Source organism: Nomia melanderi, chromosome 3 (genome assembly GCF_051020985.1).
Source record: "Nomia melanderi isolate GNS246 chromosome 3, iyNomMela1, whole genome shotgun sequence".
Classification (NCBI taxonomy): Eukaryota; Metazoa; Arthropoda; class Insecta; order Hymenoptera; family Halictidae; genus Nomia; species Nomia melanderi.
The window spans coordinates 10,226,849-10,369,416 of NC_135001.1; the positions used below are offsets into that span (position 1 = coordinate 10,226,849).

General features: G+C 37.4%; 15 protein-coding genes and 2 long non-coding RNA genes across 32 annotated transcripts; 13 read left to right on the plus strand and 4 right to left on the minus strand.

Moving 5' to 3' along the window:
• Positions 1-3,420: 3,420 nt before the first annotated feature.
• LOC116431785 (uncharacterized) lies at positions 3,421-4,918 on the plus strand. Its single transcript, XM_031987663.2, has 5 exons — positions 3,421-3,450; positions 3,564-3,803; positions 3,880-4,076; positions 4,363-4,600; positions 4,823-4,918. The coding sequence occupies exons 1-5, from the start codon at positions 3,433-3,435 to the stop codon at positions 4,916-4,918; spliced, it is 789 nt and encodes a 262-aa protein (XP_031843523.1). The 5' UTR covers positions 3,421-3,432.
• Positions 4,919-7,979: 3,061 nt separating this feature from the next.
• LOC116431786 (uncharacterized) lies at positions 7,980-14,301 on the plus strand. Its single transcript, XM_076365686.1, has 7 exons — positions 7,980-8,135; positions 8,607-8,680; positions 8,751-8,971; positions 9,414-9,732; positions 11,791-11,872; positions 12,678-13,197; positions 14,003-14,301. Exons 1-7 carry the CDS (start codon positions 7,980-7,982, stop codon positions 14,299-14,301), a joined length of 1,671 nt encoding a protein of 556 aa, XP_076221801.1.
• A 1,866-nt stretch (positions 14,302-16,167) lies between these two features.
• On the plus strand, positions 16,168-17,955 carry LOC116431787 (uncharacterized). The gene is made up of 5 exons (XM_031987665.1): positions 16,168-16,290; positions 17,062-17,185; positions 17,275-17,355; positions 17,585-17,694; positions 17,767-17,955. The coding sequence occupies exons 1-5, from the start codon at positions 16,168-16,170 to the stop codon at positions 17,953-17,955; spliced, it is 627 nt and encodes a 208-aa protein (XP_031843525.1).
• Positions 17,956-25,789: 7,834 nt separating this feature from the next.
• LOC116431774 (uncharacterized) lies at positions 25,790-27,687 on the plus strand. The gene is made up of 4 exons (XM_031987651.2): positions 25,790-25,851; positions 26,097-26,223; positions 26,546-26,715; positions 27,293-27,687. The coding sequence occupies exons 1-4, from the start codon at positions 25,840-25,842 to the stop codon at positions 27,431-27,433; spliced, it is 450 nt and encodes a 149-aa protein (XP_031843511.1). The 5' UTR covers positions 25,790-25,839; the 3' UTR covers positions 27,434-27,687.
• Positions 27,688-30,644: 2,957 nt separating this feature from the next.
• On the plus strand, positions 30,645-32,119 carry LOC116431773 (uncharacterized). The gene is made up of 3 exons (XM_031987649.1): positions 30,645-30,767; positions 31,042-31,323; positions 31,832-32,119. Exons 1-3 carry the CDS (start codon positions 30,756-30,758, stop codon positions 31,973-31,975), a joined length of 438 nt encoding a protein of 145 aa, XP_031843509.1. The 5' UTR covers positions 30,645-30,755; the 3' UTR covers positions 31,976-32,119.
• Positions 32,120-33,480: 1,361 nt separating this feature from the next.
• On the plus strand, positions 33,481-34,946 carry LOC116431776 (uncharacterized). Its single transcript, XM_031987654.2, has 2 exons — positions 33,481-33,558; positions 34,313-34,946. The coding sequence occupies exons 1-2, from the start codon at positions 33,544-33,546 to the stop codon at positions 34,937-34,939; spliced, it is 642 nt and encodes a 213-aa protein (XP_031843514.1). The 5' UTR covers positions 33,481-33,543; the 3' UTR covers positions 34,940-34,946.
• A 2,482-nt stretch (positions 34,947-37,428) lies between these two features.
• Positions 37,429-38,792, plus strand: LOC143174163 (replication protein A 32 kDa subunit-like). Of its 2 annotated transcripts, none has more exons than XM_076365314.1 (3): positions 37,429-37,704; positions 37,878-38,142; positions 38,309-38,792. In XM_076365314.1, exons 2-3 carry the CDS (start codon positions 37,884-37,886, stop codon positions 38,788-38,790), a joined length of 741 nt encoding a protein of 246 aa, XP_076221429.1. In that variant the 5' UTR covers positions 37,429-37,704; positions 37,878-37,883; the 3' UTR covers positions 38,791-38,792. The 2 variants fall into 2 exon arrangements, with proteins under 2 accessions (XP_076221429.1, XP_076221428.1); XM_076365313.1 differs by having other exon boundaries at positions 37,434-37,786.
• A 312-nt stretch (positions 38,793-39,104) lies between these two features.
• Positions 39,105-42,139, plus strand: Cypl (peptidyl-prolyl cis-trans isomerase-like 1 Cypl). Of its 6 annotated transcripts, none has more exons than XM_031987610.2 (6): positions 39,105-39,205; positions 40,144-40,294; positions 40,871-41,004; positions 41,244-41,333; positions 41,668-41,775; positions 41,946-42,139. In XM_031987610.2, exons 2-6 carry the CDS (start codon positions 40,224-40,226, stop codon positions 42,059-42,061), a joined length of 519 nt encoding a protein of 172 aa, XP_031843470.1. In that variant the 5' UTR covers positions 39,105-39,205; positions 40,144-40,223; the 3' UTR covers positions 42,062-42,139. The 6 variants fall into 6 exon arrangements, with proteins under 6 accessions (XP_031843470.1, XP_031843466.1, XP_031843467.1 ...); XM_031987606.2 differs by lacking the exon at positions 39,105-39,205 and adding an exon at positions 39,507-40,080; XM_031987607.2 differs by lacking the exon at positions 39,105-39,205 and adding an exon at positions 39,507-39,968.
• LOC143174297 (uncharacterized) lies at positions 41,945-45,136 on the minus strand. Its single transcript, XR_012998123.1, has 2 exons — positions 43,725-45,136; positions 41,945-43,478 (listed from the first exon to the last, which is right to left on the minus strand). It is a non-coding gene; the product is annotated as an uncharacterized LOC143174297 (long non-coding RNA).
• Positions 42,602-47,857, plus strand: LOC116431748 (triokinase/FMN cyclase). Its single transcript, XM_031987594.2, has 10 exons — positions 42,602-42,920; positions 43,118-43,187; positions 43,249-43,359; positions 44,854-44,942; positions 45,134-45,350; positions 45,589-45,834; positions 46,268-46,657; positions 46,785-47,038; positions 47,111-47,238; positions 47,597-47,857. The coding sequence occupies exons 1-10, from the start codon at positions 42,804-42,806 to the stop codon at positions 47,709-47,711; spliced, it is 1,737 nt and encodes a 578-aa protein (XP_031843454.2). The 5' UTR covers positions 42,602-42,803; the 3' UTR covers positions 47,712-47,857.
• Positions 47,858-48,441: 584 nt separating this feature from the next.
• Positions 48,442-50,689, plus strand: LOC116431750 (GPN-loop GTPase 1). Of its 2 annotated transcripts, none has more exons than XM_031987601.2 (5): positions 48,442-48,605; positions 49,061-49,312; positions 49,392-49,756; positions 49,829-50,058; positions 50,131-50,689. In XM_031987601.2, the coding sequence occupies exons 2-5, from the start codon at positions 49,069-49,071 to the stop codon at positions 50,468-50,470; spliced, it is 1,179 nt and encodes a 392-aa protein (XP_031843461.1). In that variant the 5' UTR covers positions 48,442-48,605; positions 49,061-49,068; the 3' UTR covers positions 50,471-50,689. The 2 variants fall into 2 exon arrangements, with proteins under 2 accessions (XP_031843461.1, XP_031843460.1); XM_031987600.2 differs by having other exon boundaries at positions 48,524-48,762.
• LOC116431754 (heat shock transcription factor, Y-linked) lies at positions 50,660-52,418 on the minus strand. The gene is made up of 3 exons (XM_031987612.1): positions 51,789-52,418; positions 51,163-51,271; positions 50,660-50,838 (listed from the first exon to the last, which is right to left on the minus strand). Exons 1-3 carry the CDS (start codon positions 52,236-52,238, stop codon positions 50,678-50,680), a joined length of 720 nt encoding a protein of 239 aa, XP_031843472.1. The 5' UTR covers positions 52,239-52,418; the 3' UTR covers positions 50,660-50,677.
• Positions 52,419-52,539: 121 nt separating this feature from the next.
• Positions 52,540-70,219, minus strand: LOC116431749 (muscle, skeletal receptor tyrosine-protein kinase). Of its 8 annotated transcripts, none has more exons than XM_031987595.2 (11): positions 70,017-70,219; positions 66,275-67,075; positions 66,000-66,188; positions 57,189-57,401; positions 56,774-56,862; positions 56,329-56,469; positions 55,662-55,824; positions 55,289-55,569; positions 54,997-55,170; positions 54,434-54,592; positions 52,540-54,029 (listed from the first exon to the last, which is right to left on the minus strand). In XM_031987595.2, exons 3-11 carry the CDS (start codon positions 66,055-66,057, stop codon positions 53,727-53,729), a joined length of 1,581 nt encoding a protein of 526 aa, XP_031843455.1. In that variant the 5' UTR covers positions 66,058-66,188; positions 66,275-67,075; positions 70,017-70,219; the 3' UTR covers positions 52,540-53,726. The 8 variants fall into 8 exon arrangements, with proteins under 8 accessions (XP_031843455.1, XP_076221426.1, XP_076221427.1 ...); XM_076365311.1 differs by adding an exon at positions 67,403-67,512 and having other exon boundaries at positions 66,000-66,859; XM_076365312.1 differs by adding an exon at positions 67,403-67,573 and having other exon boundaries at positions 66,000-66,484.
• Positions 70,220-72,344: 2,125 nt separating this feature from the next.
• Positions 72,345-75,594, plus strand: LOC116431768 (pickpocket protein 28). Its single transcript, XM_031987643.2, has 5 exons — positions 72,345-72,489; positions 72,775-72,967; positions 73,675-73,835; positions 73,977-74,126; positions 74,890-75,594. Exons 1-5 carry the CDS (start codon positions 72,356-72,358, stop codon positions 75,560-75,562), a joined length of 1,311 nt encoding a protein of 436 aa, XP_031843503.1. The 5' UTR covers positions 72,345-72,355; the 3' UTR covers positions 75,563-75,594.
• A 2,303-nt stretch (positions 75,595-77,897) lies between these two features.
• Positions 77,898-84,417, plus strand: Kap-alpha3 (karyopherin alpha3). 2 transcript variants are annotated; one of them, XM_031987641.2, is made up of 9 exons: positions 77,898-78,277; positions 80,664-80,766; positions 80,837-81,029; positions 81,104-81,264; positions 82,418-82,644; positions 82,745-83,110; positions 83,192-83,426; positions 83,509-83,600; positions 83,684-84,417. In XM_031987641.2, the coding sequence occupies exons 1-9, from the start codon at positions 78,212-78,214 to the stop codon at positions 83,774-83,776; spliced, it is 1,536 nt and encodes a 511-aa protein (XP_031843501.1). In that variant the 5' UTR covers positions 77,898-78,211; the 3' UTR covers positions 83,777-84,417. The 2 variants fall into 2 exon arrangements, with proteins under 2 accessions (XP_031843501.1, XP_031843502.1); XM_031987642.2 differs by lacking the exon at positions 77,898-78,277 and adding an exon at positions 78,308-78,466.
• Positions 84,418-84,585: 168 nt separating this feature from the next.
• On the minus strand, positions 84,586-87,903 carry mRpL3 (mitochondrial ribosomal protein L3). Its single transcript, XM_031987644.2, has 8 exons — positions 87,646-87,903; positions 87,428-87,553; positions 87,194-87,281; positions 86,893-87,108; positions 86,467-86,598; positions 86,229-86,389; positions 85,962-86,151; positions 84,586-84,867 (listed from the first exon to the last, which is right to left on the minus strand). Exons 2-8 carry the CDS (start codon positions 87,487-87,489, stop codon positions 84,628-84,630), a joined length of 1,089 nt encoding a protein of 362 aa, XP_031843504.1. The 5' UTR covers positions 87,490-87,553; positions 87,646-87,903; the 3' UTR covers positions 84,586-84,627.
• A 5,740-nt stretch (positions 87,904-93,643) lies between these two features.
• LOC143174402 (uncharacterized) lies at positions 93,644-94,337 on the plus strand. The gene is made up of 3 exons (XR_012998288.1): positions 93,644-93,752; positions 93,951-94,072; positions 94,134-94,337. It is a non-coding gene; the product is annotated as an uncharacterized LOC143174402 (long non-coding RNA).
• The last annotated feature ends 48,231 nt before the right edge of the window (positions 94,338-142,568 follow it).

A 142,568-nucleotide genomic window follows, 5' to 3' on the forward strand; every position in this document is an offset into this window, starting at 1 on the left:
TGTGCTCGTTCAATCGGTGCCATGTTGGTACGTTTGTCGTGATCGTTATCGACAATTCGTCAGCCGACATCAAAGTTTATTCTGAAATCTTAATTACGTTGCAGATCATTTACGTCGCGTTATTTATACCGGCATTGATTTCGGCGATAACAACGGAATACCAGCCTTCCTCCACGGATTTCGTGAAATCTAAACGAGGAATCGTTGAGTCAAGCCACGATGCTCCGCGGGAATACAGATTTCGTCAATCGAAGCCAATGAATCCACGCAGCATTCAAGGCAACAATGCTAAATTGTCTTACTACAAGGATAAACATCTTCCTCGTGACGCTGCATCAATTAGTTCATCAGTTTATGAAGGTGGATTCAAATCACCCGCCCCCTACGGTGGCTTGGCGTCAGCAGTTCGTCAATCAGAAGGTCAAATGAAGGAGTCACCGTATTTCGGCAATCTGTTCACTATATCTAGCGGGTACAGAGTGGCAAACGAGGCTGTGCCCGTGAAGCAGGTGTCGCGTAATCCAAATGCAGGTACGAATTTAGTATTTCCAGGTATACACATATGATGTTAATTATTTTATAGAACACTAGGATCCAAAGTTTCTTATCGTTTAGCAAATCGTATGTGAGCGATCTTTGAAAACTGCTTAATAATCCAAAGATCTTATAATGCATTGAAAAGTACACAAAAATGAACGAGGACCTAGTGACAAATTACTAGATTTTTGATCACAGAATTTGTTTTCAGGAATGTACGGCGTCGTTCCGTCCTCTAATGTCCATGTTCCACTGTACAAGGCTAATTACGCGCCGCCAAAGGCCGCAGGACCACAGTTTTACTCGACCAATGTGCAAAATCCGTACAATAAGAAGGTTTCGTCTATCACGCAGGCGCATAATCCTATGTACTACAACAATTTCCAAAGCCAACCGCTGGTCCTGAGACCTGTGGATCAGTTTAGCTACCCGGCAAGAACGCCCAAAGTGAATAACGTGCAGATGAGCGCGCCCTTCTTGTCTCCTCTTTCCAGTTTTCAGGGTCAAGTGGTTCCTATCCCGATCACCAATGCCAATCCACAATTTCCGCAATACAAGGGTGCCGCTATAGAAGTTCATCCAACTGTTGGCGGGTTCTCTACGTTCGGCTACGAGCCCCTTCAGACGCAACCGCAGTTACACTTCGGTCATGGAAATGGTCAAGCTCCCGGCGGACACCATAATCTCGGCCCTGCGCAAGAGATCCGAACCGATGTGGAGATTATTGATAAGAAAAAGCCTATTCCGCCGCCTAAGAACGACGACGACGACGATGAGGATAATGATGACGGTTCGTAATGAGATAAAAGTTAGGAGAATTATAGTGTGAGGGAATCCAGTTCGGGTGGCTAGTTATTTTTAGTACTCTTAGTTTTATTACCATTGCAGATTACTGTATATAGAAGATGGCAACATTGATTGTTGTACAGTTGAAATATTTCAATTAAAGATTTTGATAGTATCACTTATACTTATCGTTACATCTATTACACAACTGTAATACTTGAAAATAAGATTTTCAGAAATATACAAATATTGTTCTTCAGGCTATCTGATATTTAAGTTAAAATTTCGAAATACAAATAATTTGATTTCACAGAGCCCGAGAAGGAATACGGACCAGGCCATCATGGCAACGACGATTACGATTCAAAACCAGACAGACAATTCAAACCATCTACGACAGAAGGCGATTTCAAGCCTTCCGCAGATTTCCCTTTCAAACAATACGACGAAACGTTTGGCAAGTACTCGAGCCAAAATGAGGAGGCTGAAGAGAAGCCGTTTACCAAGTATAGTGATTATTCATCTTCGTATAACGACGACAACGAGGAAGACGCGCCATCAGGGAAGTATCATTCGGAAGGCAGCTCTTCGAAGCCATTTTATGGTAAACAAGAAGATGAGGATGAAGAAGATGGCCGCGGTTACGAAAGACAGAAGGCTGAAGATGATAGTTACAAGCATAAACACTATGAGAAAAATTTTGACGATGATTTTGAGGAACCTTATCGAAGGGATATATCCAAACAGAGTGAGCACAGTTTAGTTAACATACTAATTTCATTGTTTTCCTTGCGGAAAGGCAGAGATAAGCGTTTTTTATGTGGTTCCAGGGTACGGACAGATAAAAGAAAAATCAGAAAGTGATTTCAATTCGAGATCTCCATACGTGAACGAGGATAACAACGATTCTGAGGACTCTTCCGGTCAAGGAAGTCGAAACAGCTATAACTATCACAAAAATCCTCGGGAATCTAAGGATAACGAGGGAGAAGGCTCTGATATTATGTTACAAGTAGCGGACGAAGGAGGTTTCGGGTATAAAATACCTGTGAAAGTGAGGAGCTTTAAGCAAAGAAAGGTTATTGTTAATTGACATAGTTCTCCACGCTTTTGTCGCAAACGTAACAGTATATTGTTATGCAATATTCTGCGAGCAGCGTGTTTTCTTTATTGAAACTGTTAGAATACAGAACAGGTTGGTACATAATAGGAAACCATGTAATTTATATTCTTTGTTACATTTGTTTGTATATATGTCCTAGTTGTGTAATAAATATAAGTATGCCAAATATCCAACTCGTTTCTCTTCATTCGTTCAATGATTATCATGAAACGCCCTTTGGCAAACTAATTGAATATTATTGAAACGTCAGTATCAATTTCTGGAAATATTCTATACCTCATTGGTTCTAAAATCATTTAAGCATATTCAAATCCTATTTCACAGATAATGGAGAAATGCAAAAAGAATATTACATGTTGAACCAGTACCACTTAAACAATTATCGCATTGTGCATGCATTCTGTGCGACATGAAATAACATTTGATATTATATCAATATTATAAAATGTGAGTACTGGAATTCCGTAGCAGCCATTGAAACAGGGAAACTGCAAATGGAAGTAATACATTGAACATCATAATAATATCAATTAGTCAAAGTGAAAGGGAATAATAGATATAACGTATTATTTGCCTATTATAATCTCGTTCCTCAAATGAATTATTTCACGTTTATACATTTGACTTAACAAATTCGCCATTTCCTTATAACAAATGAGTCCAACCGGAAGCCCGTGGGTTGCAGTTACTTTTCAATGATTTCCTGGCCACGAAGATAAAATACCCGTTGGTGTCTATCAATTTCCAGTCGGATGACTTGCCAGATAGTGATTGTATCGAAACGCCAACGCGCCATTAAACAATACAGACCTATAATTCTACAGCGGTCTGTCGATTTTTTCCCGTTCTCTTAATTGTCTTAATTAATTTTGTCATTAGAACCGGCGGCGATAAGACATTCCCCGCAAATCAGAATCTGTATATATACTCGTCCTTCGACTCGGAGAATTCAGTATCATCGATATCGTCTTTACAGACCTACCAAGATGAACACCGTTTTTGCAGTAATATTCCATTATTCTTTTACAATATTGCAAATTTTCTTACTCTCTGTTTTTATATTTTCTCTGTGTATATTTTTATATATATATAAAACTTTAATTGTCAACGCTTATAGATTTTTGTTGCGTTCGCCGTGACCAATATGGCGGAGTTAAAATCGATATCGAAGAAGGAGAAAAGAGGAGTGCCTGTGTTTGGACATTCCGGTTACGATTTCTTTGGCGCGTCGCCAATTTTCCCCTCTACACCGTGGGCTCCAAGTGCTTTTGGACCTTCTGCCTGGAGCCCTTCAGGTGTACCTGATATTCCCTTGACGCAAGTGCAGGTGCAAGCGACGCACGATGTTGCTATTCAGGTATAAACAATAAATAAAAATTATTTAATGAGTAGCATCACTTTGACTCGCTCTTTATTGCTTATATTGTTGATAGACCTTGAAGGATCCAGCCCCTGGGACTCCCAGTATAGCTTATCCCCCAGATATCATCAGAGCGATTCAACAAGCTAAAGAAGCGAACGAAAACGTGCACATGGCTCAGCAAAGAGTGGCAGAGGCAAAACAAGCTACTGTTATTCAGCAGAAGGTTGCACTGGCGAAAGAAGCTGCCGCTAGAGAGGCTACGGCAAGGTAAATTCTTTGAAGTAACGACAGAAAGAAGAACTAAGTAATATCGTGAATGACGTTAATCTTTTGTATACTAGAAAGCTGAAAATGAAGAAAAAAGGAAGAAAAGAAGGAAAGATTACTTACTTATAATTGTTGCTTCATTATTTCTTTTCAAACGCACGGATTAACTTGAAACGTACAAAGGCTCAAGTGTTCATTCGCGTTTCGTTCAGAATAAATTGTTGAACGACAGGAAATATAGGAGATCTCTTTTCGTATTCACGAAGCATATGATTCCATTCCAAAGGTCGCAAGAAATATCATCGACAGCAGAAGCTGAAGCCAGATCCAGTGCCAAGCAGCTAGTAGCTCTTCAGCAGAGATTAGCGTCACTGAAGGATGCAGTCGCAGCTGCACAACGGGTGGCCGCAGCGAGGGAGGCAGCCGCAGCTGCCGCGATTCAGAGGAACGCAGCAGAAACTGCAGCTGAGTTGCAGAAACAGGACGTCGATAAGCAGATCAGTCAAAGCGAGCAAGAGGCGAAGGTATAAAACACTGAATCGATTTCGAATCAGTATCCGTATCATTAAAGCGAACAGATTTCTCTTTAACATAATTTTCTCAAAATTAAAATCTCCATTCCTTCGGAATCATATACAGCTGATCCATTCGCATAAATTCACCTCGAAGCGAACTTTCACAACGCTAAATCATCCGAATTTTGCAAGCGTCACTTAAATGTTCAATTCCTTGTTCATTGTTCCCAGGAAAAAGACATCATAGCAGCAAAAGAGAACGCCGTAGCGAATGCAGTACAGCTCGCAGCGCTGCAGAAACCGGTGCATCCCACCTGGCGCAGATAAAAACCTCTCTCCGCCATGAAGCCACAACCTTGTATTTTTTCTTGTTACGGTGACGGTACCTAATCCTTATGCTTGTTACGAATAAACATTGTTTCACAAACCTGCCATCGATTAATTAATCCGCGCATAGAAAGTCCCTATAGCTTTCACTTCGACCGAACACTGTATCATAACGTCCTACTCAACATCGAACTCTCGCAGTCACGCGTTAAACCCAATCTCTCCGTTACGCCGAAAAGGAAGTCCGGATCCGTGTCATGTAGCGAACGGTTCGTCGAGCAGCGTTCATCCGCGTTTAAGGATTACCTAACGCGGTGACACAGTTGCCAGTCGATCATCGTAACAAATGGATCGTTAAACGTGCAGCCGGTAAAACGACGTTGCCTGGCTAAGAATAATTTCTAGGGGGTCAGCTGCGGTGTCACCTGTTTCCTGGATCGATCCGAGACAATGGCACCGCGATCAGGGGAAGTCGCGCAGTGAAAGTGACGGCGCGCGATCCGTGTTCCGCGGGGAAGACGGTGGTGTATCAACGGGAGAGAAGAATGCAAGATCAGTGTCCAGTTACGTGCAACGGAACGGCAGAACGATCGAGTTGGATAAACTCTCTTTGTCGGATCTACGAGCGTGTCCCGCACGGAATCCTTTCACTCGCCTCGTTCCTGACCATCCGTAACACCCCCCTTTCTCTGCGCTGGCCGCAGTCAGTGTCCAACCAGGCTGGATCCTTTCTGCTCGCTGGCCGCGGCTCCGCGAATCAGGAGCAATTACGAGGGAAGAAAGTCGTTCGATCAAAGTCGCTCTTTCTTGGCCCGGTGACTTCCATCCGAACCCGGCGACCATTTACCTGCACAATGGCCCTTTCTGTCACCGTTCCGGCCACCGAGTCTAAGAAAGAAACCGACCCTGGGGCTTGACCGATGCACCCGCGTCCAGTCGAATTGCGCCGGTAGTCGGACGCTCGATTTAATGGGACCGCCTGATTCGCAGCTGGATTGCCTCGATGGAAAATAATCTGTCTTCGGGAACGGTTTTGCTGGGCTTCAGCTTGGAGTTTTGGATCCAATTCTGTTGGGAAGTTCCGAAGCGCTTTCGATTTATTTCCTTGGCGACTGAGTTTCTGGATTATTGACCTTCAGGGAAACCGTTTCGGTTAACTTTGGGACTGGATAAACCGGAAGTCTGCCTTCATTCTTTCTACTCGAAAGTTTTTCAGTGAGAGTACTCTACGTTTTCTGTTGAGATACGGACGACGTCTTTTGAAATTTAGCTAATGAGAAAGCATCCATAAATTGAGGAACAAAGCTGTTTCATTCCAGTGTTTCGTCAAAATTAGAAAGACTTGATAATTTTGCTACATAGAATCAAGTCATGAGCGAGAGTCACTTCTGGAGTGTAAATGTTAATAATCGCTTTCCTATTCGTCATGGAATATATTCTTCTGAGCAGACCTAGAAATAGGTAGAGAGACCTCCGATTTTTGAGTTCATAAAGTTCGAAGAAAGCTACCGCGAATTCAAAAACCACTGAAGACAATGAAAAGAACAATGATCTTCTATAAAATCAGATTTAAAGTGAGACTGTTATGCGAAGAATTCCATTCTCCGAATGCCTACGAATGTCATGAAATAATTTCATAATCGCTCGTTTATAGCATCCTTAGCATCTATTATCCATCCTCTGTAACATCTCCTATCAATCCACACTATAAAATTTTATTAATACTTAACTTTTATGAATGCTATATAATAAAATTCTCCGAGGCAGAAAGCCTACGTACTACTACTCATCTGCATTCGGATTTCTTTCCTGCATCAACGCGTTCCTCTCGCGTGTAAATGAATTCTAATTAACCGTTACGGGAGCCAGGATATCCGATCGGGGATGTTATATGGAATAATCAGATCGTTCCGCGCGATTCTGAGTTATATCGGTCAGCGAACTGACACGACCCGCAATCGATATCCGCTCCAGTAACGTAGCCTTGTATTCGGCTCGACCTTAGCCAGCCATTGGCAACGAAACCGTGCAACAGTGATTTCAGAAGAAGGGAAACGGCCTAACCAGTTTGAACGGAGGATCGAAGTACCTGCCGGCCGTGGCAGCTACGACTATTATAACGGTCGGGCAGCGCTCCTCCTTTCACACGGAACCGGCCAATACTTTCATCGATGCTGCTTTTTTGGATCTACTCGCGTTTTGCCTTTTACCTTACCCAGTTTTATTTGCTTTCCTTTCTTATTGCGTGAAAGACCTCGCTACTCTCACTGAGGCCGACACCGACGCTACTAAATGGCTACGAGACGCATTAATTTACCCGATCTCCATACGCTTCATCGAAATAGGAAAAAAACGAAAAACAGCTTAAAATAATTAACGACTATTAACTATTTAATAATTAACGATATTTCGTAATTTATCGTTTCGGCTACACACATCCGACGATTTTACTCCGTTCACGGCACACGGTCACGCTCGGCTTCCAGCCGAGAATTTTCTGACGGTGACATCGCAAAATAGGGCAAAACGGAAGAAAGAGGTCCCGCGTGGAAAAGGAAATCGCTTTCATCGCTTGGGCAATCGCGAAGGATCACGGTCGGTCCGCATGGGCGTTCACCACGTTCACCTAGACCGCGGTAGTTAGCGAATCTGACGGTGCATTCCGTCAGCGTTTCTCGAGGAAGGCCAACCGACGATCCGCCAGTTCCTCGCGTGAATTTCAATCGCCGGCCCGTGTCCACGTTTCAAATTATGTTGGTCGAAGCAACTCGACCCGAAAGTACATACGAATCCTGCTGCTGTGGATCATACCACTTTACTGATCCACCAGCAAGAATTTCGATGGTGTACGACCGCTTTAGACGGCCCGTAGAGAGAAAAGGTCTCGACGGTAAGCTTCGACAGAGTGAACGAACACGAAACCTTTCGTGGTCCTCGGTCCCATCAGCGTGACACCGAAAGCCGCGTCTAGGGTGTCCAGATGCACGAGTGTCGTGTTTCGTCGGCGTGCTCTAGCGTTCGCATTTCCTATACGCGCGACGCGTATGATACGAGCGCGAGCATGCAAGTCCGGTTTTCAGGAGAGAGATCATCAGCCAGGGAGAGGGAGAAAGCGTATAAAAAGGAGCGGTCCATCGGCAACTACCCGCAGTATCCGTATCCGTTTCTCGATCCACTGTCCTCGTCTAGCGGTGGAAATATGTTCGCTTGGCCCTCCGTAAGTACACTGCCAGGAGAAAGACATCCGGCGGGGTTAGCAAAAAGCGGGAAAGCCGATCGCCGGGATAAGCGGATGGATACGCTACCCTCAGGGGAGGAACCGGTGAACCGTGACGAAAAATTGCCCCCGGTTCCGCGCTTGTACCGCGAACAATGCCGGTGAAAAGTGTCTATCGTCCGCGTGGCTTTCCTGTGTGCATACGCGGGGAGATGCGTATCTCGCGGGACCGCTCGTAAAACGATCCCCATTCACCGCGAGTTTTATATTCATGCCGGTGAAGGGAGTTACGGTCGACGTTGTGGACACTTCATCGGGGAACATGTGATCTCGTAGTTCGTTCAGCCACCGTGTATCTTTGTGATCGAATTGTTCCGCGAGCGATATGATCTAGCTTCTCGTAAATTCGATGTTGCTTTATCATTTTCAAATGTTCTTCTTCCGGGCTGAATTAACGGTTATGTATTCCAGGTACTCGTGGTTTGTCTGATCGCTGAACACGCGATCGGGAGTATAGATATTGGGGATGCTGGAGGATGGCAAGGGTGAGAGGTTCATCGAAGTACGATGCGAGGAAGATTCTGGATAGGTGCTAATTGGTGTTGCGTCTGTTAGGGTATCCGGGGACGGCGGCTACGGGACAGGACACGGTGTAGAATTAGGACATCTGTCGGGCGGTCTTCACGATGGCCTGTCCGGTTACGGTTCCTATGGAGGTGGAGGTTTTGACCACGGACTGCATGGACATGTTCAGCATCATTACGCGCCCGCTGTGCCTGTCAGCGAGCACGTTGAAGTTACGAAGCCTGTTCCTGTACCTGTCGTTAAGAATGTTGGTAAGTTTCATGTTTTAAAACGTTGATCTGCTAACTTAAAGGAAAAAGCAAGAGTTACATTGGGATAAGTAAAAACTGTTGTATAAAAATCGGTTCCTTGAAATCTTACATAATAACTTTAATTATTTCGATAACTATTATAGTTCCGAAAGTTCCGTGAATTCTAATAACTTCAATCAGTTCGATGACGTTTATAATTCTTATAATTTCCAAAATTCTGATCATTTTGGAGCCACGATAAAGTCGATAGTAATACCTAACTTTTCCACGAATTAAACTCATAGGCTTAGTCGAATTCCTAGTAGCAACTGTCAAGTTCAAACTGTACGAAGAACACCAGTAAAATTCCGAGTCCATTCAGCCCCCACTCCGAGTACCCCCCAATTATAACACTTTCTCGGACAACTACAACTCAATTGGTTTTTGTGTAACCGCAAAACAGGAGTGCCAGTCGCCCAACCAGTGGCGATACCAGTGCCACATCCGGTGGCTGTGGGCGTAGCACAGCCGTATCCGGTCCATGTACCAGTCGCCAAGCCCGTCGCGATCCCGGTGGTGAAGACCGTGGCGATCCCGGTCGAGAAGAAGGTTCCGTATCCGGTGGAGAAGCTAATACCGGTCCCAATCGAGAAACCCGTGCCTATACAAATAGAGAAGCACATACCCGTGCCCGTTGAAAAACCATATCCTATCCATATCCCGGTGTACAAACACGTGTTCCATCGGGTCAAGTCCCACGGAGGCCATGGTTGGAGTCATTAGTTACATCACCACGCCGGTGAAGATTATAGTTACAGACACCTCTAGATGATGGGACATTGACGAGATTCCCGGTAGCGGAATCTCAGCCATTCAGCAAGAGGACTCGAATATTTGCATAGAAAGTGGACGAAGACATTTCCTTGGCGTAACGGTCGAAGAAACACGCGCCGCCAATTTTGTTGGAGGACATCGATGCGTCCTCAGCATAGTATTATTCAACGTATTTATGGTTGTTAATTCTGTTATTCCTGTTGCCAAATAAAGAATTAATTTTTTAGTTACACCGTCTACCTTTATTTAACGCTGCCCAAATAGGTTTCAGATAATTCATTGATATTAGGTAAGATCGATTTACCGATGTAACACGATTTCGTTGCATTAGGTAGAATTTTCCTATTACGCTCGTTAACGAAACTATTGCGGTATCGTAGATTTTTCGGGGAGATCTAGGGACTTGAACATTTCCTAATTCCCTCGATCTTAAAGCGTCCACTTACCAAAATCCCACTATTGTCGATTCTATACACGAAAGGTCTTACTGTTACCGTTAACGAATCTTTTATGCAATTTAGCGACCTTTGCAACAATGTGCCTATTAAGTAACACCTATAGTTAGTAAGCGAAAAACCTCGGAATTTACGATTACACAGTGAACAAGCACATTAGCAAACAATAGATTCAACAAGCGGACGATAAGCGTACAGTGACAAGAGGCAGTTATGGTACAGAGGTAATAGACCATTTCGTTTCGCGTAAATTTCCGTGAAATTCGTTGCCGACATTCGAGACACGGATCCACAATCGCAACGTCGCGTCGCCTTTCAATTATCATTATTTTCTGGCCAGTTTCAAGCCGAGCGTATCTTGCGACAGGATGCTTTCGTTATGCTCTCTTCACACGGACTGTCGAACGCGGGAGCATCCTCTTTATCCAATGTATCTGAGCGCGCAAACCGTTTGTCGCTTCTCGCGAGAAATGTTTTCCACAGTTCGCGCCGGGAGCTTAATTACAGGCGCGAGTGGGAGAGTTCAGGGAAACTTTCTTGGAAGTAACGAACAGATTCTTAGACAGAGCAGAGTTCTCCGACAAATGTGGAAAGGGCGGAATCACTGCGACATTTAGATCTGTTAATTACAGAATGATAGATGCTCGAGGCCCGGAAGTAGCTCGATGCTTTCATTACGCTGCAAAAACTTCGACGTTGGCCTGGCAACTCTGTCCCCGGGCTACAGATCGTTATTCTCCTGTACAAGTTTTCACGAGCGCCCCGTGAGCTGCATTTAAAAATGAACGACACTCGCAATATTTTTTAATTAATTTCAAACTTTAATTGGACTTCGGAACGAGTGTTTACATGTTTGTGGCTACACTTTCACGACTAGCGCGCGACCCTTCCACGGAATTTCCATTAATCGTAAATGAAGCAGTCCAAAATGAGGAATAAGATTGTAATTATATTTAACCACAGCTTATTGGACGCTGATGATGCACCTGTCAATCTCGCAGGTGTTTTATCGTGTAGAAATACGTACCAAGAGAAGCATAATATAATGTCATAACATACTCACAGAATCTAACAACCTTCGGTCATCCATGAGAAGCGGGAAAATTAATTAATCTTCGTTGTAGGCGAGGAATTCTTACGCTTGGTATTTGCGTGTCATTAATTTCTTCTGCTCTATTTTCCGCGTAATTGCAAACGAAAGTGACCGCGCCCGTTCATTGGATTTCCTCACTGTCTCGACAAGTTGAAACAACCATCGAGAGTCCGATAAACCAACGGATCATCGAGACCCAGACAGTTCCGTTAACCCTGAACAGAAATCGGTAGTAAGAGCCGGTAATAGAAAATCCTGGATGAAAAGTGCTCGCGCGCGTGGGCACTGACCTGCGAATAGATCAGAAACTGTCTAATTTGCTCGGCCGCCGTTCGATTCACAAAAGCGGCCAATAGATACGGCGGTGTTTCGCGTGGACGGGTCGACGGAGAAACTATTGCGCGGATCGGGCGGGGCTCGTTAGACGAAGCATCAGGACCATACTACATCGTCGACAGTGAAAGGCTGGACGGTATATTAAGACGAGCAATGAGCAAAGATGTATCAGTCGCCGAAGGAACCTCTACGACTATCAGACCGGTGCATACAGCTATATGCTTGTAACCATGAACGGAATCGTGAGTAACGAAATCGAGGCGGAGCAATCCGAAAATTCATTCTACCATTTTCGAAATTCTATCGAAACCTCCCTGCTCATAGAGTTTCGCTGCGACTCGAGACTGCGCGTGTGAACGCGTTTGTAGATTGTCCAGGAACGTTCGGGAACGAGTGTGAGAATTTTAGAACACAAACTTCAATGAAGATCAATTACTCGTTATACCTTTGAGTAGAAATTTTTGAAGAGTAATATGAGTTTTCAGTTAATTATTGAAAATAGAATCGGACCGTTTTTTCTTTGTACAAATATTCGTAGTCTATTCGCGGAGATTTCAACTATTTAAACGAAATTCAATAGAAACTAATTCGTCTAGTCACATTACTTCCGAAGCTCTCATCGCTGTGTGCAAAGTGAAGTGAGAATTCTAATTCATTTACTCGATATTTATTATCCAATCAACTTCTCAGCGCGAGGAATAAATTTCAGTGTACCCTTTGTAATTAAAAAGAAACCTAGGAAAACGGCTCGCACGAACGCTCGCAGTCTATTCATTAAGTACCCGAGAAAACATCGATCCTCCGCAATCTCCGCTTTCCATCACGATTGTCGGAAGGCAGTTAACAGCCTAGGGTAGCGTTACCATTCGTTGCGTCATAGGCGTCTCCCAGCGATTGACGATCATTTAATATTTCTCGATGAACGACCGTTTCATTGAATAATATTCGCGGGAAGGAGTCCCCGATGCTTTTACAATGAACTTACACTTGGACTTTACCTTCGGCGCAGATGCTGCTTTCTCTGGTGTCCTTGGCCGCGGCCGTGCCGGTGATCGTGAACCAGGGCCAAAACGAGCAGTATCCTCAGCTGTACGGTGGTTTCCAACCTTTAGAAAGGTCCGACCAGGAGAGCCATGGCACGTCGGGAGGCGGAAGCTACGGCGGCGAGTACAGCGGTGGTGATTATGGTGGCGGCGATTACGGTGGCGGCAGCTATGGTGGTGGCAGCAGCTACGGTGGCGGCAGCTACGGTGGCGGCAGCTACGGTGGCGGCAGCTACGGTGGTAGCAGCTACGGGGGTGACTTCAGTGGTGGCCACGGCGGTGGTTTCGAGGGATCTGTCGGAGGACACTTAGAGGTATCCGGTGACCACTTGGGTTCGGATTACTCGTCCCTCGGGGGTGGATACGAAGGAGAACACGAGGGCGGAGTTTCCCTGGACGGTGGCCACAGCGTGGTCCAGAGCGTTCCTGTCTCCGAACACGTGGAAGTTACCAAGCCCGTGCCCGTTAAAGTGATTAAACACATCGGTAAGTCCCTAATTGCTCGGCTAACGTTATCTCGCTAATAGCGCGGCGTAATCTTTCTCGAGAGGAATGAGATCTTCGTAGCAAATGTGCAATTTAGTTTCATCGTGGATTAGGAGGTAATTTGTCTTACGCTGTTGGTCACCCTCTTTGGATTCGAGGGTGAAGTATTTAAGGTTTTTCCGAAGGAAGTTTATTCTAGCAAATTTGAGTATCGACAGTTTGAATTGTTGTACTAGACCGAAACTCCAAGACGATTCGAAGTAACGATACGTTATGGCTGCGAAACGACTAATTACTCCGAGTAATTGTTCAACTTTCAGAAAGTTTGAAAGCGAAAACTCCACGGAAAGTTACCGTTGCGCGGCTTTCAGTGAATCTGAGTCGTTAAGTTTGTATTGTCAAGCACAACGGTATTCGAGCTGAGCGTGAGTTGCAGTTTTAACGACGTCGCAAGTTCGAAATGCAAATTCGTTTCGAATTTCAAATATCGCGCGTTGAGTTGCTCTCTCTTCAGCAGCTTTTATAAAATACCACTTCCATAACGTTTAGCGGCTTCGGTGGAAGTTATACTACAAATCGATGCAAATTGAAAAAATTAGAAGCAAATCAACGTATCGAGATCTGACAGTAATACCAACAGATTTTATTCACAAAAAATTCGATAAATTCCTTAATTTATAATTTCATTCCATTATCCATCAAACCGTACAGAACACTTTGTAATTCATAATTCAATCGTACAATTCATCCATAAAAAGTTCTATAAATCTTCCTATTTTTCTAAACATATGCATTTTTATTTTAGGGGTACCAGTTCCTCAGATTCTGAAGATAGCAGTGCCACATCCGGTGCCAGTTGGTATCCCCCAAAGCTACCCGGTTGCCCAGCCAATCCCCAAGCCAGTACCAGTGCAAGTGATCAAGACAGTGGCAGTGCCTGTGGAAAAGAAGGTCCCATTCCCTGTGGAGAAACATATTCCGGTGCCAGTGGAGAAGCCAATCCCGATCACTATCGAGAAACACGTGCCAGTTCCAGTCATCAAACCGTATCCTATCAAGATCCCCGTTTACAAGACGATCTACCACCACGCGAAGAAGCACTAAAACAACATCGGCTGGTTAGGGGAACGATCCGTCCGGTCGATGCCGTAACGACCGTAGACACCGTTCACCGCTTTTACTGGAGGTTTTACAATCCGAGCAGCCCCGACGGGACCGCGGAGAAAGTCCACGAAAAAGGGTCCGTTCGCTAGGACCGTAAACGACTGCGCCTACCAATCAATTCTGTTGTACATACTTCTAAACGATGTTTCTGTTGTTCTATTTTCCTATAGTCTACCTTTTTTATTTTTATTAATTTTTTACTGTTTACTGTTTTTTCTTTGTTTGTTTTACAATAAAATATTCAGAAAATTGTACACCATGTCGATCATTCTTTCGCGGTGAAAGTCACTCGAAGATTTCCTCCTCGGCATCGAGAATCCTATCGATACCGTCGTTAAATCTACACTAACATCGGAGGGAGCGCTGTAATTAAGGTTTCGTAGGAGTTTCTTTCTCGAGCCTTTATTATTTTACAGATATTTTACAAATAAATCCACGCCCGATACGTGGATTCGATGACTTTGCGGAGGTGTTGAGTTTTACTGAATGGGGAAGCCGATATAGTACGAAAAGATCGAATGCATCTCCCAGGAGAAATTCGATAGTCGCAAGGAACTTTCCATGTTGGATCCGGGGGATCGTAGAATTTTTCCTGTTGCCCCGTGTGGATCGGATACCGCGCGAGCCTGCCGATCTATCCTGAGTTAATGCGCCCGAGATGATAATCGAGACTTTCACTGGTATTTTCGATACATAGGGTACGGATTCCGTGGAAAGTGAACGTTGCCAGCAGTCTAGTTCACGACCGAAGGTAGCGTGATTGTCACGATCGGCCGTTACTAATGAGTCGTGAAAACGGGGGACGGTAGCTTTTATGGTACCGATATCGGTGAGATTCGTATACCGGAACGACGCGCGTAAATTAGACTGATTCGATAAATAAACCAAATAACAATAAGAAATGGCAAGAGAATGACTCAAACGTCATCACTTTCCTCCATATCGAAGATCACAAAGAAAAAGTCACTGGCAGAACTGGAAGCGCGTTTATCAGCTGTTACATATTCATAAGCATGCAAAGTAGTTTTCATGCGGTTCGGTGTAACAATATTATTTGTTGAACGGTGAGTCGTACGATGATAGCGTGCGCTTTCTTGGCGATAGAAAAATGCATCGGAGATTCATGGTGTTCGGGAATTACGCAGTGTAATTTTGAGGAAGTGAACGGAGGAAATATACTATGAAGCAGTGACTAGGCTCCGTATCAATAACCAGATATTTTATAAAGTTTACTGGGACGGTATTATTATACACAACTCTCATACGACATGATAGTTGAATACTAATAAAGTTGCTTCTATCGTAAAACCGTATTAGATGGGATCTGTGATAAAAGCCTTTATAAATAGAGGATTAAACGCGCACACTATGTATGATGAAATTTCCATAGCTATTAGTGACTTCATTTTCATGGAAAACAGTGATATTAATCACTTTGTTCTCTGTCATTTTTATGGCCGTGTAAGGGGAATTGCGGAGCGCGTAAAGTGTCGACGCGTGACCGCAAATTCAAGTGAAATATACATTGACAATTATTATGTATTTTATAATATTTCAGAGATACTTCACAAAATGTGATAATACTATAATAAAACCATTGAATGACAATCAGTAGCAATTACTATTTATATCAGATGAAATTTCAATTTTTTAAAATATATGACACAGGAAATATGTTGAAAGGGATGGTTAATAATTAGTAATTGATCGCAGCTGCTATAATGATACACAACTACGAAATACAGTTATAAAGTAAGGCTACAAGATTCTGATCTTGGCGAATTAAGAACATGCACATTAACCGGCATGAGGAAGTGGGAAGTACAACCCGGTACTCCCACTGCCTCGCGAAATTTATTTAATAAGAGGCAAGAACATTCATTTGAGAGGCGTCCAGTGGAAAGGAGTCTGGGATCTAAATGGTCCGATGTAAGCAAAATGAACGCGTTAAAGTGAACAAGGTTGCAAATCGTGCGCCAGATGAAAGACGGAAGTGCTCTAGTTACGCAATCATCATGGCGAACAGGAGCGCCGTTTGAAGGAACAGGGAAATTGTAGCTCCATAGTGAAGGTGTTGAATAGGTTTCCACGGGATAGTGGGGTTGCTTGTCCCACGTTGCTCCTATATAAAGTCACTAAGCGGGGAATTCGACTCGAGTTGATCTTTTATTCACGAAGCACTCATATGCGCCTATCAAGGGAACAATGAAGAACATCGTACGTGAGTCGTGTCGTTGCCACGCTGATTAAAACGGAAGGGTTGATCGATTATGGGCATGTAATACCCGTTAAAATAAAAAAAAGAATATTCCATCGACATTCATTTCTAGATTAATTTCAATGGAAATGTCACGAACGGATGAGAACATTGAACTAAGTGTCAAATACTAATGGAAAAGTGCTTAACCTACCATATTTGTTCATTTCAAATATTTCTTGTGTATTAATGTCATCAATGTCTTATTCAGTAATTTCAATTTCAATTAATCGGATATCGATCGTTCGAGTTGATAGAATGTTAAGTAGCTTTGCCTGAAAAACTATTAAATGTAACTGTTCACGCTTCATTTTACTTCTTTAATATATTTTAATCAAACATATCCAGCCTTTCTCTTTTAATCGCGGTGTATGATACAATTAAGAGTACCAGTTCAATGATTACATCAACTAGTGAACGCTGCCAACCATTCTATTTTCAAGATCTTAATTCTGACGATTGCTGGTTGCTGCCTAGCCAGTGAATTAGAGTTGGGTGGCCATGGTCTTACATTAGGGGAAATTGCTTTGGGCCACGATGGCCACGACATCGATTTGAGCGAAATTGGTCTGACCGGTTTAAATTTGTCATGTTATTACGATTATTGTCGGCCGAATTCACGAGTCGGTTGTAACATACGTATTTTACATTATCAGGAGATGTGGGGTCCGAGGTTGAGCTAGGTCACGGCTATGGAGGTGGACACGGACACTTTATACCCGTTGTCAAAAATATTGGTGTGTAACTCAACCATAACTATCTTAATAATTACACTATATAATTACTTAAAATTGTACTCAGAATATCGTAAATGTGTCAATAGTGTTCATAATTCAATGAACCTCGTTCTTCAAGGATTTTCCTTTATTCTTCGTATTTTAGATGAATTCCAATAATCTGAAATACCTATTAACACATATAGATTATAATTCGTCTGTAATACAACTTTGAACTTCATTGCAACAGGAATACCAGTACTGAAGAAGTACCCATTGGCCATTCCAAGCCTACAGATCCAACAAGTTCCGCAGAGCTACTCTGTCCCGGTGGTTGTACCGAAACCCGTTCCTTATCCGGTATACAATGAGAACACGATTATTCTGTCAAAACATTTGCAATGTTTATTTCAAATTTTCTTTGTACCGCAGGTGGAGAAACAGGTCTTCACGAAGGTAGAGAAGAAAGTGCCCACGCCGATTGAAAAGATCATCCCGGTAAAGGTGGAGAAGCCAGTTCCGTTCCAAGTGGTGAAGCACATTCCTGTTCCGGTGGTGAAGCCTATTCCCATCAAGATCCCGATTTACAAAACGATAGTGCACAGACACAAGGGGCACTGATCACAGTTTGATTCGTCGATTGTTGATTGTTTATTTATTCCTAAACGTTACATATTCGACATTATGATTGTTTACGTAGTTTTGTTAATACGATTTGTTAATAAATACGGTTATTGATCTGAAACATGGTACTTTCTTATCTGTATTTCCTTACAGGAAAGTCCAGATTACTAATTACTCCGGAATTATCGTAATTACGAATTCATGCTAAACAACAGACAACTTGATTATACGCGAGCCCGTTAATTAAAACTCAATTTATGACGAACCTGATATTCTCTACTGAGTTATCTATTAATTTACTGTTTCAAAGAGAGATACCATGCTTGTTTGAAATAGAAAAGCAGATTTCCAGGTATCTAAAGTGAAGCATATTTTTTGTATGAATTAGCGAAATATTTCCTGGTGGAATATCTCAATTACCAATTTCATTGGACTCTTAATACAATGGGAGGTATGCTATGAATAAATTATCTTAATTTTCATGAAAGTCGTTTACTAGAATGCCTGGGACGTAACAAGAACGATGAAACCATTAAATCGTGTCAAACATTCTCCTTCTGATCACAATTGAGACATGAGAGACCGGAGAAATTCCGATACTATTACTATTCCCGTATTACATTAACAGCCAGGCAATTTTTGGTGATCGTATCCCCTCACAATGGCGTCTGGGAACGGAGAGGAGAAAAGAGAACGTTCCTGTAGCGAAAGCAATCAATCGGGATTGCTTTCCTCTGCCATTGACCTTCGTGAATTCGACTTCAAGAGTATGTGCTGGCGGTGGCGACTGTAAAAAGTCCATTAACCGGGAAAAAGGAGAATGTCTGTGTCGTTCGTGAAACGTTTTACCAGTAAATGTTAAAGCATCGCGTTTGGCCTAAGGACTTATCGAAAGGAACGTTGGTTTTTTGGTAAGACAGGATAAAATTTGATTTGGGTAACACTGGTCTTGTTTCAGAAAATATTCTAATAATAACTCCTAGACTAGACTACATTAGATTATACTAGAATAGACTAGACCAGACTAAACTATATTACACTTAGACTAGATTGACAATGAATAGCCAATGAGTATTACTATATTATTATATCATTATTACCATTCCTATTATTTATAATACTTTGATAAGTTTATATTCCAATTCCTTCTATAATTTAATATTTCATGCCTATTTCCACGTTTCAATCACTCATACATAATAAAACAAAAAACGTTGGTGATAGTAGAACATTTCTCATCCGGTTTCTTCATGCAAGTGGATAAAAAATGAATTATCTGATTATCTAACAAATCTTCAAACAGAAATTAACGTGGTTAACGATCTCGAATAAATATTTCTTCAAAACAGCCTATATGATACGTAACTCAGTCGTAAAAGGAGTCAGGCATAGTTGAGCTGCCGATAAAAACGAAGTTCAAAGTCGACTTTCACTCGCACTCTTTCTCGATCTCCATTCCAAAACCGGAAGGCAAACGCACCGGACGTCGGAGCGAGGGTTGCCGGGCGCATCGTTAACGCAAGAAACGATGAGGTAATTGTCGGACACCGGAGTTCATCCGCGACGGACGAGCTCCGTTATCCTCTGGCCGCGTTGTCGGTAACCAGCGATCGGATTCCATCCGCGATCGAACCGCGAAAGAATGAGAAAAGGAAGAAGCACAACGAAGCGGAAAAGATCGTGGCGAAAGTGAGGCGTAAAGATGATCAGCATGTTCCGCTGATTCCTGCGATCGCGGGATCGCAAAATAAGGAAGAAGGATCAGTACAATGCAAGCCGCTGCTACATATTTCTGTGAAGAATGATCCAGTCTTCTACCTGGTTCCGTGTTACTCGCATCTCATTAGCCAGCGAACACGTTGCTCGTGAATATTCGCCGAGCATCAGATTAACTCCATCGCGTCAGGTGTCTCTAAGAACATCACAAGAATGATATCGCTAGATACGGTAGGAAATCTAATTCTGAAGGTAATTGAGTTTTTATGAAGCTGTAATTACAGCTTAAGACTCGTATTCTTCGTTGTTTTTTGTTTTTAGAAAGATAGGAAGCGAGTAGAGAAAATCAGGTTCAGCTTGTAATAGTAATTACGGCAGTTGCCATCGCATGGAGGATAATAAAATCATTTTACGTAATTTCATAGAGTTTCTTGCTTACGGAACGATTGTTTGGTATATTATCAGTTTTTATGGGATTTTTATAAAGTTATATAAAATAAGGTTATACAATGGAAATTCCTTTTCCTTATTTTCCGAATTTCAATTACTGAATTTTCGATTTCTGTGAAGGATTACCCATTATCCGAAGTTTAACAATGGTCTAGTCTCGCGTTGTTCCCTCGTCCCAGTGGGTAGTCCGATTTCTCTCGTTCTAAAGGAGCTTTCTTGCCGGGCACGTAAGATCTTACGCTCGAAGACAATCTATCAAATTATCCCGAAAGAAATCCTCGTGACCAGGCAGGCTTAATTGCCTCGATGCAAAGAAGCGCGAGGACTTCTCTAACGACTTGCTTTCGCGTGCGCTCGTCTTTGTCAGCGGTTCTTTACGATAACGAGCGTAATTCAGCGTTGGCTGGGCACCGGGCATGTGTGCCTGCTTTAATAAAAACGTGGCCAAAAGAAATGCGCTCGCCGCGGCGAAAAAAGGCTCCCCGGCGAAAGTAAAATACAAAGTAGAGCTCAGCTGTCTCTTCGCTCGAAACGGTGTAAGCCAAAGGCGACTCGTGTCAGTTCTCTATTAAACATTCAAATGTCTCCTTTGGCGAAGACACGTTCACGCTCCCGTTGATCGATCCGTTTTCATGGCTCCCGGAGAGAAACCCTTTGTGCCCGGACTGGGATCGATGTCGGGCGTTCACCGGAGGTTCACCGGGAGGAACGATACCATTGTAAAAACTCCTTGACAGGAAAACGTCGGCGAAGCCTCGCCTCTGGGAAATAACCGAATATTCCTCCGGTGAGCCTCCCGCGGGGAACGGAAGGGAAAACATTGGGGACGATAGCTCCTACCGCGATCAGGGGTGGTTATCGTGTTTTTAAAATATGTTCGATACGTTTCGTTTCGTATCTTACCTTTTGCGTCGAGAGGTGATTCTTCGGTATAACCAATGATTTGATTCGATATAGCAAGGTTATAAAGTATTTTATATGTAGTATATATAATGCATCGATAGATGAAAAATTCAAATAAAATAGATTTTATTCTGAATTTACGTGTGCTTTCTCGCTAGTCAGTTTTAGGAAATTTATGGAACTCGTCGTTTTGGCAGACATTGAATTTCATAAACGTTGTTTGATAGTAGTTCATGTCGATTTAGATTGATAATTAATTTTCTGCTTTTAAAGCTCTAATTTTCAAAAACTGCGACTGAACATCTAGTTTTCTAGAAACAATAGATCCTAGTAAGCCTAATGTAAGCTTTCAAGTTTACGTTTATTTGTTGATTCATAATATTTACGTTTTATAATATTTCTCTGATAGCTTTCTATGGCTGAAAAGAGTATTCCCGGGCAAAAGTTAAATTCCCGTAGATCTAATTAGGTATCGTATATAAGGCTCAAGGAATGATGGCTTAAATGTTCAGATACTTTCCTAATGAGGGCACGTTTATGAGTATTAAATTCAAGAGAACGAAATGGTGAAAGTAATCATGTAATAAATCTTTACTTCGACTGAGTAATTACTGGTGCGGAATCTGTTCTGCATTACTCATTATAGATACTTATTTCCATCATTCTTTCGGGTCATAAAGTGTAAATATACGTGTGAAACGTTTAACTGACGCAGATCGGATTTATATGCAACACCGTTTTGCTATAATTTGATGATACTTGATTAATCCTTGGAATTGAAATAAATGTTTTCATGCTTGAAGTGTTGCTTTTTTCAAGAAGCTAGTTTACGACCTTCAATTGAATCTAATGGAGGTTTCTATTTACATTTTACGGTATATAAAACAATAATTCACAAAATGAAGATACTATAAAAGAATATTCCTCAAAGCCAATGTTGTTAAACGTTAAAGACACGCTTTCGCTGGTCAAAGGTGAGAGAAATCAGGAATAATGGAAGCCATGGGTGTCCAATTGAACTCCAATCACTGTTGGACCTTCGCCACCATAAAAGTCTTGTTCACTCAATTTGCTCCGTTGTCCCAGAGTCTTGACGAACATCTGCAGCTATATCTTCATTAAAACAGGAACGAATAACTCTCAACAAATCTGGCATGTCTTTTCAGAAACTTACCATTTGTGGCCACATGTTTCTCCAGATATTTTCGTGTTGCTTGCAACATATGTAACCATAAGATTGAAATAAAACTGAAATGTTACTCAGATAATGTTGCTTCGGTGTAAACGGACTGTCTCTGTAAGTAGATACTTCATGGAAATGCCTTGGAATATGTAACAACAAGAGGTAGCAGGAAGTCCTTCAATATTGCTTCAACGAGGACATACCTTTAAGGATCCTACACACATTGAAACAGGTTGCGATGCATTCATCTACCTAGGTTTCTATGAAACTTCTATCCGCATTAATTCTACGGTACACTAACAATTCTTTTCAATTTATGGTGTGACCCTAGTAGCTTTTGACAGGTTCCTGATCAACGTTTGTTTCCGTAGGTATCTCGATAGTCACACCATTTCATTAAACGCAACAAATTGTTTTCATAAAATGCAAATAAAATTCAAGAGAAAGATCGTGTCAACTGCCCACATTTTACACAATACATAACAATTTTAGGTATAAACACACGTAAAAGTAATTCAGTTCTCTTTACGCAGGGTGCAAAACGTCGAGCGTCACAGATATGTGAATAATACGCTAACGTTAATGCCGAAGTACACACATTGCAACATGTATCGCGAAATCCATAAGTCAACGCATGCTTCAACGTGTACAGAGGACTTTAGGGGTCCTCTAACAGGGTAGCTTGTCAAGCATTGCCTGCCAGGGAAGCATCCAGTCGCAGTAAACAGCCGAATAAACCGCGACGTTAAGTTAACGAGTTCCGATCGAATGTTCTTCGCCGTTGTCGCAGGGATTTATTCGTCATTCGGCTCGGTTGAACGAGTTTAATAAGGTAAGTCGCGGGAACAGTCGGTATTTACGTTTGATGGAAATGCTGTTCGTACGTTTCGCTTGGCCGGAAGTCCAAGCGGAGAGCCGGCGCGGCGTACCCTCGCAAACCGTACCGAAATCCGAGACAAACTTTCCAGCGTGAAATGATAGCCCACGGTTGCACGGTCTCCCATCCGGAGATATTACCATATTACATACTATCCGCGTTCGCAGTTGCCATTAACTTCTGATCTCTCTCATCTCCGGGCATCTGGGATTAATATATACGCCAGCGGACAACCAAATTGCGTCGCGGCGCTTCCCGTGCCAGGAGTACGCGGCCGCATAATTAAAGTCGAGGACGGGGGAGGAGGTCCGAATTAGAATTAGTATTATTTGTTTATTCATCAAATTCACTACTGTTCGTGTTCCCTCTATTTGAAATTGTCCGCTGTGGCGGTGACGGTTGTCAAAAATGCAATATGCCGGTTCACCGTTTTCGTAAACATATGTCACGTTTTCATACAAATATTTATGGAGACGTTTTCGGGTTGAATACTGATGTTTGAGCGATAATTTTGTATAGGATTTTTGGAAAATATTGTTCAACTTTTCTTTTAGAGTTTTGTACTGACAGAGTATAAAATTATATGATTATAAACAAATTAGTGAAAATGACCAAAACTCGGAAAGCGGGGGAAAACTTGTTAGCGTCTATTAAACTTTCTTCGCACAATGAAAAATAAGAAGAGTATTAAATCCAGATAAAATTGGAAAGCGATTTAAGGAAATGAGTATTCATGTAGCTAATTACACAGAATACAAATTTTAATTTGTACTTGAGCCATTTAGTGGTCATTCCGAATACTTCGCATTCTCCATGCACATCAAAATCAATTACCCGAGACATGCATATTTCGTGTAGGCAACACTACAATCATGTTTCTCTATCTCCGGGCGTTCTATCAGGCCGCAAACAAACCGCAGCCACTTATGTACCTAGTTAATTAAAAATCTGGGAGATCAACACCCGACAGAACGCTATTTTATTGCACACATCGCGGCTACGCAGAAAAAGTTGACGAAAGAGTGGAACGTACGCTTTCTGATCTTGTCTACGAATTCCCCGTGCCACGGTCAAGATAAGCCAGCCCCAAATCCGCTTTTACAGGAACAAAGATCGTCGTAACCGATCGCTTTTTCACAAGAAGTCCTTTCACGTGGCGAATGCGTTCAGACTTTCATTTCATCGCACCGAAAAATTTGATCCGCTTTGAGTGTCTTTACACTGGTGAGCGTTCTTCACCTTCACTTCCGGTAAGCACGAGATTTGCACGAGCACACAGCTGTCCGGTTCGGTACTCCCGAAAAAAAGAAACCGTCTTGGTGGCCGGGATTTCTTATTCCACTCGACCAGATCGTTTACATGAATTTAGAGTGGACAGATATAATTTATGCAAGAGGTCGTCGATTTTCTTTTACCGTCTTCTTTCTTTTTCCAAGATTCAACAATGAACGACTTTGGACTGTTTACACTGTATTGCTACGCGCTCCTTGAAAATACTCATAACCGCACCAGACGTTCACTTCCGGTAAACGTAGCAGCAATGTAAATTTGCGGTTGCGCCTGGAGGCGCTACTGATCTTCCGCTTTGTCGGTTACTTCGCGCCTTCGGATTCCATCGTGACACGTGCTTCATCTTCGCATAACACCGCGCGAGCTCTATCTAAATTTGGCTGATTAGCCCCTTGCACTCGAAAATTCTTCACTAGAAATATTCAACTTTCTCTGATAAGATGAATCCTCCTTAAGTGGATTCCAAAAAATGTCTATAACTTAAGGATAAATCACACACAAACTAAGGAGTGAAACTAGATTATAACTAAGTAAATACCTAGTAAATAACTAGATAATATCGTAACCCAAAAATTGTGATACCGAATCGTTAGCAATTATTTCCAATGGCACTTATTTTTGCTATGAGAGACTAACAGTAAGTAATATTCCATGGAACGCTAAAAATTCCTATGGCTCTCGGCGCGTTAATAAACACAGCATACTTTCCCAGATTCTTCTAAAAGAGAAAGATTTATTGCTTTCGCAAAACCAGAAACAGTAGCTATCATCTAGAGATTTCTTTCGTAGCTGTTCCAATTACTGGAATTATAATTCATGAAAAAGGAAAGGTTCCAAAAAGCATCGGATTAATGAAATCAGAGACTGCGTGAGTCGCGTTTCGCCGAGATTCCAGCCATAAGGAAGAGTAATTATTCAGAAGCGAATAACATGATTTCACCGATATTTCAATTTAAAAGGCATTTAACTTGTATCGCTTCCGTCCTCATCGGCATTAATATGCCGCGAACGAGTCCGTCGTAGCTCGGAACTGGCAAATTGATGTGACCGAATATACCGGCACGGTATTTTTCCAGAAAGCGTTCCGCTGAACGGAACGCGTTACTCTAACGACGACGACACTTCCAATACCGTGTGTACTTCCCGTGTTCGCGGGCACGCGTAATCCTGGCTTCCGGCGCGGCGCGTCGAGCTCTCGCGGTTCATTGAACCGCGTGAAAAATGAAACGCGAACCTTTCATATTCATCCGCCGTCGCGTAGAGTTCGAGCGTAGGTTGACGGATGGAGAGACCTAACTCACTATATCCTGGAAAGGGTCGATAGTATAGCGGAAGGAATCAGTGAAAGGTGGTGGAATCGATGTTACTATATAAGCACTGTGTTCCACTGGCATAGACACTCAACGCTCGATCTTTGTGCGAACACAATTAACACGCCCACGCCTACAAAAACGTTCCAGCCATGAATCAAATCGTAAGATCGCGTCCGATGGTCGCATGTCACAGGGAAATTTCGTTGGGATCGATCATTTTCGGGGAATCCATTGTCAATTTATCAGAAAATTCAATCGAACGCGCACGATTTTGTTCCCCGTTTGTTTATTTCGTTCTGTTTTCGTTTGTAAACGACCGAAAGCCTCGATAGAGGGACGAACGATAGTGATTTACGGGTCCTCCATTCATCAATCGGGCGGATGATTAACGATCGAATGTTTACAGATTGCTTTCGTTGGTCTCGCGGTGCTCGCTGGCATCGCTTCTGCGAGCCATCTGGACGAGGACCACGGCCACTCGACCTACGAGGAAAAATCGAAGCCTGTGGAGATACCAATCTATAAGAAATACGGTGAATATTAATATACGTCTTCGAATTCTCAACTATTTCGAAATCGATGTATCCCAACTTTCAATTTAATCCGATTAAAAACACTCTCCCGGAATTTCGCGTTTAAAATTTTAACTGAAATTATGCGAACGTATTAAGTGAAGCTGTTAGTGCCAACTATCGGTAAAATAGATATCTCATTCCGTATTTTAAGCTGAAAATGTCGGACATATATGACAGAATTTCTTTGAAACGGTTGAAGTAAGATACGTTACAGTATATGCTAGGTTTAGATTTGTTAATGATGTACGTACACTGACCAAGTTTAATTAAATATTTTCAGCGATCCCGATCCCGCATCCGGTGCCAGTCGAAGTACCCCAGAAGATCGAGATTCCGATCCCTCAACCGCAAAACGTCCCCGTCGAGATTCCTCATCCTTATCCAGTGGAAGTAGTCAAACACGTTGAAATCCCCATAGAAAAACCGGAACCCGTCGTTGTAGAAAAACACGTAAGTATGAACTACTACGTAGTAAGGGTACCGGAAAGTCTTCTAGTATTATATTTTTTAAACTTTTTAATTTCCTACATTATAATATTTAATTCTTAAGTTTAACCTTCAATGAATTTACGTTAAAACTCAAGCTCATTGTACTTACTTCATTTATTATTTTAAACTTTTCAATTTCCATGGTCATGGTACAGCTTCTCTATCTCAATCTTAAATTAATTTATATTTATATTAAATTTTAAGGTCATTGAAGCTTATTGCGATTATGTTATTGATTAACCCATTCATTGTCGAACTTCAGTATACTCATACTTGATTTGATGCATACAGACAGTTCTGTATGAAGAAATACATATACTCACAAAGAAATAACGGAACTTAAATAAATGCTCATCATTTAGGTCTGGCAACGAATGGGTTAAGAATACTTACTTGTTTCATAGATATTTTCATCCCAAGCTTCGTGATAATAGTGAAATACTTTCCAATGGCCATCATGCTTCTTGATTCAATGGATTCCATGATTACACGTGGCCGCAGAAAATCGTTCTAACGTAAGACCATTGTGTTTACCCAGGTACCATTCGTGGTGGAGAAGCCGTATCCCGTCTACGTCGAGAAGAAGTTCCCCATTCCGGTGGCGAAACCATACCCAGTCCATGTGCCGATCTACAAGCATGTATTCCACTACACGTCGAAGGGCAAGGGATGGCACTAAGCTCCTCCATACACGCGGAAGACGCTCAAGGACCGTTCTTCGCCGCAGTGACTAACTAATTCACCTGGAAACGAAGATATTAATTTAATCATCGATCGATCGATTCGATCTGGACGCCGCTGTTTCGAGGTGATCGTCGTTGAAGACCTCCGCTGCCAATGCTATTGTTACTATTATGACGATTTTATACACTCGTTAAGTTTTTATCGTTCCCTTAGTCAATAGAGTTCACTGTTTTGTTAATAAATGGTTTGAAAAGGAAAGAGAGGCAAGCAAAACCCGTAGCGGCGTCAGTTTAATCGACGATTCGCGCGGAAACCGATGATCGTCACGAGCGGGCTAACTCGATCGCGTGCACGCACGTTGCGCGGATAATTAAATTACGGACCGCGGAAGATAATTCGAAGCGATCCGTGCGAGACGTTCGACGAGGAAAGACTCTGGGTTAAGCTGCGGTTACATTGGATGTTTGTTCAAAAGAATTGGCGCTGTGACGAGCTTAATACGTCAAAGAAATGTGTATACAAAATTAAAGGTGTATACATAGTGATCTTCAGATGTTTACCCGTCAGAATGCTAATGTATCCGACAGTGCATCCAATGTAAACGTAGTCGTCAGGTCAATACACACGTTGAAACACATTGCAATGCATGGATTCACAGATTTCGTGACACGTGTCGCAATATATGCGTCAGATCGTCCCATAAGTTTCTCTTCATTCTATGACGTTTAGTCTGGAAAAAGTTTCGGAAAAATGACATTGAAGAACTTTTTGGCACAACATTATAGTTCACCGTCTGAGAATCGATTTCAGTGGCGACTAGTGAAAGAACCTGAGAAAAATCGTACGATTCGTTCGAAGCTTTCAAGGTCATTATGATGAATCTTCTTCAAAGATTGAATATCTAGATTATGTCAGCTGCAATGCTGGCGAAACGTCAGGAAATCATTTTTAACGTTCATGGCTCATACCCAGAAGCTTTGAGTAAGCCTCGCCGTGAGAAGAATCGAGAAGATTTTATTAAACCTAAGAGTCGATGCATTCATTGCAACATGTTTCAACGTGTACTGGGAGGTTAAAACCGTCGGAATCGTTTCTTCCGGTTCGTTATCGGGACAATAGGGAAGCGCGTAACCTTTCCTCCCCGTTTCCTCGTCATTCAGCGTGTTACCGATCGGGTTGGAAAGAAACCAGCCACCGGACTAGCCACGATACACAACGATCTTGAATCGCCATAACGAGCCTGAGACACCAGACGGCAGCGTTCCTGCATCGAAACCACTTTTACTCGAGATACACTTTCACTGTTCCGCTCGCTGATACGTACCGTATCGTGCGCGATTCGAATCTTCCGAGAGACTTCTCTCTCCCATGGCCACACCCCTCTACGCTTAAATCGGCTTCCTCCCCATGGCGTGAGCTCTAACTGCGAACACAAATGTGTATATAAATATCACCGGTTATTGCAATTCACGGCCCCGGGCAATGTACTCGCGGAACTATCGTTCAGCTTCGGTTAGAATGCATTTCCGTAAGGTGGCCCATTCGAAAGTTCGATTCCCAACGCGATGACTAATGGACATTTGGCGAGTTTTATAATAACCGAACTGCGAATGCATTAGCGAGACCGGAAGTTTCTAGAGAAATTTCAATGTATGGCGCTGGGAAATTATTGATTCCTTTTTTTAGTTGTATTCCACGTATTCGCTGTGTATATGAAATATCTGTTGTCTAGTAACTGTGATGAACAAGATTACAATTAATTGAAATGGAATTTTATTAAAATCGAACATTACAACTGTTCTTTAAGCAACAAGAAGGACTGTTAATGTATCGAGCTCCAATCTTGTTTCTGTTCTCAGTGATTACTATTATTTACAAAATAGAGCTTATATAGAGACTGCGGTTTATTGAGTTTTTGTTTTATTAAAGGTAACATAACCGATTCGTTAGTATCTTCGAGTACCTATGATTTGCTACGATCGTGTAATGCGTGTAATCAATAAATTTAAATTTATAATCTGGCTAACTTTATCAGCAGCGACAATTTGTAACATTTTAAGAAAATAAATCCAGTGATATCTGTGCAACATTCTAGAATATTTAACGGCTACCAATGAAACGAAAGTAAGAGCGAGAAATCTCGTAAGAGATCTCTCGAGTGATAGTGTTCCTGTTTTCCTTTGAAAGTCACTTCTTCAAAATTCGATATGAATTTTAATTTCCTGCATAAGTATTCATAGTCCCTCGATCTATATTATGCGCTACAGGTGGGCAGATAATTTTTGCAGTTCCTCCCTTTGGACATTAATTAAATAACGACAAGAAATAATCGAGTACTGTCTAGAACTCGCACCTGCGGCGCGAAAGCTGTTCTCTTGGATCGCGTGCCGGCTCGAGATGGGAGCGCGTCGAATAATACATACCCAAGCTAACTGATACAAATATAAATTGTTAAACATGCGAACTAGATCACAACCAAATAACGTTCACCTCGGTTGACTGGGCACATTTTCATTCTCGCCTACAATGAAGATATTATCACTGGACTTTGCCATTGTTTATCGAAAATAATTGTAAACCAATAAGGAATTGAAGAGAAAAGATTAACTAATAACGCGTGTAATCGGTCAATGAAGGAATAATTGAAGATAACTACGATGGGTTCCTTTCGCTCAAACTGCCAGGCCGTGAACAATGTGTCATTCTTTCGATATGGTGAAAATCGAAAGCGACTACTGTATTTGGCGTCCGTGGGAGCGGTGCTCGCGAATTTCTCAAATATCTTTCGTTCGCTCGCGTAATTACGCTGACGAATAAGGACGCAGTTCAACAGCTTCGCGGAACGATATTACGTCGATCGCCGGTTAATTATTCCTAGCTACTTTGTCTCCAATTAAAGCTGAAAAATCACGATAGAGCAACAATCTAGCGTTCGCCACAGGGAAATTATTCGATCGACGGTTTTAAAAGAGAAACATTCCTTTGGTCGACCCAGCAGATATTATGGTGATCAGTTTCGAGAAACGCGGCGATCCAGCTGTGCGAAATGTGGGGAAGAATGGGGGCTCGCCCAGTTGTTGTTATTATATCGACGCAGACAATCGCTACGCTGGAGCAATCGTGTACGTGTGCAGATTAACACGACGAGCAGAAAGAGTCAACGTAATGAAGAGAAGGGGAGAAAGTGACGTTGGTATATAAACACTTGTCCGTGACTTTGAAAGCATCAAACAGATCGTGGCGAGTTAACACTACGGGTTCCGCGCGCTGGGTTCATTCGACCGTGATCATCGGGTTCTTCGAAACGCACTGAAATCATGAGGATCATTGTGAGTTGTCGACGAGCCTCTCTCGTTTTCATCGACGAGCGTCTCGAATCGATTTTCTTTAGAAAACAATTAAAAGAACTGCGTTGATCGGAGATTCTACGTGGGAATCTTTAGTTAATTGGATTAAATAAAAAATACAATAATTTGAAAGTTTTATATTTTAGAAGTTTGGCAATTTGAAAATTTGAAAATTTGTAAATTTCTTTGTAAAATCTCGAAATGTTGAAATTGAAATTGATTTGAGAAGTAATTCGGACTGCTTTCTTGATCGCAGATTTTGGCAGCTCTGGTAGCAGTTACGTCTGCTTCGTATGAAGAGGAACATGGCGGTTCCACGTATCACGAAACGTCAAAACCAGTCGAAATACCAATATACAAAAAATACGCCATACCGATTCCACATCCGGTCCCAGTTCCGGTCCCTCAACAGATCAAGGTACCCATTCCTCAACCGTACCAGGTAGAAGTACCTGTGCCGCATCCAGTCCCGGTGGAAGTTATCAAACATGTGGAGATTCCGGTGGAGAAGCCCGAGCCCTACGTAGTCGAGAAAAAGGTACTCGTAATTGTAACACGTGAAATTCGTAATTCTGTATAGCATTCTAATTACAATAGTACCAAACGTATTACGTTTCTTAGTATTGCAATTAGAATTATCGTTAACTGTGTTATAGTCCAATGTTTAAAGCTGGGATTACAATAAAAATAGCACATAAACTCTTCGCTTCATTTCAGTAAGAAATGAAATTTCTTTATAAAACGAATTCTCAGGTGACATGACAGTTGTACAAACTAAAATTGCCAAACAATTCGGAAAAAGAATATGATTAATTTCTTAATAGCATAATTTCCTCGAATTAAACCTCCATTGACACAGATTATCTACAGAAAGTTAACAACATTCATCGCCATGTTTGTCCACTGGAATATCGCATTGCCGTGAAACCTTACACACCTATAGAACTGTGCTCACGTATAATTTAGGATCACGTTACCTCGCTTTATTATACAGCATTATGAAAATTCAAATACACACGGGACATTGAAACGTTATTGTTTTGCAGGTACCGTACGTGGTCGAGAAACCGTACCCGGTGACGGTGGAAAAGCACTTCGCGGTGCCCATCCCTAAACCGTACCCGGTCCACGTACCCGTCTACAAGCACGTATTCCACCATCAGAGCAAGGGCCACGGTTGGAAGCACTGATCCACGCGACATCGATCCTGACCACGTCTAACCAAAAAAGAAACTATAACAGAGAGAAACGTCACGTTTCTTGGCATTGTACATAGTCCGTTGTTTTATACTTAATTGTATTGTTGTTTAAATAAATTGTTCTTGTTTCCTTAACGGTTCTTCTTTCTTCTCAACAGTCGTGTCACGTCACGTTCCCTTTCCAGCGTTTAGAGCAGAGCACGGATGATTGAATGGTTTCGAAAGCGCGTCGCAATTGCCGCGAGTTCGTCCGAGAGCCTGGCTATAAAAGTCCCTTTTTCTTTAAGTTACACTATTTCTTGATTGGGTCAGCCAAACAGCGCGCGATTCGAAATCTACTCGTGGCAACGAACATTTCCACGATAACATAATTTGCGTCTCGGCGAAAGGAAAAGCGGACGCTCATCTATGTAGAAACTCGTTTCATATTTTTACCGATAACTTCAAACATCGAACCAATTCGTTCACGAATGAATCATTATACTGCGATTACCAAAATAAACACTACTTTAATTAGTGCACGTAATTAGTCGTTTAATCGACTAGTGAATTAAAAATTAATAATTGCCGTTATTTGGTGTGCTTAAACACGAATTTATTTCAGGTAATATTGCAAACAGAGAAACTTACATCGAAAGTGAAACGATTACTGGTTAAATTGTTGAGTTATTAAAAGATTTAAACCTTTCCTTTCCTTTTTCAGTGTATATTGTAAAGATACGACTTGGTAAATTGATATCGGTTTCCGATCGATGCTAAGATAAGATTACTATACATTACTACTCATTAAAGCAGTAGCTCATGGTCAGTGGAGTACACAGAGAGCGCTACTTATTATATAATTGATTAAATAATATATTAACATCGTTACCAAGTAATTTCATTCATGCATTCACTAAGCCAACATTACTTTCCCAATGCTTTAATAATGCACACAACGCAACGGATTATTAATATTATCGCATTAGAATTCCTACCTTAAAAGCAGCACTTCTTTTCGAAAAATCTTCGATCCAGCCTCGGTCCATCAATCACAGGGTAATGAATGCTCCCAAATCGGAACGGAACTAGCATGCGCGCGTTCGATAAGGCGGTAGGAAATATTTCAATCGAGTTACCGTTTTTTCCCCCGTAGTTCGGTGAATTTCTGTAGGCAACACCTGGGGGCGATATCGGCAGCATTACGAAGCTGCCCTCCGGTTTTGTCGGTCCAGAAACCAGCCAATGACTAGCCGACGACGGTGTTGCAAATGACGGACGCCGGCCTAACGACGGGACGCATAACGCCCGGAGTCCATGCCCCAAGGTGCAGAATTTATTCAGGAAATACCGGGGCGCGACCAGTTGCGTCATAGGACTGACCGACGACCGCTTTTTACGGCCACTTAAGGGAATCACATTCGACTTCGATCCGTAAGAAACCTGCCCCCGTTCAAGTGGAGCAAAAGTTTATAAAACTGACGGGCACGCACGACGCGCTCCTAGTTTCGCCCAGGACAGTAAATCCGCCGTTTATCCGGGAATATCCAGCCACCCAGCAGCTCCATTGTCCGCGAATCATGTTCAGGCTACTGGTAAGCTGACCGAAAGGGAGGAGTTTCAGAGTAGCGTGCGAATAATTAACGCTTATTGCCAGAAGATTGGCTGTAAATGTTGAAGATGCGGCTGTTAGTCGAAGCACCGGCTCTTGTACCCGAATTACTGTAATTTACAATCTTCTTCTGATATTGAAATAATGCGAAAATTATACAGCTGCGTCGGGTTGCATTGTTGCGAGGCGAAGAGATTGGCACGATAAATGAAATATCGGATCGTTCTTTTGTATTCTTTCATTTTCACGCTGATAGTCTCGCGAGATGGGTATCTTTATAATTACATTGTTGATCGTTATCCGGGCTATTTTATAATTATTTTTTTGTATACACGGTTTGTTACATTTCTAAGAATAGAAAATAGCAGAGCAGGTTGTTAGATCGATGTAGTTTTAAACAAATGAAAGTACCACCGTGGAAAGAGTTAACCATTTGAAAACATTCATTCTGTCCAGATAATATTCATCAAGCTTTAGTTGCGTTCTAAATATTAACGTAAAAGTGAATTTACTAACCCAGGAACTATCAGATTTATCAACTTCTTTAACACACTTAAACATATTACATTCAAATTCAATTGAAATCCAAATAAATTAATATATCTGGTATGTATAAGAAGATACAAGCACACTGATCACTAATTTTAGCATCAAACCATAAAAAGATGAGCCACAGAAAAATCCAATCAACCAATCTATCTGTCGCAAGACTTAACGATCATTTTCGTAACTTGCAGATCCCATGCCTGATATGGCTCTCCAGCGTCCGATCGGAAACCGCAATGTCCATGCACATGCCGGACGGCATGATGGAGGACAAAGCGGGCATGACGGACGCCATGATGCTCAAACCGAAACGAGAATCATACCATAACCCGTGTCCACCGGTTTACTCTCATCCAATCTCGTATTCGCCGCCCCCGCAAATTTATATAAAACCGGTGGTCCATCCAGCGCCGATGCCAATCATTCATCAGCCAGTTCAAGTTGTCCAGAAGCCGGTGATCACCTATGTGAAGCCAGCACCACCTCCTGTTGTCGTGAAACCCGTGGTCCAGCCTAAGGTTGTGGTGCCGATCTACCAGAAACCGATGATCTCGTACGCGCCTATCTACCAGAAGCCCATTTATTACGCGCCGATGGTGCAAAAGGTGATGTACGAACAGCCAAAAGTCCTATTGAAGAAGATAGAAGTTCCCGTCACCCAAGTGATCCAGAAGCCCCAGATCGCATATCCTATTCAATATCATCAGCCGAAAGTGGTGCACGCACCGGAGCCGCAGATCAATTACGTGAAAATCTCGCAGCCGATTATCCACCATCAGCCTGTGTTCCAGTCGCCCGTGAAACCATGGTGCCCGTAGAGGAGTTCTGCGGATCGGATTGTCACGGTGCGATCACAACGGTCAGGTGATTCGATCGATCCGTCGAGTTACGAATGTTCTGGAAGTGCGGCAACGATTCGAGGTTCTTTCCAGCCTCGCCCAACGAAACCAACCATGTCGCGGCCATCCTCGCCGGCCATAACGAATCGTAGTCAGGCGTAATTCAGCGCGGCTTCCGTTTCGCAGATTGTACAATAAAAAGAGAAACAAAACGAACGGTGTAGTAATCTTGTTGTCCGTTGAACACTTCACCCTTCCGATTGTCCAGCGATACTTTCCCTGTTTGAGGTGACTCTATAATCTAATCGAAGAAAGTCTTTTTTCTTCCATCAGACGTAACAGTCAAATGATTTTAATGTGTTGAAAGCTTGTGAGCTGTTGTTAAATTGTACAAGATTTAATATACAACCATTCATTTTTTTTCAACCGCAGCACTTGAATGTTTACAGAATTTGAGTCACGTACGATTTTGATCAATTCGAACATGATATGAAAGGAATATCAATAATAGTTTGTTTAATCGATATTCATACATCGTGTATGGTGCTGTATATTTTATACAATGGCGTATGTTTATTGAACACATGGATTTGTAGTGTGAAGTAACAATTCTTCCGAGTATGGAAAGCAAATGGTGGCGCCATCCCACGGCGATATGCATTACCATTAGAAGCGATCAAGCGAATCCTCACAAACCCAATTAATTCTTGCCGTTATGGCCGTATACCTTGCTGTAGTATACGGCAAGAAAAATATGTGGAAATTTCAATGCTCGGTGAGAGAAGTGCTCCAGCCTATTTCCAAACGTCGCGCAATTGATTAGTGCCAATTCGCTTGTATGTATCATCTTAGAAGCGGTAAGAAGCATTTCGATCTCCAGAAGTAGAATGTTACTTAATGGGTATAACGTTGTTAATTGTTAATTTTTTCTAATATAATAAATGTTGGGTGTTAGAATTACTTCATGATTTATCTTCCACCACTGTTTCACCTTCTATTAGAAAATCTGATTATGTGATGTCAATGACAGCTAGGTAATAGCAGGGAATTAATTGTGGACAAGTCGAGGCGAGGTTTCCAACCGACTTATGTTTATTTCAAGGAATTGTCGTTTCGTTACGCGATCACAACTCCGATTATTGCATAAGACTGACTTGACGAAACGTAACGTTTACCGATTTGGAAATTACCAATTTTCTACTGCCTATGGCCATTCATAAGCGTAAATATCCTATTAAATTTTTACATAGACTTTCGACACGCATTGCAATGCGTATAAGACGTATGCATGCAGGTAAATCCCGTTCAGTAAACGTAGAGAAATGAGTGTAGAGTATAGAATCCAGATTTCCAAAGTGGAAAACTTGGATTCCGTCGGCCAGAATTGCCAGGAAGACCAGGGGTAACCATATGACTTAGCAGTGATGGGACTCCAGGTCCAGATCTAGGTCTCATCGGGACGAAGGCTACATCCGGTTGACGAATGGGAAGGTCGGGATACTTTTGATCGAAAATGAGTCTAGACTGTAGAATCCAGATTTCCAAAGTGGAAAACTTGGATTCCGTCGGCCAGAATTGCCAGGAAGAACAGGGGTAGACATGAGACTTGGCAGTGATGGGACTCCAGATCGAGGTCTATACGAGCACTCTGGGCCCTCATTATAAAATTTTACGTAAGTACCTTCATAATTTTAATACAACTGCAGTGGCAATTCCTTTATTAAAAAACACACCGCACCAATAATTTAAATAAAATTTCAAGGTATTTGATCACGAGTTTAACTTATTATTCAACTTAATCTCATAATTGTGTTTTTAAGAATTTTAATTTGTTAATTTACTTGCAGTCTCCTTGTTAAATAACTGATTTAACATAACTTTAAATAGTAATTCATGAAGTTTGAATATTCACGGTTTAAATTACTTTGGCTTAAATTAGTTTAGCATATATATAGGTAAAACTCATTTACACAAAACAAGAATATAGAATAGGAGCGCAGGGGTACAATCAGTGAATAGCAGCAGCAAAAAGGAAGCTTTCAGGTTAAGTCGTCGACTACAAATAATTAGAACTTTTTCCCTCTTCTATTGAATTCAGAAACAAACCATCTTTATTTATAATTTTTCTGCATAAAAGTTATATTGATCCATTGACACTAACTCGCTAGAAAAATGAATTAAAATGCATTCACTTAATAAGACGTATTGGTTTCATATTCTAGATCTGTCTTATACTCGCCATTGTTTGTGATGCGGCGAGAATATCAAGAATATTCGAACCACATTCTAAAATTACCAAGGTGTTTTCCCGGGCAACACTGCCGGTGGTTTTCATTATATCTATGGCAACAGAGTCGCTGCTCCATTCTTCTCACTCGGTAATACAGTCGGTAATTCAGAACATGACACGGAGTTCCATAAGCTTGCAATGCTATCTTATATCTCGCTGTGCCGAGGCTGTGTGTATGAGCAGTTCTGTGTAAGTATTCAATCATACAGGTAAAAGTAGATATGGAGAGGGTAATATCTCTGTATTCTGTGTTGTTAAGAGAAGAATTGCGGAACAATACTGTGGGGTCTTCCGCTGTGTGCGTTGCGCGAACGACGGAATTAGCCAAATTAGTCGTATTAATCACATACACATGACCGTTTCGCCAGTTGCACACTAGAATCGAAGACACTAAATTTCAACCGCTCAGCCAGTATTCCTTCCTTAATTCTTCTGTCAAATACACGATAAGTAGGTATGTAGGTACATACCTATGTACATACATTACTTATAAATGGAACTATTCACCACTGACATTATTTACTAACAAGTAACCGGTATGTGACAATTGCTATACGCTTTTATAAACATAACTTTATAAAAATTATATAAATTATCGATAATTTATGATATTTGTATTGCTTGCAGTTCATTATGTGGGATAGCCACAATAATAGTGCAGACAAAATTTCGGGCGGGTTTTTGAATGACAGTCGTAATTCTATTGATGGAAATAAAGGAAGTGTTGAGAGAATAGAAAATGTTATGCCTGTTTTTATCAGGCATTTGAATAATTCTCATGGTGATTTGAAGATTTTGGGATCGCCTGTTCGCCTTGTCACTTTTATTGGAATTGTGCGAAACATTGAAGAAACTACTACTAAAATTTCTTATGAAATTGAAGATGACACAGGTACTGAACAAGTTTCCTACATTCTATTTATATTTTATTTAGATATCTTAATTTAAATAGGATTATTTAAAGATTTTTTAAATATTTTGTATAATTATTGTTATTAATTTGAAAATATTGAAGATTCTATGGATTATCTATCATAATAATATAATTGTAATTACAGATAGTATTACAGCATTTCATTGGTTGGCATCTGGAAAAGTAACACCAGATCCCATAATTAAGTTTAACACTTATATTCGTGTCTATGGATATTTACGTGAACAGAATGAAAGGAAACATGTATTAATAGTAAAAATGTTACCTATTCTGGATTTGAATGAATTGACTAGTCATATGTTGGAAGTAACCTATATAATGTTAAAAAATCAGAGAATGAGCAATATAGATCATGAAAGTTCTGACGCAATGATAATAAATGATGCTATAACTGATGATAATATTAGTGGTTTAACAAAAGAACAAGCTACAGTTTTTAAGATTATTCAATCAGAAAATGACAGTGAAAATGGAATTGAAAGAGATGTCCTTAAGACTCGAGTGCCAAAGAATATCTTGTCACATATTGATAACATAATTGATTTTCTTATAAGTGAAGGACATATATACAGTACACTCACTGATGATCATTTTAAAACAACTTAATTATATACTATGAAAAAGAAAATATGGTTGCAATCAAGTTAAATTTATATTTCAATGACAATGAATATAATGCATTCTAGATTCTAGATAATTTAGATTTTTACATAAAGATAAAGTAACTGAATTATACTTTATTATTTTATACATGAACATTACAAATAATTATAAATCAAATATTCTGTACTATATTTCAAATGTATTATAAAAACTATAATATATGATCATGCTATTGTGTTTCTTAGAAACATTGAACCTTTTTCGTATTATCATACTTTTTGTTGTAAGTAATATTGTCTATCTGTTCCCCCGTATGTCTACTCTAAAAGTTGCCCGAGACTATTGTGAGCAACTCTATGTAGTGTCCAATAGACAGGAAAGAAAGAGAAGAGCCCTGAAAGGAATGCGGGTCTCATTGGTCAGCTTTTATCTTTTTTAATCTCATTTTCGATACTAATTTGCTATTGTTACATATTTATTAATATGTTATACTTGTCAATCAAAACCATAAACAAAATCTCTAGTGTGGTATACCTATACTATAGGTATGGAAAAGATGATCCACGTTGTTCACAAGAAAAGCCCTGAAAGAAATGCAGGTCGCATTGTTCAACTTTCATCTTTTCTCATATCGTTTTCGATACTAATTTATTATTTGTCAACACGGTTACACATAACCAATTAAAAGTATAAACGAAATCCCTAGCGAGAAACCCCTCTTGCCCCTGTGCTGTCACGTGGTTTAACTCGCGACAACGCGGGTAATTTTCCATAAAGGAAAAGTTACTATTGAGATCGCTAGTTACTACCTACTTACTATTTAAATAACTCTGTACATAAGTACTGAGGTATATGTTATTAAGTAATTGTTTTTGTTTATTCTGTTTCTTATTGTGTTTCATGAAATAAATTGTATAATAGAATATACGAAACTATTATAACATTTTCGTTGCTTAAAAATTGGTAAGATGATAAAATATTAAATTAATAATACCGCACTACTTCAAAACAAAAAAAGGTCAGACTGTTATGAAAATGATGATATGTATTGTGTTATTAATGATCGTGTGATTAATAAATGTTCAGAACTAATAGTTGTTAAAAGTTTGTATAAAATATAATGCGCAGTGTTTAGTTGTATCAATTTAGCAGAAGATTCTGTATAACCTTCCTTCGCAAAGGTTAGAAGTGTTAAAAACTTGTGTGTGTCTATACGTTATATATTAAAAATGAAATATATCACAATTACTGATATTGTTATGTAGTTGTATTTAAAATAAAGATTTCATTAATGTGAGTAAAGAGTAGTTAAAAAATGATATAAGGCTTTTGAAAATAATGGGAGATTATTTTTAGGTACTCTTTGCAATTTGTGAGTATCTTGCATTAGACGAAGAAAAGTTAACGCATAAAAAGGAATATAATCTCCTAAAATAATGGCCCTTGCAAATATATCTGGTATCCCTGACAAACATTGGCAACCACCATTTGTAACACTTGAAACAACGTAAGTACTTAAAAATATTGGTATCTTTCATATGATTACAAATCTTAGTTTTAAGTATTATCTTTTTTAATAAACATTGAATATTGAGTAAAATGCAGCATTAAGAAAGAAAAGATTTTTGAACAGTTTCTAAAGCCAACAATGTACTTTAATGAAAACTTCAGTTATCTATGTTTATTTTATATTTGTCAATATTTAAATATATAATAGGACTCCATTTATCCGAAAACAGGGTGTAAATAATTTATTTAATTGGATCATTTGGGTAATAAGAGTTCAGTGATTTTTCTTCCACTACTATTTATTAATTTGCAGAATGGTAGTTAATGTTTATGTAATATATTTTTGATCAGAGATGCATTTTTTCTGACTACGTTATCTTTTGTTTTCATGTTTGGACACAGGGCAAAAATAAGAGTTCATAAAAGTTGGACACCGCATGGCCTAAGTTTGGATAATACGAGCTTGGTAATATATTCAATAAACCATGTACTGTGGCAAAATAAGTTCGGATAAACGGAGTTCAGATAAATGTGATTCTACTAAACATTCAATTTTATTGGGTACTTTTTATAGTATGGGACAAATAGTTGTTGAGCTTTATTGGAAACACGTGCCAAATACATGCAGAAATTTTGCTGAACTTACGCGGCGTGGATATTACAATGGAACCAAGTTCCACAGAGTGATTCGTGGTTTCATGATACAAGGTATTAAGTTATTGTTTTTTTATATAGTATATTACTAATGTTGAAAATATAACATGTTTTTTTATTGAAAGTATAAAACCAAACATAATGTAAAATTAAAATAAAAGTTCTAAATATACATTTACATTTATCATATGAAACTTATTCAGTTTAAAAATTATAAACAAAATAAATAGTAACTCTATTAAAATTACCTTTTTATAAAGTAATATACAATTTTTGAAAAATTGTTATCTTAGGTGGAGATCCAACAGGAACTGGAAAAGGTGGTGTGTCTATTTATGGGGAATACTTTGATGATGAAATACATGATGATTTAAAACACACAGGTACTTCTATCATAAATAATTTTTTCCTTTTTATTAAGATTTTACAAAATTGATAGTTTTTTTTTATTAAACTAAATCTCATTTGATACTATGAACCAAAAAGAAAAGTAATTCTTTTAAAATTATATTCGAAGGTTTAATTCCTAGTATTAATAATAATGGTTGTTTTCTATTGAAATAGTCCCTTTTTGTACTATACATTACACGATCTACGACCATAATTTTATGAATTCAGGGAAAAAATATGATCTTTATGGATTAAAGTAATTAATTAAAACACTTTCTGTCTTCGCGTATTAAATTAATTGTATATTAAAATATAATATTATTTTAGGTGCTGGAATTGTATCAATGGCCAATTTTGGTCCCGACAAAAATGGATCACAATTTTTTATCACATTAGCACCTACACAATGGTTAGATGGAAGACATACAATTTTTGGTATGTTTTTGCGTATAACTTTTTGGTATAACGTATATGTTTTTAACATTTACTGTAATTACATTATAAATAATTATAGTGTCAGTACATCAAAATATAATTGAAATTTCAATAAAAATCAATTTAATGATATTAAATAAAATATCAATAATGATGTTTTTCATTAACAGGTAGAATCCATTCTGGTATGGCAATAGTAAAGAGAATTGGTTTCGTCGAAACAGATAAGAATGACCGACCGGTTGATGATATAAAGATTTTCAAAGGATTTGTACGGAATGCATAATAAAGTTGAAATACTTTATTTATATTTATTACTTTTGTAAATCACCCTTGTGTAATAAAAGGAGTTATCAATAAGCCATACTTTTGACTAATTTTTTATATTACGAGAAGTATCAGTATATATCGTATTCGGATATAAAAAATATAATAAGCTATAACCTTTAGTAATGATTACAAAAATTTTACTTTATTTCAAGGTTGTAAAATTTGAAATAAATTTTCTTACAATACCGCGTTTGTTTCAAATGCTCTACAAAAACCAAGTTCTGCATAAATATCTGCAGTTTGGGTGTAGCTGAAGTTCCGACAAATTGTGTCCCAATTATCGTAATATTTCATATATGTACACAACATGTAAACATTATATACTTACTACGAAATTTTAAATAAAGGATATCCAATATTTATAACAATACTTCAAACGTTACTCCAATTATTATGTGGCACTCTTATGTACGGTATGTATGCCCGTGTTATAGATCATTCGCACAGATTCCGTTTGATTCTTAAACTTCAATTGATTCATGCCCGTGATCGGATTAATTGATTGTTATTCTGTTGCGGTTAAACGAATGCATTATACAAAGTCTTACATAAGTGTGCGATAACTTGTGACCTTCAAACAAAGATTAGCATTTCGAGGTCTCTTCTCAATTGAAATCTTCCCCGGTCGTATTGCATTACACTACGATCCTGTGGACCATCATTTGACTGTACGTATTGCAAACACACGCTTTAGTGCCATGAAGAGTTTAGTTAATTCGTTCAATGATGCCGTTACGGAGACTCTTTCTGGATTATCGTATACATATCCTCAACTTGAGTATCAAAAGTCGCATCAGGTCTTCCTAATGCCGAATGTATGTATAACATTTAAATTTTAATAATATACAACAATCTTTATTTTATAACTTATATATAATAAATCCATTATAAGGTAATTGCCAATTTAATAGTAAATTCTATTCATATCACAATTTTTATTTTATTTTATTATATTATTTCTTTACACTTTCTCTGCGGATTTATTAAAGTATGTTACATTGTTATGATTTAGCTCGAAGATCGAGGGAATAAAGTGTCTCTTATATGCGGTGGTGGAAGTGGACACGAACCGTTCGCAGCGGGTAATTATTTTTTACGAAATGTTTTTAACATTAATATGTTTAGTCTGATACATAATTTCAGGTTTCGTTGGTATTGGAATGCTGACTGCATCGGTAGCAGGTTCCATATTCGCTGCACCTCCCTCGCAACACATTTCCTATTGCATCGAACGTCTTTCCCGACATAGTCAAGGTAAGAAAATCAGAATTTCTTTCATCGTAGAAAATTGTACAATTGTACTATTTATTTACATACAAACTCATTATCAGATATATAACATCTTTAATGAAATACGAATTTTTGTACACTACCTACGCAAACATCAAAATTAAACGAAAAATTGTCGTTAAAGATTCTATCGAAATTTAAATTAAAAAAATGCATATGGTACGAACACGTGACATTAATAATTTGAATTATGTATATAAAAAGCTTTTCTAAGTAACAATTTAAGTTTTTGCACAATTTAAATCGTGCATGCCTTCAATAAGTAGAAACAGTAAACAATGTGCAGACGCGTTGATTAAGACGTCAAAGAAGCTGGCTATCATACTTACGTATCATTGTTTTCTGAATTTAAATAAGAAAAAAGTGCTGTTTTAAATACGATTAATATTCTTGTTTGTTTGAGATACAATTAATTGAATGAGATTGCGGGTACATGCAGCCGTCTATACACGGTGCTTTATAAATAAGGTACTGTTCAGAGACGACATCTTTTCACGTCACCTTCAAACCAAAGGGACAAGTGCGAAAAAAAGACACGGAGCACAGTTTGACAAAGTCGGAGAATGATTATAATGAGAAGAAGTGAGACGGACACAGACCGCCGAGCATCGAGGGGTCGAGGCGCGAGACTTCAAAGCGATGCCGCACGCGTCAAATATAAACATGCAATAAAGGAAATATCAATTTCATTGATTTCATTATCATCGATTTTAAGGGAATAAACCTTTAATTTTGTTAATTGCATTAAGTCTATAAAACTAGGCCGATGTACATCCGGTTTGGACTTATTTTAATCACAACAATCTTAACAATTCACTGGCACGTTTGAGAAAGTAAGATCGAAATTAATAAAACTGATATTTCCTTTATTGCATGTTTATATCTGACGCATGCGGCATCACTTCTTCTAATTATACTTAATCTCCGACTTTGTCAAACTACTTCGTGTCCACTTGTCACACTTGCCCCTTCAGTTAGGAGATGTAAAAAGATGTCGTCTGTGGACAGTAGGTAAATACTTGTCGCGCGGACTATAAATTAGCCAGTTTGTTGACACTTGTTTCAAATTAGTAGAGCTTTATCAAAGTGATGATTTAAGAACAAATATTAACTGCAATAATTCACATTTGCAACTAATGGTAATGTACTCGATGCTCTTTTTATTACCATGACGATCGGATACTATGTTATAAACATGATCAACTGTAATCCAGCATTTTTATAGGAGTATAAAAGCTAACGGCTCTGAACAATAGGCATGTTTGGTAAAAAATGTTTAAAACAAAAATCATATAGTATCAATAACTAACTATTACTGAAATATTGTTTAGTGAAAGATGATGAAACACGCTCATTGATCGACTATACACTATCAATCCTTTCCCTACTTTCCACTTAACGTCTCTTACTGATTACAGTGAACAGTGTTTGTTATTGATAAATTTTTCATTCTTTCAGCTGGCATATTAGTAATCATTCCAAATTACACTGGCGATTGCCTTAATTTTGGCATAGCTGTTGAAAAGGCAAAGCAAAATGGTTTGAAGGTGAGAGGAAAGTAAAAAGTACAATTCTAATTTTTAATTATTATTGTAATTTCGTTATATAGAAATATAAGGAAAAGAACGATTCTTTTTTATTATTATTATAATTTCGATGTATAGAAAAATAGGTGAAAAGAATCTTACTTATGTGTATTATTTATTCATATAAAAAGATTTCGTTATTGAAATTTTAGGTGTCAGAGATAATTGTAAATGACGACTGTAGTATACCGATCAAGGAACAAGGAGTCGCCGGTAAACGTGGATTAACTGGATTATTATTTGTCATAAAAATAGCTGGAGCACTGGTTGAAAGAGGATTACCTCTTGAAGAAATACATGACGTTGCCCAAAATGTTTTGAAAAATATGGCTACGTATGCGGTAGGATTGACCGCGTGTGCTATACCTGGTTAGTAGTCAAATATTACTTGTTGGTATTCAAATTTTACTTAAATAATATTATCACTATTTATATCCTCAAAAAAAAGTTCTGAACTTAAACAAAACAAAAAACTGTAGCTTAATGATTACACAAAATATGATTTAAGTGCAACAAAATATTAATGAATTACAATTGTTTCAGAATATATAATATAATTAAGCATATTAATAAAAAACTAATATAACTATATGTATGTACATTTTAGGTCAACCTCCAATGTTTGAGATTGCTGAAGATGAAATAGAGTGTGGAATGGGGGTACACGGGGAAGCTGGATACGAAAAAGCAAAATTAAGCACGTGCAGTGAAGTGATTTCACTTATGTTGAAACACCTATGCAATGCATTATCGTTAACTAGCGGAGATTCCGTTGCAGCGATTATTAACAATTTTGGCGCGTTGAGTCAACTGGAACAAGGGATTGTTGTTCATGATTTAATAAACCAACTCGGTAAGTGATAAACATATTAACATTTTTATTTTATCAGTTAATATATTATCACTTTCATTATTCATCAACTTATACTTTATTAATATTTATTTAAAGTTCTACAAAATAAAATAGGAACGAGTAATAAATTTTAATTAACATTTAGGTAACAACAATTTTAAAATAAGATGAAAAAATGAACAAGAATGAAAAATAATATATAATAAATAGTAACTGATAGTGATAAGAAAAGTAATAAAAACTGTTTCTCTTTATTTGTAAGTTCAATGAGTATGAATCTCTTATTATTAAAGGAGAGATGCTAGAATCCAATATATCAAATGTTTTTTATACACGATTTATGTTATATCGTTATCATAGAATTGATTCTCTTGAAAAGAAATCAAATTTTCCGTTTTAATAATACTCAATTACCAATTAAATTTTAATGTAGGGAATATGAACATTCGAGTTGAACGTGTATACTCGGGTGTTTTAATGACTTCATTAAACAGTGCTGGGATTCATATCACCCTTCTTAAGTTGCCTGAAAACTATAAAGACTTGTTCATTGAGTGTCTGGATAGTCCAACCAATGCACCAAAATGGCCAGGTTGTGCTTATAGCATCCCATCGAAAACTAAACGAACAACTACACAGAGCACAATAACACGATGTGTAAAACAAGTGGGCATAAAAATTGAAAAAGATTTGCAAGAGTTATTAAAGGAGTGTTTAAAAAGTGCTTGTGAAAATATAATAGAAAAGGAAACTTTTATCAATAATTTGGATAGAGGATGCGGTGATGGTGACTGTGGTTCAACGCTTAAAAGACTTGCTAATGGTATGTAGTCATTATGTAATACTGTAAATGTTACTGCATTATTTAATGATAATGTTTCATTTAATATTCAATTTATTAGGGAATCGTGGAAATTTAATAAATGTTATTATCGATATATTTCTTTTAGATATTTTACAAAAGTTAGAGAGTTTTTCTTTTTCACATCCTTCATCAGTTTTCTCTGAGTTGGCATACATAGCTGAAGAACAAATAGGTGGAACATCTGGAGCACTCTACTGTTTATTGTTTACCAGTCTTGCAGCAGAATTAGTATTGGCTCAAGAAGGAGAAGAGTGGTCCTTTATATTGGCTAAAGCACTTCGCAGTGGCTTAAATTGTTTAATAAAATATGGAAAAGCCAAACCAGGAGATAGATCTATGGTAATTTTCTTTATAATGATTAATGATTTTTTTGTAATGTAATGCTACTTTTAAAATTTACTGATTTTCTAGATTGATGTAATCAGTACAGTATGTGAAACTTATGAAAATAAATTAAATAATAAAATAGATAATATTTGCGGTGCATTAAAAGCTGCTGCTTGGAAAGCATGTGAGGCAACAAAAAATATGACACCGAGGTATGTATAAAACTAATTTTGCATCTAAATTGATACTTAACACGTAAATAAATATTTATTTATACAATATCATATTTATCATTTTATCTTACTTTGAATTTATATAAGAAGAGCTTATAAAATCTATATATACATGTAGATCAAAATTTGAAAAGTGCTATGAGATCAATTTTGTTTTTTTTACAGGTTCAATAAATTAGGTCTTATATTTTTCTATTTTTTATCATTTCATTAACATGTTTTAATCAAATTTTCTATAAGTAACAAATATTGTGTTTTTTAGTCTGTACAACTTATTTTTACCAATAATAGATATAAAATAAGTATAATAACAAAGTTATAATATATTTTATTACAGAGTAGGACGAGCTAGTTATGTAAAGCAAACCCAGTATTTGCAAAATGTAGATGCTGGTGCATACGGAGTTGCCACATGGATTAGTGCAATTACAGATGCAATTAAGAAAATCTAAACTTAAAGTTACGTAAAGAATTAATGACAATATAATTTGTACTCAATTAGCAGAAGCTATGTAATATATTTTGTAATAGTTTGAAAAGTTGTTATATAAATAAAATTATTGATAAATAAAAATCAATTTATTACAAGCACTAATAAGGACTTCATTTACAATATTAATTACAATTGTAAATTATAAATGAAAAGGAAAATATGCAAATAACTATATTATTAACTACTATTTATTCCCCTTATCTGCAACGTTTCGAACCACCACTTTCTATAGTCATTAAGTTTAATACTTTGAAATAAATTTTTCTCTTAGAAATTTATATTACTTTCAACTTCAGCAATTTTTCAACAGAAATATTGTGATTCTTTAATTTTACTCACTAGTATAGAACCTTTGCAGAAAATCAATACAATAAACAGTTATATATTATTTATGATGTATTATTATGTATTAGATATATTATATCATGTAATATATGATATATAAATATATTCTTTTTACATATCTACATGAAATTATATATAATTTATATCATATTTACTTGTAAAAAGTCTATATATACCTGACTTTAACTTTGGCTGCTTTGATCGGGCAGATACCCCATTGTGCGTCGCGACATTCAATTTTCATTTAAAATTTCAATATTTTTGATTTTCATTTCTATCACTGATAGCGCTGCCATGCAAAACCAACCTTAGATGATATGGTAGGGCGTGACATGAAAATGGTAAGGGGTAACTGGTACCCGAGAATGTGTGAAACAAAATTTTACATTGCATGCTATGTCAATCTTATACCTCCTCTATGGTCTCAGACTATTTCTTGAATAGAGGTAGTGGGAGAACGTTGTTTTCAAGTTACTAGCATGAGAGGATTCAGTCAGATGCCTCTAGTGTATGTTATGTTTAAAGTATTTGTGTTTATACTTTGCTGGAGGAACCTGTTTGAAGAAAATTTTGAAAATATTTTTTGTTTTAAGCTAGATTTAATCAATTTAATGTATTAATTCTGTAAAAAATTATAATATTTGTGATATTTTTACAAATTTTAGGTATATCGTACAAAAATATATTACTAAAAATGTATTAATTCTCTTTGTATCTATATAGTTGTTTGTGCGATCTTTTTTGTTAAATTGATTATGTAGTTACATAGTGAATGATTATAGTATTTGTGTATCATTAAATATATAATATTGCATACCAATTATTTTTACACAAATTAATAAAAACACGTAATACAAACAAATAAAATAGATCAACCTGAATTTCATCAGTCTGATAATTAAGTTTTCAGAAGGATGGATTAAAAACATATTTTCTACGTAATGTTCTATATTCATTTTTCAGATTTTTAAATGTCTGAATCTATGGATAGTTCAAACCTTTGTGAAAATATTAATACTTCTTTAAATATTTCTACAAGTACGCAATCAGTTAATAAAGAGAAAAAGCCATCATGTATCATTGTTCTTGGAATGGCTGGATCTGGAAAAACTACATTTGTACAACGACTTGTTTCAATACTATATAATGTAGGAAAACCATATGTTATAAACTTAGATCCTGCATGTAAAGAAGTTCCTTACCCTGCGAATATAGGTATTTGAAATATTGCTAAATTATATTTTATTCCATTTCTATTTATTATTGAATTGGCATTAAATATGTAATGTTTTAGATATACGGGATACTGTTAATTACAAAGAAGTAATGAAACAGTATAGTTTAGGACCAAATGGTGGTATCGTAACTGCTTTGAATTTATTTTCTACAAAATTTGATCAAGTCATAGATCTTATTGACAAAGCAAGTAAAGAGCATGAGTACATAATTTTAGATACTCCTGGACAGATAGAAGTATTTACATGGTCTGCAAGTGGTACAATTATAACAGAAGCTTTAGCATCTCAATTTCCAACAATTGTGGTATACGTGTTAGATACTGTGAGAAGCGTTAACCCTGTAACATTCATGTCCAACATGTTGTATGCGTGTTCTATATTGTATAAAACTAAATTACCATTTATTGTTGCCATGAATAAGGTAATTATAAAATATGGAATTATTTAATACATTACATCCTACATTTTAATTAATGTTATAATATGTTTCAAGATTGACATTGTGGATCATAGTTATGTAGTAGACTGGATGCATGACTTTGAAGCATTTCAAGATGCTTTGGATGCTGAAACAAGCTACATTAGTAATTTAACACGTAGTATGGCTCTGACGCTTGATGAATTTTATAGTCATTTACGTAGTTGTGGTGTTTCAGCTGCTACAGGTGCTGGTATCACTAAATTTTTAGAACTTGTTAAAGATGCTGTAGAGGAATATGATCGGTAAATTAATGGAATATTGTTTAGCTACTTATATGAAAAAATTTGAAATTTAAAAACATGATTTTTTTTAAGGGAATATAAGAAAAATTGGGAACGAGTGAAAATTAAACGAGATGCTCAAAAATCTCAAGCAGAGAAAGAACAATTAGAAAAAGCAGCACAGAATGTTACAGGAGAAACAGTACCATTTGTAACAACAGTTAATACTGGAAGAGAAATTTCAGATATATACTTAAAACATGCAGGAAATGAATCAAGCGAAGATGAAGAAGGAACAGAAAATCCATTTCATGAAGAAGAAGATCCGGAAGAAAAAAAAGAAGCAGAGTCTTTTAAAAACTTCCTAAATAGGCACAAAATAGAACAAAGTAAACGTACATCTAATCAACCTACTACAAGCAAAGATGCATAATGTATAAGTGAACATAACATTTATATTTACAAATAAATTAAATTTACATGTAATATAATAAATGTTTTGTACATTGAAGATTATATTTTATAATTACTAATTTGAGAGATAAGTCGTAATCTATGTAAATAACTAAATACTGTTTTGTGAATAATTTATTATTGCAAACAATGAAAATATTGGGCCTCATTTAACATAGATGTATTATTATTCTTTTTCATAAGATTTGTTCACTTCATATACACACCAGTTATAACTTGCATGTCCGTTTGCGTTGTTCCGTTTCGAAGCAATTGATATCGGATTTCTACCAATCCATTCTACTTTGCCGTCATGACTTTCAGTAGGGTATAGATTAAAGGCAAATACTAAAATTATCGTATTTTACATTAACTTTTAGAATCAATAATTAAACTTATAATAAATTTTCGACATGTATTAAACAACATTAATTTAAAACATGTTCTAACTAAATGAAGGTGTTTTTGATATAATTGGAAAGATTTCTTCTTTAAGTAAAATATAGAAACTGTAGTTTTCAATTTTCATGCAGAAAAACGTATTCTTTGATATCTCAAGTGGTACTGGGCTATCTATTTTCTAATAAGTTTTATTCCTTCTTAACTGATTTAATTGAATTTTTATTGTCATTAAAGATTTTTTACAATATTTTGCATATTGAATTCTATTACCTTTTTCGTGAGAAATTGCTGGATCATTTAAAAAATCTATATTTCTCGTTAAATGATGTGTTCGTTGATATTCCCGCCGTACTTGTTCCAAGGCTTTCGTTAACGCCAACTGAACAGTATAGAAGAACAATTACAAAGTAATCAAAATAAAAGGACATTTCTGTACGGTACAACCTTATACTTTTTAATAGATTAGATTCAAAGGTGAATATTTTTGAAATCATTTATTTTACAACAAAAATTTTTAGAACTATAAAATTATACATTAAATCACAAAAAAATCCAATTTCTAATTAAACAGACAATACAATTTTTCCGAATGTAATTTTTATTGTAAATCTATTATAAGTAATTACACATGAAATTTTGACGAAATTAAAAAAGTAAAAACTTTGATAGCATCAGCAATAAATATTCGAGAAGGTGTTCGATACATTTCAGTAACCAATATTTCATAAAATAATCACCTTCTTATATTGTCGGTAAAAGGGTTACTTACCTTACCAGAAAAAGATACTATCCAACATTTCGAGTTACCAAAATTCGAACAGGTTAAAACGACTGTTCGTACAGTACGATTCGATCCGTGAGGAAAAAAAAATGACAACGAAGTTTAAACAAATTACCCGACACATGTGCAATCGTGACTCGTGTTCGAAGTTCTTGTTGGTTGTTGTTGATTCCGGGCTACCTTTCGAGCCGATTCGTTGACGATGCCTCAATTTTTCAGGAGTTTTACGGTACACCCTCGACAAAAGGTCTGGCCGGCCGATACGGAAGTTCCCGTGCAAAAACTCGTGAACATCTGGATTGTATGCATTGCAAATCGGGTCCCGATTGTGCGACGTCACTTTCCGGAACCCGTATAAATTCAGCTGTCTAATGAAGCTGGTGATATTCTTCGTTTTGAAGATGGAATTGCCCGGGTCGAGGTACTGTTCCTGGAATTTCTTGTAATCGAGGAGGATAGTGGTGCCGCTCAGGCTCCATCGGACTGCGTCGCTTTTGTACTCGTTCACGATCCGCCAGAGTTTCTGCGGGAATCGCAACGACAGAAACATGCAGTCGTCGTACATGTCTTCAGTCTCGAGACCCTAGTGGATTTTTTTTAATCGTGCCCGCTGAAACGCCGATCGAAACTGAAACACTACGGCTTTCTCTATATTTTCGCGGATCTGATCGTGTATCATTTGATCGAACAAAATACTATCGTATCACGGCAACAATATTTCTTGTTCTAGAATCGCCGAAGCGCGGAATCCTCTTCTTTTTTTCAATCTCTTCCGCGCGTTCGACGTTACCGACGGTGTTCGACAGAATTCGATTCAGATAGATGACGGATGAAACATACGAGTATTGAATATAATTTTATTCCAGTTAAATTGTGTTTATGAAAACGTGAATTTTTTTTTAATGATATATGCGGTTCGTAGTATACAATTAAAACACGTGGTTTGATACAATGATTCGTATACTAAAGAAAAAAAGAAATAATATTTGTGAAGAGTATTTAAAATATTTCGTATTTCGTATGTGTATATACAAATAATTATTTTCTAATTAATAATAAATTATTCGATATATGTTACACATTCTTAATAAGCATAAAGTATTAATACTATTTTCTGGACAATGAAAGTACGTCGCGTTGAACTTTCATAATTTCCCTGATGTCATATGTGTTTTCTTTTATCATATTATTACACCATCTTAATTGTCATTACAGTATTTGCAGTCACAATAGATTAGCAGAGAATAAATGAAGTTAAATCAATTTCGTCCGAATTTATTATGGACTGAGACGATTATTTTTTCATTAGAATACCGTATAATACAATTGGATGGTGGTGTGGGAAGAAACATAGTTGTTTCTTTTTTATCCAAAATATGAATATCCTGCAACAATATTCACGTTTTGTTCTGTGCATTTTGCGACATTAAATATTCATTATTTTGCACGTGAAGAAGCTTAACAACAATAAAGTTAAAACGAAAGATTCCGCCATTTAAGAATACATTTATGAAGACATCAGTCTTGTACCACGGACGAGGCAAAATCAACATATCATTCAAAAATAGAGGATCACAGTTCCTTAGGTTACCTCTTCTAAATAAAATGGTATAATATCAACAAAAGCATAATATTTCATGCACTTGCTTTGACACAACTGAATCCGATAGTTTCCAGTTTTCTATACGCATTTTAAGTATACCGTATTGCATATTAAAAGTTTAATTTGCCAGTCCAATTAAAAAGTAATTAATTGATTCCGAAGGTGCGTTTTCTTTACTTTTGATTTTCATCTGATATTATCAAATGTTCTGTCGCTCGTTACCGAACACTTTCTACAGATTATATTGTTAACAAATTTGAATATTTTTATATTTTACAATATTTAAGTTAACCATTGTAGACTTCTGAGCGCTGAATATTGTTTTTCTGGTAAACCTCAATTTTTAAGAAATTTGTAGCGTTGAAAAATATTTTGGACATTAGAAAATCGTACAAATGTTATATATAATTATAACGATATATCGTTGTCGCTGGGCTTGTGATAAATATGCTAATCGGATATGGCTGGCAGAGTCTGTAAATATTCGTGCGGTTTTGCCGGTGCTGGCAACAAGTAACCATCAGGATCCAACACGTCTGGTGTTCGAATGGTAACAGGTCCCTGCGGTGGCCTTGGTAAGGTACCTTGCTGGATGGATTTACCTTGAGCTATCTCGAGTTTCTCTAATATTTCTGCAAATTTAATTCTGTCTTTCGGGTCAGTTTTCCAACAGTCCCGCATTAATTGGCAGACAAACGGCGGACATCCTTCCGGCGGGATGAGCATAATACCTTGGAATATTAGTTTCACCACCTGAAACAGCGATTGAGAATAGTGTCATACTTATATTTTTACTTATAATTAATTTATTCAAAATTAGCTCGAGTGTTAAATACAATATTATTATTATTATTATCAATAAATGTCGAAGTAGTAACACTAGAACTACAAAGCAGTTAAATTAACATTTTCTAAATTTTTTTTATAAAAACAGTAACAGTGAATTTATTAAGATTTCAATTGACTCGTATTTTATATCGAGTATTACTTAATCACCTACTTCAATAACTTTTCAAACAAGCATTTACATCTTTTTCAGAATGGTGAAAGAAGAAATCGGGAATAGGTCATTTTGACGTATCCGGTAATTCTAGTGTTAAGAGATGAGGTCACGTAATGAATTCAGTCAACGATGAAACGAAAGTTCCTTTACTTACTTCTTCATTATTGTGTCCATAATACGGCTGTTTGCCGAAAGAATAAACTTCCCATAAAACAACTCCGAAGCTCCACACATCACTTTCTAGGGTGAAGCGTCCATACATCACACTTTCCGGAGACATCCAGCGGACCGGTAATAGTCGGGATCCTCCTATCTGAAACAGACGAATTTGCGTTATTTTTTATGTTTGTGTAATTCATGCCACGTTATTGAAATTATTAAATATAAAATTGAACATGTGATAAAACAGTTGACTGCTGAATACAGTTTATCTACTGCTCCTGGTCGAGACAGCCACTTACTAACTACCAATACAGTTTTCGTCATCGCGTAGAAGCATATGTTTTCGCTTGCAAAGCTTTGTAATTTTAAAATCAAAATATAAGGGAATATTGTAATGCCGTTCTGATTTCTTTTCTTTTAAACCAATATAATTTTAACAGATTACCGACTGTTGACCATTGAAAAACGAAAAGCCGATTAATTTAATTAATAGGTTTGCAGTAGATAAAGGGTATACTACGAAATGTGTGATGCACAATACGTTGCTCGTTGTACCTTGTAATAGTCACAAGTGTACACATCTCGCGACATCCCGAAATCCGCAATCTTGACGACTAAATCTGAACCAACGAGGCAATTCCTGCAAGCCAAATCTCGATGGACGAATCTTTGACCCGATAAATATGTCATGCCAGCTGCGATTTGGATTGTAATCCAATGTAGAGACTCCTGGAACATATAATATAAATTCTAATTTATATTAATTAATTAAATTAACTACTCATTTAAAATTATATATATATAAGCATACAAGATTAAAATGAAATAAAGTATGAAGAAGATATACCTGGGTCAAAGGTTGCAAACCAGGTTTCGAAGACCTGAATTGTTGGGTGTTTGATCGGAGAACCTCAGCGAGATCTCCATACGGCATGTACTCAAACACCATCCACGGACTGTTGTTAGGGTCACGAGGAACTATCCCTTTCAAGGATAAAATGTTACTATGTCTAAATGTGGACATGATGTCAACTTCTCGTATGAAGTCCTCTTCAACTTCGCGAGACGCTGAGTCCTTCAAGACCTTTATGGCGACTATTTCCTTCGAGTCACCGACACATAATTCTCCTGTAAAATGAAGGCACGTGCTCAGAGATCAAAGATAAAATGAAAAGTACTTAGGGCAGAATATGTGTAGGTGAATTGCATTCGATGTTTACCTTTATATACTTTTCCAAAGCATCCTTCGCCAATGTCCTGTACAAATATGAGAGATTCGCGCTGTACAATCGGCACCTCTGGTGATGCGCAACTGAAATACTGTGGATTAGGCGTGTACTTATTTGCTAATAGCAATCCCTTCTTCAGATTCATCGGTGTCCCCTGAAGAACATAAAAATTCAATTTATGAGGATACTTAGTCGCGATTTGAAAGCGAAAGTATTATATTATAGGAATTTTTCAGTTCTAACATGTTACGATTTCTTAAAATAAAATTAAATTGAAATTTCTTGTCTTATAATTAGGCACAGTTTTGAATCTATTTTGAATTCAGAACTCTTTGAAAAAGGAAGCAATATTTATGATTTTATTAAATTTCTGATTGGCAATTTCCTCCTTTTCCAAAGAGTTCTGAATTCAAAGTGGAGTAAAAGTTAGAAATTTTACTTTATAATTGGAAAACATCATAAAGGTGTTCCAAACTTGTTAGAAGCTCTTTGAATAAAATTAATGAAATACTTTTTGGGTGTATGGAATTTGTATGGTTCTTTTAAATGTAACTGTATGTGGATATGTTTAATAACAAAAAATTCGTATCTTTCATTTAAACATTATTTCTATTTTATATTACTTTCTTTTATTAATTCTATAAGATTCCATACTTACGTCTAAGGAATTCCTTTGAGATTTCATGTTATAGCTTCGCTTTCTCACACAATATACTATACTCAACAAAATTACTAATACCGCGATGAAAGCTAAAACAATTCCTATTATTTCAGGTACCCTTTGTCTGGAACGCTCTACCTGTTTAAATAGGATAAAGACATTATCAATTTTTTTACTTCCACCAAATTATTATTATAAAAAAACAAATTATTCGTTGCTTTTGCCTCCAGTTTGTTAAAATGCATAATATAATAAAAATATGTAATTTCAAAAATAATTCGTTAAAAGACCTATCAACAAATAAGTCATCAACAAACCTTTGACTTTTTAGAGTACTCTACAAAACGGAACTTTTGTTCAAATTTTTATCTACACTTTAGGTACATTTTGTGTATTAATTATTCGACACATTAGATTCAAGGTATTTATTCCATGTACACACCTGTTCAGCTTCAGGAAGGGCCGTCGTGCCATTGGTAGAGTTACCATTTGGAGGTATTATGTTGGGTATAGGCCGCGGAGTTAGGGGAACTAAAAATTCAATAAAACAAATAATATCTATCATTCAATTTTCGAAGTTAAACGAAACAGTTTACTATAAAAATGTGAATATTATATTTTTGTACTTTATTTCATTATAATTTTACAAAGGTCTAACGAAAACGTAAAAAAGAATATTGAGTTTACATCATTGCCACTTTAGTTTACACTATTACTAATATATATTTAGTTTATACATCGTAAAGTATTCTGTCATTCTTTTAGCTACAGTAAAATAATTGAAGAAACGTAATTTTCTTAATTAAAAAAAAAGCAAAATTCGTGGAATAGAATCTAAAACTAGTTTTGAGTCTGACCTATCAAACGATTCGGGCATTTCAGATCGTTCGTCGGCGGAGACAAATCATGCGGACACACGCACGTCGATGTGTTGTTCTTGAAACTACGGCAGGCTGCTTCCTTTCCGCAAATGTAGGGCCGATCTTTGCATCCTGTTATTTCGGAGTACCCATTGATAGGCAACAGCAGTATTACCTCCGATTGTTGAGCGGTTGCGTTCACAGATAATTCTGAAACAATGTTTACGCGTTATCGGAACTCCGTCTACTTGTTTACAAATTGCACACGACTAAACAAACACGATTTTATGGAAATCGAAATGTATAGGGTGGACCGAACAGTTTGGACCGAGTTATGTTCCAAATTTGATCGATACGTTGAATGTCGGACAATTTCAAGAAACAAAGTACGCAAAATGCAAAAAGTATAATTTAACACTACATTCCTACAAGCCTTCTATTCCTATCGTAACCAGTCACATAAGTGGTTATTAAATAAATGTAAACAAGTTAAACGATCAATTTTTCTTAGTGGAAATAGAAAGAAAAGAAAAGACAAACGTTGAAAAACTGATTAACCGGACAATATAAGAATTGATATAAAATTAAATTTACTTTTATATTTACTTACTCTTATAGTTTCCATAAAAGATTAAGAAAGCTCTATTTAATTGCTCGGTAGTCATACAGTTCCTGATCAAACATTTAGGGCCACCATTGCCGTGAAGAAAGTGACGTAAAAACTATAGTGGCCTTAATTTTTATGATCAGGGACTGTGCAATGTCAAGGATTCAGTTTAACACTAAAATTACTGACCCAGTCAAATTGAGCCACTTCAGAATTTTTATTTTGCTTAAACTTGTGTGTTTGCATAAATACAAGACTAGGAGATCCTTCGAATCTTAAGAAACACAATTTTCTAAATTTTATAAAAGATTGGAAATAAGTCACTCTAATTGCTCGGTAGTTTTAGCGTTAAAATCCATCTGCGAGCGAAGGTAGTCAAATTCGCAGCAGCGGGGTGGACGCCGCGCAAAGGGTGAATCGGTAAGAAAAAGGGCTACGTATTTGGATTGTGACCAGGCTTGGAAGAGACAGTGCAGGCATTCACTTCGTGCTTGAAGCTTGTAACGGGTCAAAGCGTTATCTCTGCGGTCAGCGCTCCCCGACAACGAGTCTCGCTATGTGTACCTATTATCGCCCCGTATTCATTGCCTTCCTATGCATCTCTACGAGGTTTGCCGTATTCATGAAATGACTCTTTTTCCAGAGTCCACCCGCGTTTCGGTTTTCTTGAAACACGAACGATCTACTTCGAAGAATTGGGCGAAAGGCGTGACGTATCTACTTACTAAGTACGTTAAAACCGACCGCCATGTTGGCGGAAAGCTGTCGCAATCGGTTGTAGAATGTATATCGGATTAAAGAAGTATTGGTACATTGATACTTTTCTTTTTTTTTTTGTTAGTTTTATGTGTATATTGCACATTGATAACATCTTTTTTAGTACTTTACTATATATAAAAATGTAAAACGTTGGTTTAAAAATATTAACGGAAATATTAATGGGCGCAAAATGATTCTTATTGATTTTATTCCTGCTAGAAGTCTCACCCGAGAATCCAAAGTGAACAGACGTGTTTACGTGAAGCTATCGGTTATCATTGTATTGTATACTTCTGTTCCACTCACTCGCAGCTAATGTAAGTGACAGAAAAATTTGCCGTTTGGCAAGTTCAAACTTCAAATGGTACAAAAAGGCAACCTCCAGCTAAAACTTATCAAAAGTGGAGAGAACTACTCTGTTAGATAAAAAAGCGAAAATAAAAATTCAATAAATACGACAAACCTAATGGAAACTGACGAATTGATTGTTACAAGCAGCAAAAGCGATACAACGAAGAAACGAAAAATCTGTGTACCTGTTAATTTATTAGATGAAATAGACACGCAGCATAACAAATGGCTAAACAGCATACCGGTTGAAAATCCGTTCGGCATTCTGATAAAAATGAACGGGAAAACTACAGAAAGCACCACAACGATAACTGAAAAACCTTAATCAAAACCTCCACTAGTATACATTGAAGCTCAAATCATCGAATCTTTCATATACCTAACGAAAAATATAGCTAACGAGAATTCCACCTTAAAACAACTAAAAGTCAACCATGTCAAAGTGACAAAAAGGGCGATTACTATATAGATGTATTCTGCTGAGAAACCATCTACGTGCTACATCCCAAAATACTACTAAAACAATTTACCAAATGTCCATCCTGGACAAATTGTAATGTACAGTGGAGATATAAATAAAGTTCCTGCTAGAAATGATGTTCGATATTTGGAATTCAATCGTTCAATACTGATTTCAAATGTTAATTCCAAAAAAGAAAATTGTAATGCTCGAAGTAAATGGTTGTTGATAACTGCAAGGTCAAGGGAACAGATAGACGCAAATGAGTTTCTAATAGTAATTTTTGATTTTTCCAGTTGTTTTTTTCCATGACCGATAAAGTGTTATCATGGTAGACCAGTGATTCACTAATGATGCTCGTTTTTACACTCTTACCTCATACACCGTATTCCCCTGACCTTGAACCAAACGATTATCGCTTATTCCAATTATTGCAACATTTTTGAATCGTCGACCGTTTCACTGGCAAGCGGTGTGATCACATTTTTCCGTTACACTGTCTAAAAATGTCAGTAACTTTGGAAACAATGTTCGTTAAATTATAGCATTCAGAGCCCGTGGCAAATGAAATGTTATGGTAGCGCGTACTTACTAAAGAATGTAAAAGATCGTTAATATTAAATATCTAAGAAGTGTATTTATAAAGAAAAAGGTTATTAACTTAACAAGCAGAGATGTGCTTTACTTTGAATACCAGTATTTTCCTTTTAATTATTTACTTATATCTTTTCCATTACCTCCTTAAAAGTAGAAAAATGGATCGATCGCGCCATTTAGAATTGCTTTACGTGAAAGTAGAAAACTGTTATTCAATTTCTTCGACAGAATTTTTGCGAAGATCCGTGACACTCAAACGATTAATACTATATTTACGGAACGAGTCAATTCGGCTCATATTGGATAAACACTATTTAAACAAATGTTCGAGCTGATTTTGATTGTTGCAATTACGCAAATATGTATCCTAATCATCTACTTTTAAACCTCCAATTTCCAACATCTAAATGAAAGAATATTAACTTTTCTAAGAACGATAGAACAAGCTGTACAGGAAATGTCCGTAAATCTAGTATTAAATAACTAGATAATAATGACTAGTGCAGGTAAAAGTTCTCTCAAAAGGAATTCAAAAAATTATTTAGATAATGGAGAATAATGATGAAAAAACAATGGACAATACACCAGCGATTAAAAATAAATGCAAGTGTCAACATTTTGCATTAATCGTTGGCTTGAACGGGCGACATTACTCGTGAAATGATCAGATATTACCTACGTCGTTGATGACCTCTGTCCTTTGTAAGTTACTCGCGGTACGTTGAAACTGTCGATGGCTGAACAAATGACCCGCGATATCATGCATGCTTCGACGCAAAAGTACGAAGAACTTAGTCTTAAAAACTGTTAATAATTCGTAAACCCAAAGGAATGTGAAAGGATAAAAATCTGTTGTAAGAGCTGCATCCCACTTTCATATTGTTCATCTTCGCGCGACGCACGCATCGGGATAACCTTACTGTTTCTTAATGAAATTTATACATGGCATGGATTTCAAGTGTTTTTTTAAAGAGAACCGTTTTATACCCAAGGAAACTACGTTTCTCGTTATCTTGAATATTGTTTGGTTCAGAATAAAATTGTTTCAATGAAGATTGTACACTATTTAACACTAAAACTGCCGAGCAGTCAAACTGAGTATTTGAAATTTTTCTGTAGGAACTGTCAGAGTACATCTATTGAAATTTCTAGTAATTTACAATTGTGTTCACGTATTGCTAAACCAATTTCTTCAGTAGTTTCTCAGAGAATCGTGTTATCTTTCCAATAACTGCAAAAAGAAGAAGTCAAGAATAGGTTAGTTTGAACTGTCTGATAGTTCTAGTGTTTAATGGCGACTTTGGTTACGTAAAAAAATTCCAGTATTGATTTCTTTCAAAAATTGATTGATTAAATACACAACCTATAATTCTGTTTCAATAAATTGAACAGACAATTTACACATTCTGAATTGAATACTTCGGCTTGGTACGGGGTATGAGATGTGTGTTTAATTTGAAAAACGATTCAACAGAAAATGGTGGATCGCTAACTGATGTATTCAATAATAATACATTATCACAGTTTCAATATTTTTGGAAACCTCGGAGAACATTTGTCGGCGATAAATGTATTCAGCCACCGTTTATTTGCAAATCCAAGGTTTAGGCCAGAGACGACAATAGAGGCATTATAGGCGCGGGCGGTTCATCCTCTGAAATACACGATTCGCAACCGAACCGTGCCTCGTGAAACGAGATCGTTCATGATACGTATGCTTCTGGATAAAAAGATGGCACACGTGTGTGGTAATTCAATTCTCATGCATATGCTTAGAATTTTCCGAAATTTTTCGGACAAATTATAAACGTGACCTTTTGGCAATGTAATGACAGTCTAATCAATTCTTAAAAGTTAGTACTTTGTGTTCGTGTTTTGAATGTAACAAGAGCATTTTTTAAAGGTACTGTTCATAGCATGCGGTTTGAACAATCTGGCTTTAGTAGATTAATAATATCATAATTAAACTTGATTCGTTAAATAATGTATGAAGACTGTTGATCATATTTCATTTCTGAAGAAATAATTGTAGGCTCGAGGAGATACAGCGTTATTTTATGAAAAGTTAGAATTAAAGGTCAGTTCATTGTCCAGGATATTATACTTCAAGACATAGTATTTACTTGAAGTCAAGTTCTGAAAAGGAACATCTTTAAAGTCGTTCACATTTAATAAAATAAGTAATATGAAGTCCTATTATGATAATAAATAAATATAGTCAATATAAAGTTACAAGCAGTTTAAGTTTTTAAACTGGTTTTCAGCAGACTTAAATGATTTAAAAGGAAATATTCCCGTGAAAAACATAGAGACAGGGTAAAAGTAAAACTTCCTAAAAAATTTTCTATCATTTCAAAAATTTCTGTTTAACGTACAGCTTTTGAAATTTTCTTCGAAAAGCTTGATATTGCATAAGAGTCTTGAATTCAACGATGTTTAAGGTTGCTTGTGCAATTGAACTCTTAAAGGATCACTCAGCTAATTCTGGGTCTACCCAGGCAGAAGTGCAAAAATATAATGGAGTGAGTAGAGACATTCGCAGGATTATCGTAACGATGAGTAATGTGTTTGCAATTCCTTTGTGTCATCAATATTATTTGTTTGCAACTTGATACCAAACAAGCAGAAGATCCATAATAATCTTAACACTGTCTCATTTCATGGAAACTCATATTATCTGCGATGGATATTATTTACTCTGTTTTACAATCGAAACGATTTACTAAGTATATACAATAAATCCCAACCATATTATGGCGACATTTACTGCAGTTCATGATTAAATTAATAAATTAAATTATCATTACAATTTGTAATCATAAGTTACTAGTATAATTTTATTAAATCAACTTATCGTTTAAAATACTTTCGAAATAAAATATGGAAAATTAAATTTAAACTGTTCATACACAGTTACGTGTTCAATTTCTTCTAATAAATTTCCTGAAATTTATATTTAAACCTTTTACGATTGTTGTAATTATGAATATTATAAATTTCGTTACAAGTATACACTGGAGATCAATGTTAAAAATCTTAAATAAATTTCCTATTACTATATCAAATTTGTGTACTGGTACTTATGGGATCGATTATTTGTATGATTGCATTATTTATACTCTTATAGATATTGAATTAAATCTCTATTTGTTTACTTGATGCTACAGTCTTCGAAAACTAACTCCATTATTATTGCCGGAGGACTCGGACACGTGGTTATCGTCTTATGTTAATGTTATCGGAAGGTCGAACATGTCGATATTAAAGATAAGTCACAAGTCACAAAAACAGGGTCAGTTTTTCAGCTGGTCTTGTTTTTTACGATGTGCTTAGCATTTGTTCCAGTGGAGATGCTAACATAAAACTCTAGTGAAAAGTTGACTGAAAAGTTGAATCTATTGTAAAGTATCGTGAAATATTACATCTAAATATCATAAAACTTATCAAGAAAATTAAATAACATCAAGAATATTAGAACATAGTCAAAATGGTACATGAAGCAATGGTAGCACAAAGAACAGAAACATAGTAACCGCTGAGTAGTGAAATGGATTCTATTTTCATAATTCTAAAGCTAATCGTCTATTACATAAGCCTAGATGGTTTCATTAGATGACAAAGATATTATTCTTCTTAACATACAGATAGAATCGTTTAATCACTTGCAACTAAAATTTTGTCAATGATACAATGATATTCTTGTCATTTAAAGATGAAATTTAGAATCGAATGAAGTTACATGAATCTGTACGAAATTATAACAATCTTATTATTGTACTACGAAGATTAATGCTAACCTCCAATATTAGACACTAATTTGTGAAAAGAAAATTTGCATATTATTTTATTTTTTATACTAGAAGTTCTATTGTAATCATAACATAAATCTACCATTTAATTGTATTAAAATTCTTTTTTTATTTGTTCATTGAATGTTAAGAAATATTACAAATGTATCCAAATTTATAATCTACTTATTAGTATAATAATTTTCTTATCAATCATCCATTGTGTTCAAAATTACTTTCAAATGTATTTAATAATATTTCCTAATGTAACTCTAGAACACAAAGCAACCTTTTAAAAGCTGTTATAATTACAGTAATTACATCATAAAAGAACTACTTTTAAATTCACAAGGAATACTTATATTCTCTTTACGATATTCTTGTATCACGTTCATAAGTAATTGCGCTCAGCAATTAATAATTCTATGATTAGGTTCTTTTGTTTTGAAATTGTTGTTGCGTAATATACTCGAGATTCTATGTTCTCTATTATTATCGTTCGATTAAATATAACTTACGTATATCATGATTACATTTTATTACTCCTCGAAGAAAGATGATTTCAAGCTTAGAAGTAGTAGAATAAAGAGCAACAATAATAGATTCAAATTTGTTTATTAAAAATTTCTAGTTGAGGGAAATCAATTCTAAATTTGAACCTTCTTTGAGAATATCAAAGTGTTTTTCATCAAAAATCTTTTTAAAATTAATGGTACATGTATTTTATAATTACTATGATAAATATTTCCTTGTAAAACAATCATTTTTTCCCAGTTGCATCATCAATTATAGGATACCCTATAGAACCCCATAGAATGGCTTTTCAATAATTTGTTTAATGTTAGTAATTAACAACCATTATGATGGTGAACAGATTAAGAAATTGTTGTCTCTAATATTTCTTCTTTATATTTGCACTTTGTTAATCACTTTATGATGAATATGACAGATTATAATACAACAGGAAGAATGTAGAGTGTGTCAACTAAAATATCTTATATCTAATTCAAACGATATCAATATTTTTATCCCATAATCATATTTCTTTTGGCTTTTCCAAATTTCTACGACTTTTCCACTGTCATTTTTACGGTTCTTATCTGTCGTCACTGAATTCCACGACCTCGATAGAAATAAATCTTATGTTTGACTGTAATTTTGGGAGTCAAAGGTTATGTCAATGTTATAATATTGTACACCTTCAAATGCATTTTAATGTCAGCTGGAATGTACAAGAAAAAATACACTTACATTCAACAAAAAAGAACATTGTGTCACACAATTGAAGGAGCTATACAGGGTGAGTCATCTAAGAAAACAACCTAAAATACAGCCGTTGTTTTGAATGACACGAAAAGATGGAAAAGAAATATATTTGTTTAGAAGAAAAATAGAACTGCAATAAAAGGATTTATTTCAAAATAATGTCTTTCAAAATGTCAAGATCATTGAATTTTCTTCAATGTTAATTCATGTAATATTTCTTAAAAAATAATTATTATTAAGTCATCTGAAGTTAACCATTAATTTGTAAGATACTTTATTTTCTCAATCAAAAATATTTTATTCTTTTTATTTTTTATTTTAATTTTATCTTTTTAACGAAAAGAATGTACATTACAACTTCCTTTGATGGTTCCTGCGCCAAAATGATATGAAATAAAGAAACATAATCCATTGAACTTTGCATCTTAATTTTCACAGAACAGAATCCACCGAGAGAGACATAAGTTTCTGTTTGCTTCCTATTTTCCAATATTTACTTCAAAAGAATGCGCTTTTGCATGAAGATCCGCAGTGTATCGATAAATCCATATCTTATCTTCGCACACGGAATTATGCGAATTATACATTTAACGAGTAAGTAAATAAATAAGTACAACATGTCGTAATGAAAACGCTCAGTTTCAAAAATTCATAAAATATAGACACAATTTATAATCTACATTTACGCGCTTGGTGAAGATCTACTGCGACAACTTTCAAAACGTTCGTTTTCGAAATTTCTTTTTCTATTTCTCATTATTTATTATCTATTTATTTATCTCATATTTATGTTCATATTTTCATGTTATTAATTTAAACTCCAATAATTCGAGATTGCTCGTTCCTTAAATTTCAACGCTAGCGTCTAACGTTTCCCAAAACACGAACCGCAGGGATTTTTCTTCAATTTAAATGCAACTGAAAAATAAATGTCAACATTTTCGTTACAATACTTCGCATGCAAATACTCGTTTACTTACCAGTTCGATTTTCTGCGGAGGAAAGGCCTCTCCTTCTCGGTACTCTGCGTCGTTCCATTGCTCCTCGGCGAAACCAAAATGGAGGGAAACCACCCCCGGTTCCAGAAAAAGATCTCCCAACGTTCTAATGCGCTCTTCTCTTAACGTGCACCCGTTATCCCGCACTTTGCTTCATGCTCCATTGTCAATCTTCGGATTTTTCAGAAATTCAAATCACCCATTCGAAGCACAACGAAACGAGAGATAAGCGATAACAACAGATCGAAGGAACTCACATCCTCAAACGACGGCACAGATCTCCTCAATTATCCATCGCACTGATCGAATCCTTCGAAATCCCGATTCCAACGCGTTCGATGCGCGAAACGTTCAAATCAATGCAAAAGAACCACGAATAACGCGTCTCTTCGCGTCCTCATCGTACTGGTCCAATGAATCCGTTTCTCCGTGCGTAGACGCCGTGAACCGAAAAGTCGGTGCTCGATCTTCACGCAGAAATCACTGACAATAACGCAGAATCGATTCTCCTTTTCCATTCAAACCTACTTAATACGTTAATTATTCAAACTAACATAAAAAGGAATGAAAGACGCGACGTCGCGTGAAATATTCCCCATTCTTCGCAAGTGTTTCTTTTATCGGGCGCAAAACTCATTGGTAAACTCTTTTAATCTTCCGCGTCACCAGCGCAGTATTCGAAATCCCAATCCTCCGCGTCGCCAGGATAATATTCGGAATTCCAATTTTTCGTGTTGCCAGAATGATATTCAAAGTCCCAATTGTAGCGGCAATACTTCAAATCAATGAAGAAAAGAAGACGACACGCTGAGTGGATCGGTTCCTGATGTTCGCAGCGATTCCTTATATCAGATCGTGGAAGTATCATTCAGGATCGACGATGATCCGGTCCGATCGGAAGGGTGCGACGAACTGGCGGATCCGAGGGCGGAGCGCGGCTCCGTGGGTAGCGCGGGACCAAGGGCCGAAGAAGAGTTAAGCCGGAAGAGGAAACCCGCTGCCCGCTAGGATAAGTCGGGGGAGAGTCCTCTCTATCTTCGACGGTCGCTTACTCGAAACTAAAGACCGGCTAAAGACCGCATTCGACTCCCTCGCATTCCCATACACAGGGAAACGCGGTCACGCATACACGCGCGCGGCCATTTTCGTGGCACGCTCACGCGCCCCGTGCCCGCGGCCCCAAGGATTTACGCGAGAGAAGACGAGCAGACGGTTCATCATCATCGCCGCTGCCGCCGCAGTGGCTCGACCTACGCTATCGGGAAGAGAGAAGCGACCGGTATCTCCTTCCCGGTAATCTCCTTCGCTTTTTCAGCCGACTTAAGGGTAGAGTCTCTTGTTGAGCTTTAATCTCCGACACGTGCCAACTAACGGCTCCACCTTACCTTGGCAGGAGATCTTGTTCCTGTGGGCTCGTCCTCTAAGCGGAATGGACACCGAGCTTGGTGTACTGTTCACGACTTGATGGCTAGGTTAGTGCCACCAGAAATATCGGCTACATTTTGTTTATAAAGTGTATTGATGAAAATATGAATAATATTGAAAATATTAACTCCCTGCTGACAATATGAATTTTCATTAACGCGAATGGCAATCTGAACCATTAAAGGGACAAAAGTTACTTTATCCTCTTAAAACTTGCTATTGAATTGACCACGAAGAACGGCACTTGAGGTGTCTAATCTCTAGGTAGGAAGATTTTTTAGGTGGTAGACCCTGGTAGTCTAATTTTTCCAACTTGGAGAAACTATACGAGCAATTAACTTTGGATCAGGATTTAGGGTCGGTATCTTGGATAATTCTTATAGAAGTAGAATTTTTGATAGAAGAGAATTGGAAAGTAGATACATACTGTGTGATTTCTTTGGGAATTGACTGATTAGAGGAATTAATCTGTGTTTTGTAAATTTAGTTGTCTAATAAAACAGAACTGGGTTTTGTGAATATTTGTTTAATGTGTTTCATTATTCACAGCTTGGAATAACAATTTGCACAAATAATGAACAATTCGTTACTGATTATCTGTCGCTGAGAGTTTAACGTTCGTTTATAATTATTTAATTGTACAAACAAACGGTATTATTATATACCAGATTAAAGTGATTGATTATGATTAATCGATTATGACTTCTCACTTTTGATCATTGTTAATCAATTTTATTTCTTTATAATTATTTATTGTATGTATCAAAAAGATTCGAATGCTTCATAATTTTTTTTTAATTAGGAACATTTATATTCAGTTACAAATTGAATTTTCTAAGGGAGAAAATTTCGTATGCTAACCATTTCGGTAGTAGGATTAGATGACGTGTCCAATAAGCTAGAACATCCGAAACCTTAAGCCGAATTTTAAAGATTCACTGTCTTCTTTGGATAAAGTAAATAACAGTTTTAGTAATCTGTGTTCCTAAGACAAGACGAAGACCCGAATAAATTATTGTTCGCGTTTGTTTGCATCAATCCTTACTTATTTGAGATAAATATTTTAACATTTTTAAAAATTTATTACGAATCTATTTTCTGATGTTCAATTGTATTACTAAACAAAAATAAAAGAACTTTTAAATGACAAAAACATTGTCTAAATATATGTCAATTCACTACCTTCCAATTCATAAATTATTTTCTATTAGTATAAATTAGTGCATTCGATATTTTACAACTGTGCTTGATAACTATGATTTTTCATATCTAATTTAATTTAATATATTTAATATATAATTTAATAAATATTTTTTCATATTATTGTCATAACATTTTCTATTGCATAATATCCATGATATCTCGATAAATTTTGTATCGATATTACTAAGAAAGTAAACATAAACAATTTGGATAAATCTAAGTTTCCCGTGGACAACAAATATTCATTGTCCGAACTAATAAATCGTCTGGAAATTATTCAGTTAATTGATATTACATAAATGTTTATTTGAAATAATTCAGTAAATTTGAAAAGCACCCAGTTTCGCTGCGAATGCGTGAAGTTACGCAGCTTGCATATTTATATGGTCGTATTCGCGTATTACGACACTAATAATTAACCAGTGTATATCACGATCAGTTTGATACACTGCTCTTCAACCGAGCGCCACTTCCCCACCACAGTTAGCTGTTCGTGAATAACTTGACTTTTCAGCTCCCGATCGCGATAAACAAGTCAATCCCAGTCACGACCACACAAATTCCATCATGGACATTCGTATAATCTCGTTTAATCAGCGCAACGTAAAAATTAACGTTCCGTTTTACGTTATTCATCATTCCAAGTGAGTCTCGGAAAAAACGAATGTAAATCAACCATTTGCATTTGTTTTGAATCGCTCATATATTATTCATTGTCTTTTTATCATTGTTTCCCACTTTACAAATCATTTTTTGGATTCCTTTTGAGAGAATTTATGACATAAATACTCATGATATAGCTTATGATATTAAAGCGCGGAATATGAAAACACAACGGATAAGGCATGAATTTCCTAATATTTGGCCGAAACGAGACATAATCTTGTATAATATTAAATGTATGTAGAAGTAAATAATAACAACTAACAATGACACTGATTTTGTATATTAATAATATTTTTGTAATATTAAGTTTCAAACCCACCATTTATTTATAGAAAAACATTTACAGGAAATACGTGTATTTCAATCACCACCATTCGCAAAATTTTAAATGAATTAACTAAACAAAAAGATTTTCTTTAAAGAAGACCATTCCATTTTTTTTAAATAAGTAGCTTTTCTTGGATATATTTTGAAGTATCTATAGCTTAACAATAGCACGAAATACATATGTAATAATTATAATCATATGTAATTGATTGTTATAAAGTTTGAACTTTATTAGAAGTTCTTTTAAATTGTTTTCATTTGTAATTATCCTCAGGTAGAATTATAATTATAATTTTTTTAGTTAATAATTTTCAGGCATTCACTTTATTTAATTTCGAAATTAGATTATTAAATAAGCGATTCGACCAGTGATATTACCAGTGGTATATTATGTTTTTCTTCATACCGAATCACACGATCATTTCCTTCGTTTTTCGTCCACACACTACGAACGACAACAAAATCACAGCACAAAGATGAAATAAAGTTTCGAAGACTTGTGGTACTCTATTGCACAAAGAGATCCGTTCCATCCAACAATTGTTACTGTAATCGGTGACACACAATAAATATTAATCTACTATTCCTCCTCCACCAACATTGCCAGCAACATTAGCTGCCAGATGCATAACGAGCTTCGAAATCTAATTTATACGCTATATACATAATAAACACTGCTGCATATAAAATTACAATGAACACAGTGTGTGATAGGACGTAGCAATTCTAAAATTTTATGTCACTGCAATTATAATAGCAGTTACCATAATTTGAAATAAAAGCATATAGTCATCGTAACTCCCATTAATCGAATTTTGTATCAGAACTTTTGCAACTTGTATAATTCTACTTTAAAATTCATATTAAGATCCATACGAAGTAAACAAGACTCAAATAGAAACTTGATTTCTACGTTCTATTTTGGAACATATGATAAATTTGAGTACGATGCTCCCATCACACAGAAACTGTAACTTACTGAAAGATTTATTATTTATCATAATTCTATTTTCTTGACCATGTTCTCAAAAATTTGAATTCGCATAAAGATCTAGTTATCATTAGCTCTGGTCAGAAACGGAAGGATTTTATCTAATGTGCGGCATCGCTGGTACCTGATTAACTCTTTAAACGCGCCGGCCAGCTCCCGATGCCGTCAAAGGACGAAAACTTTGCTCCAATTGAAAGAGAAATGGGTCGGGAACAAAAAAAAATCACCGACAGAACCACTACGAAGGAGGATACGTTAATAGTTTTCGAAGAGGCTTCGTTGGAATGGCATAAGTGTTGTATATTTACACTGGCGTTACAGGCTCACACCTGGACGCAAGAATAGCGCCGCTTCTTTTTCCTCGAAGGATCTTCTCACCCGCGCGTCAGACGATCCCTAACAAAAGGAATTGCCGATTCTTCTTCGTTCCCTTCAGTAGCGATTTATTGTTGTATCACATCGACGTGCTGCTAGTCGACGCGCAAAAACCGAAACTGCGAATTATTGTGTTACCGAAAATTTTTAACACTTGATCTATTGTAAGGAAACAAACATTTCATACCGCAAACTATTCAATTCAGAATTTAGAAATGTTGATATCGTCTGACCAGTTTATTAGCAAAGAATTATAGGCAAAGAAGAAATCATTTTTTTTTTTAATCAATTAATATTTTAAAGAAATCCGTACTGGCATTTTGTTACGTAACCAAAGTTACTAATCGGTAACCTGTTAGAATTACGCTGGTTTAAAAGGAAAGCAATCGGAATGACATTACAAAATTCCCGTATACTTTGATTTTACAGTTACAAAGCTTTGCAAGTGAAAATCTACGTATATTAAATTATACATATCCTATTTAAAATGAGCATCTACTAATACGAATAATTATTTTCATTTTTTCTTATGTTTCGAATAATACATCTGGATTAATTCGAAAAGATGCGTGACACGTGGGAAACGGATGTGAAAACCCACCCTTTAAAGGAAATTGCATTTGGGAATGGAATGCAATGACTGCGTGTTCTTCGGCTTCGAAAAGGGGAAGACTCCTTAAACGAAATCAGATCCAAAGAAGACATCAAGAGCACGGTTTACGCCCATTCAACTTGCTGATCGTCGATTTTCTTAGGTACCGAAAGACCGGAACGACGCCGGTATGCATGCAGATGGTGGTCGTAAGAGGGATGGTCTAAAATAATAAAGAAGCTGACACGAGGATGAGGAGTGTTTGTGTTTCCACGAGCGGTGGCCGATTCTTAAACGACGAGATGCAACTGGAAAAACCTATAGTCGGAAGACAATACCCGAACGAATAATTATCTGTAGCTCCTTGCATATAGGACAGCCTAACACTTTCGATATCACTCTGATAAACTTTATTTTATTTCTGTTTTCACCGTTATCTTGCCTCCTTCAACCCTTTGCACTCTAAAGGCACCTCTGGGCCTACATATTTCTTGTTATTAAAAATATCTTCTTTTGAAACACACTGTATATTGAAATCTCTATTTCGATCTATATATAATGTAATATTTATGTTAATCTATTGCATTGTCTAAGCTGATAAATTAATTGTATACGTAATGCATATAACATGTAAGTTTGCGTTGAACATGCAATCCCAGAATGTGTATTGATTCAGCTTTTAGCACTATTACGAGAAATCTGTTTTGAGAGAGCGAAACAGTTGATTCTTGTAAATCACGTCATTAAGTTGCCCTCGATATGAAGTATAATTACACACCATCGTTAAGAGAATTACGTTCCAGTGTAAAACGTCGATCGAAGGAATATTTTTTGGAGAACAGTTTGCATGGTGTTCCGTATGCTGCAGACCCTACGCGGCCCAAATGGGAAAGGTAATTTTACAATTCTATAATTGTTCGTCCATATAACTATTTTAAAAATTTTTAATTTGTTATACTACGTTTTCGCCATTACTGAAATTGAAGCAATGAATGTTTTGAAAAATTATTTTGGTGTGCTTTACTATAAACTTTTATTGAATTTGTATGTATCCAACGTTATCGGACAAATTAAAAATTATTGTTCGATTCACGAATTTTTATAGTCTTTTAATTATGTGTGTCGTTAAGTTTGAAGTTTTTGTAAATAAATAAATTTATTTATTTATTTATGTACAGAATAACGTGGTTCTTTTTAACGGTTGCATCAGTGGTAGCAACTGTTATTACAATTGCTATAATTTGGGGTAAATTTCAAACAGAACCAACTATAACTGGATTGGATGTATTGACGGAGGATGCTTACATTGATTTTCCTCGAATCTTCGTTTGCTTCGACTGGTCTCAACTAAATTACATGCAATTGAACAAGGTAAACTTATTTGTAAATATACCAGTCTCAATAATTTTATTCGTTAAACAGTTATATATCAACAACTTGTGTTGTTGTATTAACTCGTTCAAAATTTGGATGTAATTAAAAATATTTTATTATTTTTTCTTTTTAATTGATGGCTAAAGTTTACGTTTATATAGAAAAAAACGTATGAAATGGAGTTGTTAAAGCCAGCTATCGGTAAAGTAGGTATTTACTTAATTTTAAATTTTAAATTTGAAAGCAGATGAGGTAATATTATTTTAGAAGACTTGGAGGGATTAACAGTAAAATTCATTCTCGTTCATAATTTTTCTTATCATATAAAATTATAACATAACTAATATAGAAAATAAGAAATAAATGCGTGGATATTAAATGAAATAAATATATAGAGTAACACACGTGGAAATGTAATTTATTTCAACTTTTTTTTATAAGTTAATGTTAAGTTTAAGATAAGTTTCAATATCTGATGTATAAGTTCAGTAATTTCACATTTATTGACTCTTACTTAAAAGTTTCCTATGACAGTTTTTCATTTGGTTTGGAATTTAAATTATTGATAAGATAGACTATAAAAGAAAATTTATAAATAAATAGTAAATTTATTGCGCGTGAATGTTCATGGTATTTGGAATATTCTAGAATATATTGATTTTTTTAATTATTTCGCGTAAACTATTATTATTTCTTACATATAGGATGAAATACGTATGTATGAACAATTATATAATTGGAGGTGGGGAAAGGATCTCGATTCAAAAATGTATGACACAGTTTACCAAAAGAAAAAAGACTTTTCGGCTGATTTTGAAACGATGGCTCCCAACTGCGGGGATGTGATGACCAACTGTAATTACAAGTAAGCACCATTATTTTTTAAATTATTTTAGTATCGATGAAGGGGAAATAAATACTATATTCTACTACAAGAGTTATACTTATATATTTTTAATCATACTAGATTTTTTTTACAATAATTTTAATTATATTTCTTATTTAGAGGGTTAAATAAATCATGTAGCACACTATTCACAAAAGCTGTTGTTGCTGTGGGTGCATGTTGCAAATTGAATACTTTGGACCCTGTAGGAATAAAGGATGCAATAAGAGAGCTTGAGTTTGAAATAAAAAGTTCATACTATCCTTGGAGGTAATTTTACTATTTACAATATAAATTTTCATCTTTACATTACTTAACATTTCTGTAAATATCATGTATTAACTCATAAATCTCAAAAATATTTTCGCGCTAAATGCATCAAATGAAAACTTAATTTTCCTCGATATTATAACATAAATAATATATTGATATATAATATATATAAAATATATAATATAAAATATAATATATTCCTCGATAACATAAAACAAAAAACCTATTACCTATTACCATTTCAAAATCAGTCTGTACATGTCCATTATAGTAAAATGCTATTCTATTTAAATAATCCTTCCTACTATCCCTGATTAAATATTTCTCAGATGATTCTCTTATTGTTTATTATCTAAGAGCTAACTTAATAATGTAAGTTGACAAATGCTACTATACTATCGGATTAATAACATAACTTGATCGTCTTGAATATCTCCGTAATTTTTAATAATAAAAAAATACGTTTGGTTCGAAGAGGTGAATATTATGAAAAATACAAATTTGTTTCAAGGTCATATTTTCCGAGATTTTAAGGTCATTGATGTTCTTTTAAATGAGATTGCATATTTTTATCATCATAACGTGATAGTTCAGGTCAAGATTAATTTGACGACCTAAATTCTGTATCTTTGATGTGACCTTTAATACGAAAAATTCAGAAATGTTTGAAAATAATTGAAAGTAACTGTTGTATTATATTATTAATCAGAATATGTACACACATATATATATATAGAAGTAAAAATATTTCAAATTGCAGGCTTTACATCACCCAAAATATTGATTCAAGCCCAATACCAGAAGAGAGACCATTAGTAAAAGCTTACTTTCCAATTGATATTGAATTTAGTGTTGAAATGACATATGTTACTTCTGATATACATTACTTAAGTCTTCGACAACGTAAATGTAATTACAAACACGATGAAAGTTTCACTAATTGTGAGATAAAATATTTTACTAATCAGTTGTTAACCCATTGTAAATGTGTACCATGGTTTTTAGCATTCATTAAGAAAGAAGAATGTAAACTTTCAAAGTACTCTTGCTTAAACTATACAACTGTAGACATAAGTGATTCTAATTGTTGGCTTTCTTGTGATCATACGTCATATTCTGTGAAGGCAATACTCAAATCGTATAAAAACAGTAATAGAATTATATTTAAATTCTGGCCAGTGGCATTTTATAAAAGAGAGATGAGATTTGGTTATTTAGATTTATTAGTATCATTTGGCGGTATTGCAAGTTTATTTTTAGGATATTCTTTGTTAACATCTGTCGAACTGGGATATTACTTTAGTCTTAGAAGTTATTGTGGAGCTGTGATTCAGTCTTCTCGACAAAAGTATAATATCAGAACTATACATGTAGTGGAAAAGGTACCAAACAAAATAAATATTCAACAGAGGTACCATCAATATATTGATTAATCTTTAAGAACTTTAAACAGCTTTTCGAAGTAAAATTCTTAATATTTTTCCATTTCTTTCTTCAATTATTATTTTACATTAGATTCAAATTTATTATAAATATTATGCATTGCTTTAAAGAGTGCATGAATTTTGTATTCAGTCATTATGACTTTTTATTGTAGTGATTCGTTTTTAAACGTATTGTAATAAAATGTAAGTACTTATTACATAGAGCAACAAATGGTTAAAAAGATTTTAATGTAAACACTCTAACACATAAATAAATGCTTTCATTCCTACTACTGATGTAAGTCATGTATATTTTGTATGAGATGTGTTATTAATTTTACTATAAAATAAAAATATTCTTTATAAATGCCAATTTTAAGATTGAATATGTATGGCAAACAAGAATGGGTGTAATACAGTAAATCAACCGAAGTGTTTTTCGCAAGATTTTAAGTCTAAAACAAGAAGCTTTTATTCTGTAATATTGACTACTTTAACACAAGAAATCATTTTCATTTCATTTGAATTATTATTACTGTCATACTCTGCGTGATCTAACAAACGTGAGTGTTTCTCACAGAAACGAATTCCGAAGCTTTCCTGAGAACCAATTTCTAGTGCGCATGCGAACGAAAGTTCTGTTCCATGAATATAGCTACAAAACTTTCGCGATGTTAAGTGTGTGTGTGTGTTCAGAAGTTTGTATCCCATAAAAGTAATATTTCAAATTAAATGAAATGTGTATCTCTTAAATAGTTTCTCACAATATTACATTTCAAATTTTGCTATATTTTTAGATTGACCTTTCACATAAAATTTTTACTTTAACTTCCATCTAGCGGTCCGTAAAAAGTGATAGAAATATCAGCTATAAAAAAACGTAGTAATAGTGACTCAATATTGTATTTCAAGGTCATTTAATATAGAGAACATTAAGATTAATAATTTCGACAGAAGTTTCGCCTCTGTAAAATTACTTTGTTAAACAAATTATTTGTTACTGGATTTGTTACCCTATCTATCACCAATATGTAATTAAATAAGTCGCACCTTCCCTTCGTCGATTTATTTCTAGGGCACCGCTTTAGAACTTGCGAGATTTACATAATTAGCTCAATGTATCATGTTTAAATTAACAATAATAATTTACGCCTTAGAACTTGCGAGATTTACATAATTAGCTCAATGTATCATGTTTAAATTAACAGTAATAATTTACGTCCTTTTGTACTTTATTTAAGAGAAATCATTTCAATGCATTACAAAAATACTCACAGAATAAAATAAAAACAATAAAAATGTAATATTTATATAGCACATTTAAATAATTGAACGTAATTTATATTTTTCATTTGTAAATTATCAGGTGGCGCTTTGAGAACTAACCCATAACAAGAAAATGGAGACGGTTTCATTAAGTCAAATATCGTTGCACGCTCTTTATGCGTACTTGTATTACATATACATTTATAATAATCTAATTTTTGCACTGTTATGATTATTGTACTAAAATCAATCTTGTCACACTATAACCAAAACTTCAAACAATTCATTGGTAAAATACCACATATGCATATGGCGCTGTGATCTATTCCACAGAATATTGCAATATACATAGGAATGCCATTTCTTGTGGGTAGTATGTTCTAGAAAGAAGAAATGGAAAAGATTTTGACAATTATTTTGATCGAGGATGTTGCGTATCATATCCACAGTGATTACTACTATTTTTTAAAAGCAATTTTTGGATTTATTTTGAGTTATATATTATTTTTTTAATAAAGTTATTCGTATTAAATAACTTCGGTTAAAATAGAACACATAAAAGTAAACTATTTTAATTTTATTGCTACAAAAATGATTTTTCAAACTAAAGCTAAAGAAAACAAAAAGAATAAGTATTAGAAGAAATAGAAACTACAAGTTACATAGGATACATTCAGATCTGCACTATTTTGATGTGTTCAACGTTACCGATAATTCACGAACTTAGGATTGTTAGTAGAAATAAAATATTATGTATACTGCATTTATACTATGAATGTTTAATATAAATTTGGAAAGAAATGCATACGATATATATAAATGACAAAAATCATGTTTACAGCATGTAGTACTATAGAAATATTAATAATCCCGGAAAGTATCAAACCGCACTTTAAATTATCCTACGTGTATAATTCGCACAATACTTCAATGATATAGTTAAAAAATGTCGAAAAAATTACGTATCGAATTTTCTCGTTTTTCTGAGAATGAGTAACAGAGCATTTTTGTTGATATCGGTAATACAGAATGGTGGACAAAAATTCCTATGCAACGAGAGGTCTGCATACGTATCCTAAGTCTGTGCACAAGTTTCCGTAGCGCCACCTTGTTCAGGTTTGATCCACGTTCTTTTCAGAACGGTTGAAACGTTGCGTTCGTGTTGAGAAAACGTGACCACAGAGAACATCGTGTGGCGGTCGCGATTAGAAGAGCGAGTGTTATGCATGATATTGCATATTGACGTACATTAAGGTTGTCGCGCGACGGCATGCAGTTATCGAAGTAAATAGGCCGCAATTACACGGGTACGGGATTTTTCACGGTAACATAGGTATCCGGGTGCCGGTACATATCAATATACGCGAGCTCGAAGGATTGGTTATTGAAAAAATGGCGGCGGAAAATCTAAACAAGAACCGAATGATGGTTTTTAAGAACAAAGGCAAAGATCAAGAAGTGAGTATCCAGTGTGTTCATGATTGTGTGTAGTAACCTTGTGCGTCTGGAAGGTTCGGCTGTCGCTCTGAACGGATGATTGCCAGATTACTGCACGCACTAGTTTTTCCAAGATAGTGAAATGTATTTTTGCACTTTGTCATTCCGGTTGAATTTCCAGAGATTTTTATAAGATTATTTCATACAAAGGTGCAATGATTTTCAAATCGATTATTGTACCGTTGATCGCTACATGCAAAACAAGTGGAATGTGTTGTCAATCTGTAGAATTTCGTCAGGCAAAATGCTAAAATGAATCAGACCAGATAATTATTAACAAAAAGTATAACCAATTTCATAAAAATACAGTTTCAAGTGAAATTTTAGATAGCTTAGCAACACGTTTATGATACTATTATATTAGTCTTAATGAAAGTACTATACTAATATCATTCACTGTTTGTATCTTTGGTTTCTAATTAAGGATGTAATTGAGATTATCACAAGCAATTTTGACATATTAAGCTGGTGGAATAGTGAAGTGAATGTTCAAGTCCCTATAAAGTTCTACGGTCTGCTTGAAAAAGATTTATCAAAAAGATCCTTTTATAGCAATATAACAATGTTCAATGATTTTAGTATATTTAAAAATATTTGCATTTTATAGAATCATGGTATATTATAACACAATGATGTAATTGGTGAAACTATTTAACACATGATTAGATCTACTAGATATATAAATTTATATTAACCTTATAAATATTTTATCCATTTATTCTTTCTATATTTCATACTTATTTTTTAGGATATTAATATATAGTATAATTGTTTTAGAAAATAAGTCAATAATTAAGCATACGAAAGTAAATAAAGGGGTTACATTATTATCACTGCAATAATGATAAATAGTTTAGTAATGCTTATTTTTATATGGTTATATCTCTTATGTCGAAAGTAAAAAACTAATAATTTGATTTTTCTTAACAGATAGTCAAAAAAAGGAATGAAAATGCATATTTTGTCCATTAGCATTAGAAAGTGGATTACATTTTAAATCTTGTGTTAAATATTATATATTTTAATTGAAATAATACTGGTATGATATTCTGTTGCTGTTGTAATAGCTTTTTGATAATCTGATACACCATGAATTACTGTGTCATTACTCTTTATATTTGATACTTCATACAAATTTTAAGATATACCAAAGTATTTTTATTTTCTTTTATTGTTTTTTGAACTATTTATTTCTAAAAAACCTCACATATGCATTACTGAAATTGTATGGAACTTCATTGATGATCCTTATAATTAAACATTATTTTCTTTAGCTTTATGCTTTAAGTCATTGTTTAAGTCTTTGTTGAAATTTATATATTCAATTATGTTTAATTTATTATTCCTAAGTTATAACTAAACAATCGCTATATTTTATAGCGTTATCTTTATGTTGTCTTCTTTAAATGTTTCTTTGATTTTTTTTTCAAATATATTGTTATTTATTATTGTTAAAGAATTCAAACTTTGACTGCCATGCTATGTAATGTTTTATTTAGACATTTTTGTGCAAATTGTAACTGTTTTGCAGTTCGAACTTTTAATGTTAATAGTTCCTTTTGGCATATATAATCATGATATTTAATTTCTATAATAATTGATTCTCTTAATCTAAATCAAGTGAGTAAGTCTATCAAATATTTTGTTTTCTTCTTTATCATTAACAAATTGTTTCATTTTACATATCCTGTGTTTTGTACCTTGTCATAAATTTTTTTTAAGTTCTGCAATAAGTTATATTGCTGACCGATTACCGATAACAAATATTCAACTCTTTTTAATGTAAATATCTTTAATTCTCATTCCTTAGCGATCAGTTTTATCTGCTAATTTATTTTCTACTATAGTAGTAGTTATGTTATAATAATGAAGGTTATAACTTGAGTTTAGGTTACAATTAAACATTTCTTTAGTTAGCTCTTGTGCCAATAAAGAAATTCATTTAAATATTTTCTAAAACACAATTTATAACCTCATTAATTTACTTTCCAGTTTTAAAAGATGCCTTAATAATGTGAATCTTCAAAAAAAAATTGAACACCTTGTTTCATCGCAGTATGATGTTCCTCAACTTTTCCATATTGAAATTCTTTAGAGTGATCATGAACTTACTCTCTGAAGCAATTATATTTTATTTTTTTAATAATATGTAAATATCTATAATCATATATATACTAGAAAGGTTAAAATACTTCTAAACTTTTAGAATTAAATTTAATTCTAACAATATAATTTAATAATAATTTGTTAAAATTAAAATTATTGTAATTTGTTTCATCTTATATACTTCTTTTTTAAAATTTCACGTTTAAATATCTCCATGTGATTAATATACTTAACATTGTAGGAAATGAGAAGAAGAAGAAATGAAGTGACGGTGGAATTACGTAAAAATAAACGTGATGAAACTATACAAAAACGAAGAAATGTGCCTGTTACAAATCTTATAGGTAATATTCTTCTTTTCTAATGAAAATAGTTAAGAAAATATAAACAAATAAAATAAAACTATTTTACCAGATGAAGATAATTTGACGAAAATTGAGTTGGAAGAGCTAGTTAGGAATGCTGCTAGTTCAGATCCAACTGTTCAGTTAGAAGCTGTACAATCTGCAAGAAGGTTATTATCTTCAGATCGTAATCCACCAATTGATCCATTAATTGATAGTGGTATTTTACCAATCTTAGTTCATTGTCTTCAACAGCACAATAGGTATGAAAATTTAAAAATTTATACACTACTTTTATAATACGAAATACTTAATGTACATATGTTTACTTTTACAGTCCATCTTTGCAATTTGAAGCAGCATGGGCACTAACAAACATTGCAAGTGGAACATCACCTCAAACACAAGAAGTTGTAAAAGCTGGTGCTGTTCCACATTTCCTGAATTTGTTACTATCAAGTCAACAGAATGTTTGTGAACAAGCCGTATGGGCTTTAGGTATGTATACAGAATGCAGACAAAACATACAAGATAGATTTAAAATCGTAAAAAAGGTTCATCTTTTGTACAGTACATTACTGACAGTGTTTTTATTGAACTCATTCATATGTATCACTATAAATGGATTGTTAGAGTCATGGACAATTTTTAATTGTTAAATAATTAAAAAATGAATTAAATTTGATATATTTGGTTTTAAACTTTTTTAAAGGACAATATTAGTATTAGTAACAGAATATAATTTGTATTAATGTTTTAAAAAGTAGCTGCTTATGTATCAAGAGCATGCATATACGCCATCGCGTTAATATTAACATCTGTGAAGGGTGTCAAGTAAATTCCGTTTATATAACATATTTGTTGTTTTACTAAACTGATATGGTATTGGACAGATTATTAGTATATATGACAATTATTGAAATGTTTGAATATTGCTAATTGTTTCGACATTCTCTTATCCTTATTTGAATAATCCAGTCATAATTTTGCTATATTTTGCTATATTTTATTAGGTCGTGTTTTATGAAATGTCGGATTCTTGTTATTCCATTGTTTTTCATATAACCTCTTAAACAATTTCATTGTTAGTTATCAGAGTAACTTTTTGAAAAAAAGTTTTTTCGAATTGTGCATAATAACTATTTCTTGCATTGTTTTTTGAAAACATGGATACTGTCAACATTCGTGTAATTTTCTTATATGAATTCAAACTTGAAAATAATGCTGCAAAAGTCGCTCAAAATATAGACATGGCATTTGGGGACAATACTGTGAATGAAAGAACAGTAGAGCGTAGATTTGCAAAATTTCATTTGGGTGATGTTGCTTGGCAAAATGAGCCGCGTGGTAAACTAGAAACAGTTGTTTATAACGATGACTTTAGAATTTATTAATTCTAAACATTCAGAATCTTTCAAAAAAAGAATATATTCATTAAAAACACGTTGGAAAATGTTTATCGAATCGAATAAAGCATATTTTGATCGAATAAACGTCTTTTAGAACATCAAATAAGGTTTCCTCTTTTCTGTAAAATCCGATGTTTCATATTACTTGACCTAATATTTATTTAAATTCTTCTATTATTTTAAAATATACTCTAAATTAAATGAGTAAAGCACGTTTGTTTATGGCAAATATTTATTTGCAGGAAATATTATTGGAGATGGTCCAGCGTCTAGGGATTATGTTATTACTCTTGGCGTTGTAAAACCATTGTTAACATTTATTAAACCGGATATACCTATTAGTTTTTTACGTAATGTAACATGGGTAATCGTGAATTTATGTAGGAGCAAAGAACCTCCACCACCTGTTCAAACAATTAAGGATATTTTGCCTGCACTTAATGTACTCATACACCATTCAGATATTAATGTGAGTGACATGCACATCGCTTAATACATATATATATATATATAAGATGTAATTATTAAAATAATTTATTATAACTGTTTCTTCATTATTTTCATTATAGATCCTTGTCGATACAGTTTGGGCATTGAGTTACCTCACTGATAGTGGTAATGAACAAATTCAAATGGTTATAGACAGTGGTGTTGTACCACGTCTTATACCACTTCTCTCGCACAAAGAAGTTAAGGTACAAACGGCTGCTTTGAGAGCGGTTGGTAATATAGTAACGGGTACAGATGAACAAACGCAGACTGTATTAAATTGTGATGCGCTTTCGCACTTCCCTAATCTATTGACTCATCCAAAAGAAAAAATCTGTAAAGAAGCAGTCTGGTTCCTTTCTAATGTAACGGCAGGTAATCAAACACAAGTACAGGCTGTTATGAATGCTGGATTATTACCACTTATTATTCGTAATTTATCGAAGGTGAGAAAATGTTTTTTATGAAACTGTCAAAAACAATTGAAGAATTGTCACTTTATTAATATATACCCGTTTCTGGCACAGGGTGATTTCCAAACAAAAAAAGAAGCAGCATGGGCAATCAGTAATTTGACGATAAGTGGCAACAGAGATCAAGTTGTGCAGCTTATACGAGAAGGCGTCATTGAACCCTTCTGTGACCTCCTTTCCTGTAAAGATACTCAAGTTGTACATGTTGTTTTAGACGGTATACATAATATGCTCAAATTTGCCGGACCAGAAGTTGAGTACTTGGCTAACATGATCGAAGAATGTTCAGGTCGGTCTCCGTAACATTAACAATATTTTTATGCATGTTTATAGATCGCCGATACGATACATTGTTTAATATGAATTTACAGGTTTGGATAAAATCGAAGCTCTTCAAAATCACGATAATGTAGAAATTTATAAATTAGCATTTGATATCATCGAGCAATACTTTTCTGAAGAGGTATTTATTGAGTTCTGAAATCCGCTTTGTTCATAGTATATTTCAGGTTTTAAAAAAAACATAAGTTTCTTTTTTTATTTTAGGCAGATGACACGAACTTGGGGCCGCAGGTCGGAGAAGGTACATTCGAATTTGATCAGACGTCGACTATTCCAAGCGAGGGTTTTAAATTCTGAGAAGGCCTCCATTATTTCTCATCCGATCGTGCCGTCCCCCGACAAACTCCATTACGGAGTCATTCTGCTTACCCTTTCCTATTCTTATGTCTTATTCTTGCTCCAATGACAACACGTGGTGTTATCAATACGCCACCGCTGAACCAAGAATCATGTTTTTTTTTGCTAATCCAAAGGTATGACAGTGACTATTCACCCGATAAAAGGGGATATCAAAAAAAAACAGGGGCAAAAGTTACGGAGGGGAGGTGTTTCTTATTGAAACAAGGGAGAGTCTGTATTCTTTATTTTCCTTCTGATTTTTCAAAGGCCACATATGTTACCTTTTTTCCCTTTTTTTTTCTTAATCACAAATACTGAAAATTATTGGCGGAGCAGAACTTAGCCGGACACAGCTAGATGTACGCAACGTACCGACTAAATTATTTTAGTGAACTAATTAACTTGCTCTCTAAAGAGAAGAGCAACTGAAAAAAAGTCAAAGACCTTTTTATTGCTTGATCATGCTGCTGTCCATTCTAACTCGAGATGAGTCTTGGTTAGCGATGTTACATTTATAAAACAATTCGTGTATATTTTAGGCATGTTAAATTTATAATAATATTGATTACTAAATAAATGAATCGATTGACTACTCTTTATTAGTCTAATTCATGACTATGGATTATTATTTCTGTAAGAAAAACAAGATGAACAATAAAATTATCGTGTAAATTCGGTGATATTCGTTGCCGATCTTTGTTTGGATATTTTATCATATGATGAGTTGCAATTTAAAGAGGATTTAATCACTACACAGAACACGATAGTACTATTATACAACTGTTTCTTTATTAACTATCTTGTTACAATTACGATTCAGGTATAAATTCAATTGTGGGATCACCGAACTGATGAACATCATCTGCATAAAGATTCTCAGGAAGTTCGTCTTCGTTGCTGTTTGGTGAATACGTAGGAAAGTTCGGCGGCGCAGTAAGTCTTCTTAAAGGAAGTATTGTATCGTACAAATAACACATGGTGTTCGTTTCTCCTGGTATATTTGGACCTAATACCCAAATTACGTTATACTTGGTGTTTATTCGTAATATCTGTAAAACAAAAATTTGTTAATGATAATATTAGTCCTTTCATTGAGAAGACTTATTCATCATTATAACTTCTTATTTGAATTGTCAATATAATTCAATCATTTTACAAATTGAAATTTTTTGAAATATTAATTCCTGTTAAATTTATAATAACTGTTATTAAAGGTATAGATTAAATTTTCTTCAACATAATTGAAAATATGTCCTTTATAACAAAAAGCATCGTTGTAGGTAATGATTTTAATATTTTATTTATGTTCTATGATGTTAAAATATAACGTGAAGCAAAATTTATACGGTTCACATTTATTTTAAACATATTATAAAGGAACTTTGATAACAGCAATAATAAAGATTTAGTTATTTTATAATATCCGACGTTAAAGTATTGATTTCTTTATAATCAATTAAATGCAGCAATATTTTAAGTAAGTGCAATCAGACTTGTCCGTATCATACAATAATGTGCAAATATTTTAAAATAATTAAAAGAGTGTTGATGATGTGTTACACTAATTTATACACTTACTGTTGAAGGAAATTTATAAAGATAAACTAAAATATAATATCCAGTTATTAAAATGAAAGTATTAATAATATAATTTTATGTTTTAAATTATAATCAAATATGTTTAAGCAAAATTTAGAACATCTTGTTTCTTACATCTGACATCCAGTGAAAGTTGCACTTACTACATTTTATGTTACCATGTTCTTCATTTTTAACAATAGAAAAGAAATATACATATATAATTTTTTAAATAGATTTATATAATTGTTTAAACCCTCTCAATACATAGAATGCATAGATATTACTGACACGACTGTTTATTATTAATTTAAAATATTAATACTCGTTTACTTAATAAATTAATTTAGCTCTAAAGATTTATATCATTTAAAGAATACTATCGTTTAATCAAATTTATTGTCATTAGTCAAAGATACTGTTCAAACTTGAAATATAAAAAGATAGTTCATTGAAAGTGGTATTTCACTTTACAATTGAAATGGTCTAGCCTCACAAGAATAGTTTATCTTTTGAATGAAATATTCTTATTAATCATTAAATAAATAAAACGATTATTAATTACCTTTACACCTTTCAGAGTACGATAACGATTCCCCATATGCCCAGGCATCTTAGTACCAGGCATTACTCTAGCTTTAGCACCTCCAGAACCAATATTACCTCCTCTCCTGTGAGTCTTAGTTACGCCGTGACTTGCAGGCATACCTTTGAATCCCCATCTTTTCATAACACCTTGAAAGCCGCGATCTATCCTACATTCACAAAATATGTTATGGTTAACTATTATGTACTAAATAATACAAAATAACGTGATAGACCCAGCAGTTACGTTTTTCCTCTAATATCAAGAAATTCTCCTGGTCTAAAATGGGCTGCAAGCAAAGGAGTTCCTGGTGCTAAGGCAGCATCTGGTGTAATATGAAACCTCATCAGTACCTTCTTTGGTGTAACTCCAGCAGTATTAAATACTCCATAAAACTCTTTAGTAAGCTATAGAAAAAAAATTTGAGCAACAAGTTTAATGTATGATCAATTATTAAAACTGAATGAGAATTATATCAACTTACTATCTGTGGATCAATATTTTGTGCACCTACTACGAGGCAACCTTTTTTTGTTTTAACTCGTTTATGCTTTGATTGTTTAACTGGTATGTATTTTTCTGGTGGTATATACTTGACAACTTCATTATCTACAATCTATGAAATAGATTATATGGGCAATCTAGTACAGTTCTATGATATTGAAATATTTGACTGCCAGTCAAAGGTAACAGATCAAATTTTTCTATTGACAAACAGAAAATGATATTGTTTTGCAAAGGTTTAATAAAATTAAAATCAATCTGAAATATAAATAATTCATGTAACTACTAAACCCACAAATTTTATTATATTGTTATAATATAACGTTATCCTGTTTCATTAATCATAGATCTTGCTTCATACTTTTGACTGGCAATATATATATATAATTGGAATATTTAATAACACCTGTATCAGAGTACTTAATACTCTTTTCCCATTTTTAAGCCACATTGGATATACTCCAATCTTTTTGCCAATTAGACCAGTTCGCATAGAGGTACGAGTCCATTCTGTTTCTGACTTAATTATCTCTGATTTTAACATAGAATTCTGTACAAGGTTAGTAGCTATAACGCCTGAGATAAATTCTTTATTTTCTCGGGTAAGATCTTCATTATAGAGCTGATAAAAAGATTAGTATTATATAATATTCATAAAGTAAGCAATAACCCAGTGAAACAAAAATTTTTATTATATTAATACATACTACACGTGTTGGTTTTGGAAGCCATTCTGGGTGACGTTTTTTGGGGCGAGGATTCATTCTGAATCGATTACGAACTATGATATCAAAACTAAAATTGATGAAAATATAATTCAATAATAATAAATTAGTAATATATAACAATTGAATATGCAAAATAATAATTTACATATATATTAATTGTGCAGCAAAATATATTAACATTTTGGATTAGTGGTATATAATTTCTTGTCATACCTTGTTTTTAAACATTTCTTAAAAAGCTGGGCGTTTTGAAAATTTGTTACAAATGATGCCATATTTGTTAATAATTGAAGATTGTTTCATGTATGTTATATCGTCGGCGTGAAACACTAACGTAACCTAAAAATGAAACACATACGTATTATTACAGAGGTTAAGTGAAATATAATGTAAATACAAGTATTTAAATAACGTCATTAGTGTTTCTGTACTTTGAAAATATAAGGATTAAAATTTGTTAACGTTTCTTTTCAAAACTCTCCATTCAATTTCACTCAACACGAGGCATTTAACTACTGTTAAATACACTGTCTTTGATGCGGGAGGTACTACGAGGAAAACAAACAAGATGTTTACAATAGCTTCATATGAGAATAAAAATATGTCTCCTAACAACCATAAGACATTGTAATTATTTTATTAATTAGCAAAATTAATCAAGGTAGAACTATTTGTATAAAAAAGGGCCTGTTTCTTAATTGCGAGAGCATATCAAATCAAAGTATATCAGTTTTGGTTGAGGTTCGTATAACATATGTTCATATATATTACCAATTATTTCAAATTCTGCACAATTCTGTTATAATATGAATTGTAAATTTTTATTTACAAAATGTTTATTTTTCTTATTTCTTAGTTTCACTTTTATACTTTAGTTAGGTTTGGGTTGCTATTATTGAAAAAAATAACAATACTTTATATTAAACATTACCTCGAGTGACTATTAATAGAAGTTAGATAATATAAAAAAATGCAACTATCTGTATATTGAAGTTTTGCTGTCTACTTATATACCTAAATTTTTCAATATATTCGACATTTTAAGAAAATGTAAAAAATTGAAGTTGATTTTTCGTGCACCTCTTTAATTTTTACATTCAATACACAAAGTATCAGAACTCAGAATATAGATAGACTAATGAGGAGGTCGTCATTAACTATGTCACTCCTCTTTCATTGGGAGTGATAATACTACTATAATTTTATATTATAATTTTCTTTGCTGTCGCCCGAATTCAAGTGACGTGGCAGTCAAAATGTTAATTTGGTTTAACACTAGAACTATCGAACAGTTAAATTGTTTTTTTGAAATTGTTTTGTAGAAATCTCAACAGTGCAATTATTCACACTTCAGTTGGTTTGCAATTCAGTTTGTGTATTGTTAAATCAGTTCCTCTAGTACTTTCTCAGAGAAGAATCTGTTATCTGTTGAATAACTGGAAAAAATGAAAACAGGAAGTGATCATTTTAGCCCATCCGGTAGTTCTAGTGTTAAGAACGCACTGATTCTGTCGAAGTCTTTCCTGGACAAGATACGCTGAAGGCAAGCAAACTGAAGGAATCAGGACACGTGGGGTGGAAACTTTCAATTCTGGGAAGACTATAGGCCGTATTAATCCGAAGTAAAAACGTTTTGTCGGTGTCGCCTTGGCAAGAGATGGTCTCGGGCTAGGGATGAATAGCGAATGGATCGGGAGACAATCGCAAAGGGGGAAAAAGGGCGGTCCGATGGGGGTGGGAAGGAGGTGGGGAACCGGTGGAATTGCCTGAACTGGACAGCACGTGGACTACCTACTTTTATATCGCTCGGGAAATAATGGGATTCCCATCATGAAGTGGATTTCCCTCGGGAGCCAGTGGACATCGATGCACGCGTCAAGAGATCCTACACCGCCCCCGTATCCTATCGGTCTCTTGCAGCCGGCCGACGTTCATCGTGCTTGTCCACCCTCGCTCGTTCACCTGTCCGGTCAACCCCCACCCTGAACGTGTCACAACTTGACGCACAGGCTTGATTTTCGAGGAATTGAAGATTTTTCCATGGGACTTGTATGAAGTGTGTATAATGCGAATGCCATCGAAAATGACTAGAATTTTTTAAGTTATATTCTTAGGGTACTCAAAGATGAATGTTTGGCTGTTGTTCGACTTTTATAAAGAAACAACGTTGACGTCTCCATTTTAACATGCAAATGGTCAGGATAAAAAAAGTTAGGAGAACCCATTGAGTATCACATCTAGACGTTGAGGATGATTGTGGTCAAAATGTAACGGAAGGGTACGGGCAAATGGTTTAATCGATTAACTTGAAGCTTCTTTAACTTATTACATATGAAATTGAAGTTGTAGTCTGTACTTGAAGATGCAAGTGGGACGGATAAAAAGAAATCAAAATTCATTAACAATCACGAGTAAACGTCAAGAGTAACTGAGGACTTTGAACCTTCGAATAGGGGAAAATTTTTTAATTGATTAAGTCGAGGATTTTCCAACTTCAGATATGTGAAATCGAAACTCGTAATCTATATTTAAAGATGCAAGTGGTTTGAATGAAAAGGAATCACGTTGAATTGTTCAAAGTCACGAGTTAACGAAAACCAAATTTAATTCGTCGCATCGTAATTTTTAAATTCACTATTCTAAATCGTAGAGGGCGTAACAAAAGGTTTGCTTTTTTTACACGATCGGTATTTCAGACCACCGGATCATTGAATCGCGGAACTAAAATACTTATCTTCTACTGATAACTCAATTGTCATCGACTGAGTTTAAAATCGATGATCCTCTTTATTAACTGGAGTTAAAGTAATATTGGTAATTAATAATTACTTATTAACTTATTACATATATTAAAGAAATAATGTACTGATATAGAATATGAAATATTATTCTGTTTATGTATAAACTTATTGAAAAAATATAACAATATATTGACAAAGAAACCTGTTCCGTTTATAAAACGCAAGTGTTTTTTATTATATGTATTCAGACACAATAAGTCAATTACAGAAGTAAAAAAGAAATTTTGATACTTAGGGGGTCAGTTACGTGTTATACTACTAATACAGAATATTTATTTATATAAATTATAGTTCATTGCTAATAATACGAACAAATTGCACTTTAAATAAACCATATTAATCGCAATTGCAGTTAACACTCTCTCAAATTGGACGATTGACAATTCACACTTATCAAACGTTTTCATTATACCACTGCTTCTCATACACAATAAAACAAGATTCATTAATAAGACTGTCTACCTACATTTCATTTTTCGCATGACTCCCATAAATCAATTTCAGATAATCATCGATAATATTTACTATTCAACAAGGAATACAAGCTACAAAGCAAGGCAATACCTAAAACCCCTACGATACGGTTCGAAAACTGCGGGAGAGGGTATCCAGGGTTTTCCGTCACTATCGCCGTTTCTCTTTCATCGATTACGTCAGAAGAAAAAGGCGGAGTTCTCTGCACGGTGGAACTTGATAAAGGCTTCTATCCGTGCCGGGGCGGCAAGGAGTGGGCAGTAATAAAATAAATATGTGCGACGGCCAGCGGCGTTCCTCCTCCCGAACCACCACCACCGCCGCCACCACCACCATCGTTGCCGCCACTACCATCACCGACACCAGAGACACCAGAGAGGTACCAGCACCACCTTAGAGCGGAGCGGAGCTTGAAACTCGCGTGTGTTGCCGGGTAATTGATTTCTTTGATAGCAGCCACACGAAAGGAACATTGTAGATGCTTCGGCCACTAGAGCGGAGGGGATGCAACCCCCTTTCGCGATCTACCATCCCCCCGGATCAATGGATATCTCTGCGCCGGACAAGCCCCTCCAGCTCGGCGTCTTCCCTCCGAGGATGACCAATAACAAACACCGGGGCCGCTTCTCTCTCTCTAATGGAGTTTTTACCGATAAAAAATTCACTCGGCTTCCTCCTTTTGCCCGGGGAGACAGACCCTGTCGCCTTGCTTCCTCTCGGACATCGGCCGGACTCCCACCCCCAACCGCCCCGACTCTCCTCTCCGCCGACCCCTCAGGACATCCCGCTTTTCTAGGGGATACTTACACGCCGACACCTTTGCCCCGTCCCGATGTCTCGTCTCTCGTCGAGAGTGCCCCGCTGGCGGTGCACCCCTGGTCTCACCGGGGACGGAGCCGGGCTTTCCCGACGCTACGCGGAGCCCTGGGACTACCCGTTGCTGCTGGAAACGGTCTTTGGCCGGATTCTGGAATATTTTTTCGGAGGGCGTGAATTCGACGATTTTGAGGGTCCTTCCGATTTGATCGGCGGAGCATGTTGCGAGACTTGGGGATTTTTTAAAAAGTAGCCAGTATTTTTTAGGAAGTAGCCAGTAGGCTGTATTCCAACTTTGGAGCTCGGTTTTGTTGGTTTCGAAGAATGTTTGAGAATTTTTGTGTGGGTAAATGATGATTTTGCTAGACTCTGTGGAGGATTTCTGTATGCGTCCTGGACGATGCTTTTCGTGTTAGATATATGTCAAGGTAAAGAAAGGAGGGAAGACGTTTGACGGAGCTTTTATTTTGTACGAGTGTGGGCATCGTTTGAGTTGGGATAAATGTAAGGTGTTGAGAGACAATAGGTAGTATCTGGTAGGTGAGAGTTCGACTTCGAAGATTCGTCTTATTTTTAATTTGTGACGATTGAATTTTGTAATATTTAAATAATTAATAATCAAAAACAGATCATGAGAGTACTGTAGCTGTTTTCTAAAAATAATTTAATTTTTTCTCAACCGTAAATACGAAACCTGTTAAATTCCGTCTAAAAGGCAAACAAAAGCCTTGTGGCTTTCCTTGAAAAAATGTTGGCACAAAACCAACCGTTCTCTACGATTCTCGTCCTCTTCTTCACAGCGAGTACACATATAGTATGCGTGCATGTGCCAAACATAATCATCCATAAAAAATAATCTCAACAATTAAAGATAAATAATAATTTGAAAATTGTAAATCGGAATGTTATGAGAATTAAGAAATGTATCACATTTTTTCGTAAGACGACAACAAATGCATTTTAAACTGACATTCAATGTCCGACAAACCGACAAACCGACGATTTTCTCTAAATTGTCTAAAATAAGATGTGACATTCATGTCCATAGTAAAGCTAGAGGAATGTTATATTTCGGCAATTCGAAGGTATAAACCGTATAAAACGCATATTACATTTCCAGGAGATTTACGGTGGTACGTAATTTGTGCCAATTTCAATTGCGAATGTATCGCCGTTCGAATAATTTCGTGCGGCTGCGCAGCAAAGTTCGGAACAATGTAGCCTGATTAATGATTAACGATTACAATTATTTTGTAATTAAATCATCGTTAAATGACAATGATTATATTGAGTAATCAATAATCATAATTAATGAATAACAGAAATAATTAAAGCAAATGCAGTCACCGGAGATCCTTAATTCATCAACTATTGATTTAGGTGTGATTACATATTTGATTATAATTCAGGCAATTACTATACGATCTAGGCGTTCGTTTATTTTTAAGAATTTTTGTGAATCTTTTAGCTCACAGTTTTCAACTATTTTTAAGGTTTGTTGACACTTTGACAGCTATTGTTACATTGGCATGATGTTGTTAGTCAACAATTATTGGACGGTACCGTCCACTTAAATATGTCTTTACTCTTTGGTGGATCATCCGTCATTATTATAATTATGTGTCTTATTAAGATAGAAGTAAAACTACATTACAAAGTTATATTGATAAGTTTAATTTTTTTCTTAACATATGTAGTATAATTACTTCATGAACAACTTCCAAAAGGTAGGAAATCGCTTGCTTGTACCTAATCAAAAGATTGATTGTACGTTTGATAATATTAATTTTTCAATACATGCTTATTAGGACCATTATTTCACTATCCAACGAGTACTGTCCATTCTAAAGTTCTGTGAGTCAGATGTCTGGGAAGATTGACTCCGGAGGAAGAAGAGATACTCTACAACATTATTACGCATTAGACAATTTCTCATGAAATCCTCTTATACAAACATTAACTTCAAGCATTAAGTGAACGAAAATTCATTGGAAGAAAGTATATGAACTTTAATCATACAAGAGGACCCTTAACTCGTTCTCAAAGAAATTTTATTTCGTTCCACGTCGACCTGTCAGTCAGCAAAATAAAAATAATCAACTTCATTGTTAATGATACAGAGGTGTTGAACACTGTACAGGTGTCTGGAAAGGTGATTGGTCCCGGGGGTGGAAGAGGTAGTTTGTGGTCGCCGGCTAAGATGGAGAGAGAGTTCGGTCGGTTCGGCTTAGTTCGCGGAACAGCGAGTTGGTGGTGCTGACGGCATGTATCGATTGTCTCCGCGATATAATGGCCCGGCCAGGGCTACGCACATATGCAACCGCGGGGCGCAGCAGTCCTCCTCGCGCGGAACGGACGCCGACGAATTCGCGCGGCGCGCGTCTTTTCCAGCGTGTTTTATTCAGCCGGTGCTCCACCAGTTGCTGCTAGCTCCGAGCTGCCGAGGGGTAGATAAGTTCGGGCTGCGCCTGTTTTTCGGACTGCTCTCCCTCTCTCCCTCTACCCTCTACCCTCTACCCTCTACCCTCTACCACTCTGTCTCTGTCTCTTTCTCTTTCGCGCACACAGACACCCTCTTTCCCGGTGAGGGACTCATTTGTGCGTTTTCGGGGTTTACACGAACGTTCGGATTCTTTTGTCTACAGGGACGCGGAATCGGGTGGGAAAGTTTGTATATTTTATTACGTCAATGGGAACAGCATACTCAACCCCTGGATACCTTGGAGATGAGAACTACGGGGATGTAATGTGGAATGATGGACACGAGGTTTGTCGTACTTTGGTTGCAGGTGACAGGATCGTAGATTTTATGGATTTTTTTTTTTTAGATTTTCACCGGAGCTGAGAAGATGTTTTTGGAACGTAGAACTTTTGGTAGATTGAAACTTGTGTTTGCCCCGAGAGTCTCGGCATTGGGAGAGAGTTTGAGGGAGTTTGATGAGGCTTTTATTTTAGTTGGAATCTGCTGGAAACTTTGGCGGAGGAGATAGATTCGTGTTTAATTATAGTTTGTAAGTTAGTCTACAAAAATGTGTGTGCTTTTAGAAAGGCCTGCGGTCTGGTTGCAATTTGATTGCAAGGGAAGATTAACTAGTCGATTGAAAAACTGATTAGTTGATGCAATGGATACGTGGATGTATAACGTATTGATTTAATATTTTCTTATATTAAAAATTAAGTAGAAAATGTGGAATAATATCTATTTCGTGTCGTACTTTGTTTTCGAGACAATTGCCTTTAAAAATTCGTCTGTTCAATAGGAATCGGCTAACGAGTCTGTCGATGACTTACCAATTCCACTTATAAACTCTAAGATGGCATGTCAGATGAACTTTCTACTATTTTGAAATGAAGTCTCATATGAAAAAGATGTATCGTATGCTTTCGACTTATTTTTTCATGTATCTTCCACTGTGTTTATACTATTACGATCAGTGAAAAATAAAGAGAAAATATACGTTTTTAATTCTACTTAAACTCTTTTCAAAGTGTAAGATCCATGGTTATTCTCAGTAATAAGACCACGGATCTCTACACACTCATATCATTTAAACATCTTCAAACATTTATTCAATTTTTAACGAAACATGCTACAAAATTATTTCAATTTTCATACATCGAAATCAATATCAAAGCAACTCAAACTTTTCCTCATCACTCGTCTCCTTCCCTTACGAAACCACGGGTTCGTATAAGCATCAACAACAATTTAAATCAAAGTTCCAAACATTCAGAAGACTCCTTACGCCCTAACAATAAAACTCAACCCCAAAACCAGCAAAAACAGTTCCAACCGATCTACCTAACATAACAACTCTATCACAACCCATCTCTCGAGCAGTCCCCAGAAAAAATCCTCAAAGCCGTCCACTCCTCAGACATCTTCGAACGAGCCATAACCCGGAACTCGACTTCCGCTGCTCGAAGACTTTCACCGCGATGCGAGTCGAAGCCCGCGAGAAATTCAATTGAAGAATAAGCCCCGAGCGAGCAGCAGCCATTACCCTCCGGAAGGTCCAGCCTGTCGAGGGAGAGTCTGTGCCCGAAGGAGGTCGACAAGCGAGTAGCGTCGGCGCTGCCCTTGCAAGCTTCCTCGTGTATTGATCCTCATAATTCGGGGGTTGGAGGGCGCCGGGGGTGAGTTGGGTGGCCGGGAGGGTTGAAGAGGGTTGAGAGACGGCTCTGGCGGGGCTGAGCCCCACCTCGACGGCCGAGAAACGTATGCGTCCGGGAGGGGGTGGGCCGACGTGGCTGGGAGGGGGGTCGGGAGGATGGAGGGTGGTTGGGACGCCGGAAGAAAGGAAGGAGCAAGGAAAACCGGAGTAGGGTGACTCCGACCAATAATAATCCGGCCGGGTTATGATAATATCATATCATAGCGCGGCGCTCATATCCCTACCTACTTTATGATTGGAAGCCAGCGTCGTCCAATCCGGTTGCGTGACCGGTTAATACTCATATTCATATACGCGTGTACGCTTCTGCGTAGACGGAAAACACACCTCCTTAGGCTTGGCTCGCGGTTTTTGCGGTGTTTGTAAGCGGTGGTGGGATTATTTGGTATTTTTGGAGGAATTTTTCTTGGTTTTATATTTCGATTGTTTGGAATGTTTATTACGTGTAGTGTGGTGTTTATGGTAGTTTATCTTATAATATTTGGAATATATTGCTGTAATGTATTGCATTATAAGATATTTCGATTTGTATATTGTATATTATGTCTTTGTGCTTATGTGAATTTGTAGGTGTACTAAAGTGAAGCATAATGTGTATGTTTTGAGATTTATTGTAAGATGGGTAGGTATATGCCAATCGAATTTGAGAAAATGTATCAATTTGGGAATGCAGGATTGAACAGTGTAGGTGTAAGAGAATGGGAATATAATGAGTTGGAGAAGTATTTTGTAATTTGTTATGTTCATAATTTATTTATGTATTATTTGTTCATTTGGCTTCATTCGTTAAGAATATATGTGATTATTAGTTTACCTGAAACTAATCGTCCATTTTCAGTCAGTTCTTAATCTTCGTATTTTTTCAAAGATTTTACTAACTCATATTTTAAAGGAGATCGTAGTTTAATTTCGAAAATTATTTAATAAAATGAGATACACCTATGTTCTTATTTCTTCTGTTCGATATGTGTACACAAAAGTTAAAGAAGCTTTAAGTTACAAAAGTATCCTTTTACATACTGATACAATATATTTTATATACTTAACGAATGTGTCAATTAAAAAATTGAATACTATAATTATATAATCTATTATAAAATGTATTACTTAATTTTATAAAATACACATATCATACATGCATGTGCAAATTTTGCGAGTAACTGTAAATATATTATACAAGTTCTATTATAGATGAAAATAATCATGCATCATTCAATACTCATACGCAGATCACAGAACTTTCTGCACTTACAATCCACAAAAGTATCCAAAAACTATAAACTAAACCCTTTGACAAAACCCAATGTACTTCTACTTTTATTTCCATTTACCGAAACTTGACGAACAAAAATACAGTGGATCTCACAGTTCCTCTTAACGTCCCCGCAGAAATCCATATTTACAAAACCACCCGCAGTGGACTCACAAGAAAGCAGAGCCATCGAACATCTCATCCGGCAAGACCACGTCTCGCGAATTCAAATACTTTACAACAGGTCGGTTCACCCCCGGAGCGCACACACGCGGGTTCGGCGGTGCGCGATCATTTTCACTGTTTACCCCCATCAAATTCTCCGTACACGAACGCACCCCCGCAACGATTCAAGCCCCGTGCCACGGGAAGATACCCTGGGATGCATGTATTCCAGCGTGGGACTGGGGAGAGGGCGAGGATGAGGGGATGAGGTGGTCGGTCGGCGTTCTCCTTTTCCCATCGATATTTCTTCCCCCCGCGATAAAATTCAACCTTTCAGCCGGCCAGTGTTTTACGGCCAATAGGAGGTCGGCAAGAGAATCGCAATACACGTAGCTATGGCGTTTTATTGCCGTTGGAAATGGCCCCGTATATAGCTTTCCGAGTATGCTATCGGAGGTTATTGATCCCCGCGTCCGTCAAGGAGTCCCCTGGTCTTCCACGGTGCCACACACCGGCATCCTTCGCCACCCAGTCACCCCCCCCCGTCACCACCCCCATCCCAACCTGCCGGCCATCCTGCCAAAGAAACTACCACCACGGTCATCTTAGTCGGGTTGCATTTTTCACGAAGACTCTGTTGGACCTGCCACCGCGTCGTCCGCGGCCAGGAGAATTGACGTGGACAGTGATATAAGTTTGGCAAGGGTTGCCGGTGCACACGGTGGCTCGAGGCTCTCGCGGCTTGAGAAGCCGCTCGGGTACGCGCGTGCGCCTTGATACCAGCGCGAGTCTACCATTGACGAGGGGTTTTCTTGTCCCTCGTTCCGCGGCGCAAAAATTCAATATTAATAACGAGGCGGGCTGAAGGAACGTCCGCATTGCGCCACCGCCATAAACTCCGGGCCGGCGTTTCGGGGCCGAGGAAGTCATAAGCCCGGCCCAATGGCCGCGTGCCCCGCGCACGGGGGTGGACGGGGGAGGACGCGAGCCCGATATGATGGATTTATGGATCTAATAAAAAGCGCACGCGGGATTGGCCCTCGCGGAATATGACGGGCGGGGCCGCCGACACCCCGTTCAAACGCAGCCACAGAACCGAGTCACCCCCCTCGTTCGGCTCTTCCTACCCCTCGCGGCGACCGCGAGAAGGGGAAAGCTCGACGGCCGAGTGGGGATGCAATCCTGATGTATTTCGCCTTCTCCGACCTCCTTGCCGCCTTCCTTTGCCTCCTACGCCGCCCGCCGTCGCCGCCAACCCCCCGCTACGCGGGAACAGGTGAGAGAGACTCGGGGAGGACTGGGACAGCGTACTTCGACGAGGGGAATGGACTTGTGATGCGTTTTCCTTTTTTCTTCTCTTTGGAATGCTCTTTTTGAGGCTTTTGAGTTTCCTCGGGTTTTTCGGCTAGCAATGATGCGGAGGGATTGATTGAATTGTTCGTGTTGGTTGGAAAGGTTGGTTTCAGTTTTTGAACATTTTTCGGTTTTGCCGGAGGGATGTTGTGCATGAGGACTGGGATCCTTCGACGTAGTTTAGCGATGCTGTCGGGGCTTTTGAATTTGTTTAGGTTTCGGAGATGACTATGTCGCGCTGGATGGAGGAATTGACTGAATTGCTCGTGGATTAAAGTGATTGATTACATTCTTTGGACGACATTGAAAATCATCGATGTTTTCGTCACTGGTAATCAATGTCGATCTATTTGGAATTCAAAGTTACAGTTTATCATTGAACTCGTCTTTCCGTTAGCTATAGCGTTGTAAAGAGAAGAATGTATGGTGCAACATTCGTAAATATTATGAACAAATATTTTAGAAGTAATATAAAGAGGAACGGCTCTTTGTGAAGGTTTCCGTCGTAGGTTTCTTTTTAATATTTATAACCATAGAGTTCGTAAGAATCCGGAATCTACTTGCAATTAACGTGGAACGCATCTTATTTTGCAATTCGATGTTTAATTATTCTCGAATCATTCGGAGTGTAAGCTCTATGCGCGTAATTATTCAGTAAACAGTTTCAGTATTCTGAACATTCAGTTTTACATTAAGCTTTCACGCTTGTATTACCGGGAACATTTACTTTTAAAATATCACTCCGAATAAATTTCGAAGGAAACAGTGAAACACGTTGCTGGTTATTCAGGACGCGTTCCTTTCATTTAGATCGTAATCACCGACCAGAATTAACGATCTCTCGGTGCGCTTATACGTAGGAGGGCAATATCCCCTTTGTAGCACTTCCCTCCCTTTTTATTTCGTTTCGCGCGGAACTTCGCAGAGGCGAGGGCCGCTTGCTGTATCCTAAACTTTCTCCTTCTTTGTCGAATTTGATTGTTGCCAGGAGGTGATGGCCACTCCATATCGATTTTTCCTCTTAGCGCGCCTCGTCCGCTTATTCGCCATCACACGCCGTTTTTCCCTCTTTCCTTTCGTTTCTCTTTCGCGTAAATTTTTCCGCCGTTGACGATGCTCAAAATTGCCGACCCTTTAAGCACCGTTCAAGTGTTGGCTAGAGTACACAGGTATATACATCCGCCGCGGTCATTTCAAGTACTCTTTTTCTCGTTTCGAAAATATATAGATTCAAATATTTTTCCGCCACCTTGAGATACTCTAATTTTGTTTGAAAGATGGAAGAAGATCAACGGAAGTTTATCACATCAGAAACGAATGAATTTTTCTATCACTTACAATATTGCACAAAAATGCATTCTTTTATTTAAAAGAGAAATATGACGAAGCGATCCCGCAACATATTAGCTCCTTCGAACCTAAGCTGTCTTTCTTATTAATGCTCATCTACTCTAAATAACAAAGAAAAGAAAAGAAAAAGGAATACGTTCGATGACTGATCCCGCCACTCGGGTCGGCGGAATCTCGAGGCAAAAACCCAGTCGATTAAAACCCTAGGAAAAGAACTTCCCCTTATCTACGAGGACGGGAAGCTTCGAGCAAACTTGGTCTGCCCTTTGTCCCGGTTTGAAGGTGGAATTGTGAGTTACTCGAGCGTGGATATAGAAAGATAGACAAACGATGCTGGCTCGTCCGGCGATGAGGGTAGCCCGGCCCAGGGGCCGGGGATGCTTTCCTGAAGGCAAGGGAGGAGAAGCTCGGAGAGATAAATAATATGTCCGCCCCAGTCACGAGGGGGGTAATTAATTCGTATAATATGCCGCAGTTAAGTCGGTCATCTGTTTCCCCTTAGCGAAGAGAGAGAACTTACCCTCTCCGTAGCGACCGGCGTCGTTCACCTTGCCGCTCTTCGAATCCCGAGCGATACACACGGTCGTCGAACCTGAGAACTTGGAATGACTCTCATTCTGCCGGACCGAAAAGTGAGCCGATAGACGGGGATCAATTAAACTGGAATCAGGGAAATGAGTCGTTGATTTTCATTTTTTTTTTTTGCCTGGAATTTATTTGTTAGAGAAGCATTAGCGTCGAGGTCGTTACCGACCATGTTAACACCTTGGTACTAATGTTCCAATAAAAAGAGGTGTTGTTTATTTATCGTATAATTCACATTACTCTTTGTTATTATCGTAGTTTATATTATTCTTTAATTAACGTGAACTACGACTGCTGGAACGACCAAATGATAAATGTAATGTAAAGTCACCAAAGAGTTCTTGTACTAAAACGAAGCAAATGTATGGTAACTTCTTTCACTTAAAATTTACTTTTCTAAAAACATTGAATCCGGAGAACTCGTCCACTTAAAGTTTGAATTCTATAATATTCATTGGTTAATCCATCGCGTTATGAGTTCTTCCTGCTAACTGTTTCATTGTAGAAATAATTCGTTGGAGAAAGAAATCAATGCCACGCTCGTTCTATGTAAAACGCTAGAATTGATAATAGAAAAATATCATTTCATTTGAACTTGAAGGAATTAAGCAGCATTTATATTTATTAAATTTTATTTAAAACCTTCGTCGCGACATGAAATTGCAGCATAAGGGGTTAAGTTTCATACAGAAAGCTACCTGAATGTGATCATCGTTCAACAACGAAACCAGAAAAGAAACCTTAACGTTTCATTCCAAAAGGCGCTTCAGAGATTGCTTCCTCAAGTTTCGACACTAACTCTCGAAATGTTTATATCTTGATCGTACTGTCAGTCTCGGTAGCGGAAGGCTATGAAGAATAAACGGCTACAGCAACGCCGGTGAAGCGTCCCTGCTTCTGCTTCACCTCAACGAAAACTCGACGCGTTTAGATAACGCGGGTCGAAACGCCTCACTTCCCCCTGCCACCCTCTTCTACCGGTTTCCACCCCCGATGCAGAGCGCCACGTGGAGTTCACCCTTTCCTCCGGTCGACGGTGAGACGGCTACCCCCCGCAGACCAGGGAAACACGCTGTAAACAGTTTACTTCTAAACCGGAGAGTTACCTATGTATTTTCAGATAGGGGTGAGTTATATCCGCCAACGCCCCCGGTGAACGTGGACCGTTTTTAAAGATTTATCCCACCCCTTGTTCCGCGCCGTGGAGGACCTGCTTGATAAATAAGCGAGATACGACGAGTTCGGAGGGAGTTTCAAGAGCAGGCCGGTTGAACGGTGGCTGTCTTGATTCTTCTGATTTGCCCAATTTTCGATGAATTTTCCACCGATCGCATGCCCTTGTTGTATTACTTGGTGCTTCAGGACATTCTTTTCTATCTAGTTGCATGGATGTTTTTAGCGACGAAGGGTAATTGGTGATTGATTGTTGTTGGTATTGTCAACTGGCATGGGAAGAGTAAGGAAAGCGTATGTTAGAGTCGATTGTTGCATTAGTAGATTGTTAGCCTTGTAGATTGTAATGGAAATATAAATTGTTATGAAGTAGTTTACAATAAATGGAGTTGGCTAGAAGTGGGTTTGGTTAATATGGGATTTCATTGTTGCGATACTAATGTGACAATGGTATAATTACTGCAGAGTTGATTGGTTTGTTTTGGAGATAGATCGATTTGATATTGACAAATGTATCAATTTCAATTCCTTCTGTTAATGTGAGGTTTAACCTACTTATCACTGATCTTCCTGCTTTATCAAAACTTAATTTACTAAGACTAGAAAACAGTGAATAACACTACACAATCACAAATCTAATTCAGCCGTCCAACAATAAATATTTAACAACGAATGATCACCGTCAATCCACCGTCTCAAACTGGAAATCAAAATCTATAAACATAAATATACCTTTGCAAAGATTATAAGATTATCAACAAACTCAATATTCACCATTGGACGTTCTCAACGTACCCAAGCATTCTTCCACACATTCTCCCAACACACATCTTTCCCTCATCCCTTACAATTTCCATCGTATCTCCCCAATGAACCTCATCAATAATACTCAAAAAAAGAAAAAAACAATATTCCTTGAGCGCAGCAACAAACATCAACCCGTGACCATAATTTTCCAGATATCATTTGAAATAAATTCCCTCCGGATCTGATCCACGGCGCGCGGTTCGTAAACTGAAGGGGGTTGTTCACGGCGATAGAGGGGGTGGGCGGCAGGAACGGGGCCGGGGGCGCGGGTAGAGCCGAGGAGCAGCTCTTTAATGGCCGGATCTCGGAAATTGTGCGCACATATATCTGCTGGCAGATTTATGAAAGTGCTTTTCTTCTGAAGTGGGGAAAGCTGCTGCGTCGCCGCGGCTGCTGCTGCTGCTGCTGCTGCTGCTGCTGTTGCTACCGCCGCTGCCCCTGGCTTTGGGGGTTGCAATGGCGCTAGAGAAAGAGGAAATCTCTCCGTCGTTTGCCCGCTGGTGGTGGTTCCTAGCGAAAGGAGAGGGGAAATGTACGCTTTACACCCCTCTGGATCACGATGCTGCACCTCTCTCGGCTCCGTCGCCCCTTCGGCTCTGCCACCCTCACCTCCCTCCTCGCCGAAGAGTGTCTGACTCTTTCTTTCTCCTCCTCCGACGGTTCCCGAGCTTACGAACCTCTCCTTCTCGCCCCGTCTGTTTTCCACCCTCTCCCCCGCCTTCCGACCCCCTACGGTTCAGGCGGGTTCTGTGTCTCGCATCGGTGTAATTTTCCAGTGGGAGATTTATGCGACATTAAGGTGTGCGTTGTATACCTTACCGCCGCGCCGCTCCGCACTGATTTATCGAAATATTTGCCGAACGATACTGCCGTCGTTACTCTACCCCGGGATGGAAATTGGGGGCGAAGATGGAGGGTGTTCGTGGGTGTATTGGGTTCGAGGGGATTCATAACGCTGCGATGTTGATTACTATTGTTTAGAGTCGATAGGTTTGGAATGTGTGTTTATGGGGTATTTGGGGATTGATGTAAAGAGTTATCAATGTCGCGGGTGTCATTGGGTTATGAAGCTTTAATCGATCGGGATTTCTTTGATCAGGTTTTGATGGAGGGAATAACATGGATTTAACGGTTGTACGTGTAAAAATAAGAATTTTGTGCGAGGATGTTGTAGATTGGATTAGAATGTAGTGAAACTTGGAAATTTTGATTTACTGCTTTTAAGCATCCTCGGAGTTTGTTACGCATTCATTTCATTAACTTTTGCAATAGGATATCGTTACGTTTGTAATTATTTTCACGACGACAGGAGAAGTTTATGGCTTCATTTATTTCATGACTTAATCTAGTAACCATTACGAAATGGTGCTTATATCTAATGTATGAAAATAAACTTGGCATTTTAAAATTATATAGTAACATAAAACTGTGCGATCTGCTTTGATTACTCGTCCATAAAACTGGATTTTACGTATTTATAGTATTTGCTTAGGAGTGGAACACAATAAAATAAAGCTTCACTGGCATTTAAAATAAATTGAATATTGCTACGATAATGAAAATACGCAATGAAGAACTATCAATTTCCTATTCTGCCTTAAATTTTCTAAACCGATTCATAGAAATTTATGTTCATATAGAAATTTAGTAACCAATACTTTCTTCATTATGAAATTAACTGCATTTTTGTGTCAAACTTACTCTAATAGAATAACTCGGTAACTATATAGGCATATTTTTCGTTCTTCTCATAATAATATAAGGTTAATCGAAGAGGACTAGCTACATTTCACAAATTAATCTTCAGTTCATAACATATATTCATATATACCAACGTCACATTGATAATAAACTAATGTAATATTATATCATTATCACTTCTAATAAAGTAATCATAAACCGTTACACATCAATTACAAGGTACACACTATTTTACAAATTCCCTCCAGGGAAATTCAATTAGCTACTACCAACTGACAGAAACAACAACAAAATATTTTCGATCCACCCTACAGCAGGTCGCAGAAAACCCAGCTCCCCTATTCTAAAGTTTCATCGTTTGTTCGGTAAACGGCCGTCGAACAATTGAAACCCGAAGATTCATTTTTCACCTCGAACGGTGGCCCCCGCGGAAGAGTAAACCCATAATGTAGGGAAATTGCGCGCACCCTAAAAACGTGGGTGTCCCGTTCTGTCCCTCCTCACCTTTCCCCGAACTCACCCCACAACTAGTGGTGGGCTTGATACCATTGTTCCTCATGAGTTGTAACATCAGATTTACGGACATTCACTGTACAGTTTGTTCTAACGTCTTTAAAACAATTAATGTACGTTCATTTAGATTTTGGTAATTAGGAGTTTAGAAGTAGACAAATACGATACAAATTTGTGCAACTGCATCAATGAAAAGCGACCCAAACATTTGCCAAATAATGTTTATAAAGTTCAATATGGGTCGAACTGACTCGTTTCATAAATCTAGTGTTAAGCCATTCAATTCTGGTGTTATTCATTTGGAACATTCTATACGTATCAAAAAGTTATGTCGTTGGAGTCGTATCATTCGTTGAATGATTAATGTCGAAATTCTAGTAGCGAGCAATATTGCACGCACAAATAAGGCAGTAAGATACAAGTATAGACTTGATAATTGAGAAATACGATCCACAATTGACCATAACAAAATTCAAAACGATAGATACACAAAGCCAAACGTAAACGTGCTATACAGAGTTAAGGGCGGAGAAACGTGAGTCAGTGAAAGTGACAGAAGGAGACCAGGAACATAACAGAAGTATCAATACGTATTGTCAGTGTATAAGTACAATAGTGAGTCTATAAATACCAATTTCATCCAAAACGTATTTGCGAAGGATCAAGATAATTGAAGATATATGATTTATATATCAACACTTCTGATACGTTCGCATTCATACATAAAGTTAGGGGATGTCTCAATGTCTAGCTAGACAGCACAAGGACGAAACTCTTTCGCTGAGTGTTTCCTGTACAATTCTAATTACTTACATATAACCATATTCATAAACAAGTAAAAACTGATCAATCGAATCCTCGTGAACACCTTGAAGATTTCAAATAGAATTTAACAAACATAAATATTATTCAATTTGCTTGAATGCAGATTACATAGTATTCCTCTGTTATCAACGATTATACCTTATAGCACACGTTGACATAGAATTCGATAGGAATTTTCTCCTATTATGAAAAAATTATTAATAACAAAGTAGTTAGATTCATAGGGCATTTTAGTCAAAGAAATGACACGTCGAATCGTTAAACCTAGCCATCAAATGATTATATCTTACTTATCACTATTTCATCAAGCATCGATACTTGAGCAGTATCATCTCCCATCACTACCCGCAACCCTCCGTCTCCTCTTGCCGTCGAAATATCGGTCGTTTAAAAAGGGAAACGCGGTTTACGCGAACCCCAAGCTTGTACCGGGCGTATCAATTTATAAGCGGCATCGGGAAATCAAGCGAAGGAGCGACCCTAAAGGGCGCGCAGCCCAGAAAACCCCGACGCGGGGGTTGCGATCGGCACTGGCTGGCTTTGTTTTATACTTACACCGTTTCAGCCCCGTGATGCATTCAGACGAGAGAAACTCCCTCCGTATCGGAGGATACTGCCGGCACCGAGGGGCCGGGGAAACGAGGAGGAGCGGCCATAGCGGAAATCAAACTGCAATTGCCATTTTTATTTCCGCGCGGTTTTTCCTCTTCCCCGTGAGCCCCGTGATTTTCATCCGCGTTCCGCCGCTCGGGCTCGCAGCAGCCCGGGAAGGGAAAGTGAATTGAGGCCGATGCAGGAAGGCGGATTCGACTACCCTATTTTAGTGCGGACACTCCGTGGCAACGGTGACTCTCTTCCCCGGTTTTACGCGAAGGGGACATAAAGAATTTGATAAAAATAGGAGGAGCGAGGTCGAAAACCGGCTACCCGGGGGTCCTTTTATTTTGATTTGGAACGGCGTTACCGCGCGCAGCCGGAATTTTCGGTTGACTTTGATAAAGTTGGGGAGGAGCTGCCGCCGGAGCATTGTTTCAGAGATTTCCTCTGGAATTGTGCGTTTGATTGTTACCCCGCGGGTTTCAAGCGGCGATGAAGCTTTAGAAATAGTGAATTCGCTGCGACGTAAAATCGAAATTGCGATTTTACACTTTTTCGAGTTTCCGCGACACTTTGATATTATGAGTCGTAATTATATGGGTTACTGCAGAAGTTCTCGGTTCTAGGTGATACTTTCCTCGCGATTCTTCTCGTGTTTCGATGGTTTCGTATAAAATCATTGATTTTAGTTCTAAATCAAGAGAATATTCTTTCTTTCTTTTTTATTAGAAGGTTTATCGTGTACAAATATGATCCTACTTTCGAAAACTACGAAATACTCTTCGAACCTAAATATTAGCTAATTCCATTTAACATTTGTATACAGTCAAAACTTAAAATTCGAGTTGCAGTTCATCTGTAATAAATAAACGTACCTTTGTTACGTCCAATTGCTTCGGTAAACAATGAATAAATAAGTAAATTTCAAACTATGTATACTAATAATTCGTTTACTCAGCATTCTATTAGCCGCTACCCTAAAGTCTCGTCGCAGAACGTGGATGGCAAAGTTATTTACCGTTCTCCAGCCGTAAAATCGTGCTACGAAATAATCGTGAAGGGTGGCTGGATAGAGGAAGACAAAACGCTTGGTTCTTCGGGGACATTAGAAACCAATCGTAGACGGTAAAGATCATCCAGCGAGCGCAGAATTTACCGGAGCAGAAGTAACGGCTGGTGTGCTTGTGACAGCAGCCCCTCTATCCCTTGATTCGAGCCCGGGAACCACCGCCGCCGACGCCGCCTCGCGTTTTCACCGCAACTCACCCTCCCCCGCAAATGTTCTAGCCGCTTTTACTGTACCTGACGTTTGCAATCTTGCTGAACTCTTGGAAAATTATAAGTCCAGACGATCCTTGCTTTCAATGTCGGTCCGTGGCTGGCTCGATGTGTACGCGTCTTACCTTCAACCCATTGTCCTGCGACTTCTTTTGCAACTGATGAAACTATTTTACCGTTAATAATTTTAAGTAAATAACATTTAGATTCGTCGAATTCAGTTTGAAATCTTCATCACGAGTCTGACACGATGTTATAGGATAAAGCGTGAACATGTCTCCGTTCACAATTTTAAGGGAACGCAATCACTTGAAACCTTAAGGAAATACATTTCTCGAATTTATTTTATTCCGTAATTCAATTTATTTTATTGCTTTATTTTATTAACCTTTTGTACTGCTTTGTCGACAGTGACTTGATTTTGTTAAACTTTTATTTGTTGGTATTCCTTATATTCGCGGTTTAAATGTAATTAAATTAAATAAGTAGAAAACATCGTTTACCTTAGTTTTTATCGACGAATTATTGTTTGAAGAGAGAATTTATAGATACCAGTTTCACGTGAGATGGGTGATGCGTGGGAAATTTGAATGGTGATTATGAATGCGACTGGGATGGAATGTTATTGGCTGGTAGGTTTATCAGATGGAGCCAACCCATAGCGTGGAAATATCATATCTGTCCGATGATACGCCCTCGCGGTATGCTCCACCCCGAGGGACAATAATTTCAGAGCAGTAGGGGTTGGCCACACGCGCCATTGCTAGGGGGAACAAAGGGAAAAAATGACAAAATCCCCTGACCATTTGTTTCTTTCGAATTAGTAATTCCATTGTCATTCGATAATGTAAAAGTTAACCTTATATAAATTTAATTACTCTATCATTAAAATCATTTAGAATTCTGAGACAGTTTTAATAAAAGATATACTGTAAGTTAATAATGTTTATTATTAAGTTTATAGTGTTGCCTTTTAGCAATGAATCAGTTTTACGAATGAACAAAAGTTTAAAAAAGCGGTGTGAATTATTAAAATTATTTGTTTAGCTTTTTATGACGCACCATTTGACCATATCGCAATACTCCATTGTTTTGGAGAACATTGTACATTTGATTAATAAAATCGAGATTACATAGAAATACAATTTAAATTCAACAGAATTTAGTGTCATTCCAGTGATTCTGATTTTCGATCGGAAATCTTGCAAATTCATTTTCTTGTTGGATTTGGACTTTTAATGACAGTATACGTTGCGTACAGGTATTGTGACCTGCGAATACTGAAAATAATAATGTACAATTTAGAAAAAAACAATTGCATCAGCTTTGAACGAAGGGCAAAGGAAGAGGAAAATCCTAACGTCACTAAGGAGAAATCTTTGGAAGTCTTGGAGGCCGCCAAGAATGCCAACCCTCCAGCCTCATTAACATCTTGCGTTTCCATCAACCCTCAACCCTTTCCACTTTCCTAGTTTAAGGAGGCCGTCTTCATTCGTTGCGGCTCCCTTTCATAATTCGCGAAAAATATATTCTTACTTCTTTCCTAATCTTGCCAAATGTTTCTTTCTTGAAATAATTCAATAACGTAAATAATCACTTTAAAATAATGAATTTAACCGTTTCAAGATGTTTGTAACATAGAATTTCAACAAACTTCAGTTCTTTACAAAATGTTATGAAACCGTATATTCTCTGTTTTGCTGTTAAATTTTCTGTCATTACTCGTTGCGTTTATTTGTTTGTCATATTTGTTCGTGTATCACAAAGCGAATGATATATCGAAGAAACGAGAAGACTTTTCGATTAACCCGATAGTTTCGATTTTCTGTATGCTCTATTGGTTATATGCTTCTATTTTTGTGTATTACGCGTTTACAGTAATTTTGTTCGAAAATATTCAAATATAAAGTAAAAATTTATAGATGGGAATAATGAGTTCAATCTGTACGCCGCCCATAAAGCGATGTGGCCGTATTCTTCAAGGTACTCGGGGGTTTTATAATAGATGAGAATCGTGCCTTCGATGTTCAAAGAACCAGTTTCAATATTCAAAGATGGGACTTCAATATTCAAATTGACAGGAGCCTGTCGATGGGGTGCAATGGGGATACGAAGTCGGAATATGCGAAGGGGAAATTGTGGTGACAGCTTGTCGTCCTGTTACAAGACGGAGTGATTGATTTTATAGTATTAGCTTATCAAGTGAATAAGCACTACAATCAAATTCTGACTAATCTTAAACTTAAAATATAATTGAAAATCTGTCTTACAACAGTTTTCATGGCTTTCTGAAACAAATTGAAATTGAAAAATTGATTTTCTTGTGTGTCACGACACAGAAATACTAAACTAAATTATTATGTGCCCACCATTCGGTCTATTTATATATCCAAGTATTTTTATTTAAATTTCATAATACCTTAAGATATCATATTTACATTTTATTTCTTCCAAATTCAAAGACTCATCCCTTAAAGAGAAAGAAGAAGTACGTATCGCAAAATAATCGCAATCGTAACGCAGCCAACGCAAAAGAGTCGTTCACTTTATCCAAAAGCATCTCCTGGGAAGAAAAGAAGAGCCAAGTGTCGAAATGCAGGTCCGCGTAATTCAACTGTTTTGCGTATCCGTTGGCCGAGCGCGCACAAAGTGGAGAGCGTTCCAAGGGAAGCGGGCAGGGTGGAAATCAAGTCGAGTACCATGTTGGAGCCAGGCACGGGCTGTTTACGTTGGGGAAATCTTACTAAAGAATGGCGCGGAAAAGTGCCCAGGCAAGAAAAGCGACTCGCATCTCATAACAGGGCTTGTTCCTATCGCTTTTTCTTCCGTTTCCACGAGCAGAGACGGGCGGCGAGGCCAGCGAGGAGGGTGGTAATTATGCCACCGCTGTCCCCGGATAATATAAAGTGTCCCCTCAAACTGTTCCTTCCTTGTAATCTTGCATAATTTATTTCCCGCTATTGTTCCCCCTTCGGTGAATTTTTTTCCCTCTTCTCCGCCACCGCCAGACACGCCGGGGGACGGAGCTTAATTCGTCAAAGAAAATTTAGAGGCAAGAATTTACTTTTGTTGCCGGCTTACTGCGCGCCGGCTTTTGTCTCCATTCGCAAACTGCAGTTCTTGTTTCGCGTAGATTCGCCGGTTAATTGCAATTAAAGGATCCCCCGGACGTTGGGACGGAATTTTAATGGCGACCGTAAGTATCATTTATTTATTCGATATGCTGGAACGCGGAGGTGTAACGGGTGTATTCGGATCGCGAGCGTTGAGCAGAGGAGAAATGGATCGTTTCGATCTTTTCAAGTGCCGACTGAAGCTGTTCCATTGAGCCGTGGTCGTGCAATAATGGCGTTGAGAATGGTGGAATCGCGATTAATCGTTCAGTGAGAACTTTTAATCCGTAGGCTCTTCTTTTGAGCATGCGTGACAATTAATTAAGTTCGAAAGGGAATAAATATAATATTCCTTATTTCTTCTTAGTTTAATGAAATTTGATTTCTATATACGCAAATACTAGAGTTTTCCTTATTCTATAATTCTAAAGAACTTCCATTGAATCTCATGTAAGTTAATATTGTGATTACACTAATGCTAGTAAGAATCTGCATTACAGGTACATTTACTTTTAAACAAACCCTTCAAGTACTATCAATGAATACAATTTCTTCTAACACCCTTTCGCCTAATTAACACTGAAACTACCGACCAGTTAAACTGACTTTCTGAAATTCCTTTATAGAAACTCCAAGAGTGTATTTATTGAGACTTTAATCGATTTCAAATTCAATTTGCGCATTGCTAAATCGATTTCTTTAATCATTTCTCCGTCACCTGTCACCTGTATAATAATCCCCATCATACTTTTCCATCCCAAACGGAGTAAAAAGACTACTACGATAAAACTCAAACACACCTCGCAAATCTATGGAAGTCCTCCATCGAGAAACCAAATCCTAATTAATATCGTTCATTATTCAAAACCCCTCTCGGTAACCTAAAAATCTCGAACACCCCGGACAGCGTAGCAATCCCACAAAACCCCCGAAACTCCTCGAAAAGTAAAGTGACGCTACAATTATCCTGCCCCGCTGCCCATTACCCGAAAAGAAACTGCAGGAACAGAGGGCAAACAAACCGAGAACCGATCCAGGATGCTCATTCACGGGTGCCCAAAATTCCGTCTTCCACTTCCGAGCGCCCCGTCCCGGCGATCAGTCGGGTATATCCGTGTCTGAAAAACGCCGGCCGGTTTATACAGAGCAGTAGAGCAGACAATGCACACGGAGCAAGCGACTGGTCGCTATCCGCCTATTTGATGTTAGTACAACAGCGGCGCCGTGTTTGCGTTGAGGCCCATATTGATTGCCACCCCTGTCGCTACCCCTCGCCACACTGCTACACCACCGTACCCTCTCCTCCTCCTAAACCCACCCACCCCCCCGTTTCCAACCCCACTTCGCCCCGTGAAACTGTTGGCCTGTGCACCATAGACAGGTAGTATACGGTTCCACGTATACGCTTTCGAGGCCTGTGCCATGGTTCGGTCGGCCAGGTATACTAGCAACTAGTTACTACTACGTCACCCGACGATATTAACAGCGACAGCATCGTTGTCAGCCGCAGCACTGCAGCCCGGGATTAACATAAAGGTAACGATACCCGGTACGCTTACCAGCGGGACTCGAGAGGTTTCGTCGGCATGGCTGTCCGATGGAAGCTGAATGGCATGTTTCTATTAAAGTTTTAACTGGGAACGACGAGTTAACACGTTAGTCAAGTTTGGTTTCATTTCTCAATGGCTCCACATTTTCGTATTCATCTGATGAATAATCGTGCTCCGCACGTGCAAAGTCCGATGGAAGCTGAATGGCACGGTTCTATTTACCCTTTAACTGGGGTCGACGAGTTAACACGTCATCCAAGTTTGGTTTCGTTTCTCATTTGCTCTCCGTTTTTGTGTACATTTGATGAATGATCGTGCTCTGTCGAGCCGTAATGTTCGTATTAATACGAATCTCGCAGTATTGAACTGGATAATTATATAGTATATTAATTGAATTGTATTTTTATTGTATTATTTGAATTCGTCTCGCGTCGTTTAAAAAATACCAAGTTAAAAGGTTGACACTTTAACTGCCAAGCGAACACTCATCAAAACCTATACGGAAGCGGAAATTAAGAAGTCAAGATTCTTCGTAACGATTACTCTGCTACCTTTGTTGTCTCTCATACATCCAAATAAATTCCGATCAAGTGAAACTGTTAGCTCGACTAGATGATTTGTTGCTTTGAATTCACCTGATGAGACGAAAGAATAAAGTCTCGAAGGTAGTGTATTTTTGGAAATGTATTTTGCATTGGGATTTGGAGATGGGCTGTTTTGAATGGTATTTTTGGGAGTATGATCTTTGATAGAAGGAAATTTGAAGGTAGATTCTTGTTATGTGGTTTCGTTTGAAATTGAGTGATTAAAGAAATCAATTGTACTTGACTTTTGTAAATTTAGATGTGTAATAAAACAGAATTGAGTTTCGCGGATACACGTTTAGCGTATATAATTATTCGCAATTTGGAATAACGAAGGATTTTAAAAGAATTCCAATCTCCACGATTTTTCGAAAGAGCGGCAAAACGTGCAGAATTTAAACGACGTCGCACTGTTTATCATGAAAGAATAGTCGATTATTTTGAACGACGCAAGAAATTGTACTGTGCATAATTTCACGCGAATCGATTCACCTTTTATTCGCGTTGAATTTCTTGACCAGTTCGTCTTGGTGGTTTCTTGCGTGAAACGAGTGGGAAACAGGGCCAACTGAAGTTAGAGTCCGAGGCAATTGATTCCTTAACGAGTTCGCTCCCATGGCGGCCATAAGCGATCGACCGAGGCCGCATCAATTTTGATGCTCCGTCGTGTTATTGGCTTGTTTTATATTGAATCCCGCTTTGCATGTTCCTTGACTGGCTGAGTCACACGAATTACCCATCTAATTTCCTCTCTCAATCCATTTCAGCTGCTCGAACGTCGTTTTTCATTAACTTCTTCGGACATGAACTTTAATCAATCCCATTAAGAATGTTTCGCTGAAATTCACGATGAAAAACCAAACAAAATGTAATTATAACAATTTTCGAATTATCCATTTCAAGCCGAAGAAAATATCTAAAAGTTATTACCTACGTTTTATTATTCATTTATACATTAAAAAGGAATGGAATGTTCCCTTGTATCGAACACTTGATTATTCCCTGCCGCTAGAATACTGAACATCATTAATCGAATACAATATTACAAAAATTTCATTTCTCGCGTACCTTTTCAACTCTCGCACGTTATTTTCCGTGTCACTCCGACCCAACTTCAGCTATATTAACACTTTAATGGCCGCACATCTACGCAGTCAAACGTCGCCAGGGGCCGGCAATATTTTTGAAGAATTACTTTAAAAAACTTTATTCAAATTCACGAAATAATTCAACATGTGCGAACATATACAGAAAAGAAAAAACAACAACAATTTAACAACAAATTTAATATTTTTCCCTTGTGTGATAATTATAAAAGCATATTACTATGTACTATATACTTCTAATTTTATTCGCATAGCAAACACGACAATCCTTTCGTACACCCTTTTTTATTACTGATATTTGAACTAATTGATGTTTTGAACTAATTGCGTACGACACCAACGTCAATACAATAGTCTGTCGTACAACGCAAGTTCCTGTAATGCGCCGAAAGTTTCGCTATTACCGTTTTCATATAATACGATTGCTCGTACAACGTGATATGTAAACATAAGGTTAACCTATATTTTACTAAAAAACGATTAATAAAAAACAAATTTTCCCTGTTCCCTAATTCTTTTATTTTCCATAAAATAGAAAATAAGAGTCGGCATGGTGATAACCATTTGGAACATGTTACTTCTTATTATTCGTGTTACATGAGAAAAACCTCGTTCAGCACGGTTAACGTATCAACCGCGTTATACTGGAGTTTACTGTATTCTCTTACTCACTAATTAATTCAAGCGACATACCTACTTCCAATATTTCCAGATAACAGCACACACAAAATTCAACAGAAAATTAACTCCTTGACAAACAATATCGAGTCAGACTCGTGATAAAAATGTTCTTCAAGAATTTTTTAACACTAAACTACCAGACGAGTAAAATTACCCACTCCTCGCTCCTTCTTGCAATTGTTAAAACGATAACAGATGTTTCTCTGGGAAGTTATTAAAGAAATTAGTTTAGTAACGAGCAAATTGAATTGTAAATCAATGAAATTCTCAATAGATGCACTCTCAGAGTTTTCATAAACGAATTTGAAAATGTCAATCTAACTGCTCGGTAGTTTTAGCGTTAAAATCTGCGTACGATGTAAATGCTGTTTTTAGCTAAAAATTGCTTAGGGTCAATTATCAAACGAAAATCCTCAAGAATCCGAAAATTCTTTTCAAGAGTCCCATTTTTCCATAATTCGAACGTAGACCCTTGAAACGGTTCTGCAAAACGTTTCTTGGTACGCCGAAGCGTTCGGATGGAACTACAAAACAAACTCGTCAGTTTGAAACGGCGGCGGCGGCAGTGGCGGGAAGGGTCCGGCATGCAGAACATGCTCTCCGCTCGTCCGGTATCTTTTAATTATTTAGCTAAACGGGCACGCGTTACGTTAGTTATAAATGCCTCCTGTCTCTCTCCTCTCTGCATGCCCCGGCGAGCTTTATGGTCCTAAACCAGCTAAGTTGGAGGCAGCCGCGCCTGTCGTATAAACTGTAAAGGGATTTAACTTTCCTTTCACGGCGCGGCCGAGCCCTGTTAACCGGGTCGTCGTGTCCCTCTGTCCGCCCCCAGGAAAATTCTGGACAACCCGGGGCCCCCTCTACCGCGCTAATCCTTCGTGTCGGGTTGCCTGTTGTTTTCCCCGGTTTCATATCCCATTAGCGACATCGTTCCCGTTGTCGAAATTGCCAGAAAGAAGTTATCCGCGGACGTTCCACGTGGAAGCACGGGCTTTCCTGCAGTCTGGCTGTCTGAGCGGCTGGCACCCATCGTTCTCGCATTTTTCTGTTTAACCCTTTGAGTGCTGAATACGCCTAGCCGAAACGTTCCGTGTGGGCGGAATGCTTTTTTGCTTGATTCGTCGCCCGAAGATCGATACACTATATTCATTCGTAGAAGGCGTACTTAAGTTGTAATCGTAATTCCTTAGTTTCACTAGATTGAATAAGGATAAGATACATGTATGTTAACACTACGAGCGATGAATACTCGCTGCCGAAACGTTCCGTGTGGACGGAATATTTTCTTGCACATCTGTAGGTCGATGAATTATGTTAATTCATACAATTGAGTAAGTTGTACTTAAATTGCAATTGTACTTCCTCAGTTTCAGCGGATTGAATGATGGTAACAAACGTGTATATTAATATCCTACATTTATAGTTAATTATTACGGTTCACAATAAAGATATCAAGTACTCCACTGCTATATTGTTTGGAATAAAAAATATTCGATAAAATCGGTGTTAATTCTTTCAAAGATGAATTCTTTATTTTTTCAAATGAACATGTAATTCTTCTTCGTTTCGCTTTGGTTTTTCATTAATATACTCTAGACGCATTCGTCCTGCGTTCGACGAGTACACACTTCATTTTCTTATTTCCATGCGGAAACAACAGGTTAATCTGCAGTGAGTAACAGAAAAATACTTAATCGATTCAGCTAAAGTTTCTCGATCACATCGAAAATCTTCGGGGTTAACATTTGATGTACACCTAGAAAAATGCTCGGCAATTTAATGCAATCACAGAAGCGAGAACTATGACACTGAATACTTGAAACCGAATTATTCTAAAACACTTATAAGATCTAACCGAACAATGATAAGGAAGAATCTATCAACGAAACGTACCATTTACTCGCAATGTATCCGATAAATTACCAACACTTATATTTTCTAGTTATATTTTAATTGGTTCAATTGATCGTTGAAGCTAAATTCCGCAGTTAACAGGTTAAATAATTCATAATTCATATTACATCGCGCAATTCCATCCTCCAGCCTATCTCCCACGAATACAACCCATCAAAGATCCGCAGCGCGTTAGCCCACGGAACGTCGAACGAACCGCGTGGCGGGGTAAGTTGAACGACCGAAAATGCCTCCGGTTTCTCATCGACGTTCCCCATTCCCTAATAAGGGAGTTCTAACGAAGCGGATGCCATACGGCCTGCGATTTGGGAACGGTGACCGGCACACCGTGTGGCGTTGCTCACCCTCCTCCCGCAGCGTCCGAAGAAAATGATGCGTGGGTGACAAATCAGTCGATTGAGCCGCGATACCCTCAGCCGGACCGGGCAGCGAGCGGTTCCGAGGCTCGAAGGGGTGGCGGGGCTGGATGGGTAGCATCGGATTCTATCTTCACGTATTGATCAACGCCTCGCCACCCTCTACAGGGTGAAACGACCCCCCGATCGCCACCCCCGCAGCTGCCGGCCGCAGTTACGGCCACTGGACCGACCGCCGGACTTGGTTGCGCGTGTGCGTGCCCATATAAACGCCGCGCGCCCCATCTCCGTCCGTTTCTCCGTGTGACCAAGCCCACACACCGGCAATCCTCTCTCTTCCAGAGGGAAGAGCGGAGAGCGGACACCCCGTTAGTCCGCGCGTCGCGCCGCCGACGAGAAACGATCCCCCCAGTCTTCCGAGAGTTCTTTTGTTAAGGGGCGAGGAGGAGGTGACGGGGATCTTTTGAAAATAACTGAGCTGGACCCGGCTAACGAGCGTGTAGAGGTTACATGCCGAATGAAGAATCTTATTTTTAACACGTTCACTGTCACGAGAATTTCTAGTATTTTGTACAATATTAGTTATCCTTTCATAACGACGGCAACTGATATTAGAAGTAATTATTAATATTTCGGAATTGTGGTTCTTAGGTCACACTATTATCTAGTTACTTACGTTGTTAAGTGTTTTTATTCGATATCAGGTTTTTATTGTGATCGTTTTCAGATAATTTCGAAGTTCTGGTCATCGGTAATCATCGTGGTAGTCAGCGTGTTAACTCTTTGTGCTATGATTTATTTCTTAACTGTACTCGATCAAACAACTTTACTGTTAACAATTTAGTAGATAAAGAAAAGAATTTTATATTTATTCTGTGTCCATGTTTATTATAAATGTTGAAGATTAATAATAGACAGGTAATACTTAATTTATGTTCAAAATAAACAAATAACATTATTCTTTAGATTTTAAAGTAAACGTGGGCATAAAATGAGCATTGAATTTGTTTTTTCTGGTAAGTTGTTAATTACAGAGAAAGAAATCATAGGGTAAGGGTTAATACGTTGATTGTCATGGAGATTACTGGTGACCTCTAACCAAATCGAGCTACTGTAGTTCACTTAATTGCACGATGATTATTTGGAAATATTTTTTTATTGTTAATAATGCTACTTGATGTGGTGCGATTTAGGAAGACTAACGTGGAATTACAATAACGCGACTCCGTTGAATAATTTGATATTATATTTTTTTCATTTTATGTATTTTGCTCCGTATGGCATTCAACGTGTTATTGTTGAGGAGTTTATTGTTGATTGATGATAGGAAGCTTCTCTATGGAATACACTGAATGTACTGGCTATGCATGGTTTAATACTCGATTTACATACGCTATTGTACACGTCATTATATTGTTTTTAGACAAGTATGCGTTCACTTGTATAGATCTTGGAAATCGGAGTTACAAGTCGACTTAGACTTTTGTTAAATATTTTCCAAATAGTTTTCAAAACAATGATTCCCTATCATTCTTGTAATCAGGCCGATCGATAAATATTACGCGGTTAATTCTGAGGAATCGGCCGCGTCGTAGTAACAAGCGCGAAATGACAGTAACATTTTCTACGATAATCGGTTTAACCGAGCATCGTAACTGAATACCGCGGCGTAATTAACAAAGGAAAAAGCAATAGCGGGCGGTTACGTTTGTATGCTTTCACATGAACACAACCGTGCTTCAATCTGATCGCAACACAGCGCAACCAGCCCCCGGGCAGTTCCAACAAAATACTCGTTACATTGTAACGACAAACGGCCGTTTTTAACCATTTCGTCACGATAACGGTTTTTCGATATTTTCGGCGGCGGACGAGTTCGAAGTGTATTTCGCATTCAAATGTTTCCTCTCCTTTTTTCTATTTTCCCTCTCTCTCTCTCTCTCTCTCTCTCTCTCTCTCTCTCTCTCTCTCTCTCCCTCTCCCTCTCTCTCTCTCTTTTTTGTCAATTCAGTGCGTCCGGATCGAACCGGGGCGAGATACCGTTGCAGACGCGAGCGTTAAAAAATTGAGTTAACAAACTGCGGGCGTGGAAAAAGGAGGCAAACTTTCTATCGGGTTATCTGAAATGTCTTTTCGTGTTTTATGAGCAAAATATTTAACTGTATGAAACACACGAGTATGTGGAATTGGTCGTGCCTTTTGGAACTTGCCGCTATTTTTCAGTGTATTTATTCGTGTACTGTAATACAGATGCAACGATGTTGCAAAAATGTGGAACCTATTTATTTATAATGCATTTATTTATATAATTGTTTACTTATTTATAGAACGTAATAAGGTATTTATGCAATACAATTTAAGATTTTATAGTCTAACTGGATTTAGCTGAACGAAGAAAATTTCTGTGTTTATTTATAATATTGTACGCGGAATAAATAATTAATTACGTTTATTAAAATCTTTACTCGTTAATATTTTACTCCGTCCTTTTCATTGAAATACATTTTCTTTTCTGTTATTTTACAAATCGTGCAAAGTTAATTAGCTGACAACTGATGAATGAGAAACGAATACGAATGTCAACTAACTTCAATCAATTAAAAAATATTATTTTATTGTTTAAGGTTGTCCAAGGTCATTAAATTCGTCTTAGTCATTAAAATCGCGTATATAGACTTCTCCGTACCACTGTTTCTTATTTTCAATAGCAATGGGAATAATTCATGGATATAATTCACAACTTAACACATGCACGACCAGCATTCGTTTCAGTAACAATCACCATAGTTACAGTATTTCATTAAATGCAACAAATCGTCTTTATAAAACGCAAATAAAATTCAAGAAAAGAATCGCGTCAACTTCCTACACGTTACACACGCAATTAATTTAACACGTTCGTTACCAGCGTGTTTATCGGCGAGGATCTTCTCAATTGATTTATTCAATCGAACAAATACACAAAATACTGAAAAATTAAACTAAAACTAAAACGAGTCAACTAGTTCGTAAATATAATGTCGTGGCTTATAACTTTAAATAACAATATCGATAGGATTAATTTCATTTTCTTTATGTAAAAAATATTAAATTGTTGTCATTAGAAATATGCGACACTCGTAGTGAACGTGTTAATTCTCTTCACCAAGGCATAAAATGTTGAGCGTCACAAATATGTGACGCTCGTCGCGAACGTCTTGAACAAGATTCCTCGTACATTTCCGTCTTCCAATTCGAACTCGCATATTCTTATTCGAGTGAACAGAACTGCGCTTCGAGAACAGTGCGGCGAACGAATTAATTAACCGTGGAATCGGCGTCGAAACTTTTGCGCGCGGTTCGGCCTCACGTAGCGAACAGGGATGGGGAGTGGATATACTTGTTTTCCGTTGGAAATCTCAGGACAAACGACTTGTACGAAGGTGCAAGGCTGATCGTGAATGCTGACCGGCCTTTTTGCTCACCGTAAATTAGATTAGTTTCGAAGTTTACGGGTGAGGACTTGCAGAGGAGCCAGTTGTGAGGTCGAATGGAGAAAGATTAAGAAAGGTGTAGCTGACGAATGAGTTACGTGTGAAGACATCGTAATGGGATTCTTTTTGTCAAGTTCGTCGGAAGATGCGGAGAACATTCCGTGGACCGTACACGGAATTCTAAATGTTGTGTGTTGGAGGATGCTTGTAAGAGGATTTTGATCGTTGTAATATGAAGATTTTCTTTGTGATAGATGAGAGTTAAACAATAATTTAATGAGTACAATGTGTTGAGTAAAGTGTCTTTCATGTTTCCGTGAAGAAGGCAAGTCATGTGTAGTTGCTTAAGAATAATACGATTAGTACGAGTGAAAGAGTTGAGGGTTGAGAAATATTAACAGTTAACAGAATTATAGTTTTGTCTATTGTGAATAAAGATTTTAAGTTTGCTTAATCTATAACTACAGGAATTGTGTTTAGAGACTATTTTTGTGAAATTCGCAATGATGGTTAAAGTGACTTTTAGAACATTAAGAGCTTTATAAAAATGCAAGTCATTTCTATATTTAACATTTTTCCTAGCCTCATTAATTTTCAAAGTCCTTTAGAAGATAGGTTTTATAAGATCAATTATTAGCTTTATTCTATACTTCAATCCACTACATTTAAATTTGGATACATTTAAATTGCTGCTTAACCCTTCATTTTCAGAGCTCTCGTTTCTATCATTTACAATAAACTTACTCTATCTAAACAGATTCTAACATAACCCATAAACGTTACACCCTCAAATATATATTTATCGTTTTCCTCATGAATATTTACTCAAATCAGGTCATTTTCTCAAATCCGCTTCCAACATTCCAATACCAAAACCTCCTACTCCAAGAAGCCCGAAAGAGCCCCCAAAAATCAAATTTTTCAAGCGGTCATCCCCAAAATTCCGGTCAAGTAGTCCGCGGCCTGCTCAAAGGCTGAACCGGTCGCAATAACAGACATTCCATATCATCCCTCTGAAGAGGCAGCCTTTTCCGGCGCAGGGACCTTCATTACCGACCTAAAAAGGTCGTCCATGTCGTCCGATCAAATTTCAGAAGAGCGGCCACGCGAAATTCCGGGTATTTCGTGGTCGCCGGTCATAACCCTCTAACAGAGACCTATCTTAGAGGCCGACGGGAACAGGGGAAACCAAGGAGGGGGAATAATTGGGGGCTAGACGACGCGTGGAGCAGACGTGAAGAGAAGAAGCTGAAGAAGAAGAACAAGAAGAAGAAGACTGAAAGACGAGGAACAAGAACAAGCCGAAGAAGAGAAAGAAGAAGAGGAGGCCACTCTCTGTTTCCTAATTCCACCTAGTCCTCAATAACTTGGCTTGGTCCTTGCGCGGGGGTGTTCGCTTCGGATCAGGCTAGGCGGGCTGACGGGAGTGAGCGGTGGGTAGAGGGGGTGGGCAGTGGCCGGTGCGGGTTATTGGATGGCCGCCTCGCACTTGTCACGAGCGTGTGGCTGTCGCAGAAGATGGGGAACCGTAGAGGGGGTTGGTATCCGGGGGCTGAAGGAAGGGGCGGGAGTGGGTGGCAGGGTGCAGAGAGGACTTGGAAGGGCTGCTGGAAGGCATCATAGGCATTCCGTAAGACATACAGCCTTCTCTGTGAACGCTCGAACGGAACAGAGGGGTACTGGTCAGCGCGAGGGTGACCACTGCGTCAATACATGGGGTCGGAAAAAGGGGTTGCGCTTGCGCGAACCCCACTACCACCCTCCCCACGCTTTTCCCGCCGTACACATTCTCTGGCATACTTGCTGACCGGACAGTTTCACAAATCATCGGTGTGTTACTGAATGTATCTCGTTATCAGAGTTTCTGGCCCTGGCCGATCGATCTGCCTGCGAGTGAAAGCACACCATAGACGGTCGACCGGGCGAGGGGGGTTGGAGTGGGTTGGACGACTAGGGACCTGATGATTAGCGAGCCACTCTTTGTCGGGTGGCCAGGTTCCACTTTAACGCAGTCGAGCTGGTGGGCATTAATTATGAGTGAGGGCTGGAGGTTATCAATGTGGTATCGATCGGTTTGGTTTTCGTCGGTATTGGTATACCGTTAAGGTGCTTTGCCGTTCAATCGCTTCAGATTTGGATTTTATGTTGTATGCTTGTAGGGGTTCACGAGGTTGAATTTTTGTTTTGGGCAAATTGGCGTTGGCGAAGATATTCGAGGTTTGGAATGGTTTCTTAGCTGCGTGTTGGTTGGTTGGGTGACAAGATGGTGAGGTGGGTAGTTTTATACTTTCGACGCGATAGGTGTTGAGGTATTGGTGGGAAATACTTGGGTGCAATGGAATACGTATTAAGATACAACGATACATAGATATATTTTTAATCAATGTTTTTAGAATAAGATGTTGCATGAAATAAATCGAGATGAGATCTTTAAGGAATGAAAGTTCCTGTAAAAATGTAGAGTACAAGTTTTATTTCGTTAAAGAAAAGCTTCTGATCCTGCGAATATTCAGATTTATTTGTTCTTATTTGAGCTTATCAAAGAAAATATAATTTATTCTATCTCAGAAAATAATCTTACTTGGAACAGAAGTTGTTAAAACATAAATATTTAGTAGCCATTATTTAACTGTGAAAGAAGAATTGGTAATTTTCAATCAGAGTTTAGACATAGCTAAATCAATTAAAGTCTCAATAGATGTGCTCTTGAAGTTTCTACAGAGAAATTTCAAAAAGTCAATTTAATTGGTCGATAGTTTTGGTGTCAATATGAAGAAACAACCGCACAAGAATCAGATTGTTGATTCATTGCTGATTGTCTTACAGATTACATCAATGGCGACCATAATTTTTTAATCGGGGACTGTAGGTAGGAAAACTTTGGCCTACCTTTCGCGAAAAGCTCATCTCTTCAAGGAAACATTCGGGTCCGATCGATCCTCTTTATCTCCTCATCCATAAATACAAGCAGGCGTGGTTAAAGAGGGCGCAATATCGTCGACGTAATGTTTCTTCATTAGCACCGAGCAATCTTCTTTATGGCAACAAATCTTGCGCCTTCGGTGACGTTGCGCCTGTGTGCCCCCTTTTCTCCACGGCCATCTTGCACTACGGAACGGACGTCTTTGACCCTCCTTTCGAGTAGTTTTCCTCCACTCGAGCAATATATGATGCGAACCGACCAGTGTTTCTTCCCAGGCCAACGTCTCTATTTTTCACCGATACCCTCCTAGTCCTACCTGCACTCCTTCCGACAGCCATTACGGAACTTAGCAGTCGTTAAAACTGAACGTTGGATTATTTTCCGAAGGCGTGGAATCCTGAATATTTTTGGAATTAACGATAACACTTGCCTCGTATGTTATTACGAGAGTAATGTTTGAAATTAATAAGTTTCAATGTTTTTAAAGAGAGTAATAAAACCGCGAATACCCATATAATTTTTGTGGCGTCTACTTCTTTTAGCAAGAGTTTCATTGAACACGTATTTACTCGATTATCTATCATCTAAATAAAATATTATAAATCGTGATTCAGGAGAACCTAAATAATACCACCTCTTCTTCTTCGAACGTCATTTTCTCATTATCAACATCAGCAGTTAATTAAATCTTCAAATGCATAACTTTTCTGAAAATAATCAAATATTCAACAAACACTTATTTCTGGGTTTTAAAGTTTCTGAAACAGTCAATATTTTTATTAATACATAGTGAAGTTTCGAAATAATAAACCAACCAATAAACATGTCGTTAAATGCCAAGTGACCTGGATTGAGTTATATTTTAGTTCCTGTGTTTAATATCGTTTCATTTAAGCATCTCTCACACAAACAGCTATATCTTTTCAACAGTTCAGAACAAGGAAATCAAGAATGAGTCATTTCAACCCATTTCTAGATCTAGTTTCAAGGGTTAATCGTTTAATTGTTTGCTGAATTACCTCGTGGAAGATGTTCAGGATGAAGGGTGCAGATGCTCGTCAACCAGGTCAGATACGAATCACAACTTCTGATAGAATCAGGCTCCGCCCGACAAGATTGCCCTCCGGTCATCTTACGTATATTTAACCCCTTTAATTTAGCAAGGGGATACCGTTACTGTTAACACTAATGTCGGGCAACCGAGCGGGTAAGGTAACATAATGAAGGTTCATGGAGTTTCTTCGTTCGACCCTGGTGTCCGGCTCTTTTCCCTGCTTGGCAAGGTTAACGTCTAATCGAATTATACGTAGCAGCGACATTCAACCTTGTACGAGTCGCCCCTAACTTGATATAACCGGACGGCGGCCATAACGAAGATCATCTCCTAACTCCGCTCGTCCGCACTAAATTTTAACGATTTAGCAGAATGTAATCCAATATATGAGCAATACCATCGGAACGTGAAGGCGTATCCTTAATCAGCAATAAAATATCCATGTTGTGTGAAACGTAAGAGTAATTAACAAAATGTGATCTTTCATAGTCAGTTGAAAATGTTACTTACAATTTATAATAAGACAACAGGAGATTATCTTAGAATTTTTTTACAGTTTTGTTCGTTTTAGACAGTATTGTAAGAAGATTCAAGCTTTTTCTTAATTCAACACTAGAACTACTGAGCATTTAATATGTAATCCGTATCAAATCCCTATCAAAATTGTAAAATAGACTATTTTCAGATTCTTCAGACATTCATTATAATATTCAAGTAAAACTATTTATTTTCGAGATCATTTCGAATATTCAATGCTTCGAAGATATAAATAATTGCCAAGCGAAAAAATCGAAACCAGTCATTTTGACCGGTACGGTAGTTCCAGTATTAATAACTTAACTAACATTAAATCAAATCACGAGAAAGGCATTCCAACAGTTTCATAATTCAATAAACTGACTTTTCGTTCGAACGTATTTTTAATTTTTCGTTTAATAAAAGCAAGGGCGGTGATTAATGTAAATTGAAGGTAGAACGACACGGGTAGATATAGGAACTCGAGTCACGCATAATAGGAATTTTCTAATTCGCGTATCGAGACAGATGTGGTGCATGAGTCTCGATTGCAAGGGGGTGGCGGCTGGTGACAAGATTCTCGGGGGTGGCACCCTTGGTCGGCGCTTACTCCCCTCGCAGCCAGTATTAACTACATTTATACGCGTTGTCTCAAATTAACCCCTGACTCTTCCATTCATTTTATTCGCATCCCTATATATCCGTATCTATCGTACCGAATGCTGGCAGTAATATTCACTGCATGCCAATTACCATTAGAATACTGAGGCGAGATGGGGTCCGGGTGGTTCTCTATTCCGCCGTATAAGTAGATTCATCGGTCGTCCTTTTCAGCATGCACTGTAAGCGTAGCAGGATGAATTTTCAATGTCTGTTTCTTAAGCGTTACTTTAAGCAGTCTCAGTGTGTAACTGTTTATGATCAACGTGTCTTTTAAAATATATATAAAAATGATAATTATTTAAAAATATATATAATAATGTTTTAAATTATTAATATTGTATTCGGAAATATTTATTGAAATTATTACTCTTGAGAATTATGAATATTAAGAAGTTGCGAGTAATGAAATATTTGCTTGAGTATACGTATTAATGTGTTAATTAATGTTTTCAGGTACAGTTAGATCAATGTTTCCTACTTATAGACGGCTTCTAGATGAAATGCTAAAAGAGTAAATATTACATAAAGGATAATACGTTAAATGTATCGTACCCTACCAAATGTTATAATTCAATGTTTTTACACAATTTTCGTGCGACCTTAATTCTACAGAACCGATCAAAATATTCAAATAATTCCATTTTAAAAACAATACACTTGTTAACATAAATTTAATCAATTACAATAGTCCAACTATAACTTCAATCATTCAGTCACTCGAATTAATGACAGTTGCCTACTTAAGAATGTAACTCTAATTAACCACAATACAACAAACAATGTAATAACACAATCAACTAAAATTCACTTCCAAAACAATCACCAATCACCAATTATCAACCCTCAAATTAATGAACACAATTATATCCAACATAAACCTCATCAACAACGCCACTACACCATCAATAAAATTTCATCCATTAAATCCACCCACCTGTATTATCAATTCCAAGCGATCCCGAAAAACTACCCCATCGTCGGATCATCTTCCTCCGTTTCCCGTTCGGGAACGCCTCGACACTTCTCCCTCGCGACAAACGTGTACGAGGCGAGCACAGACAGAGAGAGAGGAAGAGAGAGAGAGAGGACCCTGAAGGAGCCCGGGGTGTCCGCTTAATGTATTCAAATCGCATGCCTCCGACCCCGGTGTGCTCGGGCGTCGATATATTAAATGAAAAGATTGCAAATTTCCCGACATAAAGTGGCCAGCGTAAGTCTAATGGGGCGAGGGTCGTCGCGTCAAGTAAAAAGCAGACGAAACACGCGAGCGCGACGAAGACGACGCGACGTCGCACGAATGAGAACGCGCAAGATGGCGGGAAAAAGGGCGGCGGGGTCAATCTGAGGTTAATCAAATCATGCAGGATCCAACGCGACGGGGGGCGCCCCGTCCACTTTGTTATATTGCCAGCGAGTGTTCCCGACATGGGAGCAGATTGCTCGGTCGCGCTTTATTAATTCCATCGACGGCGGGGCGCCAGAACGTCAAATCTGGCCGGTCATGTGACTAATACCGTACCGACTCGCCGTTGGGGATAACGGTGTAATCACGGCTGATATGCGCGCCCGCTAATCGGGTCATCGTTTTTACTCGTTACTCACCTCGGATGCTTTATTCCGTTCGATAGAGAGGGTACGTTGGCCCGTATGCGCTTAGGGGTGACAGGCTGCACTGGACCACGATGCGACCTCTTCGTTGGGGTGTCTTTTCATTCAGCCAAAAGCCAATGGTCTGTGCTTTCGAGGACAGGTGTTTTGCACAGACTTTTGCGAAGGTAGTTTCGCGAAGAATTTTAACTCTCAACTGTCAGAAGGCTCTACTATGTGGAAATGTAAAACGTTTTGCTTCTGTTTCTGTTTGTTATATCATGTATTGTATGTAATTGGAGTTGTAGTTTCTATTTTATTACATTAAAAGGTTTATCATTGGTTTCTATACGTTTGGATAATACATAGGTTGCTGCAAATGTTTCGGGAATCTTTTATTTCTATTTAATAATTTTGTATGTGCTATACAGAAAGTATGTGCAATACAAAAATTATTTCTATTTAATAATTCTGTATGCTATATGTTAATGATGTGTCAATATCTTAACCCCATTTCTCGAATAACTATTCATTCTAAGTAACTTACCAACCAATACTTAAACAACTACGTTTATTAAGTACAAAAACTATCTAAGATCCGAATTCTAACCATCAGCGTCAGAAAAACAATAATTCATTTAATGCCAAAACGGTCTTCATCATTAATACTCGGTAAAAAAGCTCGGTTGTAAGCGATACACCGCTGAACTTCAAATAAATCAACCTTAAAAGGCAGAGGAAGTTCCAAAGTCCTTGAAAGTTATGGAAAAGAGCAATTCCGTCGGTGCCCTTTCACGAAAACCGTCACTTTTCCCCGGCGCGCGCGCACGGTCTCACAATTAACAACCCTCGGGGTTGTCGAAACCCCGTCTTTGTGCACATCCGCGAGAACGTGGCTGGCTCGGCTCGCAGAAGATAAGCAAAGCTCGATGTGCCGTTGCATATTGATTGACGGCAAGAGGAGGGAAGGGCGTAGGAGGTCGGGCGGCGAAGAACAGGGTAAAACGGAGAACGGAGCCTGTCGAGCCGGGGGTGGAAGGTGTAATGAAGCACCGCGCAGACACACCGCCATGAATATTCATAATCTAATACCTGAGCAGAACTGAGCCGAGGCGGGGCGAAGTCTCATCATCTAGGCCTTCTGCTATATTAGACATCACCGGGTGTGAGACGACGATTTCACGGCTCCGAGGACCCCTCTATCAACCCTTGATCTACGTGCCTCCCGATTACTTGTCAGTTTTTATTCATTTCTGTTCGGATGCCGATCATCTCCTTTCTCGGAAGATTTTATTGTTATCGATGTCACATCGATGGAAGGAATCATTCTTGAGATTGACTTTTCGTCTGGAAGCGACTTTTCAAGGGTTTCCGATTATTTGTTTTGGAAAATTAAAAGGATAACGTAGGTTTGAACTTTTTGTTTGCTTTTCAATAGAAGTATTGAATTTACTTTTTAGTTTAATAGTGGTTACTTGTTTTTTTATTATTGATTTTCGTATTTACGGGTTTAAAATGTTATAGTTATTAGCTGATATTAATTATAACCGCTGTGGAGGAAATTAATAAAACCGTGATGGGTTTCTCATTATAAGTGTCAGTGGAAGAATGGTTTGTCAATTTGTAATAATTGAATGCTAATAAAGATCATTAATAATCATTGATATTCAGTTATTGAATCAGTTATTGATATTTGGATGATATTCTTAAGAAAATTGTTAATTTAAGGAGTTCTTGAAAATAAAATCGAAAGTGGCAAAAAATAATGTATTTAGAGTGTGAAAATTACCCAAGTACACGTCTTCCTGTAAATAAGTGTTGTAAGTGTTGTTTACGCGGAATGTAATTTTTTTCAATATCGAATGCGTCAATCTGCAGGCTGAAATATGAGAATTTGCAAGCTAATTTCGTTACGAAAAGCGTTTACTGTTTCATTAATTCATTAACGGACTTCAACAAGTAAAAAATGATCAGTTTTACTAACGGAAAGGTACGCGACTAACTTTACTCGTAATAAATAAGGTATTCATTTAAAGTTTCGAAAGAAGCTCTTAACGACTCGATTAAAGACAGGAGTCCCGAGTTCGCGAGCAATTCGACGGAGCATTTGCATGTGAACAAGTTGCAAAAGTAGATTGGCATACTGAGTCGCCGGTTAATTCGATTCGATAACAAGCAGAAAGCACAGGGTTATATAATTAAAACATTTGAAGAATATTACTGTAAATACTATTACTACTTCGTTTTAGAGATTAGTATACATTAACTCCTTACAATATCGTGCTGGATTTGTGACAAATTTTTCGGAGAGAAGTTGTCAAACGTACTTAGAATAATTATTCTATTATTCAAAAATTAAAATTAAATGTTATTTTCTCAATAGATACCAATGAGTAATTTCTGAAGTAAATGTAGACATAGAATGAACTTTGAATTCCGTTTAACGCCTATTAAATTATTAACAAACGATATAGTTCTAGCTAGATGAATTATGAAAGAAGTCACAGAAGAAGAGATTAACGATGAAGTATATAGTTACGATACAATCGATACAGCTTAACACAATAACTACTCACCGACTGTGAATTAAACGTACATACTACATAAGACCGATCAGTTCAGCCTTGAATTCTTCTATACATGTAATACTTCTATCTATACTTTGTTTCATGAAAGGAGAGCCCTTGTAGGTAGGCTGCTTTTGTCCGAGTATTTTTTATATTATAAATTGTAATAGAAACTATCAGTTTCGTTGAGTATTAAATTCAGTTTCTGTTACATTAAAATTTCAAAGAAGGTTAAATAAATCACAGAATATAAATTCCGATGACTATGTAATACGTACAAAATAAAATATTAGAGGACCGCGTATACTTTCTGAAACTCAGTATTAAATCGACATACGTACAATTACTCGGCAAATTGTGATGTCATTTACCTAGACGTCGTACATGTGCCGAGTCGCGGGACGAAGGACGCAGACGGCCTATACCAAGGATGTACCGAAGCTGAGGCGTCACCGTAGCCATGACTACCGGGTTGAACGCAGCGAGTGGACGACCCCCTTGACCCCCCAGACTACGTAGCCGATAGAGCGGGTCCCAGTTCGAAAGAGGCGAACTTTACGCACTTTTCTTTACTCGATTAATTATGAAAATTCTCAAGGTTGCATATTTCGATCTTTCATTGCTTATTTGAGGTAAATAAATTGTAATAGAACATACATTTTGGTAAATATTAAATTTAGTTCATGTTCAAATAAAACTTCAATGGAGGTGAAATAAATTATTATAGAATATCAATTTTGTCAATTAATTTCAGTTGATATTAAATTAAAACTGAATAATATAGTAAAAATAGTAAAGTATGTTCGCAACGACCGTAACTAGTAACCAGCCTATTTCGCAGATGTTTTTACAAACAGAAAACCGTGAAAGAACTCTTTTCCCCTTACTTCCTGTAATTCAATATTAAATCGTAACACATACCAAATATTCAAAAGTAATAATAGTGGAGACCGCTAGCAAGTAGGACTGAAAATCGCCGAATACATCCGATAAGGAACGAAAAATTATTAAGATTCTGAAACACTATCAGTTCACCATGAGTCGCCGTTCGCGAAGAAGCTCTCTCGTCTCCCAGACAATCAGTGATGTCCTTGTGCATTTGTGGACATTTCTGGGCTTTATTGTTCTTTATTGAACAGTGCTGGGCAATGTTAGACAGTGTTTACCAGTGTTAATTAGTGTTGAACGACGCTGAACGGCACTGACCAGTGGTCATCCGTGGCAAAAAATACTTTCCGTTTCTTCGGAGCTATGGGGTTACGTTAATTTGTAAATACAAATAGGTTCCTTGCAGCAACGTCCTCGTGGCGGACGTGGAAAACAGTTCTATCGCCAATAGAGTAGTTCCTATCGAGGATCGTTGGGCTGATCGGCTGCCAAATTGTACGATCCATATAAATATGCCGAACAATTATTCTTTAGTTCAATTCACTGATTTCGCCTGTTTCTCCATTTACTCCGGTTCACTTAGCCATGTATGCAAGTGAATCGGGTCGTGTGACAGATCAATTAGTTCTACCGTCTTCGTAAATCGATGTAATTTGGTACTCTTTAATATTTTTATTTATATTATATATAAATTAGATTATAACGGGCACACTGCGGGGCAGTGGTGCTCGCGACACCGTCTATGCGGCGAGAGCCTTTGCCAGGATCCTACTTCTTCAAAAATGTCCGCGCTCCACTCTCTGAGCACAGGGCATAGAGAAGATAGAGGGATCCTGGTACTGGCAATAGGCCATCCTCTGGTCCGTAGATGAGGAAGTATCTCGGCACTGTGGTCTGACTGGTCTGATCGCGGTTTGCTTCGCGTCACCCTCGTTTTGTCCTTTTTTAATCAGAGACTTCTTCCCTGATTTCTCTCATTGTCGAATCAAGGACTTCTTTTTTGATTCGCCCCTTTACCGCTGCGATGATTGTACACATGTAGTTCCAGTTATGCGTTAAGGGTAAACTAAATTAGAATTAAGTTTGCGAAAGAAGACATTGATCATCCGCCATGGGATTAATATTAAGTGCGTAAGACATAAGATTTAGAATTAGAAAGGGAGGTCGGTGGAATTTAATTTCCATCCTCCTCCCGGGGTGTTTACCCGCAGCAACCTCCACGTAGTGAGACCTGGGCAACATTATCCTCATTACAATATTTTCTGTATAAGGACCATGATAGGCTAATTGGCTGCGATAATTTTGTAATTTGAACCTGACGTATACAATCATCGACAAGTAAGTATTAAGACAATATTTATTTGTATAATTAAAATAAACGGAAAATCGCTAACTTCTTTAAGTCGAAGGTAAGGGAAATTGTTAGATGGTATTTATTCATGTTCTGAAATATGTACTTTACAAATTAAAATTACATGAAGGTATTAAGTACTCCACTGCTATATTATTATTAACAAAAAATATTCGAGAAATCAATGTCGCCATCTCAGTTAACAATTAAAAATATCACTGGCAATCAACCTGTTTATCACTACCACTGTAAAGTTTATTAACCCGGTAAGTAACGCGTTAACACAAATTTACCGAAAGAAATCGGATCTAACCAAATACATCCTCGATTCACGCTACGTCAAAAAAGTGACTCCGTCCAACCGACCCCTCGGGGGGGCGCGGGTTCTTCGCATCGGCGTCGGGAGCGTCTCGATTCGTCGTTTGCATATGAAAAAGTTGTAAGCCGCGCGCACTAGATCACTTCTTAACTCGGTTCGATAGTCGCTGGGCTGACGGTATAGCGTCGCTCCATCAGGCCAATATCCGCGCGATATTGCCGTTTTATGATAATGTTATCAGCGCCCGGCTCCCGATGAGCTAGCGCGATACCAACACACGGCCGCGCGCCCACCCTGCATCGCTAACACGGACGTAGAGCGCGCCGTCGCTCGAGAGCGACACACGTGTGTAGTACGTAGCCTGGTTTCATCAAACCGGGGATTTAGTAATCTGCCGAGATTTATGAACGCCGGTTCATCCCTTCGTTCCGCCCGGCGTCGTTCCTGCTGATTGTGCCGCGTAACCTCCTCCCCTACGCCCACCTCACTCGTTCTTCTACCGCCATCACGATGCTCGTCTTCCATGGTTCCCTATGAAATGAAAGTCAGTCCGTGTTCGATCCTTTTGGATTTTTATCGCGGCCGCGACGGAATTGACTTTTGCCACTGGCTCGCCTTGTTTGGGTGTCCAAAGGATGGGGATTGATTACTTCTTGACCTTCGAAATCACTGAGGAAAGATGATTTAACTTGTTTCTTGGACTTTTGATCTTCTTAGTTAATCTTAAGTGTTGGAATGGTTTATTGTTCATTTCACGTGATTTTCAATTGCTTTGTCATAATGGTGTTCATTGGAATATTGATGATGACGATGATAACTGTTAATGTTACCAGTGCCCACAGCACTCAAAGTGTTAATTGTAATAACAAAAATAATTCATAATAACAAAATCATAACTACACCGCAACCTCAAGCGACTCTCCATGAAACTTAACAGCAGCTGCAACTTACGAAGCGTAACGAGTCGCCGATTCCTTTTTTCTTAACCCCTTGCCTTATTGTGTCAGACTCGCAGTGAAGATTTCAAATAGAATGTAACAGATATAAATATCATTTAATTCTTCCAAGTCCAAATTTAATATTATTTTTCTATTATTAACTGTAACGCTTCTGAGCAAACGTAGACATGGAATAAACGTAGAATTTTCCTCTTTACTTAATAAATTATGAACAATAAAATATCTTTGTTGAGTACAATTGAGAAAGAAATCATAGGGCAAGTGGTTAAACAGGCCAGGGGCTGGATCTAGTCCGGCAGAGGTGGTGTTGAACATTTTCCAGGAATACAGACCTCCTAACAATTTAAAAGAGTGAAAGACAGTAATTATAGTGAACAAGTAGATGACGATTACCAACGGGAGAGAGAAGAGCAGGAAAAACTGTTCAAAAGTCTATAAAAGTTGGGCACAGTCAACGAGTTCCCGATTTCTCCGCAAACTGGTCTCATATCCCCATAATTCCCTCAGTCCTCCCCGCCTACCACCGAAAACCGAAGAGCTCGCCGGAAAGGCTCGTGTTTCCGGAGCCGCGGGTAAACATAAATAGAGAATAAAGTTTAGCCGGTATTGAGCCCCGTCTTGCAGGCTTATAAAGTATTCGCAAAGGAGCACGCCGCGATGGGGTGGGGCCGTGGAAGGGTTATGGGGCCGAGGGGTTGCCGCTCGGAGAAGGACAACGCGTCGCGGCCGCGAAAGCGCGACGAGGATCCCGAGACAGGCGCCAGGGATTTTAGTTTGTTCAAGTAAATTATATTCAGCATGGTGGATGTGTCACCCTCTTCGCATCCCTCTTTAACCCTCCGCGCGCCGCCGGTCCGATTTTGCTCCCGTTCGACGCAGACGCGAATTACAATCATCCCTCACCCCGCACGCCCCCCTTGGTGCTCGCTTCCACCTGGCGGATTCCCTCCTTGCCTATCATGAATTATTAATTAATTGTTTCAACTAACGGCGTAATTTATTATTCAGCTGCCGCGATGGCAGCCGCGTTGATTCCGCGAGCGATATCGGGGAAACGCGAATACAAAATGGCTTCCGACCGGCTGGTTCATGCCGCGCGTAACTCCGCGCTCGGTTCGCGGGATTGCGGCGTACGGCGGTCGGAGATAATTCTCGTGTGTCTTGGATTAAGTCTGTGTATTAACCCCTTGCCCTGTGATGTCTTCCTCAACTCTGATCGATACGACTACTTTGTCATTAATAATTTATGGGTAAAAGAGATAAATTATGGGGATGTTCTATGTTTATGTTTGCTCTTAACACCAAGTTCACTAAACACTTCAATTTGACGCGTGTTGAATTTTATAAATATTATTTCGTAAATGCCACGTGAATTTTGATTGATTCAACAATATAAATATGTATTTTAGATTAAATAAATACAGTAAATTAATGAAACCGGATTATTTTAAAGCACTTATAAGATCTGAATCAATGATAACAACTAATTTATTAATGAAACGTACCGTCCACTCACACGGTGTCCAAAAAATTATTAAGACTTATATTTTCTAGTTATATTTTAATTTGTTCAAATTTTCGTTTCGCTACGCGTGGATGTATAATTTTATTTATTCGAAGTCAAATTAACTTTACTGCAATATAATGAGGCGTTCTATTAAAATGAAATTTCATAGGAATATTTACTTGTAATATAATTTGATCTATAATTAGAAGTCTTCATAATGAATCTGAACGCTGGGTAATCGTTCGTACAGCAAAGGTTCTCGATTTTGATTAAACCATTAAAATCATTGTAATAATTACTTCCAATATGCAGTAGTCTAAATTTGCAATTGATAAGAAAAATTCGAAATGATGCGTACGAGTAGTACATATTGAAACAAGGTAAACTGATATATAACGACAAAACTAATCAATCCGCTCTTTACTTTACACGTTAGGCAACCATAATTATTCGGCCGCACGAAACAAGTTTCACCTGTTCGCGGCCGTAAGTCGATCGTGACGCTCGCTTGAGCAAATTAATATTTACCTTCGCCGGCACCCCAATCTACCGAAGCACTGAGCTCTCACTCGCTTATTAATGGATATCCCACCCCATTTGATGTCCAACCCCTAGTTACCTCTCTCTTCGTTGCCCGGTAGACACGCAACCCGCAAACTTTGATAACCGAGCAGCCAATTTCCGGTTGCGGTTCGTCGGCTGGTTGCTCGGGGTACTCAACTCATTCGAGTGATAAGTCTAATTCACGTTGACGTATGTTAATTCCAACGATATCGACAACAGCGTTATAGATTCATCGGAATCTGCCGTAATTCCAATTTTTAATAGTTTCCTTCGTTACTGTTATAAATCAAGAAAATTTACTTTTCAATCTGAATTTAATTCAATACAAATTACGGTGTTGTTTCTTTGGTTATTTTTGTTATTTTACTGTCAGAGTAAATTTAATTCAGTTTATGCTGAGAAAATAGGTAAAGTGTAGTTATAAGCTGAGAGGGTTAAGAAGCACACGTATTCTTTTAATAGAATATTTTATAGAACCTATGTTCAAAATAGAATTAAATCGATGTGTGAATAATTACACACAACTTTAAGAGTAAGATAACTGTTCCTGTTTATACAAGACTTTACGAATTAAATGTTCCAATCGGCATATTAAATTTCATAATGATTTTCAGGGAACAGGAAAGATAACAGGTACAAAATTAGTTATTTTGTAACAAACTGAAAATTTCAACAATTATGTATGTAAATAATATATCTCTTCCATCGAATCTTTATATACCAATAAATTATACCAAAATGATCTATTAAACATATGTACAACACAGAAACAATAAATAAATGTATAGTAAGTGCAACTCCTTAATCAATCGATTTCTCAACTCTTTGCGGTCTGAAAAGTTCTCAGCTTTTCACTTTGGGGTTTGCATACAGGTTTTTTACGTCAATTGTACATAGTTCAGTACAGTAGGAACTCGTATAACGCGATTAAAAATCTCAACTCCTGGGATTTCACGTTTACGAATCTCGCGTTAAGTTTTTGACTGGTTTAACTTCTTCTTCTGTTTGCATTATTTTCTTATTATTAATGTTTCTAATTATTTTCTAATTATTAATGTTTCGAAGAAGGATAGAACAAATTGTACAGTAAATGTCCGTAAATCTAGTGTTAATCACATATTCAAGGACATTTGAGAAGCATTGAAATTGTACTTATCATCTACTCAATTATTCGAATTAATTGAATGTCGAGTCTACCTCAACACTGAACTCCAAAGCGTGAAAGCTACATACGTTCCACTCGATACACGCATCGTCCTCACCACACTATCTAATCACTTCTCCCTTATTCCGTGAAACCGACCGGTAAATAGTCGAAAATGACTCGGAATTTCTGATCCGATCAAATCGTCCGCACAGTAGCTAAATATTAGATTATCCCATAAGTTCATGCCGCGATGCGTTTATACTTCTTGCGTTACCCTTTGTAATCACAGAGCAATACGAGAACTTGGACGATTAAATCTATATACTTCACTTTAGTCAGTAGAAGGTATTCGAGAACGACAGATCATGAAGTTATAAGAATCTGATATTTAACACTAGAACTACCGTACTAGTCAAAATGACTGATTACGATTTTTTTGGTTCACAATCATTGATGTCTTACCACTAAAACTACCAGGCGGGTCAATGATCAACGAACTTGATTTAGTAATACGCAAACTGAACTGTAAATCAATTAAAATCTCAATATATGAGATATTATGAATATTATAATAAATCTCCGAAGAAACTAAAAATAATCAATTGCTACAATTTTTATAGGGATTACAAGTTAATGAAATGAAATGCTCGGTAGATCTAGTGTTAGTCAAATATTATTTTACACAATAGAAAAATAAACGCCGCGAACTTATGGGACGATCTAATAACTCATGAAGCTTGCCACCGTTACGCAAACAACGTCCACGGTGCCATAAATTCGATCCTCTTACCTTCCTGATGAATACCAATAAACCGTATTCAAGAGATGGAACAGTTCCGAGGCGAGTCCAGGCGGGCCCGGCCACTTTCGCCGCGGCAAAAGGTTCGCGTGACGTCCGCCATCGGGTCCGCTGATTGTTTGAACAAAGCAGCATGATGAGCACCGTGACTCGTGTTAGCGGTTCACGTGACGCCGGCCATTACGCCCGAACCACTTAATTATAATATCGCTCAGAATTAAACTGTGCCCGGCGCGAGCACGTACTTGTACCGCAATTATTGCCCTCCCCCACTCTGGATCTCCCTCTCGTTATTATACACGCAAAACTAACCTACCCCCTTCCCAACCGTCGCCCACCTCCCGCCGCTCTTCGTCTATGGTTCGGTTTTCGATTCCGAAGACACGTGATTCATTTGCGAAACGAAAACCCGCCCCCGCCGATAATCGGGAATCGATGCCGGCGAGGATGAGCTCCCGGTGAACGGGTTATCAGACTCGTTAAAAAGTGATTTATCGGCTGAAGGGGTGGAACCGGCGGGGGGGGGGGTAGGTGAGGTGAATTGAGGAGAAGCCCGGGGGGAAATGAAATGTTGGGGTCCTTTTGGGAAACCAGAATTAAGGAGATATTGAATGTCAGCCGGTGTAATACCGGGTAATAGTGAATAAGGGGGTGGGTTGATTGTTGTGCGTCACGACGACGGCTTGAAGACGCGCAGTCTTCGAAGTCTCTATGGACAAAACCCACAAACTCGACTATTCGCATAATAAAAATAAAAGGTTAACAATCTGTTGTTAAGTAGTCGCTGCTATACGAAATGATTTTTATTTCAAAGATTAATGAATAATAACCACTGTTTAGTACGCTCAAAGATTGTCCTACAGACATTCGGGGTTTACCAGGTATTTATATTTTTATATTGTATTCATTGTTAAATATATTTTTGTAGATTTTTAATATTCTCTGAAGCATATATAATATACATTATCTTGTCTCGTTTAGCATTAAGTGTTCAATATTAACTACTATTTTACAAACTTTATCGAAATCGAATTAACCATAGTTTAACACTAAAATAGATAACTACCATCAATAATTTACTACTCTTTTCACGTTATACAATGGTAATACTGAGTTTACGGAACGCCTCAATTTGACGCATATTGAATTTTATAAACACTATTTAGTATATGTTTACGTCGACTTTGATGTAATTACACCAACATATACCTCAATTATCTATTGTTAAATATCAAACTTCCAAAATCCGAATTAACGAACTCGAATTTTTCTAAGAGCAATGGATAAAACCATACAATAAATGCCCGTAAACCTAGTGTTAATGGTGTGAAAGTAACCGATAATTCTTTTCCGTGTTGCCTTAATTTCCAGTCGGCCAAAAATCCCACATTCGTTATGGACCGACAAGATGTCGTGGCCTGAATGGAAGCCGGATCATCCAGAGATAACAGGCCGACAGTGGGCATGAGAAAAATTAGCAATGTTCGGCTGTAATCCGGTTCAATGGCAGGCGGACGTATCGAATGGCCGATCCACGCGACAGGAAGCGTGTCGAGAATTATGCTACATCCCCGACTGCGCCCCGCCAATAGATCATTAAGTTGTACTACGGCTGTATTATGACAAGACACCCGTTACGTTAGGGGTCCGGGTTCCGGACGGGCGGAGGAGATCGACTGCTCCCTGTTCCACATCGTCACTCCTTTTCAAAGAAGCTACCTTTTTGATCGGGCGACCGGGACCGTTTAGCAGGGGTGCTTTAGCATTCCTAGCCCTCTAATTTTCCGTTTGCAGATTTTTTTCATCGCTGGTACTCTCGTTTTTTTTCCGTCGGCGATTAAAGAATTACATTTCATGCTACGAAGTTCGATTTTGGAAGGAAGGTAGGGGACAAAAACGTTGATTTGTAATGTGTAACATTACTGCGCTCCGTCGCTTAATAGTTTCTTTGCTTTGTCAGTTATTTAAATTGCTAATTGAGGGAAATGGCAGTCGTGTATTGTTTATTTGGAAAGTAGGTACAACGGCATCAAAGCTGTGAATCTTGCAACAGACAGAGTATCTTAGTTTTACCATTGATCTCAATATTGTCAAAAATAGACATTTAGTTTACTAAGGTTATTACATATTTCTATGATCTTCATTATCTTATTAATTGCTTATATACGGTTTACAAAATTAGCAATACACCGATACGTAAATTATTATTAGATAAAGTAGCAGTGCTCAAATCCAGTCCCACTTAAAACAAGGATAATAGAAAAACATCCTCAAAACTCATTAAAGTCGGTTACTAAATTTTGCTCATTACGATATTCCATAATTCCACAAAATCCTCGTCATCTCCAATACTTTTTACAAAAAATTCCATCTCGTCGGACATTGATGCGAAAATCACCGAGAGAAAAAGAAATAAATAAATCTTTCTCGATAGCAAAACGAAAGAACATAAAAAAGTCGCTGTGATCAGTGGCGGGAAGGGACAGCAGGATCGACATCGTTGCACGCGTTACTCGAGCGCGTATTATGTAGATTAAGGGTGTCGAGGATCAGATATCCAGGGCATTTAATAATGCTGTTCCTGTCAAAACACGCACCACGGCCAACTGAGGGTATAATGCAGATAAATTGCTCCATAGAGAATGACTGAAGGGACAGGCGCGAAGGGAAAAAGAGACGAAGAACCGGCCAAGGATGAGAGACACACTGCGAGTGGGGCAGCGGAGTGGGGGTGGCTCCCTTCGACCCTCGTGCCGGCTATTATTTGTTACCATCAGCGGATCACATAGGGGTGTTTTAATATAGAGCCGGTGCCTAGGCCAAAGATTTGCGCCTAACTGTGCAAACAGTGGGTGATCCCCGGCCATGGAGCCGTGAAACTACCCGCGGATAGATAATATCGGTGGTGACAGTCTCCAGAGATAGTGTTGCGAATCGATTGCCATTGCTGTGAACTGGAAAATCTTTGACGAATTGCAGCGGTAATTAGATTTTCTTAATTTTACTCTTTAGATACTTGACGCTAGAACTACCGAGCAATTACATTGACTTTTCAAAAGATTGTTAAAGATGCTATAACACAAATTAATACAGTAAAGAGTAAACATACCAAACATGTCGAAGCTTAGTTATTTTCTTAAATATACTCCTACATTTCAATCTCATTTTCGACGCACTAGCATATTTCACCGTTACTCGTTAAGAAACCACCAAGTTTTCATTAATAACGAATATTTGTTTTCATCCTTTAAAATCCTATTATTACAACCGCCCTGTTTCATAGATAAAGTCGGTCTCTATCTCAGTGACAAAAAAAACTGTTTTGTACAATTTCACGAAAAGAAATGTTAAGATGTATTCTTAAGTTCTGTTAAATTTTGTGCTATGCGTAACAAATGAAAATTATAGTTTTGGAAAATGTACGATTGTTATTGCTTAGTGGTAACTACGTTGTACCACCTAATATTTTCTACAGTATAAACAAAATATTAGCCTCTTATAATATTTGTCCAGTTACTATATCACTGTGTATGTACATATACTCCAAAAGAAAATCGTAGAAAGTAAAAATTGAAAATTCTGCCGCGAAAAAGTTAAAGACCAAAATTATTACTCCCAATATTCCAATACTCCCAATCCACCATAGACAATTCCCGCGTGCTCCTATCAATCACCGACACAATAAAGCTAAAAGCATTGTGTCGTTTCAAACAAATACAAATTCCGCGTACGCAATTCTTTGAACGGGATTCATTACGTGAACAGTCTCTCGCAGCGCGCACTCAAATATTTCAGCCAATTACACATAACTGTTACCTAACAATTCAATCAAAACAGGCTACAAAAAAAAGGGGGGGGAAGTAAATTCGAAAAACAACGTAACTCAGCCCCCTCCCGCTCCTCTCGCTGTCTCTCAGCTCCCGCCCCAGTTCTCTCGCTTACTCGCTCGCCCAATACGAGAGAGTCCACGCAGCGGAACGTCCAGCTGCGTTCCCGTTTTTGCTAAAAAATCTGGGCGTAGTTGGGACGCGGGTTCAATGCGTTCATCTATTTTTCATTCCGATGACCGATCCCCGGCCGGAGCCACCGGGCCGCTGACAATCGGTGATCACAGCTTTTCAGATGGCCTGGAAAAAGTTCGAATCGAGCCCGGCCGAAGAATTGCGCGGCGCACCAAAAATATTCAATAGACGAAAAAAAAGAGCGACAGAGAGAGAGAGAGAGAGAGAGAGAGAGTGAGAGAAAGGGGGGAGGGAGATGGAGAGAGAGTTGGTGATTACACGCTCGCATCATTGTGGCGCAGGGTTCGATCTTTACAAATTTCTCGAAACAATGGCCGAGTCCCGGGAGAGACCGTGGATTTCCACTTTGACGTCAGTTTTGACCAAATATTTGCCGAACGAAATGGAAGTCGCATGGCCAGCCGGTACCCATTGATCGATTCTTTATTTCGCTCTCTTCCTCCATTTACCGGCACCCGGTTTTTCCGGTTTTCCATATACCCTCCCACCTGCCACCCCTTTTTTCTATCTTTTTCTCTTGCTCGTTGTTTGATATGGTTAATCTAAAACTCGGGTCTATCGTTGTAAAAAAGCGACGTAGATTGGCGCAGCGGTTTTGGTAAGGGTTTTGTGAGCATTGTTCTGAAGGGGTATTGGGTATGCTGGGATCTGGTTGAAAGTGGACCGTCGGAATTTGTATAATTGTTTGTCCGTATAGTTTTTGTATGATATTATTGTGATTTTGAATCTTTTGGTTGTCTTAATGGTAGCTGGTGTTTTAAATGCTGTTAACTTTAAATTACTATCTTCTATATACACTGTTTTTCTACATTTGCCTCTTCTTGGATTGTTGTAATTTACTGTAGATTAAAGAAAAAATACATTTAATTAATGCGAATTTTGTAATGTAGAGTCAACCTTCTCAAATATTTTCGCCATAGAAATTAGTTACACCAGGAAAGTGCAGTTTAATCTGGAATTAACCTAATAAAGTTTCTAGGAACATTTTTTTCTTCTGTAATAAATGAAAGTGTGAAACGTGCAAAGGTATCCAATTCTCTTTCTATAAAAAGTAAAATAATATGTGCGAAACTTATTAAGATCAAAACAAAAATTATTTACTTGTCATAGCTTTGCTATTCTTAGCGCCAAACTCTTCATTCACAGAAAAGGACAGAGCAATACCAACAAAATTGATTAGAACCAAAAAAAAAAATTGTTCTCCGGCCAAAGCTTTGTTTCCCTCGGTACAAACTCTTCACGCACAAAAAAGAATAAAACAATATCTGTAAAATTGATTAAAATCAAGAAAAAATTGTTCCTTTGCCAAAGCTTTGTTTCCCTCTGCTCTCAGAGCCGACCTTTTCAGAGTATTTTAGGTAGGAGACTTGCAGAGGATACGTCGGGCTGTCGTTCCCCGGAAAGTCGAGGCTTCAAGACCGCCGAGCGGAATACATAATCAGCCTGGATTGCATTAGTACAGCTAATTAGCCGGGCACAATGCTCTGATAATATTATAGAACCGCGACAAGCAGAATTCAACTACTCAGTTATTCATGTCGCACTCTAGTCATGCCCGACACGCTCGGGTAAACAGTGGTTCGGGAACCGTCCGGGGCCAAGATTGGCGAATAAAGGCGAATTGTCGAGTCGTTAGCTAGTTTTCCGCGTTCCCGATGCCGTGAAAAGCTGCTTCTGTTTTCGCCGTCGGGAGACAGGTCTCGTTCACGACATTGTTCTCGGTCGCCGCTTCCCGAGTACGCATTCCGACTTTGGATTTCTTTTAGTTCCGCAGGACAAGCTGGGATCCGTTCGGAGGGATTATGAGTGGGTCACGGATATTCATGTGAATTCAAATTTTGCTAGT

Coding starts and splice junctions, on each gene's coding strand:
- LOC116431773 (XM_031987649.1), top strand. Junction 31,324..31,831: donor CCTACGTAGTCGAGAAAAAG/GTACTCGTAATT, acceptor ATTGTTTTGCAG/GTACCGTACGTGGTCGAGAA.
- LOC116431785 (XM_031987663.2), top strand. Junction 4,077..4,362: donor GCTAGAGAGGCTACGGCAAG/GTAAATTCTTTG, acceptor TCCATTCCAAAG/GTCGCAAGAAATATCATCGA. Junction 4,601..4,822: donor AAAGCGAGCAAGAGGCGAAG/GTATAAAACACT, acceptor CATTGTTCCCAG/GAAAAAGACATCATAGCAGC.
- Cypl (XM_031987610.2), top strand. CDS start 40,224: ATGGCCCTTGCAAATATATCTGGTATCCCTGACAAACATTGGCAACCA. Junction 40,295..40,870: donor TTTGTAACACTTGAAACAAC/GTAAGTACTTAA, acceptor TACTTTTTATAG/TATGGGACAAATAGTTGTTG. Junction 41,776..41,945: donor TGGAAGACATACAATTTTTG/GTATGTTTTTGC, acceptor TTTCATTAACAG/GTAGAATCCATTCTGGTATG.
- LOC116431786 (XM_076365686.1), top strand. CDS start 7,980: ATGCAAGTCCGGTTTTCAGGAGAGAGATCATCAGCCAGGGAGAGGGAG. Junction 8,136..8,606: donor ATATGTTCGCTTGGCCCTCC/GTAAGTACACTG, acceptor TATGTATTCCAG/GTACTCGTGGTTTGTCTGAT. Junction 9,733..11,790: donor GGCCATGGTTGGAGTCATTA/GTTACATCACCA, acceptor CATCGTCGACAG/TGAAAGGCTGGACGGTATAT.
- LOC116431768 (XM_031987643.2), top strand. CDS start 72,356: ATGAAGTATAATTACACACCATCGTTAAGAGAATTACGTTCCAGTGTA. Junction 72,968..73,674: donor ATTACATGCAATTGAACAAG/GTAAACTTATTT, acceptor TCTTACATATAG/GATGAAATACGTATGTATGA. Junction 74,127..74,889: donor AGTTCATACTATCCTTGGAG/GTAATTTTACTA, acceptor TTCAAATTGCAG/GCTTTACATCACCCAAAATA.
- Kap-alpha3 (XM_031987641.2), top strand. CDS start 78,212: ATGGCGGCGGAAAATCTAAACAAGAACCGAATGATGGTTTTTAAGAAC. Junction 78,278..80,663: donor ACAAAGGCAAAGATCAAGAA/GTGAGTATCCAG, acceptor TTAACATTGTAG/GAAATGAGAAGAAGAAGAAA. Junction 80,767..80,836: donor GCCTGTTACAAATCTTATAG/GTAATATTCTTC, acceptor CTATTTTACCAG/ATGAAGATAATTTGACGAAA.
- LOC116431750 (XM_031987601.2), top strand. CDS start 49,069: ATGTCTGAATCTATGGATAGTTCAAACCTTTGTGAAAATATTAATACT. Junction 49,313..49,391: donor TCCTTACCCTGCGAATATAG/GTATTTGAAATA, acceptor GTAATGTTTTAG/ATATACGGGATACTGTTAAT. Junction 50,059..50,130: donor GCTGTAGAGGAATATGATCG/GTAAATTAATGG, acceptor ATTTTTTTTAAG/GGAATATAAGAAAAATTGGG.
- mRpL3 (XM_031987644.2), bottom strand. CDS start 87,489: ATGGCATCATTTGTAACAAATTTTCAAAACGCCCAGCTTTTTAAGAAA. Junction 87,109..87,193: donor TTCCAAAACCAACACGTGTA/GTATGTATTAAT, acceptor TCTTTTTATCAG/CTCTATAATGAAGATCTTAC. Junction 86,390..86,466: donor AAAATATTGATCCACAGATA/GTAAGTTGATAT, acceptor TTTTTTCTATAG/CTTACTAAAGAGTTTTATGG.
- LOC116431774 (XM_031987651.2), top strand. Junction 26,224..26,545: donor ACCAATCTATAAGAAATACG/GTGAATATTAAT, acceptor AAATATTTTCAG/CGATCCCGATCCCGCATCCG. Junction 26,716..27,292: donor CCGTCGTTGTAGAAAAACAC/GTAAGTATGAAC, acceptor GTGTTTACCCAG/GTACCATTCGTGGTGGAGAA.
- LOC116431787 (XM_031987665.1), top strand. CDS start 16,168: ATGAGGAAGTGGGAAGTACAACCCGGTACTCCCACTGCCTCGCGAAAT. Junction 17,186..17,274: donor CATCGATTTGAGCGAAATTG/GTCTGACCGGTT, acceptor TTACATTATCAG/GAGATGTGGGGTCCGAGGTT. Junction 17,695..17,766: donor CGAAACCCGTTCCTTATCCG/GTATACAATGAG, acceptor TTTGTACCGCAG/GTGGAGAAACAGGTCTTCAC.
- LOC116431754 (XM_031987612.1), bottom strand. CDS start 52,238: ATGTACGACGACTGCATGTTTCTGTCGTTGCGATTCCCGCAGAAACTC. Junction 51,272..51,788: donor CACGATTGCACATGTGTCGG/GTAATTTGTTTA, acceptor TATACTGTTCAG/TTGGCGTTAACGAAAGCCTT. Junction 50,839..51,162: donor AGCAATTTCTCACGAAAAAG/GTAATAGAATTC, acceptor CGATAATTTTAG/TATTTGCCTTTAATCTATAC.
- LOC116431748 (XM_031987594.2), top strand. CDS start 42,804: ATGAAGAGTTTAGTTAATTCGTTCAATGATGCCGTTACGGAGACTCTT. Junction 45,835..46,267: donor TGATTTAATAAACCAACTCG/GTAAGTGATAAA, acceptor ATTTTAATGTAG/GGAATATGAACATTCGAGTT. Junction 47,239..47,596: donor ACAAAAAATATGACACCGAG/GTATGTATAAAA, acceptor ATTTTATTACAG/AGTAGGACGAGCTAGTTATG.
- LOC143174163 (XM_076365314.1), top strand. CDS start 37,884: ATGTGGGATAGCCACAATAATAGTGCAGACAAAATTTCGGGCGGGTTT. Junction 38,143..38,308: donor TGAAATTGAAGATGACACAG/GTACTGAACAAG, acceptor TTGTAATTACAG/ATAGTATTACAGCATTTCAT.
- LOC116431749 (XM_031987599.2), bottom strand. CDS start 66,057: ATGGAACGACGCAGAGTACCGAGAAGGAGAGGCCTTTCCTCCGCAGAA. Junction 56,470..56,773: donor CCCTTCCTGAAGCTGAACAG/GTGTGTACATGG, acceptor CTATTTAAACAG/GTAGAGCGTTCCAGACAAAG. Junction 55,825..56,328: donor CTCAAAGGAATTCCTTAGAC/GTAAGTATGGAA, acceptor TATGTTCTTCAG/GGGACACCGATGAATCTGAA.